Raw genomic sequence first — 119459 nt, 5'->3', positions numbered from 1 at the left:
GGGCTTATTTGCAAGGCTGCTTTAAAGCAATCCTCACAGGGAAGAAAAACAGCTGGGGATGATTTGTTTTGGAGAGGAAAGTGCCAGTATACATGTGTGTCTGAAAGATTCAGCTCCTCATCCCACCTCCCACCTCAAATTTTCTTTCTCCGCCTCCGCCCAATATCACTTTACATGGCCTGAGTTGGGTCACGATAACATACCGTTTGTTCCCCATCTAGCTGAAAAAAAGATCACTTCAAAGAAATCAAAGCTTGTTTGAAAATTGTTCTTTAATTAATAATATTAATCTGTATTCAAAAGGTGGATTCTTTTGGCAACAAAATTCTCCCCTCTCCCTGCTCCCCAGCTAAGGTTATTGAAGGCCATTCGGAAATGATGGTCGCCTTGGTGTGTGTTTTCTGTTCTCTTAAACATCCCAAGATATACTGAGGATTTGGGAGGGGGCTCTCGTTTGTATTTTCCACCCCAGATTTCCTCACATTGGCACAGAAAGTGGGGTGGAGTTTCATGTGTATGTCTCTGCCCCAAATATTGAAAGAATCTCAGGATTTGTGAGGTTGTTCCTGTGTATCGTTTGTATTATCCTGTCCCACCCCCGCCGACTTCCTGAGGTTCGGAACATTAATATAGAAGGAAACCATCCTGCTTGAGCTTTTGTGGCCGGTGGCTCCTGAAGCCCACAGAATGTCCCTCAGATATCTTGGGAGTGTCCTCATACATTATGGGGGATAGTCTCCAACATTTATATGCCCAACCAGACATTCTGAGGTGTTTGCCGCATCTGGGGAACAGCTGTCTGCCCAATGCAGTTTGGCTGTGCTGCCCCAAATTTGGGTTACATTCTCTCTCCCTCATGTTTTGGATTCACAGAGATTTTGAGTGTGTTTGAACAAAAAGCCAATTGCTTTTGGGAATAAGCAGGGAGGCAATGTCAGAGGACAAGATTCTAGCCCTCAAGCATCTGAGAAAGGCCCAATCCCTTTAAAGATATGGCTGTTCAATTGAGTATGCCACGGTCTGTTGATAAATAGCAGTGGCCTCATTTTTAGAAACCTCTGGAAGCCGTATTGTGTGGGTGTGCATGTGTGGCCCAAACACCCCTGAGGCATACATTCCATGGTTGTTCACAGGCATCCTGTTATTCCCCTTTCGCATGGTGGAAGGCAGTCTGGTCACCCAGAAGTGGGAGGTTACAACTTCCTCAGTTAGACATCAAATTCTGAAGGAGCCACAGCCACCCTCAAACATTCAACTGGCTGCAGCGCATCTCAGCTACATGACAGTTTTCGGAGGACGTGTACCATCCACTAGAAGAGAGAAGGGGGGAAATGCAGGTTATGGAAAGGGATTTGTTTTTAAACAGATCCTGCCTGTGTGTCAAATGCTCCAACTGACCCTGTTTGCAGGGATAGTCCCTGTTTTCTAGTAACTCACTATCCTGTTTTGGTCTTTTGAGGAACCAAGCCTATCCTTTAATTCCCCCCCCCCCCACTTTATCTTACTTAAAAATCCAAGGCAACTAAATCCAAGGCAGTAGTAGACAGGAATCCTATACTGCCTAACCTGGTAGTAAGCCCTGCTAAAGTCCGTAAGACTTGCTTCTGAGTAGATGCATATAGGATTGCACTGATTAACAAACAGGCGGACTACAGTTCCCATAATCTCTGCTTGTTGGCCATGCTGGGGCTGATGGGATTTGGAGTTCAACAACGTCTGGAGGGAAAGCAAGGCTCTTCATCTCCTTTTCCCGACATTTTTTAAGATTGTCATTAGTCTATTTTTTTTAAATCAACATGCATTGCTTTATTTTGATTGCAAGTCACCTTGAATGTCTGATAGAAAGGCAGGCTGCACATGCTGTAAGTAAACTGAGAAAGGAAGGAAGGAAGGAAGGAAGGAAGGAGAGTAAAACCTAGCAGGTCTGAGCATGAAAGAACAGAGCTCAAATTCCTGGCCTGCATACCATGGAGCCTGTAGTTGCCCCCCTTGCAACGTCGAGTGGGGCGCCATGGGTCTCGGTTGCCCCGAAGGCTTCGATGAAGGAGGGGCTGGAGGGGTCTCGAATTGTCACTCATGCTCCGGAAAATTTGGGAAGGGAGGTTCTGGCTGAGAAGACGAAGGGAGTGTATCTGCAGAAGAGAGAGAAGTGGGGAAAGGAGGTCAAGAAGGAAGTTGAGGATCAGGCCTCCTAGGTTTTCGGGAAGGGCTGGGTGTGGGGCAGGTGAATCTAATGGGGAGAGTGAGTTAAGGAGCTTCTCTTGATGCTGGGAAATCCAGAGACCCCACTGCCCCAGGCAGGAGCCTACTTGTACAGAGGTCATGTTGATGGGTCGGTCAATAAGGATCCAAGTGGCTGTTTCGTAGCACGGAGGGGTCGACATGGATCCTTGGTAAGTAATGAAGCCAAAAGTCTCTGGGTAGAGATCTTCCAGACTCAGGTCATGTAGAAGATAAGCATCATCTGTCGTGAGAGAGAGATGCACACACAGGCGAGTATCAGAAGAAGGGCCCTATGGGATTGGATCAAAGGTTCGTCTAGTCCAGAACTTTGTCCCCCAAAGTGGCTCTGGCAGGTCCTTCTGGGAAACGTAAGGTAACACCCCTCCCCTGTTGTTTGTGTGCAGCACACAGGATTGAAGACATCTGCACAGGTGAGATTCCACATAGCCGAGTCACAGAGCTAGAGACCTGCTGTTCCTGAACGCTGGTTAAAACAAACTAGGCTAGTGGCCATTCCATTTTTATGAGACGTGACAAAAAAAAGGTATATTTTTATTTACTCTCTCTACATGCCATTCTCCATTTTTAAAACTCCTGTCATGTCCTCTCCCACAACCGCCACCTCCCTGGTTAGCTTTCCCAGTCCTGACCATCTTTGCCAAGAGACCTCTAACGTAGTCCTCTTCCCACTTACTCTTATACGAGATGCGGGTGATGGTCTCTCTGTTTAGCAGCCTGGTTAGGAATGGGTTGGGGCTTGGTCCAATCTGCAAAGAGAAATGAAACAAAGGCCTTGCATTTTGTCCTCTGATCTCCTGCCCAACCTTGAGCTGGCCAGGGACTCATCTGGCACGCCCTAGATTTTTATTTTATTTTTTGTGGGGTTGGAAGGGAGAGGGAGAGACTCACATCAGCAAAGATTGAAATGACAGCCAAACCATTGGGATTGCGCGACGCCTCTGAGATATTGGGGTAGAGCTCTTGGTTGTAGTGGATCAGCTGCACCTAGAGGTGGGAACGAAAGAGAAAAAGGCATATGCAGACGTAAATAAAGCTTGCTTTTTGCAGATGTAGAATGACCAATATACTTATTACATTTACATCCTGCCTTTCCTCTCATGATCCTAAAGCAGTATACATGGATCTCTCTCCCCCCCCCCTTTTTTTGTCCTCCTCCCTCTTTTATCCTCCCAACCGCCCTGTGAGGTGGGCTAAGCTGAGAGATAATCACCCAGTGGCCCAGTGCGGATTTGAGGGTGTCCTCAATCCTAATGCAACAACTCTGAGCTTTTAAGAACATTACTATTTACTTACAGCCTTCGTGTGCTGTGTGATTTATTGGTATTGGTTTTTTAGGGCTGCAGTCTAACACAGCTGGTGTAGAAACCCTTTAAACGAATGTGAGGTTGATTTGAGGAAAAGTTTTAATGGCACTCGATTTTTCTGCATGTATAGATCGGCCCTTGAGCTAAGAATATCCACAAAATGCACCAGTCTGAGCGGGGCCTGAGCTCACCTCGGCGGAGAAGCTCTCGCCGTCTATCCGATGCTCGGAGCCAAACCCGTCTTCGCTGCCAAAGTGCAGGCGCAGCTCCTGGAGGCGGTGACTGTACAGCAGAGGCCCTCCAGAAACATTAACCAGCTGCAGTGGGTCTGGGCGGAAGGAGACATGGCGTCCCGTGTTGTACATGGTGCCACTGATCTGCGGGGTGAGATGATATAACAGGGAAAGGAGATGGGGGACAGGGGAAAATCCAGTGACACGAGTATTATTTACACCCTTGGTTCACCCCAGCCATAATGAGGGACATTTCCTTCTCGGTGGTGGCACTCAAACCATGGAACACTCTGCCCCAGTTGGCACTTTTCCTTGTTTCTCCAGGTAAAATGCCTACACTGTTACAGCGAGCTTGTAGCATGATTGATGACTGAGCTACTGTTTTCCCTTTGGTTACACTAAGGAGATTTTATTTGCTGTCCTTCTTTAAAATTCATCTTTATAATATTTTATTACTCTGGTTTTAAGCTTCGTTTGGTCACGGCCTTCAGGGCCCTGGGGATGGGACAGAAAAGTGGAGTTAAGATATGTCAATATATGGGGCTGGATTATGGCAAAGCAACTTTCCTATTGAAATCAATGTGAAAAGATTCAGTGGGACTACTTCATGCTGTGCACACACTCCTGTTTACTCTGCATACAATATGTTCCCACCACTGGTTTGGAAAGCAATGTACACACGGCTTTACCCACAATCCATATCTATCCTGTTGTTTCTTATGAAATGCTACATTTTGATATGTTTTCACAAAACTTGCTTTGATCCAAGTTGGAAGGGAGAAGAAGAGAGCTAGCAGTGTTTTAAGATGATAATAAACATGCAGCCGCAATCTGGATCCATTCTGATGCTGATTATTACTGCAAGCCTAGGCACAGTTAAAGGTAAAGGGACCCCTGACTGTTAGGTCCAGTCGCGGAGGACTCTGGGGTTGCAGCGCTCATTTCGCTTCCGGGTCATGTGGCCAGCATGACTAAGCCGCTTCTGGCGAACCAGAGCAGCACACGGAAACGCCATTTACCCTCCTGCCGGAGTGGTACCTATTTATCTACTTGCACTCTGATGTGCTTTCAAACTGCTAGGTGGGCAGGAGCAGGGACTGAGCAACGGGAGCTCACCCCATCATGGGGATTCGAACCACCAGCCTTCTGATCGGCAAGCCCTAGGCTCTGCTGTTACCGGGAAATAAATTCAGTGAACCTTACAAACACCTTTGTGCATGGCATTCCATGCACAAGCACACACCTTTTTCCCGCCCGTGCTTAGTCGAAGTGGAGGGAGGAAAGGATCAAACACCATTTGGCTTGTGTTGACATCCACGGGTGACTGGCGCTTGCCAATGGCGCAGAGGCTCCAAGCCGAATTCACAAGACCCCAGAATGGAGGACCTGGAAGAGGAAAAACAAGGAGCCCTGTGGAATCCTTGCACAAGAGCCAAGGAAATGATTCACTTTCATCTGCTTGCCCATGGGGTGCAGATGGAGGGTTGGAAAGAGATGGTACCTGGGGAGTGTTTCAATGAGACCATGTAGGGAGGATGGGGGGGGGGGAGAGAGTAGGCAGAGCATGCAATGGGGTTTGTGTTCAACAGCTTGCATAGATACAGGGTGCCTCCAGATATCCTTTTTATTGTGCATACATCATGATTGCACTCTTGATGGCTTCAGGGTGGTTAGTTTCAATACTGTTGGTGCCTGCAAAAGTTGCTGGCGGGGGTGAGGGACACATACTGCTTTGTTTCCACCGGTGTTCCAGGGGGTGCCTTTGTTTTATTTTGTTTTGTGCCATTATGTTTCCGTTCCACTGCTATGCAGGGCTGCCCCACCAGACAGCAATTATGCAGCAACACTGGGGGAGCTTCGCAGATGTGTGAGCAGCCCAGTATAACTCTAGCAGTAATGCACAATTTATTGTGTCAAGGGCACGTTGTGAGGAACATCCACATGCGAAAACCCACCCCACCAATCTGGATGGAACAATAGATGTTGAGGACCATTTTCACACAAAAGGCTTGAAAGCCCTCACTTTGCTGCTAGCTGCTAAGGCCTATTGGGTTGCATGGATTTCATGTGAAGGCATATATGCTGTTACTAGTTATTTATTGAATCTATCCCTCACCCTTTCTCCCCAAGGAGTGGCAAACAGAAGAGTCACAATTTAAAACAAAAACAAAGCAAAAAGCATTCTGAAACAGCTTCAACATTCCAAAAACAACTACAGTGGTACCTCGGGTTAAGTACTTAATTCATTCTGGAGGTCCGTTCTTAACCTGAAACTGTTCTTAACCTGAAGCACCACTTTAGCTAATGGGGTCTCCTGCTGCTGCTGCGCCGCCAGAGCACGATTTCTGTTCTCATCCTGAAGCAAACTTCTTAACCTGAAGCACTATTTCTGGGTTAGTGGAGTCTGTAACCTGACGCGTATGTAACCTGAAGCGTATGTAACCCAAGGTACCACTGTACAATTAAAAACACTTTCAGTTACAAAGTATTCTAAAAGCAATTCTGGTAAGAACAGACTTCCAGCCAACGATCACAAGAGTTGCCAGGAACAGCCACGAAATGCCTGAAGAAACAAGCATGTTTCATTTTCTTCCTTCAAGTTAATAATGATGGAGGGCATTACACAACAGGGGAATCACCACTGAAAAGGCCCTGCTATGGATCAGTGGAAGCTGGTGAATGAGGCTCCGCCTGGAGGAACCTTCATCTGCCACCAGCCACTACCCCCGTCTACCTGCCTTCTTATTTACAGCCAATCCAGGGAGTAGCCCTGTCTGTCACCTTCCTCCTCCTTAGGAGAAGGAATTAGTGTTGCCCTTTTCTGTGATTGCTCTGGCTCCCCCTTTTGTCTCTCTACCTCCTGCCCTGTCGCTCCCAGCAGGCAACAAACAGCCAGCCCTGAACATTGCCATCGACAGTAAGCCAACTTGAAGCTCTTTGCTCAAAAAGTGGAGTGTGAAACTTCTACATGAATAAGTTGATGGTAGATGTGTGTGTGTGTGTATGCACACAGATGTGTTAACTAAGCATGTAATGTATTATCACAAGAGCTAAGAGTACAAGCAAGAGAAAAGAGAGGGGCAGGTGAGAGGTGCAATATATTTCAGGATAAAAGGAATCAGGTGGTATGTCTGTTGTTACCCAGGCGTTATGTTACATTACTGCTTAATTTATACACCCCCAAGGCAAAACCATACACACATACACCATAGAATCATAGAATTGTATGGTCGGAAAGGACCCCAATGCAGAAATCTCAACTAAAGCATCCATGACAGATGGCCATCCAGCCTCTGCTTAAAAATCTCCAAGGAAGGAGAGCCCACAACCTCTCGAGGGAGACCGTGCCACTGTCAAACAGCTCTTACTGTCAGAAAGTTCTTCCTGATATTTAGTCAGAATCTGCTTTCTTGTATATTGAAGCCATTGGTTCGGGTCTGAGCCTCCAGAGCAGGAGAAAACAAGCACACTCCATCTTCCATGTGACAGCCCTTGAGATATTTGAAGTTCGCTATCGTACCTCCTCTTTGTCTCCTCTTTCCCATATCCAGCTCCTTCAACCATTCCTCATAAGGCTTGCTTTCCACACCCTCGATCATCTTGGTCCCCCTCCTCTGCACATATTCCAGCTCATCAAGATACATCTACAAGTGTGTAGATATATCTGTCAAGTGCAGCCACTGCCAACTTGATGCCCTCCCAGGTGGTGTTGGACTACAGTTCCCATCAGCCCCAGCTGGTGCACCTGATGGGAATTGTAGCACGCCAACATTTGGAGGGCACCAGCTTGGTGAAGACTGCGTGTGACTGTGTGCACTGGGCATTTGAATATGGGAAATTGTTGTGCACATGAATTTCAGCAAAGCAATGCATCTGGTTTCGTTCTCTCTGTGGCTGTCCCTTCATCTCTCTCTGTGTGCCCAAGCTTGCTTCATTCCTAATTCCTTCTGTGGTTCCTGTATGCTGGTGCTTTTTTTGGTGCATTCTAATGTCTATGTGTATATACTTAATTGTTTTCCTCCTGTCAGCATTTGGGGGGCAGGGTAAGGCAGACACATTCTTTGCCCCTTCCCTTTTCACACTCCTGGGGTCCTGGGGAGTAGGGTGGTGGTGATGATAATATTGTGGTGTCGTCCCCCTCAATCCTATCATGCCACCGGCGTGCCCCCTTGATCCCCCGCTTGCCTGCCTGCCTACCCACCCACCCCCCAACGCTGTGGTCCCATTTCTCTTTGCCTGCTGCTCGCTGCATCACTGGAGCGGGCGAGGGAGATATTAAATATTAATGCAGCCTCTTGCAGTTGCTGAGCCCAGCCCCCCACCCCGGCTCTCGGCACTGCGCACAGGCACGGCGCAGCAGCCGCCACCACCACCTCCAGCGCTGGCACTCCTCCTCTCGCAGCAAGGCGATGGAGGAGACACCGTCCCCTTGGGACACCACGAGTCATCCCCAATCTTCGACGCAGGGGGTCACGAGCGAGGCATATGTCTCTCTCTCTGTGTGTGTGTTCATTCCCCATCTGGCATCCAGGACTTAATTGGCTGTCTGGCATTGGTGCCAACATTCCGCGCCGAGGAAACCCAAATCCTGAGCTCAGAATTAATCATGCAAATTAAGCCCGCTGACAAGGCATCTGCTTCACCGGCCGAGCTTCTCATTCTGAGGGCAAAGCTGGGAGTCAGGTGAACCCCACCCACCACCCCCAACCGGCACAAGAAAACACACATCCACGGCATTTTGGAAGTTTCGAAGGAACCACAATTTGGGGGGGAAAGGGAGAAATGGGAAGATGAAATACTGTACGGGGGGGGGGTTGTGGTGGGAGGGGGAGGAGAAGCGGAGAGGAGAGAGGGAAGTGAGACAGGGAAGCAGGTTCTTCCTAACGGTTCGTCGGAATCTCCTTCCTTGTAACGGATTCGAACGGCGAGGAAAGAGATTCCAACTAAGCGTCAGGAATGTTTGACGGGGAACGGGCTACCGCGGAAGGTGGTGGACTCTCCTTCATCGAAGGTCTTTATGCAGAGGTTGGGTGGCCATCTGTCAGGGTTTTTGGAGTTGTGAATCCTGCGTTTGCAGGGGGCTGGACTAGATGACCCTCAGGGTCCCTTATAACTCTACAGTTCTATGATTCTAGGTGGACAAAGCTCCAAGGGCTCAGATGAACCACCTTCTGAAGTCCCCCCAAAGGTGGGGAAAGATGTCATGGCACAGATGCTCCACCTTCTGAGAAGGGAACTACATCTTTTATGCTTTCTCAGCTTTTATGAGATGCTGCCTGAGCATGGTCAACCTTATTGCCCCCAGTATGATGAGGACTAGACCCATGTCTTACCTTTAAATGAAGGATGTGTGTATTTTTATTTTAAATGGTGACAAAGATAACTGACCTCTACTTGTACCAATCAACACGTGGAAAGCAGGAAGACAGATTTTTTTAATTCTTTAAAAAGATGAGATGTCTTCCCTTATAAGGATGTTTCCAAACTTTGGGCTATAGCTAACCCTGCAGCTCTGAAGGCACAATGGACTTCCAGGCACAACACAGAGCAACTTCTCTCTCCCCCCCATCTCCTCTGGCCCATGAACACCCCCTAAATCAGGGTTGGGAGAATCTCCAGAGCAGATTTGAAGTAGGAAAGCAAATGGAAGGGGAACTAGTGGTTCTGTTGGAGCATCATTGGATACAAGCCTTTCCCTCCAAGTGGCCAAAGGGAATAACTTACACGATAGGAGCAGACAAACATTTTTATCGCCCGCTATCCTGCCTCCAGGATGACTCGTCTACCCTGTCCCCTTATTTTTCTCCCACCTTGTTCCCAAGATAGCCCACCGTTCACCCCTTCATTTCACATATTCCTCTGCTCTTTCTTTCCCAAAAATATGGCCGTGTGGCACCAATCACACTCCTCTATTCACCTCTCCATTTGCCCTTTTCCATTCACCATCTACCCGAATGAAGAAGAAGAAGATGAAGAAGAATAGGAGGAAGAGGAGGAGGAGGAGGAGTTTGGATTTGATATCCCGCTTTATCACTACCCGAAGGAGTCTCAAAGTGGCTAACATTCTCCTTTCCCCTCCTCTTCCACAACAAACACTCTGTGAGGTGAGTGGGGCTGAGAGACTTCAGAGAAGTGTGACTGGCCCAAGGTCACCCAGCAGCTGCATGTGGAGGAGCGGAGACACGAACCCGGTTCCCCAGATTACGAGACTACCGCTCTTAACCACTACACCACACTGACTTCCTAGGAAAACCAGAAGTGCTGCTGCATCAGACCAATGGCCTGGCTAGACCAACACCCTCCTCCCCACAACCAGTTGCCCACAGGTGGGGTAGGAGGACACTGGCCCTCTCCCTCTGCCATCCCTCAAGACCAGAGCTATATTGCCTCTGGGATACTTGAGGTCCTATATAAGCCACCAAGAGTAACAGACATCAATGAGCAGTAGCTCTCCAAGGTTTCATACAGGGCAAATTCCCAGCCACTATCCTATCTTTGATGGATTGGATGAAAAATCATGGACGTTAAGGCTATGAGCCATGGCGGCTTTTGCTCCATCTCTTGAAACCACAGGAGGCTCTTGTGCTTGGATCCTGCTTGCTGGTTTCCCACAGAGAGAACAGGATGCTGCACTCGATGGGTGGACCATTGGCCCAACCCACCAGGCTCTTCTTATGTTCTTACATGGAGAAGCTGGGGGTCAAACCTGGGACCTTGTGCATGCAAAACCGATGTCCTACCACTGCGCTACAGGCCTTCCCTATCTTCTGGCATCGTTTAATGGTTCACTGCATGAAGCAGCCTGGCTAACTCAGTTGGTTAGAGTGTGGTGTTGATAACGCCAAGGTCGCGGGTTTGATCCCCATATGGGACAGTTGCACATTCCTACATTGTAGGGGGTTGGGCTGGATGACCCTCAGGGTCCCTTCCAACTCTACAGTTCCATGATTCTAAGACCTTCCTCTTGTCTGTCTTGATGTTTCTATCACTCAGTTTCATTGGATGAGCACAGGTTCTGGTATTGAGGGAGAAAAGCTGTGTTTTGTCCTTGACACCTGCCTTGACACCATACATAATCTTTACATACTTTGATCATGTCCCCCTCTTAGTCACCTTCTACCTAAGCCAAAAAGACCCACAAACATTTTAATCTTTCATCATAAGGAAGTTGCCCAGCCTTTGATAATTTTGGTTGCCCTTTTCTAGCTGCACAATATCCTTTTGGTGATGCTTGCTAAGCTCACACCCATATTTCTGAAATGCTCTTACACTATTTTAAGAGTAATGGCTTCCACTCCGCCCCCCCCCCACCACCAAAAATAAATAAATCCCAGGAACTGTGTGGAAGGGTGCCGACCTCACAGAGCTATAATTGCGAGCCCCTTTCACAAACTATAGTTCCCAGGGTTCTCTCTGAGTGCTTAAGTGGCGTGGAAGTGCCTTTGCCCATCTAACCCAGTACTGTTTGCTATGACTGCCCAGACAATCTCCACTTGCTTCCTGATTCTATTAAACTAGTCATGCTGGGGAACTGAACCTGGGCTTGTCTGCCTGAAAAGCGTGTGCTCTTCCACTGAGCCACGGCCCCTGCAAGATCCCTCAATCCTGAGTGAGAAGGCTGACTGGGACCTGGCTGGTATACTGATTTCCCTAACATCATGTGGCTGAGAGTTCCACAGGGCACCAGCCAACTGAATGGTTGTGCTGCAGCTGATTATAGGATCTGCTCACAAGAACAGTCAACGCTAGAGGGATTTTCGGTGACCTGATCTAGGAGAGTTGTCTAAGTTGGGCATGTTAAGAAGGCAAGCGAGAAAGGAAGGAACATACCCCCCACCTCACCCCACCAATGGTCATTTTGTACCTGGAACGAAGCTACCGTGAAGTGTCTCCTTGTATGCCCACCAATCCTCGTAGGTCTTTGCAGGAACAAACTGCACTGCAGGGATAAAAGGGGGGGGGGAGGAGGGTTAATTAGTGGGGCAATTGAAGCAGGAGACAAAAGCATGGAAGCTTAATTGCAACACTGACTTATACTGAATCACACCATTGATCCATTTATATTGTCTATATACTGATAGACCGCAGTTCTCCGAGATTTCAGGCAGGGGTCCCTCGCAGCCCTAACTGGAGACGGCGGGGATTGAACCTGAGACCTTCTGCATGCAAAGCAGATGCTCTACCACTGAGCTATATGCTACCTACACCTCTGCTTCTCTCCCCCCCCCCCCATCAATGGATGGCAGGCATGTCAATGGATTGCACAGAAAACACATGAATGAACAAGGGAGTGCTGCTGAGGTTCTTCGGGGAGAGAGAGATACTGGAGCTCAAGGAAAAGTAGCTGCACCCCCTGCCTTGGGAAGCCTCCGCAAGGAGAGTGCTCTGCACATGCTCAGAGACACCTTTGGTCCTCTACTTCTTTTTAAAATTACTTTGTGGAATGTTTTTGATGGAAAGGAATATTATGGGGGTGGGGGTGGGTTTGAGCCCTGTGGTAAAAAATTAAGAAAGCGCAGGGAGAGAAATTACAAATGGAGATACGGAGGGGGAGAGATTGAGGAAAGAGGTGAGAATGGATAGATCAAGAAAGGAAAGGCTACAAAGGAGACCTGATAGGAGGGTGGATCTGATATAGATAAGCTAGTGAACATAAATTAGGAGGGTGATCTGTATGTGGTTATAAATAGCATATATTGAGGGGGGAGGAAATGGAAAGAAGGGGAGAGATAGATGGATAGATAGAAAGATAGACAGACAGACGAATGATAGAGATAAGATAAGATAAGACAAGACAAGACAAGATAGATAGTCCGACTGGTCGCTAGCCCTTATCTTTTTCTTTCAGGGAATTCCCGTTCTCTTTGCATCCACCAACTTAACCCCCCCACCCACCCCCAGATCCCAAGCTAATATTCTCTCTCTCTCTCTCTCTCTCTCTCTCTCTCTCTCTCTCTCTTACCAGCCATACAAGTTGCCGTCAGGACTCCCAACAGGCAAAGCCCCCCCAGGCTGGTGCCCATCGTGGTTTGGGAGTAGCAGGAGGTGGTTGCTGTGGGGCGGGGGGGGGTATCTCAAACCTGGAGGAGGCGCCCCCTCCTCGGCATCCCGCGTGGAGGTGCCCCCCTCCGGGTGCGCAGCCTCTGGAGGTGGCCCCCGCCACCCCCCGCGATCCACGTGCGGTCCGGTGAGTCCTGGGGGTGGGGTGGGGGGCGCGCGTCAGAAGACACCTCTCACCCCCGAAAGCCCTCTGCCCTCCCCATGCCCCTCTCTCTTTCTAATCTTCTCGCCTCCCCCCACCTTCCCTAGCTCTCTTTCCTCCCCCGTCCCTCCATCTTCCTCCCGCCCCTTCTCCAGGGATGCCCCCCCCGCCCCTCCTCTCGCAATGTTGATGAGATGGGGAAGATGGAGACGGCGTGGACGGGGGAGGGAGGGAGGGCTTGGCCACTCGGGGTCGGATCACTCCGTGGGGCTGGACGGGCAGCACGAGAAACCCCGCTCGCTCCCCGACTCCCTTCCAAAAGGGGGTTGTGCGGAGCTGTGGGACTCCCCGCGACGTGGGGTTGTGACGGCGGCGGCTGGGAATAGAGAATCACTGGGGAATAAGGCGAAGGGAGGGGGGAGGGGGAATGGCGGGAGGAGGAGAGCTTGGAAGTCCCTAACTTAACTTCTCCCTCTCTCCTCAACACCCCTTTCCCAGGCTCTCTCTTCTTTCTTTCTTCTCTGGCCCCCACTCCCCTTGCTTGCTGTGGGGTGCGCCCCCCCCCGCTTCTCCTTGTTTCCCCACCTTCTCTTATTCACCTGCCTCCCCCCCCCCGCCACCTACCCTGGGCTTTCTTCCTCCCTCCCGCCTCTCTTGCTCCCCACTCCTTCTGTGTTTCCCCCTCTGGTCCGCCGACCACCTTCCACCTATCCCGTTTTCGTCCCCCTTTTTTTGTATGTGACCCCCTCCCTCTTTTTTGGGGGGGGGCTTCCCTGGTCCTGAACTCTCCCTGCTCCCCTCTGTCCTCCCCTCTCCCTACATCTCTCTCTCTCTCTCCTTTCCCTGCTTCCCCCTTCCCTTCTTCCCTGCCTCTTACAGCCTCGGCTTCCCTCCCCTCCTCCCCCCCTTCTCAAATGCACAGATCTTCTCTCTCACTTTCCCTTCCCCTCTCCCAAGGGACCCAAAGAGATGCAATTGAGGGAGAGGGAGAGGAGCGGGAGGAGGGAGAGATGTTTTAAGGTGGATCCGGAGGAAACCAGGGGATCCTCGCAAAGGTCTGGCGCTCACACGCCTGGATGCGGCTCAGGCAGCATCTGCTTTCCCCTCCAGATTATGTCATGTGGAGCCTGTTCAGGTTCACACGTTCATTTCCACGTGTTAGCATCGGACAAGCACACTGCTGCCAAGCACAGGAGCAAGGACCACAGCTTGCGCATGCAGAGCGAGGCTTCATGTGCTGTGGATGCTGATGCCCCTTGAACTGATGGGATGGGGCAGAAGGCAAAGGAGGCCAACAGAAAGCAAAGACTCAGGACAGAAAAAAAAGAAAGTACTTCTTGGAATCATAGAGCTGTAGAGTTGGAAGGGACCAGCCCCCTGAAATGCAGGAATCTTTTTGCCCAGTATGGGGCTTGAACCCACAACGACCCTGAGATTAAGAGTCTCATGCTCTACTGAGCTGTCCTTCTTCAAGCAGTGCACAGTTAAACTGTGGAACTCACTCCTGCAGGAGGCAAGGATGGTCACCAACTTGGATTGCTTTAGGAGTGGGCCAATTCATGGAGGAGAGGGCTATTGATGGCTACTAGCCATGATGGCTAAATGTTTCTGAATACCATTTGCTGGAAACCGCAGGCAGGGAGAATGTTCTTTTGCTCAGGTCTTCCATGAGGGTTTCCCATTGTGGCCTCTGATTGGCCACTTGTGAGAACAGGATGCTGGACTAGATGGGTCATTGGCCTGATCCAACCATGGTCTTCTTGGGTCCTTAAGACAGAACCAATCACCAGCAGAGTAAGCTGATTCCAGTTTTGTCCCCATCCTTCTAAGTTCTAGAAGGGCTACCCTGAGACTAAGGAGGAGGAAGGGGATAGGCAAAGTCACCGTGTGTAGGTTGAGGAAAGAAGGCAGGCAGGAGGCGGCTGACTGAGGCCAGACCGAGTTTGGTGGGGCAGCCTCTCAGTTGCCCCAACAGACCAGCTTCCAGTGCACTTGCTTGCCTTCAGACTATCAGTCAGCAGCTGGCAAACCCTGGGCCAAATCTGGCCTTGCTAGTTTCCCTGCCCACTAGTTGACAACCTGGGACATCTTCCCTAACCTGGTGCCCTCCAGGTATTTTGGAGAGCAACTCCCATCAGCCCCAGCTGGCCCAGAGATGATGGGCTCCATGGGGGATCCAGAGACTGATCTAGAACAATCCAAAAGGATATTGTAGAAAGGGGCATCTGTAGGAAAAGGGGCAACCGCAGCAACAGAAGTTGCTGGCAGACCCACATTTGCCAACAGAGGGTGAACAGCCAGTTCCCTGTTTCCCATGCTCTTCTCAAAATGGTCTGCCAGGAAATTGGCTGCTAATCAAGGTCTTATATTCCCATAACACCATCAGCCTAATCTGGAGATTGAACCATCAATGGAATCAGGCTAGCCATTGGAAAACATCAGGATTCTCCATGAATGGTTGGTTAGACAAAAAATGGGACATGGTTCTGTCGGAAAGTTCGGCATAATAGTATCACGTAAGTACCAAGGCAAACTGCTAAAAAAAGGCAAAATTGAAATTGCTGGTATATGGTGGCCTTTTCTGTCGTAAGGAGGGATGGCATTCTGTTACGTCTGCCGTTGACTCAGATTGTTTTATGGAGATTGTTTTATGGAGCTGATATATGCAGGTTCCACCCTTTTAATCTTCCCTAGTAAAATGTGCTCTTAAATACTGTGAGGACACAAATGACACAACACATTTTGATGTAAATCTCTTTATTGTAGGAGGCTGATATGTCCGCTTTACGTACCTCAAGGACTCTTGTTAACACGCCACTGTTTACTGTATGTGTTTGCATTCTTTCCAAATTATTTTTATTAAGATCTCAAATTATAAGGAAGATGGATAAGATATAAAGAGGGGGAAAGAAGAAACATAAATAACATACAGCATTGTTGCAGAGAGGAAAAGAATATTATTACAAGACTTCCTTGTGTAAACAATTAAACTGTCAAACTTAAATATATATATGCATGTACAGGCTTGACAGTGAAATAAAAATAAAGATAAAAGCATTGCTTCCTGTGCTCTCTCTTCTCAGTTTGTCATAATAAATGTGAAGATATATTCAGCCAGCTGTATGCTTTTAAAAAATTTATATATATATATATTTGAAAATAATCATACACCTGACTGCATGGGCGTAGCCAAGGGGGCCAGGGGGGCAGTTGCCTCCCTTAAATCAATAAAAAACAATACAAATTTGAAGCCCCCCCCCAAAAAATTCTGGCTACACCCATGCCTGACTGAGTATATTTTCATAGAATCCAGATTGTGGAACTGCCCAACCATTTCATTTGTAAATGAAATAAAACCATACCATGTTGCAAAAAACCCAAATCATGTATTGTTTACTATGTGCCCAGGGTACTGTACTTTTAATTTGTAAATGTTTGTATTGACATTTTAAAAAACCCCAAACCCAATAAAAATATTCAGAAGGAAGAACCATCTGTGAATCATTAAAAAAAAAAAAAAGATTGACAAAATAGATGCCTGTTTGATAGGAAGATGGCACCTTAGAATAATAGAATCACAGAGTTGGAAGGGGCCCTGAAGGACCATCTAGTCCAACCCCCTGCCAAGCAGGAATATGCAGTTGTCCCTTATGGGATTCGAACCTGCAGTTGGCGTTATCAACACCACACTCCAGCCAACCGAGCTTGCAGTGGACAAATTAGGTACAAGAAACTTTCCAGGGACAGGGCATTTGATTTGTCCATGTTTGCCCCCCTCTCTGTACTTTAAAGCTTAAATTAGACCCAATGGAGTTTCCTGACCAGGGATCATTCAAGCCTCCAGTTCTGGGCCTGGAAGAAGGGAGGATCTGAACTCTGCCAGGATCCTAGCAACTATTTGCAAGGATCAAGGAGGTTCATAAGCTGTCCTTGAACTGCCCCGGAGGCAATGAATAGTCTGACACCAACTGGCTGAACTCCTGTGACTCAGCAGCAGCTCAGGCAGGCATGGCCAAGCTTGGCCCTCCAGCTGTTTTGGGACTACGACTCCCCTCATCCCTAGCTAACAAGAGTAGTGGTCAAGGATGGTGGGAATTGTAGTCCCAAAACAGCTGGAGGGCCAAGTTTGGCCATGCCTGAAGGGAAGGCTGCGGTTCAGTCACAGGACGTGTGCAGCCAGTCTCTGAGGAGAGAAAGGAAAGCCCAGGGCTGTGCAGAAGGCCAGAAAAACCACTGATGGGCTGAAGAAAGGGGAGGGAGTAGTAGGCCAGGCAGTGACCATCAGTGGTTGGAGGAAAGGAAGGACACCAGTTAAGAAGGGCAAAGCTTTCCCCTCCACATAGTTCCATGCCAGAAAGAACTTCACCTCTGATTCACAGACTTGTAGAGCTGGAAGGGACCGTGAGGGCCGTATCTAGGCCCACCTCCTGCAGTGCAGGAATCTTTCACCCGACACGGGGCTCAAACCCACGACACTCAGAATAAGAGTCTGCTGCTCTGACTGAGCTATCCCTCAACTCTGAAAAGTGGCAAGTCTAAAAAGTGTTGGGGTCTGAATTTCACATGCAGTGGTAACCTCGGGTTAAGAACTTAATTTGTTCTGGAGGTCTGTTCTTAACCTGAAACTAGTCTTAACCTAAGGTACCACTTTAGCTAATGGGGCCTCCTGCTGCCGCCACGCGATTTCTGCTCTCATCCTGAAGCAAAGTTCTTAACCCAAGGTACTATTTCTGGGTTAGTGGAGTCTGTAACCTGAAGCATCTGTAACCTGAGGTACCTCTGTACTGCTTTAAACCAGAACAGCTTATGTTTGTTTTTGCTGCAGGCCTCTAATGATTCTTTTAGGGCAGCCTTTGCCCACTGTGTGCCTTCCAGCTGTTTTGGACTACAACTCCCATGATCCCCTGCCAGCGCCTCCTTGTAGGGGATGATGGGGGTTGTAGTCCAAAAACAGCTGGATCACACCCAGAGGCAAAGCCTGGAGCACCAACCATCCTCGTAGATTAGATTTACGCCCTGCATAAATTTCCTGAAAAGGAGCCCCCTGGGCACCTTCAGGGTGAGATGTGACTTTGGATGGCTCTCAGGGAGACAGACTTCCCTCCACTCATTCCCTGGCTTCGCATCCTCTCATTCTGGCAACCGGCCAAGCTGGGCACCTCCTCTGGCTGGGAAATGACGAGATCCGAGGGGCATCTCCGCGGTGCCACCTTAACGGCGAAGGCTCCCCTGGCAAAGGAGGCAACGCTTGCAAGTTTATTCAGAGGGAAGTCCCGCCCAGCACTGCCCTCCTTGGATTGGTTATTGCAAAATCAGGACTCCTGGGTCCACTGGGGATGAAGTGAAATTTAGTAGGTTATGGGAAGGGGAGGGCAGAGAGAACTCACGGAGTCTGAGATGCTGAGCTGTAACAGAGAGGAGAGAAAACACCGCCTAGTTGACTTTTTCTGGAGGAAATCATTATGTGCAGTGGGCCAAAATGGGGTGGGTGGGGAGGAAGACCCTCAGAGAGAGGGGGGCAGTTTACAATAAAGATGAAAGCTGGGAGAACTCCTGGGTTTTCTGAAAGCCAGGCAGGTTGAGTGCTCTAATAGACCGTTAAATGAAAAGTGGACAAGGGTTGCCAACTGTTTATTCCTGGCAGAGTGCCTGTGGTTTTAGCTGCTGCACAACAAGCAGAAATGCAGCCAGTTTATTCAAATGCATCGCCATAAAACAGCGGGGTGGGGGAGAGCAGTAGCAGCAGCAGCAGCACCTGTTGAATTGCTCCATATTCTGCAGCTATTAAAGGCAAGGGAGTCCAGGCAAGAGGAACGGGGAATGGCTGCAGGGAGTAAGTTTTCTTTTAGGGGAATGGATGTAGGAAGTAGCCTCAGAGGAGCAGAGATGTAACTAGATGTGAACTTTGTTGTTGTTTAGTCATGGCCGACTCTTCGTGACCCCATGGACCAGAGCACGCCAGGCACTTCTGTCTTCCACTGCCTCCCGCAGTTTGGTCAAACTCATGTTGGTAGCTTCGAGAACACTGTGCCACCATCTCATCCTCTGTTGTCCCCTTCTCCTTGTGCCCTCCATCTTTCCCAACATCAGGGTCTTTTCCAAGGAGTCTTCTCTTCTCATGAGGTGGCCAAAGTATTGGAGCCTCAGCTTCAGGATCTGTCCTTCCAGTGAGCACTCAGGGCTGATTTCCTTCAAAATGGAGAGGTTGGATCTTCTTGCAGTCCATGGGACTCTCGAGAGTCTCCTTCAGCACCATAATTCAAAAGCACCAATTCTTCGGTGATCAGCCTTCTTTATGGTCCAGCTCTCACTTCCATACATCACTACTGGGAAAACTATAGCTTTGACTATACGGACCTTTGTTGGCAAGGTGATGTCTCTGCTTTTAAAGATGCTGTCTAGGTTTGTCATTGCTTTTCTTCCAAGAAGCAGGCGTCTTTTAATTTTGTGGCTGCAGTGATCATGGAGCCCAAGAAAGTAAAATCTCTCACTGCCTTCACATTCTGGGGGGGGGGGGGGGGTTTACTCTTGATTTAGTCTTTGTTTGGTTACTTAGCACCTGAGGGATCTCTGCTGAATGTGTGAATGCTCTCCATGGTTTAGCATTAGGGACATGAGCCCAGCCTTCTTGCCCCACTTTGTGCACATTCCCCTGTTGCTCCGGTATGAAGATCAGAAGCTTCCCCCCTCGCTTTAGTGTAACCATAGTGCAGTGTGCCATTTGAACTGTAAACTATGCTTCAGCGGAAACACAATCGCCGTCTTCAACTAAGGGTTGTCATGCAGAAGATAGAGCAGACTTGTTTTTTGTTGTTCTGGAGAGCAGAACTAAATCCGATGAGGAGAATTTGTAGGGAAGTGGTTTTCAGATGAAAGTAGGGTTGTTGTTTTTTAGTTTAGAGAAAAGACCAGTAAGAGGCAATATGATAGAAGTGTATAAAATTATGTGTGGCATGGGGAATGAATGAATGAATGATATACAAATTAAAACATGACCCAGATGGGAATGAGCCCTCAGGCAGTAAAAAGGATTCACACTCACCCGGACTTAGGTGAAGTCAGGATTCCTGGTTTCACCAGTAACGTTTTCCAGATAAGGAGTGGAAATTCAGAACTTCTTAGTTCTTTGGAAGGGGAGAGCTCTATAGGAGGTTTGGGGGCTAGGCTGCAGGTGGGAGTCAGGGCACCAAGCCTTCTTTACAAGACAGATGCATTGTACATGCATAGCCTTTCGCGGCCAAGAAGAACAACTGAGAACGCACACACACACACAATTATTTTTCAATGATTAAGAAGGAAGCGGTGTGAGGATAGGAGCTGGCTGTGGTGGAGACATATGGTCACATATGTCTGGATTACTTTTTTATTCCTATGAGGCAAAGGAGAGCTGCCTATCAAAATATGTGGCCTTGGTTTTGCTCTGCTGCCTCCCTCTAGCCTTCCCTCCACAAAGAACAAAGTCTCCTTTTGTGTGTCTTTCAGTGAGTGGCCTGGATTTCCGCCCCTCTGCAGAGATCATGCTACCAGGAGTCGGTAAAGCAGGTTCTGCTGCTGGGGATCTGGGCCTCTGAAAGGAGAAGCAACAGGTGAGTGTTTTCTCCTCCTATTGAAAATGCAAAGGCTTGATCAAATAGAGAAGCCTTCGCAAACAGCTGTCTCCCCTTCCCCTCCTTTGACCATCATCCCAGACCCTCCAAGTGTCCCTATTTTCCAGGGACGCTCCAGGGTTTACAAAGCCATCCCAGTTTCTGATTTGATCCTGGAATGTCCTAAGCTTTTCCTTAGGACATCCCTATTTTTATCAGAGAAATGTTGGAGGATATGGTTATGCAATCCCCGAGCCAAGGAGATAAGTAACTATACAACATTTAGAAGACATCTGAAGGTAGCCCTGTAGGAATTTTAAAAATGTTTAATGTTTTGTTATGTTTTTTATATATGTTGGAAGCCACCCAGAGTGGCTGGGGCAACCCAGGCAGATGGGCAGGGTGTAAATACTATATCATAATCATCACCGGCATCATTATGGAATAGGATGTCCCTATTTTCATCAGAGAAATGTTGGAGGGTATGTGATCCTAACTGTTGAAAGCTCAGAGTTGATCTTCCTTGCTGCTCCCACTCCCTGCTCCTGAGTCAGTTTCAAATGGGCTTTTGGGTCAAGCTCAGTTTAGGTTATTAAATGCAACATATAAATGGGAATGTTAAGCCCAAGCCTCAGCCCAAGTTAAAAAGTTCAGCTTTTATCTCAGTTAGTTCAGCGGGGGCACTGTCAGACTAATGCTGTTTTCCAGCAGGATTCAGTGCCATCCTGGCAAATTCAGTTTGCAATTCACCACCAGAGTTGCTTTGGAGCTCTTGGGCAACAACCCTCTCCCAACCCAGTAATTTTGCAGTAAGGAAAGTGATGGGGAAATGTGGGAGAACATTTGCTTGGCACACTGCGCACGTCCAAAGAACAGTTCCCACAGAAAGTGTCCTTGCATAGACAAAATAATCTCAGCCTTCAGCTGCTTCTTGAAACTTCTTCTCTGTTCTTCTCTGTTTCTGGAACAAATGATTCTCTCACACAGAGAGAATATCCAACACTTCCTTCTACCACAGGGAAATATTTGGGGTCATTTAGGAGAGTCAAAATTGCTTCAGGATTGCTTACCTGCACCATTTCAGAATATGGTCTATGTACCTGTGCATTTGCATCCACCCTGTGTATTTGTGAACATTTATTTTTGATTCCTTAAACCAGGCATAGGCAAACTTGGCCCTCCAGATGTTTTGGGACTACAAGTCCCATGATCCCTAGCCAACAGGACCAGTGGTCAGGGATGATGGGAATTGTAGTCCCAAAACAGCTGGAGGGCCAAGTTTGCCTATGCCTGGGTTAGAGCTTCGACTTTTGCAGGATTGTTAGGCCTCTGGCACAGGTCAGCAGACCCCAAGACCTGTGTGCTTCTTTTTGCCCCTGCTTTCCTCCTCCTCAGCAAGTGTGGCAACTCTGCGCCAGCCAGGAGCCCCCCCCTGCCAGTAAACAAGTGGGAACCCCAGCTGATGAAGCTGCAAGGTGTTAGAGCATCAGCTTTTCATGCACGAGGTCCCAGGTTCAATCCCCAGCAACTCCATGTGGTGGGTTTAAGGACTCCTGCCTGAAACCCTGGAGAGCCACTACCAGCCAGTGTAGACAGTACTAAGCTAGATGGACCCATGGTCTGGTTTGGTGCAAAGCTGCTCCATGTGTTCCTAAGCAGTACTGTTCAGTTCAGTGGGAAGTTGAGGCTCACAAGATGTCTTTTGCCTGCAGGACCGTGGCCAGCTCCCTATACAGTGGTACCTTGGTTCTCAAACGCCTTGGTACTCAAACAACTTGGAACCCAAACACTGCAAACTCGGAAGTAAGTGTTCCAGTTTGTGAACATTTTTCGGAAGCTGAATGTGCTCCGTTTTGAGTGTTATACTTCCGATTTGAGTGCCACACTTTTGTTTTGAGTGTTATGCTGAGGTCTGTCTGTTTTTGCTATTTATTTTGCGTTTCTGTTTTTGTGGCTTTTTTGTGACTGTGTGGAATCCAGTTCAGCTACTGATTGATTGATGTGTGACTGCAGTACATTGTTTATTGCTTTCATTTTATGGATCAATGGGCTTGTTAGATAGTAAAATTCATGCTAAATTGCTGTTTTAGGGGCTGTTTTTAAAAGTCTGGAACGGATTAATCCATTTTGCATTACTTTCTATGGGAAAGCATGCCTTGGTTTTAGAACGTTTTGGTTTTGGAACGGACTTCCGGAACGGATCAAGTTTGAGAACCAAGGTACCACTGTAAAATGAACCAACAGAGATGTTGCCCCTGCAGATAGCTGGAGGCAACTGAAGCCCCCTATAGGCTGACCAGACCTGGGTGATGGTAGGCTCCACCCCCCTGGATGGTTAAAGGGCCCTCGTCTCATTTCTGTGGTTTCTTTGAAGATGGGGAGGTAGCGGTACTGCAGAGAACTCCCTCCCTGAGTCAGGGGATGCTGGCAGGGGATACTGACAGTCCCCTCTCCTGCTCCCTGGAATAATCTGACCCTCACCCACCATCAGAATCCTCTGCTGTTCATGGTACCCGAGTTGTGGGTCACAATACCCACTTAGTTGACTTTATGAATCACAAGTTTCCCAAGTAAAACAACTCAATAAACAATAAAGGGCTGTAGGGACTTTACAGGCTCTGACCTTTAGGCCAGATTCATACAGAAAGGCAGTATGGTGTAATGATTAAGAGTGTGAAACTAGGACCTGAGAGACCAGGGTTCGAGTCTTCACTTGGCCATGAAGCTCACTTGGAAGAGTTGCCGCCTTGCAGCTTCTTGACCTACCTCACAGGATTGTTGTGAGGATAAAATGGAGAGGGGGTAGACCATGTAAGCCACCAGCTTGGAGAAGCAGTCAGGATATAGAATCATAGAGTAGTAGAGTTGGAAGGGACCACAAGGGTCATCTAGCCCAGCCCCCTGCAGTGCAGGACTCTCCTGCCCAACCCATGACCTTGAGATTAAGAGCCTCATGCTCCACCAACTGAGCTATCCAGAGGGGTAAATGTAGGGGCATGGAACCAGGGTTTGACTCTGCCCGGATGAATTGCTTCATGTTTTCCACTCACCGTTTCCCTAAGCACAGGAAGACCATAAGAAAACAAAACCTCAAAGCGGTTTGCAAAAAGGACATAGCAGTCAAATCATCAGTAAAAAACAGTAGGGGAAATATTAACAATATTAAAATGAGCGAGGAACTGAAATCAGATTAAAGCATGCAATCATGAAATAAATAAATGCGGCAATTAAATAAATGTGACAATTAAATAAGTGCACGTTTGCGTCTTCTTCTTTTCAACCTCTTCCCCGCAATCCCAAGACCATGGCCAGGCGGGTTCCACACTCCATAGAGTACGGTGGAATAACCCTCCCCGCTCTGGTGCACAGTGAAGACAGCGTTCGGTATGCCCATCGGAGCTTCCAGGTGCAAGACAGCGACGTCTTCAACATCACGTATCCAAAATCTGGTGAGCCATTTGAAAGCACACACAACACAACACAACACAACACAACACAACACAACACAACACAACACAACACCACACCACACCCCTGGCTGGAGTTTGTGGACTGACAAACTCTATCCACTCATTTTTGTCTACCCCACTCTTTCTATTTGAATCTAGAAGATACTCAGATCCCAGCTAGTGCTCTTCCACAGGAAAACACCCCCCCCTTTGTTAAGGCTGTTTCTTACTCTGAACAGCTGCGGGACAGGCAGAAATTCAACAGGCGCAGCTTTTCAAAAAGCAGCACCCGTTGAACTGTGCTGCATCTCAAGCTGTTACGGGGACAGGAGAGGTGATGCAAACTAACCTGGATAGCTCCTTTTTATTTCAAAATCCCGTCTGCAGATGCCCTCTGTTACTCCCTTGGGGAGAGGCCAAGAGGGTGCTCATCTCTCGTCCTCTCCTAGGAACAACTTGGATGAAGGAAATCCTCACCTTGATCCACAGCAATGGGGATCCCACTCTCTCACGGTCACTACCCTGCTGGGAACGGGTGCCCTGGATTGAACAGGTGACAGCGTTGAAATACCTGGAGAACCAAACCTGTCCCCGCCTCATAACCTCTCACTTACCTGCAGCAATCTTTCCAGAATCGTTCTTCACCTCACAGGCTAAGGTGAGTCTAGGACCTTCTTGGGTGCTAAGGTCCAGAGGAGGGGGCTCTCTTGGTCACCCCAGTTTCCTCAGAAGCTCAGAGGGTCGGGTCGGGTGGCAATGCTTCTATTCTTCCACTTAGTGTATATGTGGGGTTTTGTGTTCAGCGTCACATGTGTGGGTTCTCTTACTATTTACTTGTTTTATTTACTTGGTGGTGAGAGAGGTTGGGGTGGCCTAAGCCCTAAGGTGTGGTTGGTTGTCTTTGGCTGGCTGTAGTGAGATTTGTTTTTGTGGGGGGGGGGTATGTGTGTGTGTGTTTGGATCAGCTTAGCCAGATTGATTCATATGCTGTCGGCGGATTCTTGTTGTCGTCTTCTTGGGCTGTGGATGTGACAAAGAGGAGCCATACCGGGGTGAAGGTGTCTTCTTCTATTTGTCCCCACGTCAGTTTCAGTTTATTGGTTAGTTTTTCTAATAAGGCTGTTATCATTCCTCCCTCCCCTTCTTTCCCCCTCTTTTCTTCCTAACCCAACACTGTATGTAACACTAATGTCTCACAACAAATGAAACTGATCTGTAGAAAACACAACTTGGAAAAAGAGACAATGCACGTATTTTTGTAAACTAAGAAATATTTAATAAAAATATATTTTTTAAAAGAAGAAGCTCAGAGGGTGGTGGCCAGGGAGACCTCCTAAGTTATGCTTTACCCTGCCCTTTGACACCTGAGATGTATGCTTTAGTACTCACCTTATTTCCATTATTGTAAGTTGTTTCAAACTGTTTTTGCACATGCTTCTGCACATGCTTGTGACATCATTTTGCGCTTCTGCGCATGCGCGAGTGGCGAAACCCAGAAGTAACCCTTTCTGGTACTTCTGGGTCACCGCAGAACGCAACCTGAAAAATCGTATCATGAAGAGGTATGACCGTATTATTATTATTATTGGAAGGGGCATGTGTTGAATGGTTACTTTAAATGTAAAGGTTCATCATTGTTCCACCTAATGTGTATGTCTTTAAGGGGCCAGAGCAAGGGCCAGAGCAAGATAACGAGACCCAGCTTTACAGCTGTGAAACATAGCAGGTGCTGCCGAGTTGCATTGATTAAGGTGTGTCAGCATTTGCATGTAGTATATAAGGAGCAGCACCTAGCTCTCCCATTACCCTGGGGGTTGGGTTGGTGGTTGGGTCTGGTTTGTTGTTAATGTATTTAGTGTATAAGGAGTTTTTGTTTTTTGTAATTAAAACCTTGCTTAAGTTATTTTTGAGTCCCTTTCTTTTTAATGCATGGTCTCCCCAGCAAGCTCTCTGCAGCGCTACCATACTGCCAAATAGCCAACAGCATGGTGCCATTGTCAATGCTAGGGAACCAATCAGTGCATGGGGTAGAACTGAGATCTTTTGATGAAGGGCAGTATATAATTCTAATAATAATAATCGACATAATCACAGAGACTATTGAGTTGCCCTAATCGTCAGAAGAGCTCCATAGGGGTAGTTTCTTCATGACCCCCTGGGAAGGGAGGTGTTTTCTTCGCTGCTGGTGACCCTTCCTGCCTCCCTAGGAGAGAACCTGCCTTGCAGCATGTGGAAGAGCCATTGGCAGAGTTATCCCAACGCCTGACAAAACTTTCTTTTCCAGGCCATTTACACCGTCCGCGACCCCAAGGACGTCTGTGTCTCGCTCTTTTATTACACCAAGATGGCTTCATTTCTGGAGCACGAGGAGGATTTTGGGGAATTCATCAGGAAATTTGTTTCAGGGGAAGGTACATGAGTGTGTGGGTTTTCTGGGAAGGGCAGTGGGACCTGACATTTGGTAGGAGGGGTCAGGGGTCACAAGCGGCATAGCCTGGGTCCCCGCTGGGGCTGCTTGGTCGAAAGGCTGGGAGGCTGACAGCAGGTGGCACTAGCAGCAATAGCAGGCAGAGCCAGAGCCAACAATAGCTAGATCAAGTTAATTCTGGTTTTGTCCCCACCCTCCTCTCTGTTGAAATCAACAAAGGCAGCACTGAGACTAAGGAAGAAGTTGCCAGCCAGTGTCACCTCCTGGACTGGTTGTTAATAAGGAGGCAGGTGGAAGGGGGCTGGCTGAGGGCAGGCTGGACCCACACATTGTCCCTACGCTGTGGCCTTTGGCTCTGTTCAATATCACATGGCAATCCTGCCAATAGTCTTGATTTCCTAGTAATTCGCATTGCTCACCTACAAACGAAGTGAAAGATGCAATCCGTAAGTCTGATTGGTCTGTTTCACTTCCAACCTGTCAAACCCGCTTAATCTGGAACCAATTAAAAGAAGGGTAGCAATGGTGGGTGTGGCCACAAGTCGGTGTGGTGTGACCACACACACACACACACACAGAGAGAGATCCCTCCCCCCCCCCAAAGCACATAACTCCCCTCTGCAACTGAGTTGTGCAGGTTCTTAACATTTTGCTGTTGGTTAAAAATAGATTCACTTAGATCACCTTCCCCCAACCTGGTGTCTTCCAGATGTTTTGGACTACAGCTCCCATTAGCCTCAGCCAGCATGGCCAATGTTCAGGGATGATGGGTATTGTAGTTCAAAACAACCAGATGGAGAAGGATGAATTAGCAGCTTTCAATCTCTCTCATTCACTTATTTCCATATATGCCTGAATCTTCGTTTGAAACTGTGGCTCCTGGTGGACAATATTGTAGACAGCAAAAGAACAATCCTATGAAAGTTTCCTCTTAAGTCTCACCGAAACTGATAGTGCTTGCTTCCAAGTGACTGTGTGTAGGATTGCATCTTTTTAAATTTAATCTTCATTTTTTTCATGCTGCTGCTGCTGCTGCTGCTTCTCTTTAAAACCACAAAACAAATCCCCTCTCTGTTTCTCTTTAGTTCTCTTTGGCTCCTGGTTCGATCATGTCAAGAGCTGGCTGGCCTACAAAGACCAGGCAAACTTTCTCCTTCTGACCTATGATGAATTGCTGAAGGTGAATTATTAAGAAAAAAAAACAGGTTTCTTTGGTCTTCAACCCCTGGTCCTCTCTCAGGTCAGACCCATAAGCCATTCTAGGCTACTCTGAGGCCCTGGCAGTCTATCTCCTTCCAACCCTCGCTATCTCCCCTTCTCAGGACTTACGGGGCAGCGTTCTCCGCATCTGCCAGTTCCTGGGCAAGGACTTAGATGTGCCTGCTGTTGACTCCGTGGTGGAGAATGCCTCTTTTGAAGTCATGAAGGGAAACAAGATGGTGAACTATAGCCTCATCCCTGAGGATATTATGAACCAAAAGATCAGCCCCTTCCTCAGGAAAGGTAAAAAAAACTCCTGAAAGCTGGGGAGGGGGAGTTCTTTGGCAGGACTACTTGTAATTCAATATTTGAGGAGGTGGTACGTCTAGAGTAAAAGATCCCTCCAGCTCTCTCATATTCCCCATCGCACCTTTTTTTTTTTTTTTGCAGGGATTTCTGGAGATTGGAAAAATCATTTCACTTCAGAGCAGAGTGCTGCATTCCATCATCTCTACCAGGAGAAGATGAAAGACGCAGGGATCAGATTTCCTTGGGATGAACTCCAAACTGAAATCCACCAGGAACCTTAAGCTTTCAGAGAGGAAAACGTTAGGCACAGAATTTCCCCTGTTCTAACGTCCTTATACACCAGCCTTTGTTATGAGAACCAGCTTACTCTTTTTAACACAAAAGCTACCATTCACTTCTCACATAATATAGGAGTCCCAGCTATCAGCACTACTGAGGATTCCAGTGCAGGTTTATGCTTTGAGCAATGAACAGTAGGAGCTCTTCACTCTGATAGAAAGCAGAGGGCTAGCTTGTACAACTGGAAGAATTAACCTTTTCTTGGATTGTATCATATCAAGCTGCAGTGGTGGTGGTGATGTTGTGTGTCTGAGTCATCCCCCACAAAATAAAATGCTTCCTGCATTTAGAAAGTTAGCCTTTCAGGGACAAAGGGTCAGACCTTTCCCTTTCCCTTCACATGCTAGATTTTGTTCCCCAGGCAAGGAGTTCTCTTGTGTTCTTTTGCTGCTGTGTCACACTAATCCTGTGCCTCTCTTTACTACAAAAGAACATTTGTTTTTGCCAGTTTTGTCTGCCTTTCCTCTTGCAGGTGACTTTTGTTTTATTTGCAGTCGCGACCGGTTATAAAATTTTGCCTCCCCAAACTAATAAAGCAGCAATAGCTGTCCCAACTGTCCACTAGATGGTGTAGTTGTTTTAGACAAGGACAATGTGGCACTATGAGCTCATCTGCACTGCCTCAAAGCTCGCCTTGTACCATGGGTTGCTCCCTCCTTCATTTTTTGACAGGAAGCGCATGTTTCTACTGCCCAGTGACACATCTGCCAACCTGAAGCAAGAAACTACTTTTCCACTAACCAATAGCAATGCAAAAAGGCTTCCTAAATCAAGTACATGCCGCTATGCTGTGTTTGCCCTATCATGATTTTTAGGTCTCCTCCTCTGCCGCTGCCACCAAACCTCAACACTCCTTGCCTCGTATATCTTTAATTGCTGCTGCTACACATTTCCAGGCGAGTATCTCTCTCCGTTCTGGCAGGCCTGACCTGGGAGGAAGTCCTTTTACACTCATTGGGGCCTTCTTCTTGAGACTGCGTTGTTAGCTGCGTTAGTCAGTAAGCAAAGCGCCATCCTCTTTCTGCACTCCTTGAACTCGCAGAAAGCTCTGCTTATTCTTTTTTAATCCTACTGCTTCTCAGGCAGCAGCTCGGAGCAGGCACTCAAGCTGCTTTGCTAGCTAAGAGTCTGAGCCCGTGTGCCGCCATTGCTGCAATGTGGGTGGGGTGGCTTGTGCCTTCCCCAGCATCCAGGGTACCTGCATGCAAGAGACAAGGTGGAAGTAAGGGAGAGGCACAGGCAGGTAGGAGCAGATTTGCCTGGGAGGAAGTCCCTTTGCCCTCCGAGGGGCTTGCTTCTGAAGAGGAGCGCCCGAGAATGAGTTCTTAGTTAAGTCCGCGAGGAACGTAGGCTGCATTTTCCTTTATTCATTTGTAATATTACTAGTAGCTCCCAAGAGCACAAACTTTAGCATTTGCTTGCTTGTGCATCACCGAGGGGGGCTGTTGCGAGGGAGAAACAGATGCATGCTCCTACCCTGCCACAAACACATGATATGCCTTTCCCCTGCCTGTGAGCAAGTTTCGCAATCTGGCAAGAGCTTTGCCGCCAGAAAGCAATAAGTAGATCCACTGCTACAGCGCATCAACAACACCCAACCTGAAACGTATCTCCCTTCTCCACCGACTCAGAGCAAACCACCTGGTAGACATGACAGCAAGATAGGGATGCTGATCTCCGAAACGCATTGTGAAAATGAAGTTCCTCAGCCCCTCCCCCCTCAAAGGGGTGGCACTTTCCCTCTGCTGATGGACATACACGCATGTCCAATTTATGTGTTCATTTGCAAGTCTGTTCCATCCTCATTTCCACACTAACCTGCAACTGAAAGAAACAAACCAACCCCACACAAAATACGTATTTAAATACACCATTTATCTCCATGTACATTATTTCTAAAAGCATCTTTATCTTGAAATATGCATGTTGGGATTTATTTATTTATTATTTGAGTGGAGAACTGCGTCGTAAATTTCAGACACGTGCGGTGGGATAATTAGGCTCCATTCTGCACATTTTCAGTTCGACAGGCGCAGATCAGGTTTGCCTTGGGATTCACAGGCGTCGGCTTCTTTTCAAGCATTCCTTATTTGCCACACAGGAGAGGATGGAGGAGGCAAGAGAGGCCTATACGTCCTCAAAACTAACACTTCAGAATCCAAATGTTTCCCTTATGCTCTCTAACAGCAAGGGAAGTGGAGGGGTATCACTAAATGCACCGTTTTGTCGTCCCCCCCCCATTCCCTCACTCTGTTTTCCTTCTGCCCACCTCCCTGCCCCTCCCCCCCACTGTGCTGATTCAGCTGAGTCTGCATTTCCCACGCCTGCTTTGCTGCTGGAAACTGCGCAGTTTGTGCGCCCAGGCGTCCCTCCAAGGCAGGGCCAGGCTGTTTTTGTCGAGGATTAACCGGGCAGGGTCGGGCGACTCCTCATCGTTGCCAATCACCAGGTAAGATTTGCCGACTTGGAGGTGGAGGCAGCGGCATGCCAGGTCCTGCTCAGGCACCCAGAGCGGCTGCTCGCCCCGCCGAATGGGCACTCGGCGCTGGCGGTAGACGGTGAGGACCGAGGCCGTGAACTGCCACCACGTGCCCGACTTCTCCATGGACAACAGTTGTGCACGGAGAACTGGCAGGGGCAGAAAAAGGAAGAAATGACCCTTGGGAAGTCGCAACAAACGGTTGCATGGTGTTGCCCTGCAGCTATGGCGTCACACACACAAGGACAAGGCTTATACTGAGTGAGACGATTGGTTCACCTCCATCAGTATTGTCTACACTGATTGGCTGTCACTCTCCAGGGATTCAGGCAGAGGACCATTCCTGGCCCTACCTGGAGATGCCTGGGATTGAACATGGGACCTTTCACCCCCTTTGTAAGTTGTTGTGTTCTTCCCTCCCCAGAAGATGGAGCGTCTCCTGGCCCCCATTTTCAAGCCTGTGATGTCATTGCTGGGCATGTCATCCCTTGCAAAAAAAAAACCCCAATACTTTCCAGAAGGCTTGTGCTTCCAGCAATGATGTGCAGATAGTGGGAACTATGTCATGAACAAGCCTGCACATCTCACCTTACATTTTCCTTTAAAGGTGGGGTTTTCCAGGGTTTCCCATTTCAAAACTATAATCTTTCCTACAGTTAGGATAGTTCATGGCCCTAGGGCTTCCTGGCTGGGGTTTTTTTTTGGGGGGGGGGAGAGAAAAGGTGAATTACAGAATTGTAGAGTTGGAAGGGCCCACCCCCCCCTGCCATGTAGGAATCTTTTGCCCAACATGGGCTTTGAACCCACGAACCTGAGATTGAGAGTCTGATGCTCTACCCAATGAGCTATGTCAGAGGTCTCTGGCATCGCTTCTGGGTTCAACCTCCTTTTCGCTCCTTTGTAAAGAACAACTTCACACAGTGGTGGCAGAGAACTGAAAGGGTGTGGGGAGCTGCGGTTTCAGACACGAGTGTGAATTACCGTAATCCTTTTTGCAGTAGTTCCTCAGGTTCATCTGGACCCGTCCTCGCGGTGGCTTACAGTGGGTCTGACATTCAGTACCTATTGAATGGATCAGGTTAGGCTGGTGTAAAACCACCTCCCAAATCAACCTTCCAGCAAAATAAAATTTCGCTTCCCTCCCCACTCATTTCTTCTCACCTGCATTCCACTCCTGTGGCGGGGTGACTGTCGTTGTCATCACTTCCTGGATCCCTGTGGGAGGGAAGATATAGAAGAAGCCATTCGATTTTGATTTTCTAAAGTAAAGAACATTCCTCGCCCAGAAGAGAGAAAAACTTGGTGAGACAAGAATTCTGGGAACTGTAGTTTGTTAAATGTTCTGTGAAGTGCAGCTCTGGGAGGGGTAAACTATAGTTTCTCGGGATTATTTGGGGGCAGCCATGTGCTTTAAATGCACGGCATTTGCACAGCTAAGTCTAGCTGCACCAACTTGTTTTTAGATCAGTTATTCTGCTTTTGATTACAGAATGATGAAGAACTTGTCACTCACAGTATTCCTCAGCTCTACGCTGGATTCCATGTTTTGACTGGGTGTCACCCACACCCTCCCCACCCAAACTGATGCTGACCACCCTCGGTATTGCACATGAGACCTCAAGAGAATATTATTATTATTAGTAGTAGTAATGAATCACCCACACCCGAATTGAATGGCACTGCTGGAAGGCCAGAGCCTGGCTATCTCACAGGCTTCAGCATCAGTTCCATTACAGATGGGATCTTTACACTACCTATGAAGTTATTTCCTGATATAGCATCGCCTGCAGAAAGATAAAAGATCAAAGGTTTTCTGGAACACATGTGCTTCCACAGCTATGACCTCATTTCCTGTTTTAGCAACTACTTGGAGGCAGAGCCTCTCAAAGCACCTTCTCATTCCAGAACAGTGATGGAAAGGTTATTGGAGGGGCTTTCCGTTCACCACCATTGGCAGGATATTCTTCTTCTTCTGCATTATACATTTAAAGCTGCACCATACCCCTTTAAACAGTCAGGGCTTGCCCCAAAGAATCCTGGGAACTGTAGTTTGCTAAGGATGCTGAGGGTTCATTAAGGAACCTCTATTCCAAATCCTCCAAGTGTCTCTATTTTCCAAGGACAGTCCCTGATTTAGAGAAGCCGTCCTGGTTTAATTTGATCCCAGAATGTCCCACTTTTCCTTAGAACGTCCCTATTTTAATTGGAGAAATGTTGAGGGTACAGAGTAGGGTTGCCATATTTCAAAAAGTGAAAATCCAGCCAGAAATGTTGTCGAGACTTTTTTTTGCTGACATAGGTGCTGCCATACGCTCGCATTTTCCCAGACATTTCAGCAGTTTCCACCCGGACACTGTTTCCAACGCCAATTTGCCAGCTATGTCAGAGAAATTCCGGACGTATGGAAACCCTAGTACAGAGTTTTCCAACCGCTGAGCCATTGAAGGCAGCCCTGGTTTTTTGAAAATGTTTAATGTTTTATACTCCACCCAGTCAGATGGATGGGGTATGATAGTAAAATTATTATGGAATGGGATGTCCCTATTTTCATCAGAGAAATGTTGGAGGGTATGCTATTCCTCTCAGAGAGCTACAATTCCCAGAGTTCACAGGGAAGAAGGCTTGACTGTTAAACCATCCTGGATCTTGTTGCTTTGTGAGGGGAATAAAGGTAAAGGTAAAGGGACCCCTGACGATTAGGTCCAGTCGTGGCCGACTCTGAGGTTGCAGCGCTCATCTCGCTTTACTGGCCGAAGGAGCCGACGTTTGTCCACAGACAGTTTTTCTGGGTCATGTGGCCAGCATGACTAAGCCAGTTCTAGATAGATAGATAGATAGATAGATAGATAGATAGATAGATATAGATGATAGATAGATATAGATAGATGATAGATAGATAGATAGATAGATAGATAGATAGATAGATAGATGATAGATAGATAGATAGATAGATAGATAGATAGATAGATAGATAGATAGATAGTGCTGATGAGGCCTTATTGCATTAGGCTCTTTATTCAACAACAAAAACAAAATATATCAAAGCAACATTACAGCAACATAAAATACAAACAGAGAAAACCAATTAAAAGCCAAATTGAAGAAAATAATACATGGCACAAAATTCCTAAAATACTCACCCAGCAATGCCATAAGGAAGACAAGTCCTACCTCACCCCACTAAAAGATGAGCTGTACAATAGAGACTAATTTAACCACCCAAAGCTTGGGTAAATAAAAATGTCTTACTCTGGCTCCTAAAAATTGACAATGACAGTGCGAGTCGTGGTTCCCTGGAGACAGCATCCCACAAATGGGCAACCACTGAAAAATATAGTCGCTGATATATTACTACACTGGGATCAGGGGAAAGATAGGGCTAGCTTATGAAACTTTTAATATAGAAAAGGATATTGCCTTGGTACCATATTGAACAGAATACAGCAGTGAGGTGGCGGCAGCAACTTTATTGAGTTTTCAAAACTTCAAAAAGACCCAGTTAAGGTAAAACATTCTCAGTTGTAGGTTATGCTAACATAAAAACAAACTCTTAATATTCCATAAGGTGAAATATATACAGCGGACAAATATGAAGGATGCACCCCTTATAGCGTGCACACTTTATTTTAATTCCAAGAATTTATATTTTCATTTCCTGTGCAGGATTTAAATACCTTGCACTGGAGAAGTTTCATATATACTCCAGTTCTGAAGTCTTTATGATAAGACAATGTCTTGGGATGTGTCCATGTGTTTAAGCCTTCCCCCCACCCTCCACCGCAGCCGAGGTGCAGCACTAACCACTATTCTTTATAGATATTACTGTGTTAGATTACAAATGTCTGGTCACTGAAGAGGATTTTATGTTGAATATGTCTGGATGATTCCTTTAAGGAGCACTTACATTTAACAGGCATTTGGCCTATAACCATAGGACTGCTTTCTTAATATTTGCCTGTAGTGTATATTTTATTTTATGGAATATTTAAAGTTTATCTTTATGTTTTTAAACCTACAAATTGAGTATATAACGTACAATTGAGTGCTTTACTTTAACTCAGTCTTTCGGAAGTTGTATTTTGTTATTGAGTGGAACTTTTTTTTGTTTGTTTTTGAGGGTGTGTTTTTTTTGTTTGTTTTGTTTTTAAGACTTTCTGTTTTTATTGTACTGAAAACCATATGCAGATGCCCACAACCAGACACTGGGTAGAAAATAAAGGGCCCCAAGATGTAGTCTATGTTACAGGAGTGTCAAGTGCTCCTACCCAGTTTTTCAGCCAGTCTGCCATCCCCCCCATAGGATACTCCATTCTATTTTTTCCTCCCAACAGGATTTAATGTCATTTCCCCCCAACCATCAGGCTATGTCCACATTAGCAACTTGAAATGCACCAAGGCCAAGCCCCTCTCACTGCGTTTCAAGACTTTCTTAAAAAAAATTGCTGTACACACCAGCGAAGGGGAGAAGATGTCTTCATCTGATGCTTGTTCCCTGCTTTGTTTCCCCATGCCTGCAACAGCCCCCCCCCCACTGCAACTCCAATGAAGCTGTCATCTGCACATGTGCAATAGCTATCTTTGATGTACACACCTCAGCTCAACTGTGGCTTACGTTTTCAAACCAGATGGCAGCTGGTTTAAGGAAAACGCATCAACAGCGATGTTTCTCAGGAAGCTACAGGGCACATATGGATTGTGGCTAACGTTATGTGTGCTCGGCTTCAGTCGCTAGCTGTGGGTGTGCACTGGAGCTGGAGTAAACTGTAATATTGTACGTACACAGCCTCAGTCAGCATTCTATGGCTACTGAGCGTGCTCAGTCCCCATTGGGGTGTTTTGTGGGGGGGTGTCTCTGTTAGCCTCCCCGCCCCCCCGCTTCATATCGCACTTCTGCCAAAGGCTGCTGAAACCACTCTGTTTAGCACGGGTGATACCATTTTGGGTACGCAAGCATCAGTACTCAGTTCTGAACATCCAGAAATGGAGGTTTCTGACCTCCAGGAATTAAGCAGCGGCTCAGACGGGTGGCATAGCCTTTTTTGACTGAACCGTCATGAACGGCCGGTTCTAAGCAGGGTCAGGAAAAGTGGCCGCACTTACGCATGCAGGGGGCATGGGCGCTTCGGCTTTGCTGGAAACCTGGAGCACAGCGGTTGCAGGTCAGGCCGGTGACTCCATTCTTGCACTGGCACTGCCCTGTGGTCTGGTTGCAAATGGTGCCAACAGCGCCAATGGGATGACACTGGCAGGCTGGAGAGGAAACAAAATGGGGAGACAGTGTTAGTGGCTTAGAATGCTGCGAGCTTCTCTGAAACTGGTCTGCCCCTCCCTCTCCCAGCATGGTCTTCTGAGAAGGTGCCATTGTTAGTTACTCCAGTGCTGTGTAGACTTTCTTACTGCTGTGCCCCAGGCGGAGGGCCTGTTAAGACTCTCTCCTCTCCACCCCCCCCCCCGCCACACACAATTTAGGTAAAGGTTATAAGTCTCAAGTCGTAGACTCCCAAATCGAAAGGATTCAGACACGCCTATGATACCACTGTAAATATCACAGCATTCTCTACCCCAAGAATGAGAATTCTGAGGACTCTCATAAAACTACATTTCCCAAGATGCCCTGGTGGAAGAAGCCATGAAGGTCACATCAACTTACATAGAAGCTAGCTGAAGGTCTTTTCCCTCAAACGAAGGGACGAAGCTGTGCTCAGGTGAGGAGCAAATGGAAGGGGTGCATGGCCCTAGGGACTACTCACTGAGCTGCCCCCCCCAAAAAAGACACACTAACAAGCTTCCACACCAGTGGTGACTGCAGAAATACAGTGGGTTGCTCTTAATCAATGGATTTCTGATGGTGAAATCCAGATTAAATACGAAAAATAATGTGGGCTGGTGCTTTGATGATGCCAATATTAAAAAAAAAGTACCTGCACAGCATTTATTACACCATAAACACCCATCTAGTAATCTAGTAGCAGCCTAACTCTCAGTGCTTCTCCCTAATTCTAAGTGTGGCCATTTTAGAGGAGCAGGAGATCAACATACCCAGAAACCTTACACAGATACATTTTTTTCCAGAATTCCGGGCAGCGTGAGAGGGACAAATAAATCCAGGCTGTCAGGAGGCTGTCCCCTCACTTTCTCTTATTTCCCTTGTGGCTTATTGGACATTGACAGGGCTAAGCCCACCCAGGTACGTCCCCTTCTTCGGGTTCCACTGGTGTGGTGCCCCTACAAACCCCACTCACCTTTACAGGCCTTGCTGCTCACCATGGGCCTGCTGAGGTCACGCTTGAAGCCTGGCAGGCAGTACTGGCAGTGGCGCCCTGCTGTGTGGTGGCGGCAGTTCAAGCAGATCCCACCACTTCGGCGCCCCGAGAGTTCGAAGAGCTCCATGCTGAACCGGCAACGGTGGGAGTGGAGGTGGCAGTCGCAAGCTGAGGACGCAGGAAGGGGGTCTGTCAGCTCTGCCAGCTGCCCCCTCCCAACCCTGTGGAAATCTCTTCCCCACCCTAGAACCCCCATCACCCCCTGCACCCCTGGAGCCCCTCACCTCTGTAGATGCATGCCCGTCCCCAATTTCTCCTTGAACAAAGGCCGGCCCTGCCAGTAGTCAGGGTACACCTTTGTCCGAGAGCCTGGATTATATTAGTGTTTGCCTAGTGATAATGGTCCAATACTCGAAACCATGGGTGGAGAAACTTATTCATCCTGAGGGCCACATTCTCTTCTAGGCAACCACCCAGGGGACACAAATCAGTGCTGGGCAGGGCCAGAAGCAAAAGATTGTCAAGTTTTCTTTTGTACAGTGGCTTGTTTCTTCACACGCTCGCATACCTCTGCCTTCCTTTCATCCAGGCAAGCAAGAAGCAAAGACACATTCTAGCCAGGCAAAAACACCCAAGGAGGGGTGGAAAGCAGGGCAAGTGGGATGCATGCTTGGGGAGTGGGTGTGGCCTGGAGAAAGCCCCAAGGGCCAGGTAGAGAGGCCTGGAGGGCCACATTTGGCTCCCCTGGCCTGAGATTCCCAACCTCTGCCCAGCTGATAGAGCATGAGACTCAGGGTCATGGCTTGCAGCCCCACATTGGGCAAAAGGATCCTTTAATTGCTGGGGATTGGACTAGAAATCAGTGGTTCCCATTTTTTTTTTGGCCATGCCCCACCTAAGCATCTCTAAAATCCTGACCCCCCCCCCCCGTGGCATATAATTCTTATTGTTCAAAAAGTGAACTCCTATTCACACGGAGTAAGCCTAAAAGGCCATTAACTGTTAATAACTCATTCTTGAACTGCCCCCCTTAAAATAGCCTCCAGAAGATCAAAAGAGACTACGAGGCTCTGGGCAGGAAATTGAAGCAATTAAATGCACAAATTGTCATCTCATCTGTCCTCCCAGTTGAACGACGTGGCCCAGGGAGAGAGGGGGAAATAGTGGAAGTGAACAACTGGCTTCGCAAATGGTGTAAACAGGAACGGTTTGGATTCTTAGATCACGGACTGCAATTTCTTGAAGATGGACTTCTGGCAAGCGATGGGCTGCACCTCACAGCGGTTGGGAGGAATGTTTTTGCCAAAAATCTCAGAAACCTCATCAGGAGGGCTTTAAACTGACTAATGTGGGGGAGGGAGACAGTGCTCCTGAAGGTAGGAGTCTATCAATTGATGAAGATGATCATCCAAATGTCATAGACCAAATGGAGCAAACAGCACGCAGACCTAGTGGTGGGAGGAAAAAATCCTTAAATAAGAGACATGGGGGAATGATTAATGGACTTCAATGTCTGTACACTAATGCACAAAGCATGGGAAATAAACAAGATGAGCTTGAGCTCTTGGTACAGCAAACTAAATATGACATAATAGGCATCACTGAAACCTTGTGGGATAAGTCCCACGACTGGAATGTAATAATGGAGGGATACAATCTATTTCAGAGAAACAGACCAGACAAGAAAGGAGGAGGAGTGGCGTTATATGTCAGGGATGTGTATACCTGTGAAGAGATCCAAGATTTAGAACCTCAAAGCCAAAGTGAGAGCATTTGGGTCGAAATTAAGGGAGAGAAGAATAACAGTGACCTCATTGTGGGAGTTTACTATAGATCCCCAAGCCAAACGGAGGACATAGATGATGCCTTCCTGGAACAGATGGCCAAGCATGCAAAAGGAAGGGAGATAGTAGTAATGGGGGACTTCAATTACCCGGATATTTGTTGGATGTCAAATTCAGCCAAGAGCATAAGGTCAAACAGATTCCTCACTGGCCTTGCAGACAACTTCATTGTCCAGAAAGTGGGAGAAGCAACAAGAGGAACAGCCATTTTAGATCTGGTCCTAACCAATGTTGATGACCTGGTTAGTGGGGTAGAAGTGGAAGGATCATTAGGCGCGAGTGATTATGCTCTTCTGAAGTTTACTATACAGCGGAAAGGAGCAGCCAAGCATACTAGGACTCAATTTCTTGACTTTAAGAAAGCCGACTTCATAAAACTTAGGGAAGTGCTGGGTGAGATCCCATGGACAGTAATACTAAAAGGAAAGGGAGTTCATGATGGCTGGGAGTTTGTTAAGAGGGAGATAGTAAAAGCACAACTTCAGGCAATACCAATGAGATGGAAACATGGAAGGTGCCTAAAGAAGCCAGGGTGACTATCTAAAGAACTTTTAACTGAGTTAAGATTAAAAAAGGATGTGTACAAAAAATGGAAAAGGGGGGAAACCACCAAAGAGGAATTCAAACAAATAACCAGCATGTGTAGACACAAAGTCAGAAAAGCTAAAGCACAGAATGAACTCAGGCTTGCTAGAGAGGTTAAAAGCAACAAAAAGGGCTTTTATGGGTATGTTCGTAGCAAAAGGAAGAACAAAGAAACAGTGGGGTCACTCAGAGGAGAAGATGGTGAAATGCAAACAGGGGACACAGAAAGGGCTGAACTCCTCAATGCCTTCTTTGCCTCAGTCTTCTCCGATAAAGAAAACAATGCCCGACCTGAAGAATTTGGAGCAAATGATTCAGCAGAGGAAACACAGCCCAGAATATCTAAGGAGATAGTACAAGAATACTTGGCTAGTTTAGATGCATTCAAGTCTCCAGGGCCAGATGAACTGCATCCAAGAGTATTAAAAGAACTGGCAGATGTGATCTCAGAAGCACTGGCAGTCATCTTTGAGAATTCCTGGAGAACAGGCGAAGTCCCGGCAGACTGGAGGAGGGCAAATGTTGTCCCTATTTTCAAAAGGGAAAAGAGAGGACCCAAATAATTACCGCCCAGTCAGTCTGACATCAATACCAGGGAAGATTCTGGAGCAGATCATTAAGCAAACAGTCTGTGAGCACCTAGAAAGGAATGCTGTGATCACCAATAGTCAGCATGGATTTCTGAAAAATAAGTCATGTCAGACTAACCTGATCTCATTTTTTGATGGAATTACAACACTGGTAGATGAAGGGAACGCAAGGCATTTGACAAGGTGCCCCATGATATTCTTGTAAAGAAGCTGGTAAAATGCGGTCTTGACTATGCTACCACTCAGTGGATTTGTAACTGGCTGACTGACCGAGCCCAAAGGGTGCTCATCAATGGTTCCTCTTCATCCTGGAGAAGAGTGACTAGTGGGGTGCCACAGGGTTCTGTCTTGGCCCCGGTCTTATTCAACATCTTTATCAACGACTTGGATGATGGACTCAAGGGCATCCTGATCAAATTTGCAGATGACACCAAACTGGGAGGGGTGGCTAACACCCCAGAGGACAGGATCACACTTCAAAACGACCTTGACAGATTAGAGAACTGGGCCAAAACAAACAAGATGAATTTTAATAGGGAGAAATGTAAAGTATTGCACTTGGGCAAAAAAAATATGAGAGGCACAAATACAAGATGGGTGACACCTGGCTTGAGAGCAGTACATGTGAAAAGGATCTAGGAGTCTTGGTTGACCACAAACTTGACATGAGCCAACAGTGTGACGCGGCAGCTAAAAAAGCCAATGCAATTCTGGGCTGCATCAATAGGAGTATAGCATCTAGATCAAGGGAAGTAATAGTGCCACTGTATTCTGCTCTGGTCAGACCTCACCTGGAGTACTGTGTCCAGTTCTGGGCACCACAGTTCAAGAAGGACACTGACAAACTGGAACGTGTCCAGAGGAGGGCAACCAAAATGGTCAAAGGCCTGGAAATGATGCCTTATGAGGAACGGCTAAGGGAGCTGGGCATGTTTAGCCTGGAGAAGAGGAGGTTAAGGGGTGATATGATAGCCATGTTCAAATATATAAAAGGATGTCACATAGAGGAGGGAGAAAGGTTGTTTTCTGCTGCTCCAGAGAAGCGGACATGGAGCAATGGATCCAAACTACAAGAAAGAAGATTCCACCTAAACATTAGGAAGAACTTCCTGACAGTAAGAGCTGTTTGACAGTGGAATTTGCTGCCAAGGAGTGTGGTGGAGTCTCCTTCTTTGGAGGTCTTTAAGCAGAGGCTTGACAGCCATATGTCAGGAGTGCTCTGATGGTGTTTCCTGCTTGGCAGGGGGTTGGACTCGATGGCCCTTGTGGTCTCTTCCAACTCTATGATTCTATGATTCTAAAAATTAAATTGTCCTTCTGTGGGATGATCCTTGTGGTCCCTTCCAACTCTACAGTTCTGTGATATGTGGAATTGTGCTGCAAAAGCCCTCAAGGCTGTTAAACATGGTTGTAAGAATATGAGCAGGTCTACGATCTAATACACAAAACTAAATGTTGGAAGAGGGGGCCCAAGGAAACTTGGGCCACAATCACACCGTAAATTTAAAATGCTGTGATGCCACAGCCATGGCTACCCCTATGGAATAATGGGAGCTGTAGCTGCTTAAAGGCTGTTTAGAGACCCCTATTGGCCTCACAGGACTTCACAGTTCCCTGTGAAGAGGGATTGATTGTTAAGCCACAGCTCTGGAGAGGAAACCCACTCAGACATGGACCAGGAAAACCCGGACTTGTGCCTAGAAATGTGTCACGAAAGGAAATGTGGATGAGCTCTAAATGAGCAGCCCAGCCCGGCTGTGGACACACAGTAACTCTCGGCCTTGCACGCTCAGCCTCTCCCTCTGCCTCACCCACACACTCATGTGCGTCTTTGGGGGTTGCCCGCTGCCAAGGCCTGTCCCAGTAGAAGGCTTTGCAGGTGTCGCACTCCAGCCCGGCTGTGTTGTGGCGGCACTCGCACTGGGGCGCCCCTCCGTCCTGGCCGGCTGCGCACCGCGAGGCGTGTCCGTTGCATTTGCACCGGGCTCCAACCTGCAGCTCGGCCACTCCGTAAGACGCCTCCTTCCTCCGCAACCCCAGCGTCCGTGTCGGGTGCATGCGGTCGAACGACACGCGGAGGTTGGTGGCTGTGACCCAGTCCTGGAGCACAGGGCTGTACTCAAACATCCTGGCAGAGGGACGGCCTGCCAGGGGCATAAAGGCCACCAGCCCCCCAGTCAGAGGCTTGGGGGCCGTTTGGGCTTCGACACAAGCCGCCTCGTGCTCCATGGCCTTCAGGATGGCGGTGGTTGGCGGCAAATGGTACCGCCGCCGGCAGTGGGTGGAGAAAAACTGGAAGGGCACCCAGGTGCGGCCGTAGTCCATCGACTTGTAAATTGCAAGGGACTCTGGCCGTGGGGAGCAGAACCGCAGAGCCACGTAGAGAACTTCCACCCGGCGCCCTAGAGCCAAAGTCAGTGTGGCGTTAGCCCCCGGCTGGGACCACCAGCAAGTGGCGCTGCCCTCGGCGTCGGTGAGGAACTCTGGCAAGTGGGCGTTTTCTTTGCAGCGCTGGCAGAATTTCGAGGCTGGGTCGGCGGAGTCCCGGAAGGCGCACAGTCGTCCGGGAGGGTTCCCGCACGTGCTGGATGCTTCCACCAGGCGCCCCGAGGCCACTTCGGAGAGTTCAGGGAGGCAGTAGTGCGGGTGATGGTTGGCATCGTAGCAGGGATCACGAGGGTCCGACGCCAGGCCCAGGAGGAATGGGAGGAAAACTGCAAAGCCCCATGGGAAGTGAAGCATCTCTAGGGGGGCAGGAGGGGAATGAGCCAAGAGTCGAAAGCTAACTATACATCACCTGGAAAAGAAAGAGGGAGATAATAGTTGTAGTTGGACTGCTGTTGACAATCAGGGAAGAAGAAAAGGTCACAATTGTTATGTGTAATTGCTTAATTCACACAGAAATGGAGAATACCTGAATGTGTATTACTGAAGGCTTTAACCTGGGGATTTCCCAGGAGTTTTATATTAAGCTTTCTGAGCTCCTAGATGGGTTGATAATTAACTATTATTGTTCTTTGCTAGTTCTGATGAGGTGTTTAACTTTAGAACACATGGGAGGCTACTGAACTGCAAATTCGCCATCTTGGAGGTGGCTGTAGTCTTTGTTCTCAGGCTCTGTGGGAGTAAGGATATGAAAATGAGCCTCTCTGGAATGTGAATGCCACTCCAGGCTAAAAGGAGAGAGAAATTTGTTTCTAGGTCTGTTTGGAATTATCTTTTGTTTCTCATAAGATGCTGAGCCTCTGCTGGACATGCACAAGATATTGTATGGAATTATTTGGATGTATCTTTAATGTTTTTGCTCTGTTTTGAAGAAAGTTCTGCACTTAAAGCTTGAATCAAACTTACAGATATAGACAATGTATTATAGCAAAAGGAGTCAGTTTTTATGCATCCAGTTGCTTCACGCTACGCGATATTAATATCTGCAGTAACAACCACCTCTCCCCATTCTGTCTAGATTACCCCCACTATTTCTCCAACAACGTAGAGCTATCCTAGACAGGTGCTTTTTTTGAGGGTATATTCTGCAACATGTCCCTGATGCAGTAATAGGGGTGGATTCATACTGGACCATCCACACATCTTTCTGCTTTATTAGTTGTGCAGTGATGTTCCCCCCAAGTTATCATGCCATTGCCATCTGGGGGGGGGTACTCTATAGCATGGGCATAGCCAGGATTTTTGTGGGGGGCAGACCTTTTGTTGGAGGGGGCAGAACCTCAGTTTGCTATGTATTTTACTGGTTTTTATTGATTGGGGGGGATAGCTGCCCCCCCCGGCTAAGCCAGAGGCAGGAATGACTGGAACATTTCTGGTATAATTAGCTGCAGGAAGCTATGGGACATGCATGGATTGGAAACAGAGCAGTATGTCTGCCCCAAAACCTATGCAGGTGAGGTGCAAACAGTTTTGAAAGTGGGATTGTGTATGACCACCCGATACCACCATGAGCGCAAATTCACAATGAAAAGGATGCCCACAGGGGGCCCAATTCCATCCTTTCCCCACTTTTTCTCTCTCTCATCCTCTTAAGGACTACTATATGTAAAACACAATAAATGTGAGGCTCTTATTCTGCTGCATGCAGTCTAAAGGTTTCCCCCTCAAGATATCACTCCTCTTGCAAAATGCCACATTTTCCTAGTGTTCGAAGTACAATATTTTGCCACTGGGAAAATGTGACTCACGGAGCTACGGTTCTCAGAATTCCCTGCAAAGAAGACTGTTAAACTACTCTGTCAATTGAGGGGATCTGTGGTCTCCTGAGAACTCTTCAGCACCTTAACAAACTTCCCACAATTCTTTGGGGGAAGCCAGGACTGCTTAAAGCGGTATGATACTGCTAAATAAACAGGGTATTTGTAGAAACCCCAAAATAGGATGCCCCTGCGGGTGGCCACTCCTTGGTAATCACTAGTAGGGAGGTGAATCTGTGTGTGCACACACACACCCTGCAAGTTGTCGTTGCACCTGTTCTTTGCTCTGTGATCATTCATGGAACAATAATTCACACACACACATATCTCAACGACCCGCTTCAATCTAGAAACTAGGCCCAAAGAGCCAAATAGATGAGAATTTAATGAGCATGAGAAACTAGCTTTAAACCCCCTTTTCACAGTAGAGGCACGAATGGGAATTAACCCAGTCCCAAGGGCTGGGGGTGGGGGGGGGGGAGAAATAAAGGGAGGAGGTAATAAGCAATGAGGGGTTGCATCTGGTTATTAGTGTGTGGGTGTGGGTGTAGAGAGAGAGGAGGGTATAACTTGAGAGTGGTGTGCGTCCAAAAATAAATGACTGCTCAAGGAGTGCTAATTTGTGGGATTAGGATAAGCCAAAATTCTCAATTTTCCCTGCGTGCCAGCACAGCTGGGGGTTGAGTAAACATGTTAGTTCCCCAAGGAGGCCACAACTATTGCACTTCAGGGCAGAAAAAAAGTATGGAGGGTGAGAGGAAATGGAGAAAAGTTTGTCCCCTCTCTATGGGGCAGCGGCAGGCTTCTCTTAGCAACGACCAAACCTAGGGATCGAGGAGTCCTCATCTGTGGGTTAGGATAGGTCAGATTTTCAATTTTCTCGGTGTTCCTATTGATCCTTAAAAAGGTAAAGGGACCCCTGACCATTAGGTCCAGTCGTGGCCGACTCTGGGGTTGCAGTGCTCATCTCGCCGGTGTACAGCTTCCGGGTCACGTGGCCAGCATGACTAAGCCACTTCTGGCGAACCAGAGCAGCGCACGGAAACGCCGTTTACCTTCCTGCCGGAGTGGTACCTATTTATCTACTTGCACTTTGACATGCTTTCGAACTGCTAGGTTGGCAGGAGCTGGGACCAAGCAACGGGAGCTCACCCCGTCGCGGAGATTCGAACCGCTGACCTTCTGATCAGCAAGTCCTAGGCTCTGTGGTTTAACCCACAGCACCACCTTCGTCCCTCAGGGTTATAACCAGAAGGAAATGCTGCCAGGCTTATTCTTATGGCAACCTAAAAGCAACATGACAGGCTAATAATTTGATTACAACACTTCATATAGCTACTAAATTGTATCTTCAGTTTAGTGGCATACAATATATACAAGGTAACACCAACTAATGTGACTTCAGAAAATTTCCCAAAGTAGGGGATTTTTTTGATGGTCTATAAAACAGAGAATGATTCAAGCTTGAGGCAACATGCCTTCCAAAATAAGTATAAAGTCCAAACCACAGCACGGATATGCCTGGTTATATTCACAACTTATTCATATATTTAGCAGTGAACATGCTGAAAGAAGTCGGAGCTCCAGAGGCAGTAGCAGGGTAGCGACGCTCAGATAGGCGTAACCCCAGATTTTTGTGTTCGCAACACAGGGGGTCTTGGCTGGCTTATTCTTATGCCTAACTGAGCTGGTCTTTATCTCAAGAAATCAACATGGAGAAACATTATGCCCTGTAATGCCTGTGAATCCATCAGGTGTTAAAAGGCAGAGCTATGGCCACTGGTTGAAAAGTTGGCAATCCTATTGTTGATTAATGTGAACCAGATTCTGCCTGGCTGTCATTGTTCATTATTTGTCATCATGTGTGTTATGTAGTGAAGTTTCACCCTGGGCCAGCAGGGGGATACTGTATATAGTTTTCACTCAGGTCTGTAGATAGTTTTCACTCAGGTCCACGTCAGTTATTTTAGGCGGGAAACGCTGGGCTGTTGTTGCTACAATGTTGACAGCCGGCTGCCTATAAAAGCAGGCCGGCTGAGCTGTTTGCAGTCAGTTCTATTCCAGCTTACAAAATAAAGAGCTACTTGGAGAAATCGCTGTGTCGTCTGCTATGTCAACCCACAACTTAACAATGTGTGTTTGTGTGTGTGTGTTTTTAAAAAAATAAAGGCGAGCAACACACAAAACACATTCATTCAACAAGTTTTGACGTATACCATCCACATATCACTGCCAATACTTACATCTCCAGCTGTGACATTATAACTTGTACCCAAAGAGCCAGTGAAGATATATCTTAGGGGTTCCAGATACACCCACACCTAACTCACAGATGATATCATTGTAATTCTATCTAGTGCTTCCTAACTTGCTCAGTACAGCGCTCCAGATGTTGTTGGACTACATATGTTGTTGGACTACCATTAACCATGCTGGCTGGGCCTGATGATGGGTGCTGGAGTCCAAACAACATCTTGGAGGGCCACAGGTTCCCCATACCTGGCAATCCAGGCTGAGGGAAGACTAATAATGCTTTCCAGGCAGAGCACATCTGCTCCTATGAGATTTCTTCTTTACATGTGTCCATACCGCATTTTGCAGCCATTCGTACATGCAAAAAGAAGCTGCCAACTTTTTAATTTAGAGATGTTGACCATATAACCATGCCAGCTGGAAACAACCTGCGGGAGAGGTCAGGGGAAGAATCAGGGCAACAGCTGGCTGGTCAGAGGTCAGGGCTTGAAGGAAGCTGGCAGGGTTACTATTGAATGCATAGCAAAAAAATGAGAAAATGTACCCACCCCAAGGGTTGATACATTTGCACAAAATTTGCATGGGTACAGATGCAAAGTTAGAAATAACAGGTATCATTTAAACAGAAATAAAATACAGCATAGTGAGGGAGATTGTGACCTAGTGACCTCTGTGCCTTCTCAGTTTGCTGCCCTGGTGCTGTTAACTTTTAATGGGAAACTTCAAGACCCCTCCTGCTCGCCTTTCTGGGGGTTCTTCAACCTTTCAAACAGGAGGCCAAATAGTAGGACACATGCCCTCACCCCCACCCCGGAACAAAGGCAGAGGCTGATTAGTTAGGGAATGGAGCCAGGGCAAAACTTGGCAGGTCAGCATGATGGTCTGGAGGGCTGGAACAGAGCTAGGATGGAATCTGGAAAGAGCAAGACTGTAAGGCAAAACCATGAATCCTAAACTAGAGCAATATCTAACAGGTCATTCGAAAGCACGTCAAAGTGCAAGTAGATAAATAGGCGGGAAGGTAAAGGGCGTTTCTGTGTGCTGCTCTGGTTTGCCAGAAGCAGCTTAGTCATGCTGGCCACATGACCCAGAAGCTGTACGCCGGCTCCCTCAGCCAATAAAGCGAGATGAGCACCGCAACCCCAGAGTCAGTCACGACTGGACCTAATGGTCAGGGGTCCCTTTACCTACCTGGCAAAAATCCAGAGTTAATGAACTTTCCCAAACTGGACCCCTGGAAGAACATGGTTATCCTCGTCTAACCAAACACCTTTAGGAGATACTAAATGCATTTTTAGTGTGTCATTTTTGTAAAAACACACAGTGTGTGGGGATTAGAGAAGACAGTTTAAGCCACAAACTGTGAAATCTGTGATTGACTGCTTTGGGGTGTGTTTTTATTTTATTTTATGAAGGTCCTGAATAAGGTTTGAGATTCAAGTGAGACAGTCAATTATGGGATGGGCTGAGGCGCTGATGGAGGTCTGGCGACCCTAGAAGCCTGATCTCCTGTTTCTTCTCCCTTGATAGGGGATAATCCTTGGAAGAGAGGAAAGTGATGCCTCTGTCTTGTCTCTGATTTCTCCCCCCTCACACACACTAATCACTAATTGCCTGGGGGGCTTTGATTGCGGAGCATTCCTCAGCCACCAGGGAGGTCTCTCCTGTCTCCTGCAGTGTGTGTGGCTCCTTCTCACTGACGGGCAGGCAGCTCCCTCCTTGTTCCCAGGCACGGTTAGACCCCCATCCCCATAATCTTCCCCTCTTCTGCAAGGATTGCTTTTGTAATTTCTCCCATGGAGGTCTAGGGGTCTGACATGTGTTGGAACTGGCCATCCACGTGGATTCTTTTTAAACCCCCCACCCCAAGAGAGTAATGAGTAGGAGTCTTCTCTGAAATAACTTTCCTGAAATTGGATGACCAGGCTCTAGCCAGAAATGGGGTGACAAGGGGACCCTAAAGTACGTGTGTGTGTGTGTGTGTGTGTGTGTGTGTGTGTGACAGACAGAAAAAGAGATATTCAGAACAGCCAGAACATAAATAACACCTAATCCGTCTGCAGTGATTTAATTGGATTAAATATGAATATAATCAAACCGTATTTAGTCACATTTAAAAGCAAGCACAAGGGACGCAGGTGGCGCTGTGGGTTAAAGCCTCAGCGCCTAGGGCTTGCCGATCGAAAGGTCGGCGGTTCGAATCCCTGCGGCGGGGTGCGCTCCCACTGCTCGGTCCCAGCGCCTGCCAACCTAGCAGTTCGAAAGCACCTCCGGGTGCAAGTAGATAAATAGGGACCGCTTACCAGCGGGAAGGTAAACGGCGTTTCCGTGTGCGGCTCTGGCTCTGGCTCTGGCTCTGGCCAGAGCAGCGATGTCACGCTGGCCATGTGACCCGGAAGTGTCTCCGGACAGCGCTGGCCCCTGGCCTCTTAAGTGAGATGGGCGCACAACCACAGAGTCTGTCAAGACTGGCCCGTACGGGCAGGGGTACCTTTACCTTTACCTTTACCTTAAAAGCAAGCACCCGGCAGTCATCCTGCCGAATTTTATTTATTTGTTTGTTTGTTTGTTTGTTTGTTTGTTTGTTTGTTTGGCATATCTACAGCTCAGCTTATATCATGGCTGTGGCTCAGTGTGGTTGCATTCGTACTTTGTATGCAAATAGTCACAGGTTAAATCCCAGCTGAAGCATCCACGACAGAGTAACAATGTAACTTCATCTAACCCCCTCACAAAGAAATCAGGATGAATCCTCATTAAATAGCCAATGCCATCTAATCTCCTTGCAAAAAAAAAAAAAAAAAAAAAAATCAGGATAAATGCTCGATAAACGGGTTGTCTGGAAGCAGCCTTATTCAGTATAATGCAGATTTCTAGGTTCCCTAATAGATTCCAGTAGCATACAACAAATAGGTGATAATACACAAGGATACAAAGTCAGCTAAAAGCAATCAAAACTATTAATCCACATCACAATTAGAGCAGCGGCAAGAAACACAAGATTACAAAAGCTGCCATACTCTCAGTCAGTAAATGCTTTTGATGCTCCGCAAATGCCTAAGCAAATGGACAAGTCTTTACATGCTAAAAAAACAGACAGATGCATCTCAATCAAAAATACTTTCGCAAGCGAAGAGCCACCACCAAGAAGCCCCAAAGTGTAAATGCAATATATGGGGTCTGAGTTGAAAGTAATCGCAGTTCCAATTGACATCGCTAGTTGGTGCTTGTGATAATAGAGCTGTATAAGATACACCAAACAAAGGGGAAGTGTGCTGTTTAGCTTGTTTTTTTAGTTGCTCTGTTAATAGTTTCTTTTTTATATAAATTTTAGTTACTTTACTGATGATTTGTTTATTAGTCAATACAATTTGTGTTGTATTTGTGATGTTCTATTATGTCATTGTTATTTATTGTTTGCAAGCCGCTTTGTGAGTCGTGTGAATGAAAAGCAGCACAGTTATCAAATCAATCAGTTATTTGCTTCTCGTCAGCCCCGAGTGCAGGTCTCCTTCCTTCCTGCACAGCACATACAAGACCTTACAGTGCACGTCTCCCAGCAAAGGGACACAGAGATGATCTTCCTCTACTAGTTTAATGGCCATGAAACACTGGCCGGCAGGAGATGATTTACTTTGTATTGAACAACTTCTCATTTGTTCCTTTTCTGCCTTGCTCCTCTTCCATGAGGGAACTTAAGATGGCGTTTCCCAGACAGGCACTGACTAGCCCCAGAGACCCACTCGGCTTCGGCAGTTTTGTAGCATCATGCAGGCCTTTGCCTTGAGCTCAAGGTGGTGTACCTGGTTCCGCTCCCTATTTCATCCTCACAACAACTCTGTGATGTATGTTAGGCAGAGGAGACACCAACTGGCACAAAGTCCCCCTTTGAACCTCATGACTGAATGGGGATTTTTACATTCTGGTGTCCTGGGTGCTAACTCAACACTCCAACCACTCACGACATGAGGCACTCACAAGCTAAATGGAAGCAGGAGGAGAAGGAAGGAAGGAAGGAAGGAAGGAAGGAAGGAAGGAAGGAAGGAAACCAGAGGCAAAATGTCTCTGGGCATGTGCGGAGTGCATTTCCATTGCCAGGCAGGAAACACAACTGCTTCCTACACTCTTTGGCTGGGGTGTGTGTGTGTCAGGAAGTGTGGTTTTCAAGCTGTGTTGTGTGCTGCTGCTGCTGCTGCTACTGGAGTGAGTCCCCCTCTTTTTAAAGGAATGAATCACAGGTATTCCCCATTAGTCTCGACCAGTACAACTGCTGTTCTGTTCTTTTTTGCATGCTTCAAATGCTCCGCATAAAAGCCGTCCCTCTCCCTTTCCACTGCAAAGGGCGAAACGTCCCTAATTCGATTTTACGCCCCTCTCTGAAACTCTAAACATCCCCACTGACAACCGTTCTGTCTTCACACCTGCCATGGAGGGGCAGGGAAGGGAAAAAAACACACTTAAAAGCTGAGTCTGGGGTGTGGGCGGATGTTGGCAGCTCTATCATTATGGTTGAAATACTGACACAGTAACTAAAGAGAGGGGAGGAACCAATTTATTCTTTCTATTATTATTATTATTATTATTATTATTATTATTATTATTATTCCTTCTCCTGCAGCCCGCTCCTTCCAGTAGCAAAGGCTATTTTGACAAATTGGGGGAAAAGGGGTTTCGAAAACATCTGGAACCTCAATAAATCATTTGTCAAACATAAAAGAAAAGCTGTTGTTTTAGGGAGAGATGTGAGGATGCAGCGTTGCCAACTAATCCCCCAAGTTTCTGCAAAACAAGGGAACTCAAATTTCTGTGGGGTGAGGGAATGGGAAGCATTAGGTACTATCTGATATGTGCTGAAGCCCAATTCACACAACTGAATTCACACAACCAAACGGGTGCAGCCTGCCTTGGCTCAATACAAATGCAACCAGCAACCAAAGGAGCATTTCTGGCATCTCCTGGAAACCACCCAGATAAAAGCTGATCTGCGCACATATGTTTTTGAAAGCCTTCCTTGTTTGGTTTTAACTCAAGAGGCCGGAGCGCTGCTCCAGGGCAGTCATTCAAGCAACCGCTCCCAAGAATTTAGCCCCCCAAAGCTGTTTTCAAAGGTAGTGTTCCAAACATGAAACTCTTTTGAAAAGGCTCAGTCTGGAGTCACATGATGCAATAATAAGGATGAAAGGGACACTGAGCATGTACAGAGCGCTATTTGCACACCACTCTGTAACCGTGAAAGTTCATGCAAACCTGAAACAGGTGAGGGAGAAGGCACAACTTTTAGAAAGGCTCCAACTTTATAGTTCAACTTTCCTTCAAGGAGGCATATATACCATACACACACACACACACCTCAATTTTATAATCACAGCAAGCCTGTGAGGTGAATTCATCTGCAACAGAGAGTGAGAGTGACTGCCCTAAGGTCAACTTGTAATTTTCATGGCAGATCCTCGTTTGACATGAATCCCTATAACTTCTCTCTCTTAGAAAATAACTCATTTAAAAGATCTCCATCCCACCACCAGCAAGTAGATTTCCATTTCTGTTAGTAGTGTTGATTCAAGGGACTTTGGCATTTGAAACTGCTTTATTTCATGCTCCCTTACACTATAGCTTTCTTTTTTCCTCCTTGGGAATGAATGAATTTCCTTTCAAGTTCTGGCTGTGAAAGAGATCTTAGTCCCTGCGTGGGGCACTTTTCCCCACAGACTGGGAGAAACAGGCCCTTCCCAAAGGGTTTGGGGGAAGATGTAAGAGATGGCTCAAACTCTATCACCGTGCAAGATAAAAATTACTTTCGCTGCTGCTGCCCTCACCCCGGATATTCTTGTATGTGCGGGGTTATACTGGGGTTTATGTAGATAAAGCTGAGGTGGGGGGTTATACTGAAATAAGAAATTCAATTCTCCTAGCCCTGCGATGTGAGTTGGAGGGGTTGATCCGCCCCTCACATGTTTATTAGATTTTACACTTTGACACTTCTTTCACATCCCAGAGGCCAGGTGGTTGGAGACATTGCCACCCCAGGAGGGGGTACGGGAAGCATAAATCATAGCTAAAAGTGGTCCCCCCCAACTATCCACATGACTGCCACCCCCCTCCTCCACCCATTCTTGTACACAGGCCTGGCTCTGCACTAATTCGTTACACATATGTTGCATCACCTTCTCCAAGCATGCAGGGTGTGATGGCTGACGGCTTCAGCTCACAAATAGATCCAGGGTAGCAGAGGTGCCATTTAGAAAAGTCTGTGGGAAGGGAAGCTCCCTCAAAACTTTCCCGGCCTTTTAAACTGCATGGGAAGGGCTGAGGGGGCATACCCAGGGCCGGATTTAGGTTTGATGAGGCCCTAAGCTACTGAAGGTAATGGGGCCCTTTATATGTCCAGTTGTCCTTTGTCAACGACAAATTGTCGCTGTTCTTTTGTGTTGATATGTATGGTAATTTATGGAGCTAATAGGTATCTAAAGCCATTTGCACATGTTGCCATGCAATAAGGCCATGCAGAATGTAAAAGGTAAAGGTAAAGGTACCCCTGCCCGTACGGGCCAGTCGTGACCGACTCTAGGGTTGTGCGCTCATCTCACTCAAGAGGCCGGGAGCCGTCGCCGTCCGAAGACACTTCCGGGTCACATGGCCAGCGTGACGAAGCTGCACTGGTGAGCCAGCACCAGTGCCGCACACAGAAACCCCGTTTACCTTCCCGCTATAAAGCGGTACCTATTTATCTACTTGCACTTAGGGGTGCTTTTGAACTGCTAGGTGGGCAGGAGCTGGGACCGAACGACGGGAGCTCACCCCACCACGGGGATTCGAACCGCCGACCATACGATCAGAAAGTCCTAGGCACTGCGGTTTTACCCACAGCGCCACCCGCATCCCCATGCAGAATGTAGGCACCCTATATATAGAAATGAATAAAGCAGTGATATTTTAGGGAGCAGGCTAGCAGGCGGGGCCCATTACTTACATCATAGGAGCCTACACAACACAAAACAAAACACTGTTGCTGTTTGTGGGTTTTATTTTATTTGGTTTTTTTATCTTATATTTTTGGAAATGTACATCCAGTTTTTCTCCCTTTAATTTTTTGGGGGGCGCCCAAGAGAATGGGGCCCTAAGCTATAGCTTGTTTAGCTTATATGTAAATCTGGATACCGTATACCTTGCCTGCAGAAGGTCTTTGGAAGTTAAATCTTCTCCATCTCTAGCTAAGGCTGATTTTGCCCTGGCTGCTATCATGGCGCCTTCCAACGTTCCTTGACTACAGCTTCCAACACTCCTGACCATTGGCCATTTTGGCTGGGGCTGATGGGAGTTGTTGTTCTACATCTCTGAAGATGCACCAAATTTAGAACAGTGTGCGTGGTTCACCTGCACAGGGCAGCAAGCCGAGGTGGCGCAAAATTGAGAGGATCCATAACTGAGAAGATCCATTTGGGGGAGCCGAATTTGGCCTCACCCAAGGCGCCATATTACTAAAGATTACCATAGTCCACCCCGGCACATCGGCTGCCCCAAACCAAGCTAAATGCACCAGCAGTCTGACTCCATATGAGGCAGCTTTCAAGCCTGCTGATGCCTCCCTCTTTGGCGACGTAAGCAATGGCAACTCATACTTCGAACACTTGAAACGGGGGAAGTGATTTTTTAAAAGTCACCACAATAATCTCATCCATATATTCTAAAGCACTTGGCTGCCCTCAAAGAATCCTGGGAACTGTAGATTACCCTTCACAGAGCTACAATTCCCAGCATCCTTAAACTACAGCATTCAGGATTTTTCTTTGTGGGGTGGGGGGGGGGAGACATGTATGGAGTGGAAGTTGTTTTAACATAATTCCTTTCTCCCCAGGTTAATCTTCAGGGTATCCAAGTACTCTGATGAAATTTGCTATGAAACCTCCTGTCTCCCCACCTTGATATCTTGCCTCCTGCTAAACCCAAAGTGGGGAGAAAGAACCTTTAAAGCTGCTGCTATGATATACAAATAACCCGGCATGCCTCCTTCGGAGAGAAGAATTTCAATGTATTTCCTGGGCAATCTCCTTGTAGATTTCTATTCAGCGGTACTGAAAACCTCACAGTGGGCTTTGGTGTGGTTTTTTGGTGCAACTCTATTAAAGCCAATCTATTCATCACCGCCACCTTTACAATAGCACTCTATGTTGCATATTTGTAATGCAAAGAAACACAGCTTCTGCAGGTTCCCCGTGAAGCACTTTTCAGATTTTGTGCTCAGATTCCTATTATCATTCTAAAGAACTTTCTTTAACCTCTGTTGGGTCAATCAGCCTGAAAGCATCTATGTGAGCTAGGAGATTGCTATTTCCACAGGGCAAGTGGGGTTGCTTCCATGTGCTGCTGAGGTCCTCTAGTGCTGCTAAGGCCCTGCATTTCTGCAATTATCTGGAAGCTGAAGCGGAACAGAAGTTCCACACATAATATATATTATCCAGAAATGGCCTGCCCCATGACCAAGATTCTCTGATAATGTTCCCATTCAGCAAAGGTCCTTGGAATTGTTAATTAAAAGTTTCCTTCTTGTAGGTCCAGACTATTTTATTGTTTCCTGATGATGCAATGGCTCCTTCCAGGCTACCAATATTTTCATGTAGGCTTCATTCCCATACCAGCTAATTCAAGTTAGGCAGTTAAAGTTGATTGGGAGTTGTCGTGCAAACAATACTGCTTCCCCCCCAAACCGTGTTTTTGGCAATAAATAAAGTGATGAGGAAATTTTACGGCGAACTGTTGGGTAACAATTACTTGATGCAATGAAATATAACTTTCCCACAAACAAATAAGAACAGCTGCACAATAAATAACTGATGCCATCTATCCCACCCCCAGTATTTTGTGTAAACAATCAGGAAGGAATGCACAATAAACAGGTTGTCTGGAAATGGCTAATACGAGCGACCAGATGATATCTGCAAACAGGAAATGTCTAATTAAATGTGAAGGTGTTTTTAATAACCTCAGTGTCAAGGGAGGGGGTGAGATGTTGATGTATTCATTTGTCATGCATGCCTTTGCAAAAACCAATCAAATATGTTTATTTTTTTAAAAAAAATAAATTCATTGACACTTGCTTTGTTCGGACCAGATGGGGCTGGTTGTGCAATTGCCACGTTGAGCAAACATAGGAGGACAACACAGAAAACTCCAGAATTCATTTGGGCTGATAATGACCTTGCCTGGATGCTGTGTGAAAAAGTAGTCAGCACGGAATTGCAGTTTGGGAGAACATGGCAGCTGGAGACTGAGAGCCACTTGCTCAAAGCTGTCTAGTAAGTCTCTGGAGGTCAAGCCCAACACACTGTCCATCAAATGACACCAGCTCTCAGTAACCATTCACAGCCCCTTGCCTTCTTTGGATGTTTTTCCAGTGGGGAGATATGGAGAATCCCCAATTTTGGCTACCCTCCCTTGCTCTTTCTGAGGCTTCCATGCTACCAGTTCAGCCCGCCCCCTCCCAGAAGACCAAAATAAAAGCGTTTGTGGTTTTTCCAGGATTAGGTGGATACATTATTTTGTCATGTGTCTTTACTTAAACAAACGTCAAGCAGCAGGGCTTCCTGTTGGCTAAAAGGCCAGCCTCTTCCCCTCTCCTGCTTTCTCCCAAGGCTTCGGCTCTCGTGTGACATCCTTTTCCATGATGTCAGCATTTTTGGCGTGAACTCCTCTCGTTTGAGGATATATGGTTCTTGGCTCCGAAAGGCGTATCTCCGTTTCATCTCCTTTTGCTGCTATGCCAAATTAAACCCAGGAGGGGCCAAGTGTTGCCGGAAACAAGCCCCCGCTCTCGACAGGGTTAAGTAATACCTCAACAGGGAGAATGGCAATTTTCCAGCCATTGGATATCCAGCCCCTAACCTGGAACTAACAGACCACAGGCTGGGCTGCCCCCCCCATATTAAAAACCTCACCTCTCCGCCCCCGCCCCCAGTTCCCCACCATGCTGGCATAAGTACTTTCATTGCCTTCTAGTCAATTCAGGAGCTACCGTGCAGCACTCTTCCCCCCACCCACCAGGTTTGGGACTCTAGGGTGCTTCTAAGACTGTCACTATTTTCAGGCAGGAATCACACGATACGATACGATATGATACGATAATCTTTATTGTCATTGTCCCATACAGAACAACGAAATTGAAAAAATCTACATCAGACATTCAAAAACCAACAAGCCTGCTATCCCAGCCTGGTTGACCCCCTAAAAACTCTGATACCCCATAATTAAATACAATATACTCCCATAGAGACTACCTTACACTGCGTTTAAAGCCAAAATCGCATTTGGATAGAAACTGTTTCTCAGGCGGCTAGTCCTAGTCTTTCTAACCCTGTACCTTCTTCCAGACAGCAGACACACCCAGGTTGTGTGGTTTAAGTTGCCTTGGTCTCTTGGGCAACAAACCTGCCCCCCCCCCGAAACAGACCAGTTGTGATAAGTGATGGAGAGATGCAGAATAATAATTGCTTGACGCAATGTCTGCTAACCTCTCTGCAAATAAATAATAAAAAATGCTTAATAAAACAGTCGATGTCAACTAACTTCCCTGAAAACTTTATGCAAAACACTCAGGTCATCCTAAAGCAGCCCCACTCTGGCCTTGGTCACAGCCACCCTTCGTAGGCCCCCTCATTCTGTGGAACGGGCTCTGTTACAGGTGCAACATAATATTCATTCAGCATTTGTAAGAAGTTGGTCTTTCAGTGTGGAGGCACGCACCCTGAGGATCTCCCTGCTTGCTAATACCAGGCAGACACCTTCACTGAACTCTTTTCAGCACCGGCTAAAAACACTGTTGTTTAGGCAGGCCTGTATAATGTTTGTACAGTCGTACCTTGGAAGTCGAACGGAATCTGTTCTGCAAGTCCATTCGACTTCCTAAGTATTCGGAAACCAAAGCGTGGCAGAAGCCCCGTTGGATATTCGGCTTCCAAAAGAATGTTCGAAAACTGGAACACTCACTTCTGGGTTTTGATCGTTCAGGAGCTGACTTGTTCGGGAGCCAAGGCGTTCAGGATCCAAGGTATGACTGTAGGTGTATATACACTATACAGTGGTACCTCTGGATATGAACGGGATCCGTTCCGGAGCCCCGTTCACATCCTGAAGCGAATGCAACCTGTGTCTGCGCATGTGCGGGTCATGATTTGCCCCTTCTGCGCATGCGCATGATGTCATTTTGACCGTCTGTGCATGTGCAAGCGGCGAAACCTGGAAGTAACCTGTTCCGTTACTTCCGGGTCGCCATGGAGCACAACCCGAAAGCGCTCAACCTGAAGCAACTTCAACCCGAGGTATGACTGTACATGTATAACGTTGACATGTGTTTTCATCTTTTTTTTAGCTTAGCATCGATTTTAATTATTTCTGATTGCTTTAAATGGTTGTTTTTAGCCGGCTTTTTTACCGATAATGTGATTGTTTTATACTTTTCGTAAACCGCCTTGAGGTTTTATTACAACCAAGCGGCATATAAATCTTTTGAAATCGTTAAAAATAAAATAAATGTAAAGCCCCTTTAAAGCATACGCCTTTCCTTCAAAGAATCCTGGGAACTGTAGTTTGTTGAGGGTACTTGAAATGGCAGTTCTGTAAGCTGCAGCTCCCAGAATTCTTTGGGAGGGTGTTTTAAATGTATGGCGTGGATTCTTGCCAGAATCATAGTTGGAAGGTTCATCAGAGGCCATCAAGTTGAAACGCGCCCCCCCCCCAACTGCTCGGAGCAGGATCTGCAATGCAGGATACAGTTGCAGCATTCCTGAATCCATCCCGCCCTGAGTCAAAATAGCTTGTTTCTTTAACAAAATAACCAGTTCCAGTCCTGAGATTTTTATTTTCCATTTTAAAAACCTAATAGGTTGGTAAATTACTTGATTCTTGCAACCCTGGAGAGGTGGGGAATGTGATAAAATGGCACCAGTAGGAATGGGAGAGAAATTCGATTCAGTTTGCATTTATAGGTAAACCTACCTAATTCTCACTTTCCAGACCAGACTGAGAACTGAAACACAGCCATTCTTTCAAATCCACCCGTTTCTGAATGTTGCAATGGGGTTCTCCAGCCAAGTAACATGGACAGAAATGCATATACTAGGACAAAGTGTGTATATATTGGTGAAAATAGCTTATGCAAAAATGCATTATACTGTCGTACCTTGGAAGTTGAACAGAATCCGTTCTGGAAGTACGTTTGATTTCCAAAACGTTCGGCAACCAAAGCGCGGCTTCTGATTGGCTGCGGGAAGCTCCTGCAGCCAATCGGAAGTCGCGGAAGCCCCATCGGACGTTTGGCTTCCAAAAAAAGTTCACAAACCGGAACAGTCACTTCTGGGTTTGCAGCGTTAGGGAGCCAAAATGTACGAGAACTGAGCTGTTCGAAAACCAAAGTATGACTGTATTCAGGGAAGTTGCTTTGGAAAATGTGTACCATAGGCAAAACTGCATACAAACATGTGTATGCCAGGAGAAATTCACACTAGGGTGCTGAAGAATTTTCTTGAGGGATTCGTAAAAAATATATAAATCACAAACTGATGTGGAAATGTAGAGAAATGAATTAAAGATGGGGGAAATGAGGAATTGGGAGAACCCAAAACTGACAGATTCTGTGCCCCTACCTTAGTTATGCCCTGCTAGTAGGAGTAGCCAGATGTTTGATTCATTTACAGAATTTATTAGAACCACCACCGGCCTCAGACTGGAACAAGCAACTCCCTTAGACACTGATTAAATGATTAGCTTAATCAGAGTCTCTTCCAAGCACGTCTGATTCTTTAAACAGTGTGGACCGCAGACAAGAGTCTGCAGCTATCCCACGGAGTTTCTGAATTACAACATGCTTTAGACTGGAATATCTGCACTTTACTTGACTTTCCTGGATTACAAAAAGTTTCTCTGTCATTCCCAGAGCATGAGTCTCCCTGCAGAGTGCATCTCTCAATAAAGGCTTGCATTTGCATTATATTCAGATCATATTGCAGCTGCTACTCTAAATGAACAAAGTATTTTTTTAAAAAGAGGATTGCGGCTAGTCCAGTGTGAACCTCCCCAAAAACAATAAAATTGTTTTCTGGAAGAGTAGCCACGTTCAGTCTGTTGCAGTAAAAACAACAACAAAGAGTCTTGTGGTGAACAGATTTATTATGGCAAAAGTTTTCATGAACCAGAATCCACTTCCTCAGATAACACTGAAATATAATCCTCAACACTTCAGACATTAGCGTAAAGGCACAGTTAGATGATCTTGTGTCAAAGCAAGGGTCACCCCATGCTTCCCCTATTACTTTCCTCATTGCAAAAAGTCTGAACTTTGGGGGAAATAGAAGCATTCTAAATCAAGTGTCTCCTGCCAGAAATGAGGGAATGTTTGTTTGTTTGTTTGATGTATTTATATTCCACATTTCCCCCAAGTTGGGGGAATTCACTTCTACACGTGTAAACACCCTTTCAGACTAAACATGTCATAACCATGGGAATTGAGTGAATGCCTGGGGCTGGAACGGGACTCCTTACTGGCGTAATCAAAAATGGAAAGCGTAAGGTTTAAAGACTCCCCCAAGGCAAACCTTTAAAAATGTAGTATAAACACCGACAATTGGCCTGCAAGCGCTCCATCTGGAGAACAGCCTTTACCAAAGATGTCATGGACTTTGAAGACACTCAAACTCAGGACGAAAGGGAGAAACGTGCTAAGAGGAAGGCACGCTTGGCAAACCCTCACCATGATTAACTTCCATCCAGAAACCTATGTTCCCACTGTGGAAGGACATGTGGATCCAGAATTGGCCTCCACTGTCACTTACGGACTCACTGTTAAGACCGTGTTCATGGAAGACAATCTTACTTGGCCACAAGTGGTCGCCAAAGAAGAAGAAGAAATTGTATCATGAGCAGAGAAACACCAGGGCAGCTATAATTTTAGGTTAATTCATCCAAGGCAAAAAAGAGAGATTTTTTTTGGGGGGGGGGGATCGGATCTGTTCTCATTCTGTTCTTTTTCTTTTTATCTTTGAACGTTTGACTCAGCAGATTTGTGGAAAACCACAGCTTGGCTTGAGAACATGTTCAAGATTTAGAAATGCCAACTGCCAGACGTTGTGGCAGATGTATTTCAGGAAAGGGACAGTGTGAAAACCTTTGATGTGTGTAACATCTCAAAAATAAATCATTGTGCCCTTTTCTTGCTATTTGGGGTGCAGGTTGAAGAGACGGGGGAGAGGCAATTTTTTTCTTTTTACTAACCAAGAAATGAAGATGTTACTCTGACAATAATGATTTCAAAGGTAACCTAGGCTGCAATATAATGGCCATCTACTTGAGAGTAAGCCCTACTGAACTCATAGGAACATACATCTATCTGTACAGTGGTACATCGGGTTAAGTACTTAATTTCATTCCGGAGGTCCGTACTTAACCTGAAACTGTTCTTAACCTGAAGCACCACTTTAGCTAATGGGGCCTCCCACTGCTGCCGTGCCGCTGCCGCACAATTTCTGTTCTCATCCTGAAGCAAAGTTCTTAACCTGAGGTATTATTTCTGGGTTAGCGGAGTCTGTAACCTGAAGCATATGTAACCCGAGGTACCACTGTATAGGGTTGCACTGTAAAATATGGATTCCGTATTAGAGCCAGAGGAAGTGATAATGAAGTCTCATATGGTGAACTGAAGACTAGGAAAATGAGAAGCTCAGAGAAACTGAAACTGACAGATTCCGTCCTCATCACAACATAACTAACTTCACGGGGCGCAAAAGAATTATTCTTCCAGTAAAGCATAAGTAAGATTTTTCCGTTAATCAATTTCCAACTGAAAAACAAAAGGTCTGAAAATGGGGGAGGAAGCATTGCTAAAACGACACATTAAAAAACCCAGCAAGGGCTCACCTTTTGCAGCACTTTCTAGGCAGAGAGCCATGTCTGAGCACCATTTTTGCCTCCGAGTTTTGCCTGCGAACTCCTGCTCTTTGACATTCAATCGGAACAAACATCAATTTGGGGTTTCAGTGGGAAAGAGCAGGTTTTCAAGGGGAAAGCACCAGGGCAAAAAGAAAATCGCTCGGACATGGTGCTTTAAAGCATAAACCTGTGCCAAGAAATGCAGCACAAAATGAAGTCTGTATGAGCCCTAAAGGTAAACAGAACACACTGCACCATTTAAAAAACATAAAAACGCTGTACTCCAACTATGTTTGTTTTTTCCTAAAAAGATGGCTCCACTACTGTTCGTCTCTAAATGTGAACTGAGTTGGATTTCTCCCTCTGCTCTGAGTAAAACTTGGTTGGAAGCAACACAGAATGTTGTGTAGATGGGAGGCTGCACAAAAATTGCATGCATAAGCAGCACCAATCCCACACCAGTGGACACCCGCCTTCTTCTTCCAGACTATCTTTATTTTGGGGTAGAGACTTCAATCGCATAACTGGCAAATTCAGGATGCGCAATCCAAGCTGATTTATGCTGCTTGTTGGGGGGAAAGAATAAACACTTCTCCAAAAGACTGGACTTTTGGATGGGAAAAATGAACTGGAAAGTGTGGGATGACACTTGCTTTAATGCAAGGCTGTCGAACTGCCTGCCAAGCAGATAAGAGTGGGTGCTCATTAAATAGCCAACGCCGTCTAATTTGCCTGCAAACGCATCAGGACAAACGCTCTACAAAACGGGTAATCTGGAAGCACCCTAACTCTCTGCTCTAGTAAGAGCGTGCAGGATTGCAGCCGCCTTAGACTCCTTCAGTGCAGTGAGATACAGTACCTCTTTCTCCACTGAACAATAAATATTGTGATTGAGAGAGTTCTGTATTGTTGTTATAATGCAATTATTTTCAATGTTACATTTCCGCGGTAGTAGAAATGATTGATGATCGAAAGATCCCGGTAGCAGAGAGAACAATCGGAATGTTTCAAATGGGTTTCCCCCCCACCCCCTCTTCCCAGACTCTCTGGCTATGTTTCGGGTTTTGTAGCTCTTCAATCTCTGCCTTTGGCTGGCAATCTCTGCTGTTCTTGCATGCTGATTTTTGTTCCTCTAAATAATGGAAGGCCTGTTCTAGTGAAGTGTTGCACCTGTGACTAATTCTGAGAAAAAGCCTGCTACGTAAGTACTGTCAAGGCCTTGGACCACGTTCAAGGAGAGCACCTCATTTCCCAAGAGTTTGCTAGTTGTAGAAAATATTTCTATATTTTATACAAATTTCAAAATTCACTAACTGAGCAACGGGTCAAATTATTAGTGATTATAATGTTAATATAGGCCAGTATTCAATGAGGTTTCACTGAAGGGAGACCCACTGAAATGAATAAACCTAACTTGGCCACGTTTATTAATTTCAGTGGGTCTACTCTGAGTGATACTTAGTTGAATACCATCCAAAATTGGCAACAATTGTTAAAAACGAAGCGACAGCAGTGGCAAATTCCAGCTTTTATCCTGAAACCAGAGAGCTAGAACCCATCAAAAGCAGAGCCCTCTGCTGAAATCCTATGCACAATTAACTTGGGAGCAAGCCCAGCTGAATATGGTGGGGCATACATCTGAGTAATCTTGCATACGCTTGCCCTGTAAATCTCCCTTCTCTCTGAAATCCATAAGTCTTTTTTTAAAAAATTCACTTTGTCTGGACTGTGCCCAGAATTTGTGAGTTTTCATCAGTGGTTTGCTTTGGATAATCTTTAAAGTATAATAATGTGTTTTTGTAGGGCAGGATAACATTTGTGGTCCCTCCACCTTACAAATTTTTAGAAAGATTCATGAGGTTGAGCATGCTATAAAATATACAAAACAGGATCAGAAATATACTCTGGTAGATTAGTCATATAGTTAAAAAACAGCAACCCTTCTTCCCCATCTGAAATGGATGGGTTTTAAATCCGTGACAGATTATCCACTCGCTAAGCCTTTTAGGGGGGAGGGTTTTAAAAGAAAAACATACAAAATAAATCTTGAATCTACTGCCTACTGCTTTGCAATGCTGAGAAACTGAGAAAACACAGTTCCTTTTATTGTCGGGTGGTTAGGTAAAACTTGGCAGGAGACAGGAATAGCTGAAGACGGCAATCTGAAATATACCTTCTGAGAAACAAATCTCATGGAAATTCATGTGACATTTACAGGTAAATATGTTTAGAACTGGGGTGGAAATAACAATCTTTCCTGAATATGTATGTAAATAAGGAAGTTAGGCGGCAGACCAATATGTCTGATGGCTTGATTTCCTTTTATTAACTTTTGTAGGGAGGAGAAAACCCAAGCCTAGCATGAACAACACAAACCCTCACCACTGCTTTTTCGGCACTTAAGAGCATGATTTTGGTATCAACTGCACCCCTCACTGTCTAAAAGGCAAACAGAAATAAACACTGAAAATCAATTGCCATCCTCACACCTCAACTTTAAGTGTGAAAACACACACAAACAAGCAGACACAATGATTGACGATACAAGTTTCCTGTACTGTGGAGCAACAGATTTTCCATTGTTTATCTTCTACATACACTGAATGGAATACATAGTACAGTATAGAAGTTTACAGTTCTTGGGGCCCAAAGAACATATATAATTCCACCTGCCACCAGGACCGTCTCTGTTCTCTCATACTTGTCCTTGGTCCTCGCAGCTTGAGGAGGATGGGGTTTATTCAATCAATTCCCCTTTGTAATCCGTTCTGCTTAGAGCATTATTCTCTCCTGCTGTACCAGTTTAAGAGGCACAGTTATTACCCTGGGATTGCTAAGCAGGCAAGAACATGCTGTTCCCATCCATAGGCCAAAAGAGCCACCAGCTACCATTCAAGCAAGAACAGCAGCAAGGGAAGAGGAGCATGGCTAGATCTGGGTCTAAATGCTCACCAAGGCACTTTCTTTGGCCTTGGTTAAACTGGTCTCTCCCTTCTACCTTTCCCCTCCTCTCCGCTCCTCTTGTGTGACTGCCTTGTCTTTTTAGTTCGTAAGTCGGATGGCAGGACCAGGCTCTCATTTCCCCCTTTTCTTTTCAATTGATGTAAGCTGCTTCGGAAAATGACAACTGTCTGACAAGCAGGTTAAAAGAAAAATATAGTAAATAAATTAAACTGCCTGCTTTCTCAGCATGTCTAGTGGTTGGAGGGAATGCGCTGAATTTGTACCTAATACTCCAGCAGAACTTTGTACCTAATACTCCAGCAGAACTTTGCCTGCATTTGCTAAACCTTGAAACGCTGCAGATACCGGTAGTGCTGGGAAGGGAAGCTATATTTACGATCCAAAGAAAAAGAATACAAATCTCACATGAGCAGGACATGAGCATTTCTAAGCTGTAGGAAAATGCATGATTTGAAGGTTTCCAAAACAGTTTACTAGGGAATGCTGGCTGCCAGGCACCATGGAAATATTATCATTTTGCCTTTCGTTTTCAGCTCCACTAGGATATTCCACCTAATATAATAAAAGTATATTTAATATTGGATGGGAATGTTGAAGTAAATCTTCAAGTTCACCCCAAGAGCCCCTGAATTGTGTATACATCTCCTTAACTCTTGCTTCATGATATTATTATTATTAGCAACAGAAAGGTCATTTCTAGAATTGTTCCTAGAATTGGAAGAATTTCTTAACTGCGGCATTTAGGCTGAAATCTTGTAAACACTTGCTTGGGAATAAGTGCCACTGAACTTGGTAGGACTTACTCTAAGCATGTATATATACAGTATAGGATTGCATTGGTAGTCCTCTGTACCATTAAAAAAAAACCAAGCCCACCTGATATGATACACACTATGTAAGTTGCTAAAGTGGAGTAGGAAATTTTACCCAAAATCGAATTGTACAAGTTATGAAGAAGAACCATTTCACAGCAATTCAATATCTGGTCAGCAAAGCAGTAATGTGGTGGTGTTTTAAACCCATTTTAATTTAAATGAGGTGAAACTTTACAGTTTTAAAACGTATTTTTTCCTCAGTGCATTTTCAACAAACACCATGTTAGTGAGGATCCAATGTCAGCAACAAGAAAACTTGCCTGCTCCAAGTTTGAATATATTATGGCTGTGTAATGGATTTTCACCAAATTGTTAATGTAATCAAACTGAGTACAGATAGGTTAGATGAGATTCTCCTCCGCACCCTCAAAAACCGCAATGATTTCAAAACAAATTCTCTCCAAAGGCGCACAAAATGTATAGCGGAAGCTACTGCATATATAAGTTGCAACCCCTGCATAACATGTAACGACAAATATTTTTGTGTGTATTGAAGCAATATAGAATCCATTACACCGAAATTGGCTAGCTAACATCAACATAAAGCTGCCATAGCCAGAGCAATCGCTCATGCTAGCAAACTACTCAGCCCAGCTCCTGTTCATTTTGTGAGCTGCGGTGAATGTAATAAACTAACAAAACATTAAACGGAAGGTCATAATAATTTCAACATGTCACTTGGGACAACTCAAGATTTCCCCGGGATTTCAGGAAGACGGAGGGACAAGAGATGGAATATTTGCAAGTTTTGAGATTCAAACACTTGGGGGAACTCCCCCCCCCCCCAAAAAAAATACATTTCAGGAAACCTTAAAAAGCTCTCCTGGTTCTCCACAAAACTGTCACTGAGCCCAGGCATATAAACAACTAATGAGCCGCTAGCTACAACACCAGTCACATCTCCCGGCATCTATTACACATTTTATTACCAAAGGTCTGCTGTAACTATGGATATATTTAGCGATTTAAGCTCCGGCACATTAGCTGTCTCGATCGCTTGGCTAATCTCTGACTAATTTTCCTTGCCTGCGTCAGCTGAGATATTATGGCTTCATTTGGATAATGCTGCAATATAAACACTGCAGGCTTCTGGTGCCACACATCTCGATCTCCAATAACCGCATCCGCATTCTGTTGCATTTGGTAGCTGGGGTATTATCTACCTCCCATTATTCCACAAAACATTGGTAAGGCCGATATAATGCAGATAACATATCCACGCGAATGCTGCAGACTTTGCTGCCTTAAATATTTCTCTGATCGCATTTTTCGGGTTTGGCTGCGCATGCTGCTTGCGCTAGGATTTATCATGCATTAGGGAAAAGAATGCAGGGGGGGGAACCCCTCAATGTGATACAATAACATAGTGACACGATGATAGCAAACCAACCTTTTTACCCCCCCGATTGCTTGTGTCTGGAGACCGCGTCCACCACTCTTCTCCACCGAGGTTCCTGGAATCTGATATCAGCTGGGCTGGAGTTTCTTAAAAATAAAACCTTCTTTGCTGGGAGTTTATGAGGAAGTTTGGCGAGTTTTACAAGCCCTTGGGTAAATGGCAGACGGTCGCCCCATGGAGTCAGATTGGATCCACTGATGGGGAAGGGGAAATAGAGCCTCCAATGATCTGTTGAAGCATTAATGAGCTATGCAAGCCTGGATGTTCAGGTTTCTCACCCAGGCCTGGAACCATGAGCCACTGGTGGTGAAAGAGCTTTCCAGAACTCTGGGGCTTTGATCTGTGGTTGCTACATTCCCTGATGGAACTGGACTGAGCGAGTGGGCTTCTGACAGTGATAAACAGTGTGTCAAGCGGGGGGGGGGGGGAACGCCCCGAGAAGACAGATCCCCAAACACATGCGGACAGGTGGGCAGATGGCATAGAAGAGAGAGAGAGAGAGAGAGAATGAGAAAGGGGAGCATAAGGCAAATGGATCCATGCATTGCCACGAACCGTGAAATAAACCCAGGTTGGAGATATGTGAAAAAGTTGAGAGACAAAGAGAGTTATGCTCTCTTTCTCAGACAAACACATGACGGGATATGCGCTGGTTGGAAATGAAGCCGTGTGGACACTCCAAACCTTTGGCAGGCACAAACAGTATCGAAAGCAGGATCGTATACGACCATCCCGATAGATCATGAGCGCAAACATCACAAATGTAATTAAAAAGGTCATCTGGGAGGGGCCTGATGGCTATGAGATGATGGCTATGGGAAGGGGGCATGGTGTAGCAACTCATTCAGCTTTTGCTGGAGAATGTGACTTTCCGCTCCCATCCCGCAGGTCAGGAAAGAGGAACTGCATAAAATGGGGGTTGCAGGGAGGAAGAGAGGTGGCAATACTGTGCCGGCTCACCTGGGACAATGGGAACGAGGCCTGTTGAATTACTGCTGAATTACAGAATTACTGGGACTTACTGCTAAAGAAACATGCACAGGTTTGTGCTGTTGCATAGTTGCTAAGGATGTAAGAAGGAACCTTTTTCGTTCCACCCTGTTTTTGCCACATTCAGCACTGTTTCTCTGCCACAGCCGTTTGCCTTCTACCCAAAACTACATTGCCTCACTCTCCGCTGCAGTGGAATTATTTGAAGTCCGGTTTTTATTAATTTGAGGTGTGTAAGTCCAAATGACCATGTGCCATTTCAGAGGACGAGTGTACAGAGTAATGGGGTGGAGCTTCAAATTAGAAAAGGCACCGCCTTCAATCTGAAACTCCACCCCATCCTACATTTCCCTTCTCTGGAAAGGTACCTACCAACAGCCTCCAGGGTCATCTGGACTTACCTATATAAAATCATTTTTTAAAAAATCAAATTCATTATCTAAATGTACCTAGTGTTGCATAATCATAGTAGGGTAAATCAGTATTTGGAACACAATGGTGGCAACTAAATAATTGCCTGTGGAGTTAATGAATTACCAAATATAAAACCCATTTTTTTAATGGGAACATTTACTTTCTAAGTAAGAAATGAGAGCAATTGCAATCTCTTAAATATTTTTCACACCGTTCAAGGGTACCATTGGTCTGAAATCTCAAAATAAATAAATAAAATGCAGTAGCGTCCAATATGAAGCTACATGAAAGCAAAACCAAAATATAGCACAAGTGAGAAAGACACACTTGCAAGCTTCAGTCAGCAGAATAATTGAGGTCTGAAACACAGTTTCAATCCCCCACTGCTCCAGCACTGATTAAAAAACAGGACTGTCATAAATAGCTGTCGCAGCAGTCCATACAGAGGCACACCAGTTCCATCCACCTATGCCCAATATGCTGAAAAAAGAAACCTGAAGCCCCGATCCCATGCATGTCCCTCTATAACAGCCTTTGCTGATCTGCTCTCCTGATGTTTTGGACTACAACTTCCATCAGCCCCAAGCAGCATGGCTGTGCTGGCTGACGCTGATTAGAGTTGTAGTCTAAAACACACAGAGGGCACAGGCTGGTGCATCCCGTTTTGCTGCTTGAAGTGAAACCAGAAGGTACTGTCACTCTTCTGATGCCACTGCTGCGTTGTGTGGCCTTGTCCTTGAAGCAGCAGTGGGAGTTTCTAGAGAAATCTCATGGAAACTGCTACCATTGCTGCTTGTCTGAGCCTCACTCCGCCTCATGAACAGGCCAGCCCTGGGTTGGCGAATGCTGCTCTAAAATAATTATCACTGACTTCAGTGGGATTTACTCAAATTAGGATGCAGAGGATTACATCCATACCTGAGATTCTACCTGACTTTTAGAAGACATCTGAAGGCAGCCCTGTTTAGGGAAGTTTTTAATGTTTGAAGTTTTATTCTGTTTAATATCATGTTGGGAGCCACCCAGAGTGGCTGGGGAAACCCAGCCAGATGGGCAGGCTATAAATAATAAATTATTATTATTATTATTATTTGAGGCTTTCCTTCCATTTTGTATCCAAAGCAGATAGTTGTCATCAGGGATGCCTGAGGAATTCTTGTACTGCACCTCCCAAGCTTTAATGAGTGGATCAGAAAACAGATATCCTTTGGGTTTCCCACTTCCCAAAGTTTACATTTGATTAAATATATGCGGAGTTTGCGAGAAAATCTATTTTGCAACATACATTTTCTGAGAAAACCTATTCAAGGATACAAATTTAGATTCATATTTAAATTGGGATTTTCATGCATCTTTTTAAAAATTCCAGATTAATGTGGAGATAACATGAAACGGATTTATGAATGAAAAGAGACACAGGTAGCACAGAACTAAATATATTCAGAGATTTCAATCCCTAGTTGTCATATCCGAGAGAAATTGGTCCAGCTTTCCTTCTAGCAACCACAGCAACAGGCAAGTGAAGTGGATAATTTCTGGCCGAGGTCAGTGCTGGAATACCTTGCTCTTCCATATAGCAAGAATGTAGAAACCTGTTGCCATCCAGATTCTGTTGGACTCCAATTCCCAGCAGCCCCAGCTAGCATGGCCAGTAGTCAGGGATGAAGGGAGTTGCAGTCCAACAGCTGGAGGGCCACATCCAATCCTGTTCCAAAACATGACTTTATAATTGTTCTTTTTTGTTAAAAAGACTTGTATGAATTTCCTGTCAGCCTCCTTGACTACAGTATTTTTCAGCTAAAAGACAGGATGTAAGTTACGGTATCTTAAATAAACAACACTTGTGGGGGTTTAACTTGTTCGTTTTAAATCCAGTTTGCCTCTTTTTATCTGACATTAATAGGGAAGATTAATCTTAAAGACTCCCAAAGCGAAATTTCCTTCCATCAAGTGGGAATGAGGGAGAAATGCTATTCAATTTGCGTTTAAAGGTGAACTTACCTAATTCTCATGTTCCAAAACAATTCATGAACTGAAACAGCATCCTTCAACATTTAAACGCCTCCGGATTTTGCACCGCGGTTCTCCAGCCTAGTAATTGCATACCCTAGGGCAAAGTGTAAAAATAAATACATATAAGTGAAAATAACATAGAAAAATGGAGTGCATGATAGAAAATTGCTTTGCAATAATGTGCATATTAGGAGAAAAGCTTGTGAATTTTCACAAAGAGTGTGTGTTTGTGTGTGTGTGTGATATGAGAATGTGGAGAACTAAATTTATTGTTGGAAAAATGAGAACCTGAAACTGACTTTTGTGTCACTTTTGCTTATTAAATTGCTTACTAAAGTTATTAAACCCATCTTTTCAAATACTTAAAAAAGAAACTATATTGAGATGTTGGTAATGCCCGTTTAATTATTTGGTTTCATTCAGTAAATTTAAAATTAAATAATCGGTTAAACATATCTAAGCAGCTGATAGCACAAGATAATACTTTATAGGGGAGAAAGTGAATTTGCAACCAGAAAAAAGCAGGAATTAAAAAAAAACACCACCTGAATAACAATGCAATATTAATCCTAAATGCACAAGAGAAGAAGCCCCATAGTGGGGAGAGGCTTATTTCAAAGAAAACATGTATAGGATTCTGCTGAAACATACTATCAATTAAATAGCTGTCAGATCAATTAAAACTAAACTAGAAAGGGAGAGGGAAATGGCACAGAGGCCTTTGAAAATATCAGAAAAACTCACAAATAAGATGCTAATGATTAATCAGTGCTTTTTTTTCTGGAGGGACGCAGGGGTATGCATACCCCTAAACATTTTGTGAATCTAAGTCTGGCCTTATTGAAGGCCAGTATTTCAAAATGAGTAGGAAAATGAGAGTACCCCTAAACATTTTTTAAGAAAAAAAGCACTGTGATTAATAATTAGGTTTGGGCCCAAGAAGCTATGTATGTTGTGCTTCTAATATTAATGCATAATTTGAGTTAATGGGTTCAGTAGAAATAAATCCCAACATACAATGATCTTCAGATGTTTTCATGCCTGCAATGTACAATTTAAGATCAAATTCTAAAACTATGCCCTGGAGCCAAGTACAGTAATCTAGACTCACTGCATCGGGGTCGCCAACTTTCCAGCCGGCCTCTGCAGCTGTGCTTTTCACACAGTTGGTAAAATTTATCCTGATGCTGAGGAAAAAGCTTCTTCTGCTGATTTCTGCAAATCAAACTGGCGTCAAGGGCGCAGGAGCAGGCCAGGCTGCTTCCCCCTCCATCAGTTGGCAACCCTGCTCACAGGGTTTCTTCTTGCTATTACAGCCTGATAGGTTTCCCCGGTTCCCAGATTGCTGCACAAGCCCCCTTTCCACCCGCCCTCAATACCCGTCCGATGGGCTCCTTTCACCGCCCCCCTCAGCTGTCCCAAAGTCTTGAAAGTGAAATTGCTTGCTTGCCATTAATCTCCCTGTTGTTTTTACGAGGCTCTCCCGCCTCTCCTCCCCCGGGGTGCCCGTTAAGGATCAAAGGTTAATTAATGCAGAGCAGACCGTGACCGCAGTTATTCTGACCCCACAAGGCCAGGTGGTCCCAGAGCCCCGATATACAAGATGCGATGAAAGGGTGACACGGCCCAGGAATTTACAAGATGATGAGGCGTGGCGGGTCGGGTTGGGCAAAGTGAAGAGAGAGGAGGCCTTTGGGGAACTGACCTCCTCAGGGTCAGCTGGGAATGGGGGGGGGGATGAGGGAGAAGCATTATAATAAGGGGGCAGTCCGACACACATTTTGAACCAGGCCCATTTTAAATGCTAAACTATGGACTGGCGCTATGGGGATGAGCCTCAGGCTGCGTACACACGATATCTTCGAAGCACATTTGAAACACATTCCCCACCCCTTCAAAGAATTCTGGGCCCTGTAGGTTATTAAGGGTTTCTGGGAATTGTAACTGTGAAGGGTAAACTACAAGTTCCAGAATTCCTTGATAACAACACTTTGGAGATCCCGAGCCTCAAGGAAGTCAGATTGGTTTCAACTAGTTCCAGGGCCTTTTCAGCCCTGGCCCCCGACATGGTGGAACGCTCTGTCACAAGAGACTAGGGCCCTGCGGGACTTGACATCTTTCCGCAGGGCCTGCAAGACAGAGCTGTTCTGCCTGGCCTTTGGTTTGGACTCGGTCTGACCCTTATGTTTCCCTCCCTTTATGGTCTTGATTTATCAGCTATTTTAAAATGAGGCTGCATTTTAAATTGCATTTTAACCTGTATTTTAAATTGGTTTTTTCCCCTTTCTTTTTCTCCCCCCGCTTTCACCCCCATTATGTTTTTACTGTGATTTTATTGGTGTTAGTCGCCCTGAGCCCGCCTCTGGCCGGGGAGGGCGGGGTATAAATAAATTATTATTATTATTATTATTATTAAGGGAAAGAATGTGTTCCGAAGGTTCTTTAAAGGTATTAGTGTGTACACAGCCTCAGGCAAGCTCCTTCCTCTCCTCCCCTTATGGGTTATGATTCCTTCCCTACTCCCCCAGTTTAAATAATCATTTACCATCACCGATCACTATGACATCATGGGAAAACTGGTGTTGGCACTCGCCCTGTAAGCCAGGACTGTAAGCCAGGATACTGTACAATTCAGACTTTTTAGCAGCCTTGGAAAGGGTTTTGAAGAGTGTTTGCCGCTCATGATGCCTCTTGCTCTGAGGAAGAAGGGCAAGATGGCTCCCAGAATGCTGGGAGTGGTTGCATTTGCTACGGAGGCATTGGCAAAAACTATTTTAAACGGTAAACTGGCAGGTCTTATGCAGAGAATGGGGAAGAGTGGACAAGGTGTGATGGGGAGCAGGAAGGCGGTTGTTAAGTTGTGGGTGAACATATCAGACGACACAGCAATTCTTCAAACAGCTCTTGTTTATCCACAGGCCAGAACAGAACTGAACTGAAGGGTTCAGCCAGCCTGCTTATATAGAGCTCCACTAGAACGCAACAGTAACCATTTTCTGTAACTATCCAATCACTGAACGTCACTTTCGATCCCTTATTTGCATATGTGGACCTGAACTATCTACAGTATCCCCCTGCTGGCCCAGGGTGAGAACTTCAATACATAACAGCGGTGGTTCCAGACAGACCAATGAAAGCAGCTTCCCCTGACCCACAAGTGGAGATGGGGCTTAATATACAGGTGGCAACCATTCTGGGTGCATTCAATTGACGTACAACCACCAACACGTGGCCCTTTTGGACCCAGAAGAGGGCAGAATGGGGGTGTAACAGGGGCAGAACGTAACGGGGCTGGGCGGGCTGGGCTTATGCACACTCTACCAAGGTGCGCAGGGGCCAGGAATGGAACCTGGCGCAAAATGGTTATCGTCTGTATTAAAACTGCAGTCAAATGTGCAAATGTGTGTGCACATGCTAACCGCTATTTCACACTAGCTCCCAATATGCCTGGGAGTCATCTGCAGGATTATCTAAGAGTGATTTCATGGATTCTGCATTTTATTTTATTTTATTTTATTTTATTTTAATCTTCCTGCTGTTGTTTTTTTTAAAAAAAATGTTTTTAATTTTATTGCATTATGAAAAAATGTTATTAGGGCAGGGCGGAGAAAGTGATTGTGGCAAACCCGCTGGCCATGGTACCCCTGAACGAGTAAGTTGAATGAACTCCTTCATGAAAAACAATGAACAGGCAGACAATCACAATTGGCTTTGTTTTCAATTAATTTGATTTTTTTTAAATAAAAAACCCCCTTCATAATATTATGCTGAATCCAACAGAAACTGCTCTTTATTGAATTCCTCTTTGCCCCCTCAGAAAAGAGATGCTGGTTGCATCAGCTGTTTATTTACAGTAACAGCATAGATCAAGTGAGTTTAATATACATTATTTACATGTGCTCCATGATTGCTTCTTTTTCTGGGCACAGGTTACGGACCATATTAATTTGGTATCAAGTACTCGCTTTAAGGTTTAATTATACCCATTTAATTGTGAAATATATTCCAGTGTTGTGAGAGTCGACTGATGGACAATGTAAGTGGTTTCTGAGAGCCCTCACAACCGCGAAGAGACTGATCCTAGAACACTGGAAGGACAAATCCTCACCAACAGATGGGCAACAAACTGAGCACCTGACTACATGGCCTGTAGTATTTGAGGGTGCAGCATATCAGAGACAGCTGCCACCAAAATAATACAAGTATGTGTGGCCTACAATGAGATATATGACTACCCTGGCATTCTGTGCTAGTCGTTGTACCAGTGTGAATATCTGCATCTCAGGAGCTGCATATGCACTATATGTTTAAAGCATATTTAAAGTACCTCTACTCCCATAGAATCCTGGGGACTGCAGTTTTTTGCAAGTGCTGGGTATGGTGGCTCTGTGAGGGATAAACCATAGCTTCCAGAATTATTTTGTGGTGTGTGTGCTTTAGGTGTGTTTTCAATGTACGGTTTGTATGCTACCTGTTTTTGAAGTATCACTGGTAACTGGGAAATGGATATAAAGCCCCATTTCTCCTCCCCCCCCCCGATGCCTTCTCCCCTCTCCTTTCCCTGGGCCAAAGAGGGAAAAAATGAGGAAAAGTATTTGCAACAGAGAGAACTGGTGGCTGAGTTTGTTTTTCCTCCTCCTTCCTAATCCCTTTTTCCTTTTGTGTCAGGTCTTTCATATTGTAAATCCGTAGGAAAGGGCTGGCTTATTACTGATCTTTGTAAGATGCTTTTTCAGCTGAAGAGCAGGGTAGGAATGCTTTGAATAAATAAATTTCAACCGTGATTATTATTACATTGGTTGAGAACATGTGGGCTTTGTGATGTCATAGCTATGACATCACCTCAACGCAGGCCAAGGCTCCTTTCAGGCAACCACAGCAAAGGGTGATGCCTTGGCTGGTGTTTTGGCTAATAGCCCAGGACATTGCAGGATCCCATGGATGCCTGAAATGCAATGCAGATGCCATGGCAGTTGTGAAGGAATTCAAAGATATCTACCTGGACAAGCATCTCTTCTGGAACCCACAGCTCAAAACAAAACTGAAGGCAGACTTGGATAATTTCTTAGAAGAGCTCCCTCATCAGAAAATCGATGAAAAAAAATACATGGCTGTTATTGGTATGGCTGCACCCATCCCAGTGCTCCTGCCAGGGAACCCATGATTTTGGGGGGTGAATATTAAGAATTCCAGGGTCCAAAGGCACCCCTCTGACCTCTGCATCCCTTAATAGGATCTGCATGCATTTTTATTTTTATTTTGCATTAGAACTTTAATTGTACAAGTTGTGGGCTGGATAGCATATTCTCATATGAACTGCATTAATTCCCCTGCCCTTAGTATTAAAATGTTAGAGGCCCAGTCAACAAAACCTAGTAGCTTATGGCATATCCTAGATGCTACAAAATAAAACAGAGAGTGCAGAAGGCAGTTTGGGCTGGGGACCCAGCCAAGAATCAGCCTCAAAATCTAGAACTCTGAGGTAAATTATTTCCTGCCAGGTAAGGCCTGAAAAAAGGCCTCCCTGACAGGTAACCTCACCCCCCTGACACTCACTTCCCTAGGAAAGAAGGATATGAATCAGCTAGGGTGACTTAAGCAATATATTTTCAACGTGTGTGTGTGTGTGTGTGTAAAACAGGACAGTGGAGATTTAATTTAAGGAGATACTGCACCTACCCACCACCTGAAGTTTGGCAGGTAGATCGGAGATAGTAGAATATTTCAGTCATCAAAAAATCCTCCCTAGACAGGCCCACCTGGCTTTTTCGTCCTTGAGCTCTTATGGTTTGGCTAAAGAGGGCTAATCCCACGGTTACTTGGAGGGTGACTGAGGGATGGAGTCCAGGTTGTGGAGGACAGAGACAGGTGCTTGTGGCCTGGCCTGCCATGTGCCCCCTAAGTTAGTCTGTGGTAAATGACTTTGTGTGTGGAACTGGGGAGAGCGGCCGCCATACTGGCCTTCACCTCAGGTGAGAAAGTGTCCTGACTGAGGCCTTTGGTTTAGTAAATTGACATTTTGATGACTGGTGGCAGTCATCTGCTGAATTTTTATTTTACGGTGCTTTTGTGTGTGGCGTGCTTTCAATCTGGGTTTAAATCTTATTGTTCTTCTCTTGATGCTATGCTCTAAATCTAATTTGGAGGATTTCTATTCTTGAAAGAAAGATGGGGCGCCAATCTTCTCTGGCATATTCCTAGGCCTTTTATTTGAATCACAAGAAGTTAGCTGAATTATCGTTGAGTTCTTACGCTCCTATAAGAGGCCACATGATAGCAGTTTCAACAATCATGCATGGCATGGAAAAAGTGGAGGGACTTTCTTCTCCCTCCTAACATTGGAACTCATGGACATCCAGTCAAGCTGAATGATGGACCAGGTGATCCACTGGATCCCTTCCAACTCCACAATTCAAGGATTCTAAGTACTTCTTCACACAGTGCGTAGCTAAACTGTAGAACTTGCTCCCGCAGAAAGCAGTGACAGCCACCGACTTGGGTGGTTTTAAAAGAAGATTAGAGAAATTAATGGAAGATAAAGGCTATCAATGGCTGCTGGCCAGAACGGCTATGTTCTGGTCAGCCACTGTGAGAAGAGCCACTGGCCTGAACCTGCAGGCATATGTTATGCTCTTATGTCTGTATAGTTTTGTGTGAGCTGCCCTGAGGTTTATTTTGAAGGATTGCATAGAGATTTGACTGAATAAATATTGACTCCAGTGGGATTTAACTCCCAGGTTTACATGGGATTGTATGCATAATACATACATATTAACATGCAGACATACAGTAATAGGGAGAAAAACAATGGAAGGAAGAGGGAAACAAGCTGCGATTGCTCTGAACAAAAACTCCATGTTCAAAGGCATTATACACCTCTTATCTGTGGAGGTGCCTGGCTTCTACATCAGGCCCTGCAAGAAAGCTTTATGGGGAAGGAGGCAGACAGCACTCAGTGATTCTCAAGGCAATTCAGAATAAAAAAAGATGGAATGAAGCTGGCTATTTTTTTCCTAACTGTATCCCCCCCCCCCTCCATTCTCTTCAGATGACTTTTCGCTGGCAGACTTAGGTGCCCACTTCAAACGCTGTTTCAAACACATCATGGAAAATGAAGTTAAAGGTAGAGATATGCTAAAATGAATGGTATCACATGGCCATCAGGAATATATGACTGTTTTCTTCCAAATGGCTGTAATATGTTGCATGTATGTATATTGGAATGTATTCAGCAAAGTGTCTGGTGCGGCCTCTGAAGGCATGCTCCTCAAATGTAGGTCAAGATAACTTTGCTTTGGCTACCCAGCTCATTTATATATCTGGCCATTTATATATCTTTTACACTGTAATTTTTCAGTGCCTTTTACCTCACAATAAACTAGGCGTCGCCATCTGGTGGTTTCTTCAATATCGTGCGCCGCTATCTACTGGGTAGGTACTGTGTTGACAAATCAGTCTATGAGTGCTTCCAGATGGGACTTTAAACTTCCAAGTGGGTTGTTCATAACATTAAAGACAAACACACAGAGGATTTCCCTCCAAAAGGGAAAATCTGAATTAAACAGGGGAGAAATGCAGGATGGCATCATGGGCGTATCATTGAAAGTACCAAATCAATTTAGGTTCAGTTGCCCTCCACCCAAGCAGATGCCCCCCCCCCCCGAAAGCTGGCTCCCTACAATGGGGGTATTTTTACCTTTGATTTCCCAAAAGACGCTCATCAACTTTGGCTGCCCACCTAACAAAACTCCTGGCTACTTCTGAAGCTCAGAACATTGTATGGACACAGTAAACAATGTGCATCCACTAAAAGCTCCAATCTCACAATATACATATTAATCAAAACTCTGCTTATAGCCCATTCCCACAAGAATGGAGTGGGGTGTTAGCCTGCATGTATACAGACACCTCTTTGGATTAATTTTTGCGCTATTCAGTTGCTCATTTAAATTGGCCTCACTTGCCCTCATTGACACCAACATCCAGCAAAATATGATTCATTATATGGCCTCATGACATTATATTCACTTTAGGATTCTTGATTGGGTGGACGCACCCATGTAACTACTCTGGAGGAAGGAGAAAGAAGCAGCACCTTGGGAGGGAGAGTGGCACCAGAGCAGTTGCCAAGGGAAACGGTGGATCCGTAAAATGACAAATAGGCACACAGTCTTAAAAAAATCAAACAACACTTTTAGAATAAATTTCCACTCCACAAGCTCTTGGCTCAAAAATAAACGAAACTATGACCCCAGTCCTATTTCCCATAAAATGGGGGGGGGGGGTAAAATGTGGCTGAACAGGTCATGCTCACATACATGCATGTTTCTGATCGCAGTGGCAGACAGCAGATTTGTTCATATTTATGTAGCTCTGCTGCCTCCTAACTGAATTATAAGCCTGAATTATATAGGCAATATAGTTGTTGGGCGCCCCTGCTGGAAACCCTGCTGTTTCTGTTGTTATCTAGGTCTTTGGGGAGGAATTTGGAACTGGAAGAAGCGTTTCCTTCAACTCTGCTCTTCTTGCATGCTGTTAAACTTTGTTTTAGAGGATAGACTGGATGAAAAACATGGGGCAGGGCAAAGCACAAAATGGTGCTGTGTGTCATGTAAACCACCCTGTGATCTTCAGGGTGGCATATACATTTAATAAATAAGAAGAATAAATAAACAATTAAAAAAAAAGAAAAACCCAACAAAAATCTACATTTTAAAATGGGCATTTCTAAACATTCTGGCTTATATTGCACTCCCACTGTTGGCCCTTCCTCCTTTTCAGCATCACAATTCATCATGCAAAGGGACAGCCCCAGGGGTCTGCATGGCATATGGGGGTCCCTGGGCCTGCTGCTCCTCTTCGTCAACTGCTTTCTTGTTTGCCCACATCTCTCTATGACACAGAAGTGCTGGAAAGAGGAAGGAGGTGCCACTGCCTGCCTGCCTTCTCCCTGGCTCTCTGCCTAGCAGGCAAGCAAGTGGTAGCAATTCAGTGGTGGCCGGTGCCGTGTGGCCCAAACAGTATGTGGAGGCAGAGCCAGCTAGTCCTAGTTTTGTCCCCATCGTCCTCCCAGCTGAGTTCCACAGGGACAGCACTTGCACCAAGGGAGTAGGAAGCTGATAGGCAGTGCCACCCACTGGATTGGTTATATGTAAGAAGACCGGAAGGCCGGGCAGATTGAGGTTGGTAGGGCAGCGCCCCATTAGCCTGAATGGGCCAGCCTCCGTTGGCAGCAACCATGGGGAACAGGAGGAGGAGCTGGTGATCATGACCGTGAGGAGGTCAGCTTCCTGACGGAGGGGCCCCCAGGGTGGGTGTCTTGTCCAAGGGCCCTGTGAAACATGGAGCCCACCTAGACCTCCTGCTCTTACCGTTTGCTTTTCCTTTGCAGAGGCTCAGCTTCATAAAGAGATGGATTCGTGTTTTCAGAAGCTACTGACTGTTTTTCACGAGCTATTGCCCAGAGTTGCAAAATGTAAGCTGTGCATAGCTTGGCTGAGCCATATGGGGCAGGTGGGTGAAGGGGTTGGCAGGTGAGGCAGGCAAGGGCAGCAGTCCCTAGTTAGTAATAGAAAATGAAATGAAAAGTTGTTGATAGGGGTTATATGGGTGGTGCTGTGGTCTAAACCACTGAGCCTAGGGCTTGCCGATCAGAAGGTTGGCGGTTCGAATCCCCGCAACAGGGTGAGCTCCCGTTGCTCTGTCCCAGCTCCTGCCCACCTAGAAGTTTGAAAGCACGTCAAAGTGCAAGTAGATAAATAGGTACCACTCCGGCGAGAAGGTAAACGGTGTTTCCATGTGCTGCTCTGATTTCGCCAGAAGCGGCTTAGTCATGCTGGCCACATGACCCAGAAATACTGTCTGTGGACAAACGTCGGCTCCCTCAGCCAGTAAAGTAAGATGAGCGCCACAACCCCAGAGTCGTTCACAACTGGACTTGACTGTCAGGGGTCCTTTACCTTTAGATAGGGGTTATAGGTCCTTCTTTCTCCCTTTGCACCATACAAACACCCGCTCATCCTCTGAAGTTAAATAGATGCTGATCAGATCAGCTGTAAGGGAAGGTCTGCAGGGGCCAGTTCAAAAGTTGGCAATCCTAACTGGGTTACTGACAATGCTGTGTGGGCGGAGGGGGGTGTACAGACACAAGCAACTGCCAACTTACTTCCTTCTTTCTCTTTGCAGATTATTGCAGCAATGAATGCGGTGAGTAAAATGAACTTAAAGAGTTCATTTTTAAAAGGAATTAGTTTGACCTGTCCCCAAAGGAACTAATTCTAGTTCACGTTCAGCCCTTTGAGAAATTAACTAGTTTGGTTCACATACAGTTCACAGTTCAATTCATGTCCATCCACATGATTCTCTGTCATTTTCTAACCCCTCAACATTTAGATTTTGTGTGTGTGTGTGCATAGCCAAAGGCCTTTACAGTGTACAGCAGAGAGCAAGGCAAGGCTTTCCTTTGAAATCACACAACATACCCTATAAAAAGTTTACAGCATAAAAATTTAAAATTAGAGAGCATTAACATATCCAGAACGGAGCTTCTTAGCTGCCAGAGCAAATTTGGCTACCAGGTGTGTAATCTGTAGGTCTTTATCAGTTAGGAGCACTATAGTCTGCCCTTCACAGAGTTACAATTCCCACAAGCCCTTAAACTGTAGCACTCATACTTATTTTAGGGAAAGTATGTGCTTTCAAAGTATTGTGTCTCTGCAGCCATACAACTTCAGGCCCGTCACAATCTTTTTAGCTGTTTTGACCGCTAAAGTTGGTCAAGGCGGTTTTGACCTCTAAAGTTGGCATGTCCTGGATTTCTGGTTCTCGCCCATACCTGGACAGGTATGGCACCTCCTTTATAAGGAAGAGATCCTGTTGTAAGTGGAGCAGGGAAAAAGCCATTTTCTGTCTTTCAAGACTTCCTTATCAGAGAGGAGCTATTGCAGAAGTGTTCCGACTTTCTTCTGCCAGATGTTGGAGAGGGAGGTAACACCTGCCAGATGTCTGGGGTAAATGGATCAATTCCTCCTACCCGATAACAAAATGGCTGCCAATTGATGCTTACATGCATAGGCTTCCCCGTCAGAGGAAGCCTTACATGAGGTACTGTTGTTTACATTCCCTGGCAGCAGCTCTCCAGGGTCTCAGACAGAGAAAAGTCATTCATTTCACATGCGATCTGATTGTTCTAGCTAGGCATGCCAGGACCAGATCTGGGGACATCTACATTCAAAGCATGTACTCTGCTATTGAACTATGGCTCCTTCCCTCAGGAGTCTCTTGAGGCCTTTTGCTGCCAGAGGCAGAAACCCCAAATGATCTGCCAAACCCTCCCACCTAGTTAATACACAAAACAAGCCCCAGGAGAGTTCTGCGCTATTAGAGCTGATAGCTTATCAGCCGGCTCCTGTGGATCTGCCATTAACAGCAGATGTTACAGCGTGACCATGTCTACATATGTAAAGGGATGCCCTTGTCCACGTGTATCCAACTGATATGACTGATATGCTCAGAGTCAATGCACCCAACGGGGCAAATTAAACTGCTGCTGTGGTGAATTAAAATCAAGCAACAAACCAAAGCTTAGAATAAAGAAGGCAAAAGCCAAAATGTTTTGCTATAAGAATTTAAAATTTCTGTTTTGTTAGTCTCTCTCTCTCTCTCTCTCTCTCTCTCTCTCTCTCTCACACACACACACACACACACACACACACACACACATACACACACACACACTCCAGTTGGACTGGTGGCTTTGGAGTTAAATCTAAAAGTCTATAGGGATAAGAGGAAGGTGTTGAGTGCCAGATAGACATGAATACAGCTCAGCTAGTTTAGAGTGGGAAGTTAGAACAGAACAGAAGCAGTGCTGGCTAGAAGCAGCATAGCTACCCTGGTTGAGAAATTAGAGAAACAGAAAGGCAGAAACAGAGAGGTGGCAGTGGAAGAAATGGGCACTGAAGGAACAGAGCACAGACTTTGTTCTCTGTACCTGAACCAAGCTCAGCATTCTTCCACCCGAAACTCCATTCCATGTCATCTTCCAAGCTTTCTTAGTCTTAGCAGCCTAATTTAAAGGGGGCGGAAACCCTATAGCTGTTGTTAAACAGTTGCAAATCTACTGCAAATCAGCTAGAGGTATGCTAAGAAATCTGCCAACTCTTACCTAAAGTAATGCCAGTGAGTACTAAAGCGACTACACTTGGTGTCAGTGCCTCAGGTGTGGAGCTTTTTCTGTTAGGGCCTTTGAGGAAATCAAATCTAGATGTGCCAAGGATGACTTGGGTGGAATCTACGCACATATGAGAACCGTTCTGAAAAGGCTTCTTCTTTTTTTAAAGCGTTTTTTTTTAAAAAAAACACACCATTGAATTTTCCATGAGGCTCACCACCGCCATCTAGTGTCACATTGTATATTGCACTTAAAACACACTTAAAACGTTTTATTTGCAGCTGTATAGCTGAGTCCTTGATTAGGTTTGAGTTTGGTGGCGGGTAGGAAAGAGAGTGAATTGACTGCTTGACACCCCACACCCGCTACCACGAGTGTTCTCGCTCTAATATGCTGAACTGGTAAGAGTCTCCCTTATTGATCAGTAGCAAATAAAAACTATTAACTTTCTTGTCCTGAATGCTTTCACAACCCTTCACTATGCTTTGCCTTCAGGTGGCAGTAATACTCCTGAATATCATTGGCTGGAAACTGCAGAAAGTGCTCTTGTGATGAGGTCCTGCTTTCCGCAGGCTTCCCATAGGCATCTGGTTGGCCACAATGAGAACAGGATACTGGCCACTGGCCTGACCCAGCAGCTTATTATGAAATTTCAGTGTCGGGGTGCTTGAGATATATTTAAAATGACAGGCAAGCTGGTTTTTTTTTGTTTTTTTTGCTAACACCAATGTGCTAAAACCAGGACGGCAAATGCTTATCTTCACACATGCACTACTTTCTGTTGTTAAAGGTGTAGGAGTGGGGCAGGCCAGAGGGGTGGAGGCATAGAATCAGTTGGTGACCCCTATGTTCCAGCCTCAAAGCAGTAATGAACTGCACAAGGCCAGTGCCATCATTTGAACTGAATTTATTACAGTCCCAGACCAGACTCTAATGATAAAGCGGGATATCAAATCCAAACTCCTCCTCCTCCTCCTCTTCTTCTTCTTGTGGTGCCATCATTTATTCCCAAGAGGTTTATTCCCAGGGGAGTTTGTGTTTGGCGAGCCAGATTGCTGTGCTCTATCTGTCACCTTCTCTCCAGCTCATCCTCCTTCTGCCCTTCTGCCCGAACCCAGAACCCTCCTTCTGGTCCTCTCATTCTGCAGGTGTGATGAGCTACGTGCTTACTCATTGCTTCACGTGCCTCGTACAGACTTACACGTGCAACAAGAAATACCGGTGTGGAGGTAAGAGCTGAGAAAAGGGAGCAGGCTCAGTTTGGGGCCCACAAATCTGTGGCAGAAGACAGGGCCTGGCAGGATTGAGATACAAGAGAAAGACGCCCGAGGCCAGTCTAAACGGACCCACTGGGACTAGTTGTAAGTAAGAAGGCAGGCAGGAAGGGGAACATTGGCTGAGGGGAGGAGACTGAAGTTGGCAGGGCAGTGTCCCATTCGCCCTAGAGGACAAGCTTCCACTGGGCTTGACAGTGGAATACGGCCATGTTGCCCTTCTCCCCAGGTGAGCTAGCTACAATTTTGGGGGATGGGGGGAGGGTGGAAAATCAGAACTTTGGGGAGCAAATGGGAGAGCTCCCCTCCTCCAATCCAAACCTTGGAATGGCTTCTGACAGCCAGTGGAGGGAAGTTGTATATGGCTAGTGTCCTCAGAATCATAGAATCAAAGAGTTGGAAGGGACCCCCAAGGGATGTCTGTTTTAAAAAACCACAAGACCAGAGAGCAACCATAAGTTGCCTATCCATCCTTAGCAATACCTGGGCAACAAGCCACCTACTCAGTTTCCCCCACTATGGTGAATCAGGTTGTATTTCTAATTTGCATCTAATATATAAATGAGCGGGATGCGGGTGGCCCTGTGGGTTAAACCACAGAGCCTAGGACTTGCTGATCAGAAGGTCGGCAGTTTGAATCCCCATGATGGGGTGAGCTCCCGTTGCTCAGTCCCTGCTCCTGCCAACCTAGCAGTTCGAAAGCACGTCAAAGTGCAAGTAGATAAATAGGTACTGCTCCGGTGGGAAGGTAAATGGCGTTTCCGTGCGCTGCTCTGGTTCGCCAGAGGCAGCTTAGTCATGCTGGCCACATGACCCGGAAGTTGTACGCCGGCTCCCTCGGCCAATAAAGTGAGATGAGCACCGCAACCCCAGAGTCGGCCATGACTGGACCTAATGGTCAGGGGTCCCTTTACCTTTACCTTTACCTTTATATAAATGAGCACATGCACATTTTATGTGACTCTCTCTCTCTTTCTCTCTCTCTCTCTTTTTGGTGATGCCCAAGTGACCACTCAACTCATCCTGCCCTGAGAATAAAATCCCAGCTCCCAGATTTCTCCACCAAGCCCTTCACTAATCCGCTTCCTCCACCTTGAACACAATAATCCCCACCAGGCTCCTTCCTTCCCTGCCAGTCCCATTACTACTTAGGTGATGGCTTTGCTAGGCTGTATATCATAGGGACTGTCTTGTTTTGACTATATGTAAGCTGCTCTCTTTTTGGCTGAAGAGCAGGGTACAAATGCTTTAAATAACAGCAACAACTAACAACTTGTCTCTCTATAAGTAAAAAAAAGGTGCCTTCTTAGAGTGCTGTTTGTATGTTCTAATTGTTTTACTTGTGACTTGTGGGCAATCAATGATAATGTTGCATATGTGGCGGGCAGTAGTGGGTTAAATGTTAAGTACCTAGAAGAACAGATTTTGGATACTTGGATTTTGCAGAAAGGAGGATACAGGTGGAAATGGATGAAGATCTGGTTCTGGACTGTGCTCTGCAGTGGCACAAGTTTAGTCAAAGTGTGAAGAAATACATCTTCTACCGGGTAGGCAGTGCCTCTAAGAAGTGGCCTTCCCCTTTGCCAGCCCACTTGCCTCCCCAAAAATCTACTGCCACTGACTTTTGATCTGTAACTCCCCATCCATGCCAAGAGTTAGCTTATGCATCAATCACATTTTCATGCTGCAAGGTTCAGGGCGACATACATGTGCCCCCTTTTTTATGCTCATGACAACCTAGTTAAGTGCAGAGAGTGTGACAGGTGGCCACAACCTCTGTGAGCTTCATGTCTCAGTAGAGACTTGGGTCTCCTTACAGTGTTTCTGAACTTGTGGGTCCCCAGATGTTGTTGGACTACAACTCCCATCATTCCTAGCCAGCATGACCAGTGGTCAGGAATGATGGGAGTTGTAGTCCAACAACATCTGGGGACCCTAGTCCAACACTTTGAACCACTACACCACTCTGGACCTCACTTTAACAAGGAAATAAGTTGGAGTTCAAACCTGTGTGGAAAATATATTATCTGATGCTGATAACGTCTAATATTTATAACTCGCCCTTTGTCTGTGCAGCAGGCACCCAAAATAAACAAAACCATAAAATACACAATAATAACAACCACAGAGCACACTAAACCAACAACCAGCTAACTAAAATGTCTGGGCAAACAAGTAAGTCTTAGCCTTGTGCCAGTTGGGCTTCTAAGGGAAGGGTTGTCTCCCACATAACGGCAGCACACACCTCGCCCAGCGATGGAAGATGGGAAAGAGCTTCCTTTGAGAATCTTACAATATGGGAAGGGGAAGGTGATCCTTCAGGTATTTGGGTCCCAAGCCATTCAGGGCCTTAATCAGAATTTGGCCCAGAAACAAAACCCCCCATTACTATTATGGGTGGTTGTACAACCGTAGAATCTAGTTATCGATTGAGATTTGGGGTCAAAGGCTGCAATGTCCTCAGCTGTGCAGTCAGACCAGGTTCAGGGCTCCGAATCTGATGCTGAAGAGCAGGAGATCACGGAACCTGGGGCGGACAGATGGGACCCCGCTGAACAAGCACCCAGATTGCCAGGGTCTGTAGGGCTAGAGCCAGGGATCCTTTCACACACCGAAGCCGGAGGAACCCAATGTCTCCTGCTGCATCTCACCAGTCTAGTGCTCCAGGGAGCGCCCTGGGAAGGAGGCTATAGAACAGAGAAGGTGTGCCCATCTTTTAAGTTATCCACAAGGGGGCAGAGCCTGGAAAAGGTAGTCTAGACAGTCGTGGAGGAAAGGGGGTGCAGTGGGTGCGGGTCGCCTCAGGTGTCATCACTGAGGGGGGCGGGTGACAAAATGACAAAAATATGAGTTTTTTTAAAAAGGGCTCACAAAACTTTTTAGTTCAGTCAACAAATGCAACAAAACCTGGCTGGCACTAGGCGTCACACCACGGAGGCTGGCACTTATTGCAGGGCCTACAGTGTGCCTGAGCCACGCGTCTCTCCTGGGAGTGACGTGGGGCCTTGAGCGCCCGCAGGCTCAGCACAGCCTGAAACGGCAGCATGGAACTTGCATCTGCCCACCGCCTCTCCCTCAGCTGCCCTACAGCTGACGGGGAGGCTGCAGAGAGGCACTGGGCACCCGAGCGGCTAACTACGCCGCTGAGTCGAGAGGCAGATTCTTAGAAGGGCTCGTTCTGCTTTTCACTTTTGTTGAAGTGAGTTGTTCAGCTGGGGCTCTCTGTGGTGCTCCAACTCCCTGTGGGGGCCTGGCATTGGATTTGAACATGGACAGTGGTGGGCTGGAGTCAAAGAGAGCTTTGCAGGGGTTCCTGTCAGCAGGAAAACACATACAGTGGTACCTCTAGGTGCAAACAGGATCCGTTCTGGAGCCCTGTTCGCATCTAGAAGCAAACGTAACCCGTGTCTGTGCGTCATTTTGAGCATCTGTGCATGCGCAAGCGATGAAACCCGGAAGTAACACGCTCATCCCGAAGCACATTCAACCCGAGGTATGACTGTACATGCACGAAAAGCCACTTCTTTCTCAATGCTAGTGTCCAAATGCAACCCTTCTTCTTAGGTAGTGAAAGGCAAGCTGCAACCGATGAGCAGCAGTATGGATTCCTTTCTGGTAAAGAAGGAGGTGAACGTAAATGACTCGGGCAGATACCGGTGCGATATGGCAGATTTGAAGGGAACTGTTTCTAGCTACCTTGACTTCCTAGTAGAAGGTAAGTTAAGTGAATATGGGGAAGAGTGGACTACGTTAAAGGGCTCAGATAACATCCCCCCAACACACACACACACCACGTTCAAAGTACACATGTGACTACATAGGTTAGCCCCACCACCACCATGCCACTAACATGTGAGAAGGGGTCTCATGCATGGAAGGCTCCTCTATGCAAGGGGTAATCGTCAGCCCGTCATGAGCAGTGCAACTGTGCATGTGCAGAGAACCCCTCCTCACATGTGCCTAAATGAGTAGATGGCAGTGCGTGTTTGGGCGCCAGGGGCATTGGAGTTTAAGGTTATCCCACATAGTTCGCAAGGCCTCCTCATGCATTCTCGGGAGGATGTTGACCCGTTGATCCACCTAGTCCCAAACTGTCTACTCCGACTGGCAGTAGCTTTCCAAGGTCCCATAGACTTTCACAGGCCTGCTGCCTGGTGTTGTTTAAGTGGAAATGGATAGGGAACTTTCACCTTATATGTACATTTTTAAAAAATAAAATTGAAGCATTTTTTAAAAATTCTCTTTTTTTTCAACCAAAAAGTCTCCCAGAGAGGCTTGCACTCTAAAGGACATGACACAAAAGGAAAAGGGATAGGAAGGAAGGCAGGCAGGCAAAAACCCCTCAGGCACTATTTCTCAGCTACAGAATTCTTGTCTCATCTGTCTCTGTCTCCAATTGCCTGATGAACTGGCTGCTGGTGAAAGTTGAGGAAAGAGCCTGATGGAGCTGACTTTTCAATAGAGCAGATGGAGAACATGCATTTCACCTCAGAACCATGTTGCCTGCTGTAGTTATATGGCCAAAGGGATCTATCTAGTAGCCTCTGTTAAGATGAACTAGCTTTCGTTTTACTTTGCAGAGCTGTAGTACTGGCAAATAGCCAGCAGGGGGCAGTTGAAACTCAAGGCCAGGTATAGTAAAGCATCCCAGATAGCCATACATGCTTATGCAGAAGTACGTCCCATTCAGTTCAGTGAAACTTATTCCTTGGTGTGTTTAGGGATGTAGCCTTATTGGACAAATAAAAAATAGGTTTAACTAATTATGTCTGCATGCTTGCATTTGGCTAAATAATAGTTTTGAATATAAAATGTATTTTATATTTGCCATTCGATGTTGCACATACAGGCAGCGACCATATTGCACACATCTAGTTAATGCGCGACCGACCAGAACGGGGCGGAGTGGCTTTTGCACACTCCACCGACATGCAGGGGGAGGTGGCCAGGAATGGAACCCCTGTGCAAAATGGTCGCTGCCTGTATGTAACAGAAGACTCCATCCTAGGTCCCCCTACAAACTGCTGTTTCCGTGTGGGTGAATTCTGCAGCATGTTCTTGACACAGTGATAGTGCACTACTAGTAGATTCATCCTGCTTTATTATTGGTGGTATAAAAAGTTACAGGATTTCAGCAGGAAGTTACAGGTTGTGCACTGATTGGAAATGAAGCAGTGTGAGCGCCCTGAAACTTTTCCCAGGCACAAACATACAGGGATTGTGTGTGACTCCCCCACAACAGCATCATGAGCACATGGTATCATGAATATGCAATAAAAAGGACATCCGGAGGAAGAAAAGACGTTCTCACCGGTGTGAGAGGGAAAGAGGATTGCCTCATCTAAGATAGCACCCATCAGTCTTTATAAGAACCTATACAGTGGTACCTCGGGTTACATACGCTTCAGGTTACAGACTCTGCTAACCCAGAAATAGTGCTTCATGTTAAGCACTTTGCTTCAGGATGAGAATATAAATCGCGCAGCGGCGGCGTGGCAGCAGCAGGAGGCCCCATTAGCTCAAGTGGTGCTTCAGGTTAAGAACAGTTTCAGGTTAAGTACAGACCTCCGAAACAAATTAAGTACTTAACCTGAGGTACCACTGTATTAAAATATATGTCTCTCTCTTTCTCTCTCTCTCTGTAAAAAGCATTGTCCACTTAATCAGGGATGTCTTTAAAAGGTTATTTTAATGAGTTTTTAACGAAGTCATCTAGCTGATATATTGATTGAAGGGCCTTCTCTTTCTAATCTCTTTTCTTCAGTGGTGCCTCCAGTTGGGAAGACCACTTGGTTCCCCCGGCCGTCACACACAACGATGACAGCCCCCCTTGCCTTGGGAATCTCATCCAGGGCTCCGCCCCCTCAAGCCGACTTCTCTGTTTGGATAGTGATTGGGGGCACAGGCGGGTTGTTTGTCTTCATCGTTCTTGCATTGTGAGTCCTGGGGGGCTGGGATGGCACCCCGAGGGTGACTGGTAATAGGTTAACACTAGGGCACGCCAGGCCCACCCCTTCATCTCGAGAGCCTCTGTTCCCAAATGCCCCCTTTAAGCTTGGAAATAACACAATGCCCTACTCAGCAGGCCAGCTGGCACCTTTGAGGTTGCACCACCATCTCAGAGGGCTAAAAGATGGACATATGGATATAGACTGCCCTCAGGTGTTTATGCATGTGTGTGTGGATGGAGAGGTACACAGAGCAGTGTATAAGGCGAGAGTGGGGAATGCCTGGTAAACTCTCTGTAAGAAGATCAGTAACGGCAGAAAAGCTCCCTCAGATCCTATCAAAAGGACAACAAAAAAAGTTTGATTACATTCCCAGTGGGAGCCACCTCAGATTCAAGCCTTGTCTCAGGTCTGTTCATGCTAAGCAGCTTCCCAGAATCCTTTGCAAGATATTTGGGCTCCATGACACATACACAGAGTTTCATGAGTGGTCAAGGCCCTGAGGAAACCATTCTCTGTAGCTAGAAAGTTTGAAATCTGCTGACTGAGTCTCTAATTCTTTCTTTCTCCATAACCCCTTTTAACTTTATAGCCTGTTTGCTTACTTTCGTCGTAAGAAGGGGGAAGATGATGAGGAAGATGATAACGATGATGAAAGTGAGAGTGGATCATCAGAGCTGGTGGCAATGTGAAGTCTCAGTCACACACACACACCCTTTCAAGTTCTTCAGTCACATATTCCTGCCCACAGGCGCTCTTATATTGTAGTAGCTGGTCTACTTTATTTATTTAACAGTAATTGATAAAGATAGTGGATATCTTTTAATAGATAAAAGCCTCTCTTGGGTTCTGTGTGGGAGAGTATGAAGATGGCATCAGGAAGACATAACTTTCAGGGCTCCGAGGTTGCTTGGAAACAGCTTCCACACAACCTGTCTGGTGAACGTTCAGCCTGAATTATTTGCAAATAAGCTAGTCAGGGTTGAGTTTGCTATTTAAAAACATTCATCCTGATTTGTTTATGGGGAGACGGATGCAACGTTGCCTAATCAATCCCACATTATTTGACCTCATTCCTTTATTGCAAGGTCCATTATTTTGAGGAAGGAGGTTTGTTGCACAAGAGCTCCAAATCAGGTTTAATTCCTTAGCCTGAATTTGCTGGAATGTGATTGAATCCCAGTCCATGACTGTTGACAGTCTGCAAATGCCCTTGGTGTGCTTACTGGGGAGGACTAAAAGTTTGGAAAGGGGGAAACCATTGACCCAGATGGAGCAATGTAGGAAGCACGTAATGTTGCTTTTTCCCTCTGAGGAACAGTAGCTTTAAGGAGAAACGGTGGGTGGGGAAGAAGTGCCCAACTCTTTCCCCAGTTTTTCCGGTCTAAATTCCACCTCATAACTATAATGCTTGGGGCGGGGGCAGAGAGCAACTGGGTCTGTCTGATATTTATTTACTGTTTTATGGGAAAGGAGGGCAAACCATGGTGAGTTCCATTAAGACAGATGTGGGGCACCTGTGGCCCTCCAGATGTTGCTTAATTATCACTTCCATCAACATCCAGAGGCCAAAAGTCATCCACACCTGCGTTATTAAAGGGACTGAAAGTCAGAATTTGAGTTCTTTGAAAGCAGACAGGAAAGATCTACAGAGGTCTACAGTACAAGGAGCCTGGAAACCAGGGCTATAGAAAGACCCGGGTGCACAGGGAGTGCAAGTCCCAGCAGGATTAAGACTGGCCCTGGATGGAGCTGAAAAATCTATCCAAAGTAGGACTGGAACAAGGATTCAGGCAGGCACCAGAGCATGGGGCTTGTGGAGCAGCAAGACAGAAGAGGAAGCACTTATAACAAAGACACGTTCAGAGGAACCAGCAGGCCGTCTGAGGAGTGGAACCATAATCGGACCTAGGAAGACTATAGGGAGCCTTCTTTTTTCACTCTCCTGCCCCATGTACTCACCCATAAGACGTGACGTTGCAACAGACCAGGGGGCTGCTGCCTTCTTTTCCTGGCTGATCCCAACACTTAAACTTCTTGGGTGTTGTGCATGATTTCTCCAGACTTACTGAGTTTCTCCTCCACACAAGCCCTGTACAGCGCCTTGAACCAACCTAAGCCAATTCCACGAGGGTATTATAAAATACAACAATGACAATCCACCTGTATTTGAGGCAGCGAGAAATGGTGTTTATTTGGAGACGGCAGGTGATGGAAGGTGATGATGGTTACAATGCTGAAGGTCTGTGTTGAAATTACAGGGTACACACATGGCTATCTTCCTTGCCAGGATTAACTTGGTGGCTCTTTCCATGGCAGCTTTTCTGCTTGTGGAGAACAATCAGCTAGATGATTTTTAAATAAGCAGAACCCCACAATTCTGCATGCTGAACGCCAAGGACCCTGCCTCCCGCATCTTATGACTGATTTACCCTAGCCAATGAGTTGCCATGTCACACCCATGCCACACATTCCAAGCACATTCCATCCCCAGAAAAAGAATCCTGGGAATGGCAGCTACAATTCCCAGTACCCTTAGACTATGGTTCCCAGGATTCTTCGGGGGAGGGGGAACCATGTGTGTTAAATGATGATGTTACCAGGAGGGCAAAGTCACACTGTTGGCTCTCGGGCAACAGGAGTACAATGGAACCTTGGTTCTCGAACTGCTCCATTCCCGAACATTTCGGCTTCCGAACGTTGAAAACCCGGAAGTAACTATTCCGTTTTCGAACATTCCTCGGAATCCAAACGTCCGACGCAGCTTCCAATCTGCAAAAAGCCTAGATGTCATCCAGTCGGAAAACACGCCTCGGAATTCAAACCTTTCAGAAGTTGAACGTCCTTCGGGAATGGATTACGTTTGACCTCCGAGGTTCCACTGTATGTGCTTTGAAGTGGGTGTTTCTTTAATGCCCACACTCTCAAACTGCCTTCACTTTCGTACAATCCAACTTGTCAAGTCAACAGTGTGGACAGTACAGAAATGAAAGTGTTTTAAAGCTGAAATGGCTGGTGCAGCAAACTGTTCTGAGGTTACAGACAGAGGTGCATAAAAAAAGAGGACCCAGCACTCTTTGACCACTGCGCGGGGTGAGCTCAGCTTCCCTCCGCCTTTGCTCTTCAAATTATGGGGAATGCAAATTTTCTTGGCAGTTTTGGCCCTCTCCTGCATGCTTCTGGTATACGGTGTCTTTTTTTCTTACTACAGATATACATGTATGTATGTATGTATGTATGTATGTATGTATATGTGTGCATGCATGCATGCATTAAAACCTGAGGCTGAAAGGCTGCTCTGGGGAGGGGGAGCTATACTTACGATGTCATAGGTGCCCAGCCTGTCAACAGTCTGCACAGCAGCTTCTACTTCAAAGCAGTAAAACATATTTCCCCTGTACTTGGTCCTCAAGAGAATATCATTTGTGTGAGACAAGACCGGGGTGAGTCCGCTTTCTGCAACAGAGTGGGTCCTGTTTTTATGTAGGTCTAGTAGTTTGAGAGTATAGCTGCAGCAGGCACACCCTAATAGTCTATGTTTGCTTTGAAACGTTTGGCAATATTATCTCAGTTTAACTTGTCATACCTTCTTCCAAAAACTCCAGAGAAACACAGGACACATCCACACTGACCAGGGTATTCTAACAGAGAATTTCCTCCGCTATCACCAAACTAAGGACTTATTATTCACACTTCTTTTTGTCCCATGATTTCTAGGCAAGAGTCTGGGAGGTTTTTTCTTTAGTCTTGCTAGTTTCCCCAGGAAAACCTGCTGTTCACTGCTGAATTGGAACAAACGCCAATTGGGTTTTCAGCAGATAGACTTTGTTTCTGATTGGGCAGTAAACAGGGCGCTTTGCTGGGGAAACCGGCAAGACAAAAGAAAAACCTCTCAGACCCGTGCCTAAAAATCACGGGGCAAACAGAAGTGTGAATAATAAGTCCTTAGCTTGGTGAGAGCAGTGGAAATTCTCTGTTAGAATACCCTGGGCCAGTCTCACAGAACCACAGTTTTCAGGGATTCCAGTAAAGATGGAACGGCTATAAATTAAAGCAGAATTAAGCCTTTGCTTAGATGTTTCCACATGAGCAGTTTCTATAGCTGTGCCCGGATCCTGCCACAAGCCCATTGACCTAAATGTCCCAGCAACCTTTGGCTACTAGGATATGAGCCACCACTACCATCATCTCCCTTGTGAAAACAGATCCCTTCATATCCAGCTCCCTTTGGGAGCTTTCCCACCCCCGCACCCCCAGATCAAAAAGAAGTGGTCCTGAGCCCTGTGTCTGCATATGCACCCTCTACTTCGCAACACCAAGTAAGAAAGACAGTAAGGGTTAGAATGGCACGAGCAGTTAAAGCTGCATTTCACCCTTCCAATCTCATCTCTCTTTGAACCACAAAAGATGGTTCGGTCCCCAACACAGATGTTTTCCTCCCTCCCGCTCCCCCCCCCCTGCTTTCAGTAAAACATGAGGTTGCCACTGCTGGTATAGCCCATTCAGGGCAGCCCCAGGAAATCTTAGCTTCTCCCCCATTGTGCCAGGGGCTTGAGATGGCACGGTCCAAATTGTTTCGAAGCTGGCACTTCCTCTGTTTAACTCAATAAGGCGGTGGTATCTCCCCACACCAAGGTAGAACCTGCATTTCTCATCCTAAGCCAGCGTGCATCTAGATCTATGGGGCCACGCAGATGTGTGCAGAGCTGGTGTTGTTCTCACGGTTCAACCAAGCCAACATGACCTCTTGAAGATGCTTTGAAGGTAGACCATGGCACTTCCTGTTCTATTAATGACTTCTGGAGTTGAAACGATGCAGGCATCCAAGGTTCAATGTAGCGTGACCCATATGCCAAAGCTTTCATGCAAGATGGCTTCCAAAGTTGTTAAGAACCCAGGTTCCAGGGGAGGTGGTGTTGAAAACTGGTGCCCTTCCAAACCATTTTTTTTTTTTTTAGAACTGCTTCACAGTGGCATGGCAGAAAGGCACACATTTTAATTCATCTCGATGTCTTGAACCATCCCAATGCAGCAGGCTGGCTGGACCACTGTCCTTGCAAATATTGGTTTCATCCATCTCAAGCTAGAGACATCACTGAGGACAGCAAAGGGTTTCTGGGGCTGTCGGGCCATTGAAGATGAGATGCCTGGTGCTGACACAACCCAAACATCAGGGTGCTTAATTCTTCTAAGAGAGCAACTGGACTTTACTTGGCATGAACCGAAACAAAACCACCTGTGACGATGCTTGACATTAAACTGCTCTCTCGTTCTCACCCATTAAAGGTGGTACCCAGTGCCGGCAAGGCCTTACAGGGCATGCAGAGGATTATCCCCCTTTCCCTCCAGGCCTTGGGGTCTCCGAATGGGCTGCTAGCACCCCGCCTACCACTGCTCCACCATTAAGTCTATCATGTGGTTGACGCCAAGGTCGGTTGAATCAAAGAAGTCCGTGCAGAAGATGCTGCCCCCAACAGGACTGGTGGAGCCGAGGCCTGATGCTGAGCCCGAGGTCAAGGCCTCTAGCCAATCGACCGGGTCAAATCCAGCACGGGCACCGTTTCCTTGCCAGGCATCTGGGGGAGATGGGGGCATCTCCAGAGAGTCAGGGGAGAAAACAGAGGACAGTGAGTCCAGCGACGCAGAGGAAGAGGAGGCTGTCGAGAGGAAGTCGTAGGGACCAGGAAAATCAAAGATGGCGGAGGTCACCAAGGGAGGTTCGCTGCTGGGCCGCGGTTTCTTTGGTGGTGACGCTTCTTGCGGGGATGGGGCAACTCGATCAGGGACTTCTGGGTTCAAGGCAGGTGCTTGAAGAAGGTCACCTGGAGCAGATGAGGAAAAACGGGATATAACTTGGCACAGCAGCACACCTACCATGCCCTCCTAACCCTGAGCTCGTTCAGATCTAAGCGACACAACCTGTTTCTGTGTCAGGACTTTGCACTGGAAGGCATGTCTAACAATGGCTTTGGGCATGTGCAGAATGCCTGCTGCTCACCACTGAGTAACCAACAATCCTGCCCCACCTGTCTGGGGTTCGGGGGTTATATTTCCAGGGCAGAGAATATGATTCTGAAGCAGGGCTTGAGCCCCAGATTCCTAGTCTTCTGAAAAAAATGTATCATTGTCCCATTGGCTCCATTCTTGGAGCTTCTCCAATAGCAAATTGTGGTTTACGGCTGCCCCCTACCGGTAAGTTGGGTTATAGGGGCCATTTCCTCACCTGAACACATCAGCGGTTCCTCTAAGATATCTTCGATCGATTGGCTTGGCACCAGCTGCAGACAGGGAAGGGAAAAGAAGAGCAGTTACAAAGGGAGCCCTCACCAAGCCCAGCCATTCAACCAGCTCTGGGGCAGGGTCCTTTTTTGTTCGGGGGTCTTCTATGCCATGATGAGTTTCAGGCAGGGGGCAAGCTCAATATGGCCTAGGAGCTCATCCCATAAATTTGTTTTCAAGACTTCAGACATGTGGGATAATTATAATTAAAATGAGAAGAGTTCCTCGGTGCATGTGCAGAGGTTGGAGAAGCCCAGCTGGGCCTCCTCGCCCCACAGTACCTGAGCTTTCTGGATGGCTTCTTGGAGCTCTTCCTCCAGGGAACGGGTTCCTGGGGCTGGGTCCGGGGGGCTGGCTGTTATTTCAAGGGGCAGCTCCATATCAGAATTAATCGGCTCACAGGAGGCAGGGCACAAAACCTAGCAGGAAAATGGAGGAAATACAAAGTCTAGCATTTTCTGCCCCAGACAAAAGCCCTCCTTGCTACCAGCCCCACTGATGCTACCCAACCAGGGCTAAAGCAGACTTCTCTTAAAATGTCCAATGCTCATTGGTTAGCAGCTCATTGGGTGATACGCCCCACAAGCCCCCAAAGTAAGCCCTGCCACATGCATGCACATGCAAACATGTGCCTCTGTGGCAAGGATTTTTTTGGCCTAAGCCTTAGGGCTGCCAGCTGCTGACCTTTAATGTCTAAGTTATCTGAGGCAACAGGGAGACAATTTGGTTTTTTGCCCCCACCCCTTGCTAGGAGACACCATTAGCAAAAGGGCCACCCCTACTTTTTTGAGCAACAGATTAAGATGGGGAAACAAGCAAACCAGTACTCCCCTAGCAGATAAAGAAAAGCCCAGTTTGTTCATCTTAATCCTGGAAAAAACAAACATACAGTTCATAGGATACAGCTCTGTATCAGCTTCTCTAGCCCTCTAGCCATAATGTTCTCTAGAACACTTGGGGGTTTTGAATTTAGAGAACAGATGACAGCGGTGGGGGTGAGGCCATGGCATGTGGTATTATGCATGTTATGGAGAGAAGGTGCTTTTCTTTCTCCCCCATACTAGAACTTAGGGTCACCCACTGAGACTGACTGGCAGTAGATTCAGGATGAAATAAAGGAAGTCCTTCTTCACACTCACACAAATGCACAATTAACTTGTGGAACTCCCTGCCACAGGATGTGGTCATGGCCATAAAGACTTTAAAAGTAGATTAGATAAATCCATGGATTGTTCCGCGGCTATTAACCCTGCTGAAGCCTAAGGCTGCAGCTAAAAGGATGGAGTCTCCATGTTCAAATGCACCTGAATCCACTGGGAAGAGGGGCTGTTGCCCTCATTTCCTGCTTCCCAGAGCATCTGGTTTGCTACCATGGGGAGCAGAATGCTGTGGACGTTTTTATGGCCCAGCAGCCCTCTAGAATTGCAAATCTCAGGTGGCCTCTCTCCCAGCTCTTTGCTCTAATCCACTGGGATAATCTCCTTCACACAGGCAACCCAGGAGGCCCCTCACTCTCTTTTGGATCAGCTGGAGAATGCTTGTTTGCTCACCATGAAGCCATCTTCCGTGCCTCCTCCCTCCTTGGCGCATTCTCTCTTGGGGATGTAGGGCGGAGGTGCCCCCTGCTGGCTGTGGGGCAGTAGTGCTCCCTTGCGGCGGTTCTTGATCCGTTTGTGCATCTCCAGCTCTACTCGGAGGTCGTCGTCGTGGTGTTTCTGCTCCCGGTGGAGTTTCAGCGCCAGGCTCTCAGCCACCCGCTGCTTCTCCCGCAGGGCCTGGGCCTCCTCCTCTAGGTCGGAGGGTGACAAGCGGGCACTGGAGAGCGGGACAGGTGGGGGCTTAGCCCTGGCCACCTGGTAAGGCTTGAGGCGCTCCAGCAGGGCTGGCTTGGTGCCAGAAACAGGGAGGCCCCGCTTCCGGAGCTGCTGGCGGAGTTCGGAGACCTAGGAATCAACGCAGCGGCCAAAGGAAATTAAGGCTGGATCTATACTGATTGTAAAAATGCTATAACAAACAAGCAATAGCAGCTCTTAAGGCAATTTGCAATAGATGACGGATCGCTGCTCTACAGCACTCTCTGGTGTCACATTTTTATAATGCATTTTTAACATTATAACTGGCCTGTGTAGGTTTGTCCTACAAAAGGTACTATAGAATATTAAACAAGACACCAGGAAGGGTCAAGTATCAGGCATGTGGGATCTACTTTGCTTTTTATAGGACTCTTCTTCACCCCGCAAAGATCTGCCAACAGGAGCATGGTGCAAAAGACTGGCATTCAGCATTAAAGAATTCTGAGCCCGGGAATTTGTTTTGAATGCCAGAATGGAACAGAGCTCACAGTCCTTCCATGCAGGCAATCCATTCCTGGTTTTCTTCCTCGCTTTCACTATTCATCAGTATAATTTAGAGTGCAGGCCTAGGGGTCAATCTGTTGCAGCTATTGTTAAACAACTGACAAGTCAGGAAACCTTGCCGATCTATTGCAAATCACACAGCCTACTGCCCACCCCTAAAATACACACATTGTGTGTGTGTGTGTGTGTGTGTGTGTGTGTGTGTGTGTGTGTGTAGTATAGTTTTATTGTTACATGTTCCCTTCCCTGAGCAATAAAAAGATCCACGACAGCACACTACCCAGGCTTCGCTTGCTCTAGATAATATTAACATGTGTTTATCAAGTAGGGGGATAAGTGAAGGCATGTGCAGCATGCACACTTTTGCCAGGTGGCAGATCTACAAGTCCCACCACATTAGATCCCCGGAGAAAAGCACCCAAAGAAATACCTAGAGATGCTTCGAACCCTCAGTTGACTTAGATCTCTCTTCTCTCTTTCTGCCCCATTCTGTCTTCCTTTTGTTTGGAAGCAGGAAAGTCCAGCCCTTTAGGGAAAACGGGGCACTGCCCCACTGACCTTAGCCTGCAAAACTCAGCAAAGAGGAGCAGGAGGATGGGGGGGGGGCAAAACTTAGTTATCTCTGCCTGTCCTTGGCTCTAGCTCCACCTGCTCCTGGCCTCTCTGCCTGTGGCACCAGACGCCAATAGTTGGGAGAGAATGTGTCTCCCCTTCCAAGCTCGGATAGTTCCTGGGCCGCTCACCAAGAATCTGCCAGATGAAAAGAATGGCTGGTCAGCAGCCTTCAAGGGGTGGTTATGACGGGCAGGTGAAGTTGCACATACTCTGCAGTCTCATCTTAGAAGATCAGGAATTACCAACGGGTATAATTCAAGGATGGAAGCTTCCCCAGAGTTCCCTCCCTTCATTTCACAACTCCAGGTGTCCATCTTTCTTTCTTTCTTATATCTTTCCCCCCGCTACCATTTTATTTCTTGGCTTTTGCTTGCTTTTGTTTTTTAAAGTTCTAAAGTGGCTTCCTAACAATGAATAAATAAAGCAACCACCACCAAATAAAACAGAATCGGCAGTAAGCAGTGGGAAAATACGATTGAAACAACAGCTCTAGAATCAAAGGCGGCTTGGGGTTAAAAAGAAAAATAAAGTCTTAGTCTGGTGATTAATTCTAATCACTAGTGCAGGGACCAGTCCATAATCGGGGCACCAGCACTGAAAAAGCCCTTGCCCCCTCCTCACCACTTCAGGAAGTTTTTAATGTTTGGCATTTTATTATGTTTTTATATGTATTGGAAGATGCCCAGAGTAGGCAGGGTATGAATAACAAAGTTGTTGTTGTTGTTGTTGTTGTTATCTTATCTCGGATGGCAGGGGGCAATCAGAGAGAGAGTTTTGGGTGCAGATCTTAATCCATGGGCAGGTGGTTCATGGGAAAGGAGGAGGCCTATCCTCCTTCTAGGTGGAGAGCCTCGGGCACGGGTGCAAATAAAGCCCTCCTGTCTTCTCCATCTGGCCTTTGGCAGTTCCCTCTAGGCCACTCCCTTTGGCCCTGCTCTGCCCCTTCCCAACAAGAGCTTTTGCCTGGCTGGACTGTGTCCTTGCACTCTTGCTCACCTGGATGGAGGGGGGTCAGGGGTGAGATTATGTGAAGAGACCTCTGGCTTTTGTGTGTAGCCTGCTGAAGAAAGGAGCAACATCCATTGCTCTGCCCGCCTGCTGCCTCGGCCCCACCCACCTTTTGTCCCTGGCCCCGCCCACCTTGCCCATGTGGCCTTCAGAAAGTTGCCCCCTTGTGCTGACGATTACGTGCCCCTCCTCTAGATCTTCCCATCTAACCAGGTTCTTTGGAAGCCTGGCTCTCGCTGCAACAGAATGGCTGAAGCGGTTATTTGCAACTGGACTTGATTTGCAGAAACCATCTCCGAGAGCGGAATTCCGTCCACGCGGAATCCGACGTGTGATGGCTGGGAGTCCTCCTGCCCCAACTCACCGTTAGCTCCTCCAAGTTGGCAGGCAGCAGTTCCGGTTTGGGCGGCGAAGGAGAGGTTGGCGTGGCTGGAGAGGGGAGAGGGAGCGGGTGAGGCCCACTTGGTGGCGCAGGCGTCCCAGCGAAGCTCAGGACCTGCTCTGGAGCACTGCTGGGCAAAGGGAGAAAAGAGAGGCGTTGACGCTGGGTTTCCCCATCCCAATCTTCTCTCCGGCCTCGCTAGTGTGCTTTTGTCTAGGGACAGCGTTCCCGGAAGCAAAACGGCTTACCTGGCTGGGACAGCGTGCACGGCTCGGACGCAGAAGGTGGCTGGCGACGTCGGCGTGGGCTGCTGCTGGCTCATGATCTGGAGCTGCAAGAAGACCTGCTGCTGCTGGAGGACGCGGGCGTAGGCCGCATCCATGGGCACCGGCGCCTGCTCCCCCTTCTGGTCGGGCGGCATGTACTGGTGGTACTTGAGCTTCTTCACTTTGGGGCGCGGTTCCTTGGCCTTCTTGGGGCGTGGGGGCTTCCTGGCCTCAGGGACCTTGGATGGGGCCTGTGAAAGGCATCAAAGTGTGTGAAAGAGAGCAGGAACGGGACTCTCAAAAGACAGTGGTGCATAGTGGTTAAAGCAGGGGGGCTTTCTAGAGCTAGGCAATACTGCTACCTTAGGCACCCCCGTTTCCTAAATTCTTGGGCCTTCAGAACATGGGTTAGCAGCAGAAAGAGAGACCAGGGGCCAGCCTCCAACTGTCCTCCCTGCCACAAAAGAACATCTGACTCTGTCCTTATGCAGGAGCAAAGGTAGGGGGTGAAAACCAGCCACCTGTTTGTTTGTTTTTGCATTGGGTTATATAGATTCACTTCTTTATTAGCCTCCCAACTAAAGTAGGCAGAAATATTCAGGAACCCTCAGAACAGGTTTTGTATGGTGGCAGCACAAATGCCAATAAAACCATTTCAGTCAGTGAAAAGCAATAAGGCAGACTTAGCTGGGCACCTGAATGGCAATGAAGACAGCAGCGGACATGTTTCCCCCTGAGGGCAGCTGTGGGATGTAGCTGCTGCCGTCGCCACCAGTAAGCCTTGCGCTCCCCCAGAAATCTTTGCTCACTTTTTCCTACGTGAAAATCGGCGGGGTGAGGAGAGGAAGTTTCCCAACAGCTCTGTTCAAAATAGGCAACTATCTGGATTCGGACTGCAATTCATTCTGCACCAATTCATACTTTTCGCTGATAAAAGACAGAGCAGTGGACTTCTGCTTCCTCCCCAACCTCCTCCCTGCCCTTCCTGCTCTTGATTGTCTCTACCTTGAGGAGTGAAACGGAGGGCTTGGCAAGGGGGTTCCCCCCTTGGGGAGGGAACTCAGCCTCAGAGGTGGATGACGACACAGGAGGCAGCTGTTGATCCAGGATCGGAGGGAGGTTCAGCTGCAGGGAGAAGAGGGAGAAAATGGAGGCCAAGTACCCTCCTAGCTCCCAACTCCTGCACCTTCTTCTCTAAACTGGCAGCCCCCAAACTTTCCTTTCCTATAAAGCCAAGCATCCTTCCCTTCTGAGAGTTAAGCTTTCAGCTTTCCCATCAGCTGGCATGCCCCAGTTTTCCCTCTTGTGTATAATTTCAGCTAAGAAGGAGAAGAACAGCGAGAGGCAATGCCGCTGGGCAGAAAGTGGGACAGGGCTATAAAGCATCAAAATCGAGATGTGGAAAATATGGAAACAACGAGGAAAGGCAGGACTGAGATGTGGAGATATGCTTCAGAGATCCAGATTGTGGGGTGGTCCGAAAAATTAATGATTATAATTTGGACTATAATTTGGTGTTTTTTATTTTAATTGGAGTATTATGATTGGATATATTAACTGGATGTTTTTATTGGAAAATCAATAAAAACGATTTAAAAAAGAAAGAAAGTGGGACAGAGCTTTGAAGGAGGTGGTAGGGAGCTGGGGAGGTGACAGGGGGCTGGTTTACTATACGGTACCTGCCCACCACATCCAGCCTTAAAACCCCACATTCTGTCCTGAAGCCTAGAATGGGAATTCTTTGGCATGTGCACAAAGACGTACGAAATCTAACAGCAGCTGAGGTCAGAGTGCTGGTCTAGATAGGCCTGCGGCCTGACCCAATAAGCTCGTCTTGTGCTGAATGCAATCTTGGGGCGGTGTGGAGGCAGGGGGAGAGCACAGCACACAGGCAGTGCTGGCTTTGAGATTTGGGCAGTGTGGAGGATGGAGGGGCTGAGTGCCTGAATAGCACCTCAGAATAACATCTTCAGATAAGACAGGCAACGTTATTTGTTAATACTGGGAGTAGTAAGTCATGTTACAACCAAAGGTCAGTGTCATCATTCCCAGAATTGCTGCCCTGGAACAATCTCTCTCTCTCTCTCTCGGCCTCCAAAGGCTTCTGACCTCCTCAGTGCCCCCAACTCTCTCTAGAACCAGGAATAATTTGGGAGTGTGGGTGTCCTGTGTGAAGCTGGGGAAAGCCAATGGTGGTGTCAAAGCTTTTGGCTTCTAAGTGAATCAGAAATGACTCTTGGGGTGCAGGATTCTGTCCTTCCATCCCTGCCAGTTTAGGCCTCGGTGGGTCGCACATGTAAGGGTTTGTTGGAGTGGCAACCAAGGTACTGAAAGTGGCAACTCTAACCTGAAACTCCCCACACACACACACACACAAGAACAGCAGACTGGCAGCAGGCCTAGTTATGTTAACTACTGGTTAGTTCTGCTGTGTAGAATTTTTTTTTGGGGGGGGTGTATTATTGTGTCCTTCAAAAGGGAGAAAGTGGCCAACCCCTCAAAATTCACTCATCATTGTGATTCTTACATCCTGCAATATACAAACATGCCCTGTAGAGGGCAGCACAACCACATCATATACAGTGGTACCTCGGTTTAAAAACAGTCGGGTTTAAGAATGATTTGGTTTACAAACTCCGCAAAACCGGAAATAGTGTCTTGGTTTGCGAACTTTACCTCTGTCTTAGAACGGAATCTGAACAGTGGAAGGGCACCGGCGATGGGAGGCCTCATTAAGGAAAGCGCGCCTCAGTTTAAGAACGGTTTTGGTTTAAGAACAGACTTCCGGAACAGATTAAGTTTGTAAACCGAGGTACCACTATATATTTATTTTACTTACTTGGAAAGAGAGATATTATAGATTATTTTGATTGATTGGTTGATTTTACGACTTTGCTTTTCGAATATTTACAACCCTTCATATTTTGCAGTGTACGTACAGTGGTACCTCTACTTATGAATGCGATCCATTTCGGGGAGCTGTTTGCACCCCGAAAAGTCCGTAAGTAGAGCGCCACTACTGCATGCGCATGAAAGAGCACTTCTGCGCATGACCGAAGTGCACAGATCGCTTCTGTGCGTGTGCACGCGGCGAACCTAGAAGTAAACACTTCCGGCTTTGCCACATTCGTAACCTGAAAAGCCGCAACGTGAAGCAAACATAACATGAGGTATGACTGTACTTGGAAGTAAACTCATGAACAAAACTTGGACTTCAAGATTACACCAGTTCTTCTGCAAATTCACTAGGCCTGTTTGACAACCCAGTTTGTCCGATGTACCAGTATTTCTATGTGGACCTGGGCCATAAGCCAAGGGAGGTGTGGGTATCAAGGGGTGTTCTTAACAAAAGTGTGGAGACCGCTCAATAAGGAGGCAAACCTTACACCTCAGGAGCCATTTCTGGCCAATCTGTTGCGCAAGCAATGATACCACCTCACTTCACATGAAACTCTCAAAAGGGTGAGAGGCAGCGGTGGCTGGTAACTATTGGAGCTGACGAGGTGGTGATGAACAACTAATGGCCCCGTTTGCCCTGCACATTTAAAGCAGTACCTTGCCACTTTAAGAGTCATGGCTTCCCCCAAAGAATAACGGGAAATGCAGTCTGCTAAGGGTGCTGTGTGGAGGCGCCCTATTCCTCCTCACAGAGCTACAATTCTCAGAGTGGTTTAACAACCGATTCTTCTTCTCAGGGAAATCCAGGAATCGCAGCTCCATAAGGGAATTGGGATTTCTAACAGCTCTCAGCACACTTAACCAACTACAGTTCCCAGAATTTTTGGGGGGAAGCCGTGACTCTTTGCAGTAGCATGATATTGCTTTAAAAGTATAGTATAGCTGGAGTCAACTTATTCTGGTCCTCCCCCCTTCCTCCTCCCTTTCAAAGATGCAGTGCTCACTTAAGCAATTCTCAGAAACGAGAATCAGATATTTAATACTGACACCTACAAAATATTACATTTCCAGGAGTATGCACCAAGCGCCCTGTTCTTATCCTCTGTTCCCCTTTCATCTCATGTCTCTTCAGCATGTACAGGTGAGTTCTACGCAGTTGCTTACCTGAAAGGCCGCCGTTGTGGTGGAAGGGTTCCCATGGGCACTTCCAGGAGACAGTGCAAAGCACGGGGAGGAGGAGGAGGAGGAGGAAGAAGAACTACTGAGATCTTCCTCAAAGGTGAAGGAATCAGGAGCAGCGAGAGTTGCATCTGCAGACATTTTGAGTGAGAGAAAGGAGGGGCGGCATTATTACAGCAGGGTAGAAGAGACAACTCTTGTTGTTTCTCACATGATTTTCACACCGTTGTTAGTTTTTCACATCATGAAATCCAGGGATGACTTAGGGGCCTGTTCCATGTCATTTGCCCAAGTGCAAGGATACCTAGTTCTGGCCCTAATCCTAAACATGTGACCGGAGGACCGGGGGGCGGGGGGCGGACAAGCAAACACACACACACACACACACACACACATAAACAAACACACCATTGTCTTTGTCACCTTCAAACTTGTGGAAGGTGGCTATCTGCAGCAGGGAGCCTGTTGACAGACAGAGTCTCCTCATACATTTTAGAACCCTGACAAATCAAGAGTTCTAGAAGGTGAGTCCCCGTGTATACAAAAGGCTCCTTGCTGCGGAAGCTCACCATCCACGAGGTGGAAGGCAATTGAGAACTGTGACTGGGTAGAGCTTGTTTGCTTATCCTTGCAGCCTGGCCCTCGCCCCCAGCCACACATGTTTAGCTGATGCATTGCCTGAGGAGGGGTGATTTGAGGGGTGCTAACAGAGCAGCAATTGGAACCCTGCTCTGAACACATTCCATCCAAGGAGCCGAGCAGTCCCAATTAGGCAGCCCTTTTGCAAACCTTTTGCAAAAAGCTTCCCCAATTTCCACCACGTTTCTTCTCATAACAACCTCCCGCTGTCAATATTCCCATTTTGCAGATGAGAACAAGGCGAAAGGCTGCGTGCCAAGCCTGGGACAGAGGCAGGATTCAAACCCACTTTTCCAAATTCAGCTCCCTAGCCCTCACTGGAATTTGCTCTATCCTGTTACAATCCCTCCTGCTGGGATTGTACAGGGGGTCCAAGCACTTTCCATTAGGACCTGCCCCTCCATAAACAGCCACTGGATCCCTCCTCTCTCCCAGGCAGGATTCCCAGTTTCCACTCCATGGGAGAGGAGGATTCCCCAGTAAAGAGAATGCCAAGTCAAGTCCTTACCTGCCATAGCATCCTTGATACCTGGATCCAAGGAGAGGATGTTTTTCTTCACCAGCTCAAGTGGTCCAGGGCGGTGTAGGATCTTCTCACTCAGGTCTTCGGCCAGGCGAGCCTTCTTGTCCTGCAGCTCAGAAGGGTCCCCCGGAGACACTGCAGTGAGAAGAGCAACTATCAGAAGAGCAGGCTTGTGGGATCAGGCAAGAGGACCCTGCAGTCCAGAATCCTACCTCCCAACAGGAGCCAGCCAGATATTCCTGGGGCAAACTCCGCAAACAACGTTTCAGGGATGTAGTCATCCCCTGGGGTGACCTGGAAATCCAGTCGGAAATCCAAGGTCCATTTACCTTATTTCCACATCAATTTGTCATTTATTTATTTTTAAAAGAAGCCCGCAGAAAAATAATATGCATATTTCTCCTAATGTGTGCATTTTTAAATGCTATTTTGCCTAATATTTTGCAAACCATTTCCCCTAATGTAATTTCTGCACATTCTTTTTGCTAATTTGTTTGTTTTTGCACACACTTTCCTCCTAATGACGTGCATTTTATCTGCTCCTTTTGGTTTGCGATCTGCACCGCAAAATTCAGAGAAGTGCTGTAAGTCCTGGAAGGCCTGCTTCTTGCCCTTGCCCTTTCCCACCAGGCCGGGGAGGACAGGGCCGGGACGGACTCCAGCTACGAAAGTTGAGGCTGCAGAACAGATTCTTGAGCTGCAGTATTGCTTAGGGGTTATTCTTGCTTTATTGATACAAATTTTTTGTATCTTTATTTTAGACCTGTGTATTTGACTATTGTTTATGACTATTTTTGTTGTAATTATATGGTTTTTTTCTTGTTTTGAGCTGCCTCGATCATGGTTTGTTATGTGGAAATGTGGCATACAAATGAAATGATGTGTGTATGTATGTATGTATGTATGTATGTATGTATTTCAAACAATAGCTGCATTTGGGTGAATTAGGCAGGCTCACATTAAAACATAAGCCAAACCAAATGCCTCCTAGGCAGAAGTTGCTCCTTACCTTCTGACAGCTGGCCCTTAGCATTGCTGGTCTTGTGGGGCCGGGGCGAGACTTTCAGCTTGGCAATCTCATTGGCCTGAGGAGAAAGCAGCAGAGGAATTTTTAGCATCCTTAGCCAGGTGCTCAGGTAGAAGAGCTAGGAGGCATCTTTTGCTCACTTAGGCTCTGAAGAACCACCACCAGTCAGAGTTATGCCTTCCAACTTTTTTCATACCCAGGAAGACCCTACTTGAATTGCAACCCTGCAACGTGAGACCCATGTTTAATTTTTCAGCTATGCACGCCCATGGCCAATGCATAGAAGAGGGAATTTTGGTAGCTGCAGCTTGCGGGACTAAAATAACAAAAATCTGCACCACCACACCCTACAAAATGCCATTTTTCAAAATAAAAGTCCAAAATGCCTGCCTTCCATTGCTTCTGCTCTCTCTCTCTCTCTCACACACACACACACACCTCTCTACTTTTGGGTTGGGCTGCCTCCAGGCCTGAGCAAAAGAACCACTAGCAGTGGCTCTCTTCTTCCAGTGGTGGGATATAAATGCAGTAAATAAGTAAATAAAATTAAAAAGCACCTGCCATTTTAGATATGCCTCTGCTGCCGTGCGTAAATTAGCCATATACCACACTGTGATTAATATATTTTGATGTCTTTTTATTTTACAATAAATGATGATGGATTTTTTTATAATATTTTTTTTTGCATTTGAAAGTTTGGTCTGGACCCCATTCCTGCTTGCACACCACACTCAGGCGCGCCCATAGCAGTGGCCTCTTGCTTCCTGCAAAAAGAAGTCGCTCCTCCCTGGGAGATGGGTGCTTAATAGAGTCAGTGTCTGCAGGGTTCTCTACAGATTTTCCTTCTGTAACAATGTTTGTAATTGTACTTTGCCTTTGTCTCTTCTTTAGTTGCAGGCTAATAATTTCCCACATTTATTTGCAGGTTCAAAATTTCTTTGTCTCATCCTTCTTATCTTCCATTCAATTTCTTGATTTACTAACTGTGAATATTGAACCTGTAGGGCTTTAATTTCTTTTTGGATCTGCAAATTCTTTGGGTTTCCTCTAAGCTTCTTCTCTTTATCTTTCAGTTGTTCCATAATTTTATCTTTTGTCTCATTCTGTGACTTTCTCCTAATTGCATTTTGTTGTATCAGAAACCCTCTCATTACCGCTTTGCTGGCCTCCCAAATCACCCTTATTTCCATTCCTTGGTTCATATTGAGTTCAAAATAATCCTTTAGGGTTTTTTGGGCCTTATTGACAATTAATGAGCTTCTCAGCAGATCATCATTCATTCGCCATCTAAAGGAACCCTGAACAAACATTTTCAGGTCCATATGGGTGCTTAATAGAGTCAGTGAGCAGTGGACTCTCACAGAGTCCCATCAGACACTCCTAGCGCTGCTTCCCACACATTGTTCAAAGCCTTGAGCCCAGCTGGTACTCACCCTGTTCTGGCCCTGGGTCCCATTGGGCTGCGAGAAACTTGCAAGGGGTTTGTTGAGTGCTGGAGGGATGATAAAGGGGAGCATGTTAGCGAACTCTAGAAGAAACTGCCCTCCCTACCTGCTGATTTTGGCCTGCCACTCTGTTGTTGCTAGTCCATAAAGAAACAGAAAAGAAAAGTGGCAACCTTATCTCAAGGTTAGAAGACCAGCTCTTCTTTCCTTAGCACCCACCCACTCCTTCATCCATGCAGAAATCCCCTTTGCAATGTGACTCCCTTCACTTTTTGCAAAGGGGTGCGAAGGAGGGGCTCACCTGGGAGTAAGTGGCGTTTGGAGAGCTGCTCTTGGGACCGCCGGTGTTCCATGCGCAGCTGCAGAACTGTAAGGGAGGTGACAATATATGAATAACGGTAATTACTTTATTCGTCTCGGCCAACGAGCAGTAAAAAAAAAGCAGTGAAAAATTCAACTCTTAAATCATTCGGCACTGCCCACCCTCCCACCACAAAGCTAAAATGAAGCCAATAATTGATATATAACTCCAGATTACTGATGTTGACACAGTTTGTAATCACTTGGGCTGAGAGTTGTTAGGAGATCCCTATTCACCACTGAGAGCTAACAACTCTCACTACAGTGGTACCTCGGGTTACAGACGCTTCAGGTTACAGACGCTTCAGGTTACAAACGCTTCAGGTTACAGACTCTGCTAAAATGGAAATAGTACCTTGGGTTAAGAACTTTACCTCAGGATGAGAACAGAAATCGTGCAGCTGCGTGGCGGCAGCAGGAGGCCCCATTAGCTAAAGTGTTACCTCAGGTTAAGAACAGTTTCAGGTTAAGAATGGACCTCCAGAACGAATTAAGTTCTTAACCTGAGGTACCACTGTACTCTTAACAAACTACAGCACTCAGAATTTGTTGGTGGGTTTTTTTTAAAGTAGCCTGTTTAAAGTAGGATCACAGCGTTTTAAATGTATGGTGCAAATGTGAACAGGCCTATTTGCCCAGCTGCATTATGAATCTAGCACTGTTTCCCCCAAAAGTTCTTCTCTGGCTCAGAATGCGTAATTAGATTCTTCAGGGGTTTGTAAATCCCAAGATCAGTATTCAAACAAACTGCTGTTGCAATCGCTGTGTTATCTTTAGAAATGAATGGTTTGCTGTGATTGTGCTTTGATATGCACCCCCTGCTCTCATCTGGTTGTGAGCTGCTTTGGCAAGTCCATGTGGACGAGCAGCCTAAAAATTAAAGTAAATAATAACTACTACTACTGCCCCCACTGCCACCAACTAAAGCCTGCAGCTTTGTAAGCGCATGCAGAACATTTCTTTGCTGTCAGCCTACTTCCTCTCAGTTAAACCCATAACTACTTATTGTGATTACCAGCAGGTCTCCTCCACAGATGATGCTGAGAACTATAGCTCCCAGGGGGGCAGTGCAGAAAAGTGAATATGCACAGCACAACCGTTACAAGGGCAGGAGGGAGCCCTTGGGAAACAAATGAAGGTGGGGGTTTTTTTTGAGTGTGCACAAAGGACGCATGCAATTATCCACTCCTGAAGTGAAGGGAAAGGAGTTTGCGCTCACTGTGGTTTGAGATTTTAAAGTGACAAATAAAAGCAAGCTAATGAATACATGTTAGGCAGAAATAACTAAAACAGATTACACCATAGAATTAAGATATTTCGTGGTCTTAATCTGATTTCAAACTTGCAAACCAGCAAGGATCAAGACGCTCTGGAGTGTCAAATGTTCAGTCCAGCAACCAACTGAAATAATGGGTGCTACTTTGCTTTATCTTTGACCACTGTTACTTATTCAGGGCTTGCTCCAGAAAGTGGCAATGCTGGGCATTTGCTGGGGCCCAAAGAGCAGCAGAAGGCTCACCACCCTAACACTGTTACAATTTCCAGAGAATATCCAATAAGATCAGATGCAGCCAGAGAATTTTCTTATCTCCCACCTCTTCCAGCTTAGGGGCCACCAGTGAGGGTGCCATGCCCAAAGCCCCCCAAATCCTGTTGCTAACACAGTCAGTATTTATGTATGCTGCATCACAGTACACATGATGTTACACAGGTAAAAACAGACAGATCACTGGCCCCAAGAAACTTACAATGGGAGATATGAAGGCAGGGATGAAAAAATGTGGGTGCTGCAGTTGGGATTAAGGAGAAAAGTTAAAGGTCTACGGACAGGTACTTTTTGAGGAGGGGTCTGAAGGAAGGCAGGGAAGCGGCAAAACATTTGATTCTGGGGAACTCAAGACTGTCCACAGTACATTGAATGAGATTGGAATGGAGTGGGCAAGATGTCTGTTGACTTGAAATCGAGGGAAACCGGATTGGAGAGATCACCCTATTCAGCAATCCAGGATACATCCAGGTTTGCAAAGGCGTGAGGCAAGGTTGGGCAAAACAATGTTCTCTGGAACTGCTTTTCAATAACACAAACTGAGAACAAAATGCATCTAGCTTTTATTGACTGCTGTATGATACTTGGTAATTATACTGTGGAATTGGAAGGGGAAATTAAATGGGGTGGGGGTGGAGGAGAGAATCACACAAAACTAGCCTGGAAATGACTATATAAAAATGAAATAGATGCAAATTAAGTATTGCCCAGAAGCCTCTATTTAAACAAAAAAATGAAAAAAATTGAAAAACTGGGAATTACATCTTGTTTGACCAACAACCTGCCCTTTTGGAGGCAAATCCAAGCATCAGAAGCAAGGTCTGCCTTTACGGAATAAATTCATAATTACTTGTCAATGAACAGCAAAATAAAAGCTAAAGGAGAAATTTACAACTCAGCACTGAAGCCTCCTGTGGATTTATGCCATATAGTGTGGTGTAGAAGTCTGTTATATCTATGGTTGATTGATAACATTAGTTGATGTAATATGACAACGTTAACTCATACATAAAGAGCTGTGGAACGATATATGCACATAATGTTTCTTTGTTCCCATATGCCATGGGAGAGACATGACAGGGAACTGGTGTAAAAGAGCTGCAATACGAGGCCATCTATGATATCAAGTGTAGAAGGGCCAGCTATTTGGTCTGCCAAGCAAGACAACAGGTGGACTTTCCCACCGTACAGAATAGATTCCCAGGGATCAAGTGCATCCCCTTGGCAGAAATAAAATGTGATGAGGTGATCCAATGACGAACCCGTTTGGTTCCCAGTGGAAACAACATGCTCAAGATGGAACAGAATGGCGAGGCGATTCTGTACATTCATGGAGGAGGAACAAACGAGGAAGAGCCAGAGAGAATTAACTTAGGAGGCTCTGATTTGGAACAAGGACAAGAGCAAATCTGCAACCTCCTTGGTTTACTCTGCCTCCTTTACTCCCAACAGTGGATATGTGCCCCTTACCATTACAGAGTTAATGTTTTCCAGTATTTGAGTTCTCCATTTGTTATCTAGTGTCCATTTACAAAGGGCAATCGAATGAGCGATGGGGCAAATCCTTAACCATGGCAGTTTGACAAGGCACAGATCAAAATATTTTTCCGGGCATTGTTTGGAATCTAAATGTTTGATGAGGGCAATAATAATAATTACAAGGAAGTGAATCAAAAAGCACCCACTAAGGAAACATAGAAGGCATAACTGTACAACAAACTGGTCTAATTGGCATGCTCTCTCGCATACCCTGCACAAACAGAGGGTGGGTGAGTGGGTGGGAACCTGGGAATTATAATTTTTGCAAGGACGTTGAGAATTCTTTGTAAGTGTCCCCACATCACTGGGAACCAGGTAGAGTTGGGAGGCTTCCTGACACCCTTTAAAGCAGGTGCAGGGAATATTCTTCAGTCCAACGGTCACATTTGCTTTTGGGCAACCTTCCAGGGGCCACATGCAAAGTGGTGGGCAGGACCAGGGGCAAAAATAGGTGGAGAAAGAAATGCAAATTTTGCCTGTGTACAGTAGGCTGCTTTCAGCACACACTCATACACTCATACAGCCAAGCAAGAGGCATTGCTCAAGGACACATTCCAACCAGGGGAAAACATTTGAGAAGGGTGCAAAGTGAAGGCAGTGAGGGGTGCGGCCTGGAGGAAGGGGGTGTGGCCTGGAGACAGTCCTGAGGGCCAGGTGAGAGGCCCGGAGGGCCACATTTGGCCCCTAGACCCAAGCTTCCCCACCCCTGCTTTAGTGCTATGTCCTATGCATCAAATGTCAATTAATTTAACTGGTAATAATTCTGCCTCTTTCTCCACCCAGAATCCTTAGCATTTTCATTCTCTAAAGAGGCCAGGAAGTTGGGACAGAACTCTCAGCACACTTAGAAAACTGCAGCTCCCACTATTCCCTGGGAAGGGAGCCATGGCAATTTGAAATGGAAAGTGAATCAAGCAAGCTGGACCTGGACAACATTCACACCACACATGTCATATCACTTAAACTATCATGGTTCCCCACCCCCAAAAGAATTCTGGGAGCTGTAGTTTGTTATGGGTGCTGATAAGTTATTGGGAGGCCCCTATTCCCCTCACAGATCTACAGTTCCCAAAACTCCCTTTGAAGAGGGATTGACTGTTAAACCTCTCTGATAATTGTAGCTCTGTATGGGGATTGTCGGGGTCACCAGCACAGAGGGCACAACTATAAAATAAGTCCAAATGCACCAGAAACTTTAATTAGTCTTGCCATCGCCAACCTTGGAACAGAAGCAGTTTTCAGGGCCCTTTAAAAAAAACATGTATATAAGCCCACAGAAATTCAAATGCTGCTCCATTGGGGACATCGCTGGGAAGGATAACCTTGTCCAAGGAAGAACACCAAAGGGATATGGCTGAGCGGGTGAGCCCTCCCCTTGCTCTGCCGTCAAACAGCAGGCACGTCATACCTTTGGAGGGTGGGACTGCTGCAAGCGTTTCTATTCCTGTGCCCGCTTCTCTCCTGCCTGGGCATTTGTCCCGTTGTCAGCAGCAGCTGGGGTGACGCCACTCGCTATTTATTTAAAAGGCTGGAAACACAAGATGCCCCAAACTCCCAGGCCAGAGGCAGGCTGCAAGGACTGCTTGCGGGGAACCCACCACCAAACTGCAGACCCTCCAAGTGTCCCTATTTTCCAGGGACACCCCAAATTTACAGAAGCCGTCCCAGTTTTTGATTTGATTGCAGGTCCCGCTTTTCCTTAGGATGTTCCTATTTTCATCGGTGAAATGTTGGAGGGTATGGAGTTATGTGACCTCAGAGCCAAGGAGATGATACAACTTTTAGAAGACATCTGAAGGCAGTCCTATATAGTTTGATTATGTTTTTATACGTGTTGCTGCCCAGAATATCGTTATTATTATCAATATTATGGAATAGGATGTCCCTATTTTCTTTGGGGAAATGTTGGAGGGTATGCAAATACTCAACATGAGGGGCAGGGCATGGGGGCGTTGAGTATTTCACCGCTTTGGGGAACTGTAGCCAGTTCCAGGCCTTAATACCTGCGTACACTCCACATACTGTACTTAAAGCATCCTGGGGGTTGTTTTAGGGCCAGTTTTTCCCCTTTTCTAGTCACTTCCGGGTTCAGTGTGATGTTTGCTTGTGCAGTCACACACATACTGAACGTGCATAAAATGGTTGTTGCCTGTAATCAATACTGATTGAATGTAAAACACATTTTTGCATCAGTGCTTCACTGCAGGAGCCTTTTTGAGAAACTGGAGGAAGCAGGATAATTTACAAGTTAATAAACAAAAGCTGCCACTGCACATATACTATGTAAAATAACAAAAGTTTACTACCCCAGCCTTCTCTCTCCCCACTTCTCTTCTTCCCCAACCTTATACTGTCTATAATATTAGTGTCTCAGATCGAATGTAACTGATCTGCAGAAAAGATTCTATGAACGGAAAACTGAGGCACTGTGTGTACTTCTGTAATTCAAGAAAACCTTCAATAAAAACAATTTTTAAAAAAGTTGTCACACATTATTCCTGTGACTGCACTCTGTTTTTAACTGTTTCTAATTCGAAATTGTGGTAACCTACCCTAGGACCTGCTGATGAAGGGCCAGTAGTAGTAGTAGTAGTAGTAGTAATAAAAAATATTATTTAGGGGCAAGAAAGATCATATTTTTCATTATTGTTATTTCAGTGGTACCTTGGGTTACATACACTTCAGGTTACATACACTTCAGGTTACAGACTCTGTTAACCCAGAAATATTACCTTGGATTAAAGAACTTTTCTTCAGGATGAGAATAGAAATCGTGCTCCGGCGACGTGGCAGTAACAGAAGGCCCCATTAGCTAAAGTGGTCTTCAGGTTAAGAACGGACCTCCAGAACGGATTAAGTACTTAACCCGAGGTACCACTGTATTCCGTATCACCAGAACCAACACAGCCACAAATACACAAGGAAACAAGTGTCCCTGAATGCTCAGTGGGCCCTCCTTCATTAAAAATGGTCCCTGCAAAAGCTTTAGCAAACCTACCAATTAAAAGCAATGCTGATTTTCGTATGTCCATAAGTACTGCACAAGCGGGAGCTATATGTGTGGAGAAATTACGAAGGGTGGTTTGTCACAGGAAAGAAACATGTGAGGCTCAGAAAAACACCGTAGTTGCCACCAAGGAATGCCTATGATGCCACAGGCAGGTTGACTGATTACTTGGACTGGCTGGGCCTGGACAAAATGGCTGCTGGACGCCAGGGTTAGGTTGTGAGGTACCAACAGAATGGAAAAGTGACAAGTGGTCGTGAGGAAGAGCATGACCCTGGTCCTTACAACTGACTCATATGGCTGTCATACACCATACAATTAAAGCAAATGATTTTCCTCAAAGAATCCTGGGAAATGTAGTTTGTTATGGGTACTGGGAATTGTAGCTTTGTGAGGGGTTGCTCTGTGCTGCACTGTGCTTCCCATTGCCCAACCTGGTCAAGCAAGTGGTAAAGTGATACATTTATTGGCTGGGCAGGGGGAAACCTTAAATGCATTCCTTAAAAAAAACAAAAAACTTTAGATTTGAAGGTAATCCAGAAATATTCAGAATCAGGGCTGGTCCTCTCTCTGTTCTGCCTTAGGTACCTCCACCTACATAGATAGGCAATGTCGAGTTGCCAGAATTAAACTCTGCGCATGTTCAGAGGCACTCAGTCTAAACTGATGCAGTTTTTGAAAATTGAATATGCCAGACCTTCCCTTCCCTCACTCAGCCGGTGCGCAAATCTATATGAACCACCATTCAAAGCCTGAAGAAGTATTCACAAATAAGTATCTGGTGCAAACAGTAACTGAACAGGAAGAGCAAACAGTCTCTCATAGGCTATGAATTTCTGAGGGGACACTGGCATACGAATTTCTGAGGATAGACACTGGCATACGAAGGTGGCATGCTGGCAACTTCTGGTATAAGACCCACATTGTGCACCTGTGTGGTGACGTTGGGATTGAGAATATCATCAACCACATTGACTTCAGAGTTTGTTTCAGCCTCGCAGAAACATGGCTGAGATGTGTTCCATTAAAATCCCCACTGATGGGGCCCTGAAGGGCTTATTTCGGAGGGAAGTGACACCCTGCGCCCTTAATTCAGGCCCCTGACTAGTGGAGTGGTGAACTGTTGTTTCAAAGGGGCAAAGGGAAAGCACTCTGCACATGCCTATAGACAACTCCTCTTTACTTGCTCCTAGAGCAAGACCTGACCACAAAAACCTGGCTCAAGTTAAGATTTGGGGAGAACTGGGACCTATGTTGTTGCTTCACACAATGCAGTGTGGTGAGCCAGTTCAGTGGTTGAAGTGTTGGACTAGGACCTGAGATACTGAGATACCACTCGGCCACAAAGCTCCCTGGGTGACCTTGGGCCACTTTCTGTCAGCCTAACATACCTCACAGGGGATTGTGGGGATTAAATGAGGAGAAAAGGCGGGATATAAATGCAATCAGTCATAGGAGCCAACTCATAGCAGCCAAGATCCCTTTGTGTCCCCCCACAATAAAATATTTGAGGGGGCTGAGCCTCCCCAAAGTTGATGGGCATTGCCATTCAAATGGTGCTGACACAAATCTGTCCCTTGGGGCACAATTCATCACCAGCAAGGTCTCCTGTGCAGATCAGAGACTTTGCTTAGCTTTCCTGCAACTAGCAGAAGCTGGGAAAACCATTCAGAATAAGCAAATCTGTTACCAATTCTATCCATCTGCATCATTTATTTTCTTATGTGTATATCTTATGTTGATTCCCCCCCCCCCCAAAGCAGCAAACAGGATAAGGAAAACATAAAATGATATTTAAACAGTCTTGAAAACTGCAGCAGAAACCGTAGAAGCAGCAGTAAAACTACACAGAACACCTATGATTTACGCACGCATGGGAACTGACATGACCTTGCTTGTAGAATGTGTCTTGCCTTGATTTATTTTTTTTATAACTCAAAGCAACAAAATGCAGCGTGGGCTGTTCTCTTAAGAGGACAGGCAGGTGCCTTCTGCTTAGTCAGAACTTTGGTCCACCTAGCTCAGCACTGTCAGCTCTGACTGGCAGGAGATCTGAGGGGTTTCCAGGCAGGGTTTTCTCACACAGCTGCACCTGGAGGGGCTGGGAATTGAACCTGCGATCTTCTGCATGCAAGGCAGATGATATACTCCATGAGCCACAGCCTTTATTTATTTTTAATGGAAGGTGAAACAGTAGGCGTTGAGGTCCCTCTGTCTTGGCCTGCCATAATTACCACCCTGCAAAAAGTCTATTTTAAAAATTTAATAGCACCAAGGTGCCTAAAGCCCCACTCAGATCCTACTTACCAGAGCGGAATTTGCTTCGGATCAGCATGGATCGTTCAGAAGCCAGGAGTGTCATCTTTGGAGTCCTTGCAGGTATAATCCCAAATCTGAGGTAGGCCCCATGGATATTCAGAAGAGGGGGAAACAGAAAAAAAGGGGAAATGATGAAGAAATCTCCAACTAGGATCTAGAGAAGCCAGCAACAGAGTGCATGGGCCTAGGGACGCAGAGTTGGATATCAGCAAGAGTGGAGACCAGGGACACCTGGGTTCAAATCCCAACACAGCCATGACTCTTTCATTGTAACCTTGGGGCGGTAACTTTCAGCCCCACCTGTCACCTACCTCATGGGGTGGTTTTGTAAATAAAATGGGGGGGGGAGTCATGGACGCCACCCTGAGATCCTCAGAAAAAAAGGTAGGCTTACAAATGCAACTCTTAATAAAATAATCTACCGCACTGGGTTGTCGTTGTGAGGCCAATGCTATGTAATTGTTAGCGACTACTGGACTAAGATTTGGGAGGTCAGGATTGTTCAAATGTCTGCTCAGCCATGAGCTTCACTGGGTGACCTTGGCCCAGTCATTGTCTCTCATCCAAGCCCACCTCACAGGGTTGTTGTGAGAGATAAGTGTGATATATTGAGTCCCTCTGGGTGGGGGAGTGGGAAGGTGGGATATAAATCTAAATAAATAAATAAATAAAATTTCGAGGGAGGGGCAGTGGAGGGAGGAGCATTCCAGTCCTCCTGAGTTCCTTGCTGGGAGCGGGTGGAACAAAATAGCAAAATTTTAGGAGCAGGCAACTAGCAGAAATGCAGCAGCAGGTGGAGCAGTTCCGTCGCTAAAGATGCAGTTGGAGACGGGGCTTGACCTGTTGAGTTTTTGCCCTGTTTAAAGGGACAGGAGCCCAGCTGGCGGCGTGTGTGAAAGAAAGAAGAGCGAGAGAGATGGTTTTGTTTGCTTTTTTAAGCACCTGCTGTCCGCCTGCACCCGCCATGCCCTCCTCGGGGAGAAAGCCCAGGAGGAGAGTGCCCTGCCTGTGCCATCGCCCTAAAGCCTCTCTCAAGGAACCCAGGAGTCCGGGCTGTCCCTTCCGCTTCCCCGCTACAGGCCTTTTCGATGCCAGCCCCTTCCCCAAAGCCCAGGGGGACCCAGACGCCCCGACTCACCGGAATGGACGGTGCAACCCTTTTCCTCCTCCTCTTCCTCCTTCTGCTTGGCTCGGGGGGCGCTGGGAACCGTCCGCCCCCGACGGCTTCTCCGGGAGGGTCTGCCGGCGGCCTTTCCGGGGGGGAGGGGGTGGCGTCCTTCTTTTCCTCGCTGCCTAGGTGAGGATGGCAGCGGCAAGGGACGGCCAGGCGCACGGACCTCCGGAGGAGAGGGTTGGACCGACGGCTCTGCCCCCCGCCTGGGGGTCGGACGCCACCGCGCCCCCCTCCCCGGGCAGCTGGGATGTCCCCGTGCCTCTGCCATGCGCCCCCTCCCCTCCCCGAGGGTGCCACCTGCCGCGACACCCGACACCGGGAACGCGCTGCTGGCTCAGCAAGGACCACCCCCCTCCACCTTCCTCCCCGTCTTCGTCCTCCGCCCCCTGCTCCCTACAGATCACCACCGTCCCGCCTCCTTATGCTGGCCAGAAGATCCTCCAGGCTGCCCAGCAGATCTTGCTATTGGGGACATCCAGGAGTCCTGGCAGCATCCCTTGCGAGCACCGAGGGCTGGTACTTGGTAGTGGAACACCCCCCCCAACTTCTTCAAGGAACCCAGGTGTCCTAGCGCCCCCGTCCCGCCGCACGCTCCTCTTTTTTTATTTATTAATGCATTCGATTTATATCTCGCCTTTTATTCCAAGGAGCTCAAGGTAGAATACAGCCCCCCTCATTTGATCTCTACACAAACAACCCTGCAGATAGGTTTAGGTTGAGAAGCAGTGACTGGCTCAGGGTCACCCCACCTGGTGAACTTCATGGCGCAGTGGGGATTTGAGCCCCAGGTCCTAGTCTGACACTCTAACCACTACACCTCACTGGCTCTCATCCCTAAGCACCTTCGCCCGCCCACCATTTTTTCTCTTTCTCATGGAACTCAGGAGTTCTTTCCATACAACACCCCTGGGTGTCATCTCACAGTCACTACGTCTTTTCCAGGAAACTCAGGAGTTCCCAGGAAACACATCTGCTGCTGAGGTTGGAATCCTCAGGTGCTGGGTGGGGGTGCATAGCTCTCTGGGCCTCCCTGTGTGGTCCAGGGGACTTTCCCTAGACCATCCCCACTCCCTTGGTCTCAACCCCTCACTGCCCCTCCAATGCATCCTCCATAGCTGCTTTCGCCTGGCTGCAATGTGTCCTGGAACATTTCACCCCGCAAAAAAATAATAATGCTGGGCACTGTAGTTTTATCCCTTGCAGAGTTAATTCCCAGCAACCCTTAACACACTACAGTGCCCAGAATTCTTTGCGGGAGGGGATGTGCGTTGAATGTGCTTTCAAGGTAATAGTGTGTACACAGCCATAATGCATGTTGCTTGATCAGATGAAGGAGCAGTATGTGGGTGGGTGCATAGAAACCTCTGACTTTTTAAGGGGGAATCGTCCCTGCTGTAGAAAGCTTGCTCTATCCCATCTTTGTC

The 119459-nt window shown here is 46.5% G+C and overlaps 5 protein-coding genes and 1 long non-coding RNA gene across 16 annotated transcripts; 2 read left to right on the top strand and 4 right to left on the bottom strand.

The window, feature by feature from the left end:
• Positions 1-257: 257 nt before the first annotated feature.
• Positions 258-13141, bottom strand: CA11 (carbonic anhydrase 11). Its single transcript, XM_079951158.1, has 9 exons — positions 12744-13141; positions 11646-11720; positions 5025-5167; positions 3740-3925; positions 3133-3228; positions 2918-2990; positions 2310-2464; positions 1967-2132; positions 258-1310 (listed from the first exon to the last, which is right to left on the bottom strand). Exons 1-9 carry the CDS (start codon positions 12802-12804, stop codon positions 1276-1278), a joined length of 990 nt encoding a protein of 329 aa, XP_079807284.1. The 5' UTR covers positions 12805-13141; the 3' UTR covers positions 258-1275.
• A 5115-nt stretch (positions 13142-18256) lies between these two features.
• Positions 18257-30164, top strand: LOC307201759 (sulfotransferase 2B1-like). 3 transcript variants are annotated; one of them, XM_079951164.1, is made up of 8 exons: positions 18257-18334; positions 20466-20569; positions 23871-24018; positions 24468-24676; positions 26303-26429; positions 27532-27626; positions 27769-27949; positions 28097-30164. In XM_079951164.1, exons 3-8 carry the CDS (start codon positions 23874-23876, stop codon positions 28234-28236), a joined length of 897 nt encoding a protein of 298 aa, XP_079807290.1. In that variant the 5' UTR covers positions 18257-18334; positions 20466-20569; positions 23871-23873; the 3' UTR covers positions 28237-30164. The 3 variants fall into 3 exon arrangements, with proteins under 3 accessions (XP_079807290.1, XP_079807289.1, XP_079807291.1); XM_079951163.1 differs by having other exon boundaries at positions 23864-24018; XM_079951165.1 differs by lacking the exons at positions 18257-18334; positions 20466-20569 and having other exon boundaries at positions 23963-24018; positions 24406-24676.
• Positions 30165-30588: 424 nt separating this feature from the next.
• NTN5 (netrin 5) lies at positions 30589-72856 on the bottom strand. Of its 4 annotated transcripts, XM_079951097.1 has the most exons (9): positions 71190-72092; positions 70067-70172; positions 66653-66889; positions 41867-42852; positions 37016-37204; positions 35874-36023; positions 31935-31988; positions 31755-31835; positions 30589-30922 (listed from the first exon to the last, which is right to left on the bottom strand). In XM_079951097.1, the coding sequence occupies exons 4-9, from the start codon at positions 42795-42797 to the stop codon at positions 30594-30596; spliced, it is 1734 nt and encodes a 577-aa protein (XP_079807223.1). In that variant the 5' UTR covers positions 42798-42852; positions 66653-66889; positions 70067-70172; positions 71190-72092; the 3' UTR covers positions 30589-30593. The 4 variants fall into 4 exon arrangements, with proteins under 4 accessions (XP_079807223.1, XP_079807224.1, XP_079807225.1 ...); XM_079951098.1 differs by lacking the exons at positions 66653-66889; positions 71190-72092 and adding an exon at positions 72707-72856 and having other exon boundaries at positions 70067-70156; XM_079951099.1 differs by lacking the exon at positions 66653-66889 and having other exon boundaries at positions 70067-70156; positions 71190-71208.
• On the bottom strand, positions 38087-39498 carry LOC307200592. The gene is made up of 2 exons (XR_013832400.1): positions 39298-39498; positions 38087-38265 (listed from the first exon to the last, which is right to left on the bottom strand). It is a non-coding gene; the product is annotated as an uncharacterized lncRNA (long non-coding RNA).
• Positions 72857-74765: 1909 nt separating the features above from the next.
• On the top strand, positions 74766-94420 carry IZUMO1 (izumo sperm-oocyte fusion 1). Of its 5 annotated transcripts, none has more exons than XM_079951153.1 (9): positions 74769-75198; positions 77127-77201; positions 79470-79553; positions 80264-80284; positions 83399-83479; positions 84971-85071; positions 87089-87239; positions 89289-89460; positions 90065-94420. In XM_079951153.1, exons 1-9 carry the CDS (start codon positions 74967-74969, stop codon positions 90162-90164), a joined length of 1017 nt encoding a protein of 338 aa, XP_079807279.1. In that variant the 5' UTR covers positions 74769-74966; the 3' UTR covers positions 90165-94420. The 5 variants fall into 5 exon arrangements, with proteins under 5 accessions (XP_079807280.1, XP_079807279.1, XP_079807283.1 ...); XM_079951157.1 differs by lacking the exon at positions 74769-75198 and adding an exon at positions 75817-75946; XM_079951156.1 differs by lacking the exon at positions 74769-75198 and adding an exon at positions 75946-76050.
• LOC307201738 (myocardin-like) lies at positions 91641-118288 on the bottom strand. 2 transcript variants are annotated; one of them, XM_079951089.1, is made up of 14 exons: positions 118000-118288; positions 116850-116935; positions 108392-108457; positions 108079-108137; positions 106628-106703; positions 105604-105753; positions 104442-104587; positions 101385-101504; positions 100362-100630; positions 100096-100243; positions 97302-97694; positions 96033-96170; positions 95696-95750; positions 91641-95294 (listed from the first exon to the last, which is right to left on the bottom strand). In XM_079951089.1, the coding sequence occupies exons 2-14, from the start codon at positions 116902-116904 to the stop codon at positions 94858-94860; spliced, it is 2112 nt and encodes a 703-aa protein (XP_079807215.1). In that variant the 5' UTR covers positions 116905-116935; positions 118000-118288; the 3' UTR covers positions 91641-94857. The 2 variants fall into 2 exon arrangements, with proteins under 2 accessions (XP_079807215.1, XP_079807216.1); XM_079951090.1 differs by having other exon boundaries at positions 100096-100240; positions 118000-118287.
• Positions 118289-119459: the final 1171 nt, after the last annotated feature.

The sequence above is a fragment of the Podarcis cretensis genome (genome assembly GCF_951804945.1).
Source record: "Podarcis cretensis genome assembly, chromosome: 13".
Classification (NCBI taxonomy): Eukaryota; Metazoa; Chordata; class Lepidosauria; order Squamata; family Lacertidae; genus Podarcis; species Podarcis cretensis.
The sequence above is the reverse complement of the archived record's forward strand: the minus strand, read 5'-3'. Positions and strand labels throughout refer to the sequence as shown.

What these genes read in the sequence shown, in the direction of transcription:
- LOC307201759 (XM_079951164.1), top strand. Translation starts at nt 23,874, where the DNA reads ATGGCCAGGCGGGTTCCACACTCCATAGAGTACGGTGGAATAACCCTC. An exon ending in CATCACGTATCCAAAATCTG is followed by an intron (nt 24,019 to 24,467) that starts GTGAGCCATTTG and finishes GTCCTCTCCTAG; the next exon opens with GAACAACTTGGATGAAGGAA. An exon ending in GAAATTTGTTTCAGGGGAAG is followed by an intron (nt 26,430 to 27,531) that starts GTACATGAGTGT and finishes GTTTCTCTTTAG; the next exon opens with TTCTCTTTGGCTCCTGGTTC.
- NTN5 (XM_079951098.1), bottom strand. Translation starts at nt 42,797, where the DNA reads ATGCTTCACTTCCCATGGGGCTTTGCAGTTTTCCTCCCATTCCTCCTG. An exon ending in AGACGCACATGAGTGTGTGG is followed by an intron (nt 37,205 to 41,866) that starts GTGAGGCAGAGG and finishes CTGCGTCCTCAG; the next exon opens with CTTGCGACTGCCACCTCCAC. An exon ending in CGCCCATGCCCCCTGCATGC is followed by an intron (nt 31,989 to 35,873) that starts GTAAGTGCGGCC and finishes TCCCTCCCACAG; the next exon opens with GGATCCAGGAAGTGATGACA.
- IZUMO1 (XM_079951153.1), top strand. Translation starts at nt 74,967, where the DNA reads ATGCCTTGGCTGGTGTTTTGGCTAATAGCCCAGGACATTGCAGGATCC. An exon ending in AGAAATACATCTTCTACCGG is followed by an intron (nt 85,072 to 87,088) that starts GTAGGCAGTGCC and finishes CCTTCTTCTTAG; the next exon opens with GTAGTGAAAGGCAAGCTGCA. An exon ending in GTCTTCATCGTTCTTGCATT is followed by an intron (nt 89,461 to 90,064) that starts GTGAGTCCTGGG and finishes TTAACTTTATAG; the next exon opens with CCTGTTTGCTTACTTTCGTC.
- LOC307201738 (XM_079951089.1), bottom strand. Translation starts at nt 116,904, where the DNA reads ATGACACTCCTGGCTTCTGAACGATCCATGCTGATCCGAAGCAAATTC. An exon ending in CAAACGCCACTTACTCCCAG is followed by an intron (nt 108,138 to 108,391) that starts GTGAGCCCCTCC and finishes TCATCCCTCCAG; the next exon opens with CACTCAACAAACCCCTTGCA. An exon ending in CCACAACGGCGGCCTTTCAG is followed by an intron (nt 101,505 to 104,441) that starts GTAAGCAACTGC and finishes TTCTCCCTGCAG; the next exon opens with CTGAACCTCCCTCCGATCCT.
- CA11 (XM_079951158.1), bottom strand. Translation starts at nt 12,804, where the DNA reads ATGGGCACCAGCCTGGGGGGGCTTTGCCTGTTGGGAGTCCTGACGGCA. An exon ending in TCATTTCAATCTTTGCTGAT is followed by an intron (nt 2,991 to 3,132) that starts GTGAGTCTCTCC and finishes TTCTCTTTGCAG; the next exon opens with ATTGGACCAAGCCCCAACCC. An exon ending in CACCCGCATCTCGTATAAGA is followed by an intron (nt 2,465 to 2,917) that starts GTAAGTGGGAAG and finishes CTCTCACGACAG; the next exon opens with ATGATGCTTATCTTCTACAT.